This window comes from Bubalus bubalis, chromosome 24 (assembly GCF_019923935.1).
Source record: "Bubalus bubalis isolate 160015118507 breed Murrah chromosome 24, NDDB_SH_1, whole genome shotgun sequence".
Lineage (NCBI taxonomy): Eukaryota > Metazoa > Chordata > Mammalia > Artiodactyla > Bovidae > Bubalus > Bubalus bubalis.
In genome coordinates, this window is record NC_059180.1 from 20980814 (window position 1) to 21097673 (window position 116860).

The 116860-nt window shown below is 47.6% G+C and overlaps 4 protein-coding genes across 9 annotated transcripts; 3 read left to right on the top strand and 1 right to left on the bottom strand.

Moving 5' to 3' along the window:
• Nucleotides 1-5533: 5533 nt before the first annotated feature.
• NDUFAB1 (NADH:ubiquinone oxidoreductase subunit AB1) lies at nt 5534-17126 on the top strand. 3 transcript variants are annotated; one of them, XM_006071171.4, is made up of 5 exons: nt 5745-5962; nt 14244-14366; nt 15091-15178; nt 16101-16200; nt 16964-17126. In XM_006071171.4, exons 1-4 carry the CDS (start codon nt 5795-5797, stop codon nt 16190-16192), a joined length of 471 nt encoding a protein of 156 aa, XP_006071233.1. In that variant the 5' UTR covers nt 5745-5794; the 3' UTR covers nt 16193-16200; nt 16964-17126. The 3 variants fall into 3 exon arrangements, with proteins under 3 accessions (XP_044791526.2, XP_044791525.1, XP_006071233.1); XM_044935590.2 differs by lacking the exon at nt 16964-17126 and having other exon boundaries at nt 5742-5962; nt 16101-16205; XM_044935591.2 differs by lacking the exons at nt 15091-15178; nt 16101-16200; nt 16964-17126 and having other exon boundaries at nt 5534-5901; nt 5934-5962; nt 14244-14360.
• A 6348-nt stretch (nt 17127-23474) lies between these two features.
• On the bottom strand, nt 23475-38882 carry UBFD1 (ubiquitin family domain containing 1). Of its 2 annotated transcripts, XM_006071172.4 has the most exons (7): nt 38655-38852; nt 38149-38469; nt 36628-36836; nt 34012-34077; nt 33753-33858; nt 29494-29576; nt 23475-27102 (listed from the first exon to the last, which is right to left on the bottom strand). In XM_006071172.4, exons 1-7 carry the CDS (start codon nt 38677-38679, stop codon nt 26992-26994), a joined length of 921 nt encoding a protein of 306 aa, XP_006071234.1. In that variant the 5' UTR covers nt 38680-38852; the 3' UTR covers nt 23475-26991. The 2 variants fall into 2 exon arrangements, with proteins under 2 accessions (XP_006071234.1, XP_025130473.1); XM_025274688.2 differs by lacking the exon at nt 23475-27102 and having other exon boundaries at nt 29546-29872; nt 38655-38882.
• A 149-nt stretch (nt 38883-39031) lies between these two features.
• Nucleotides 39032-73421, top strand: EARS2 (glutamyl-tRNA synthetase 2, mitochondrial). 2 transcript variants are annotated; one of them, XM_006071173.4, is made up of 9 exons: nt 39032-39221; nt 41829-41984; nt 51576-51765; nt 54321-54793; nt 56130-56238; nt 62485-62638; nt 62751-62881; nt 72700-72835; nt 73286-73421. In XM_006071173.4, exons 1-9 carry the CDS (start codon nt 39071-39073, stop codon nt 73367-73369), a joined length of 1584 nt encoding a protein of 527 aa, XP_006071235.4. In that variant the 5' UTR covers nt 39032-39070; the 3' UTR covers nt 73370-73421. The 2 variants fall into 2 exon arrangements, with proteins under 2 accessions (XP_006071235.4, XP_044791522.2); XM_044935587.2 differs by lacking the exon at nt 73286-73421 and having other exon boundaries at nt 72700-73265.
• On the top strand, nt 73382-114657 carry GGA2 (golgi associated, gamma adaptin ear containing, ARF binding protein 2). Of its 2 annotated transcripts, none has more exons than XM_044935586.2 (17): nt 73382-73511; nt 93400-93484; nt 95012-95087; nt 95947-96045; nt 98513-98636; nt 100143-100246; nt 101604-101684; nt 102344-102481; nt 103349-103430; nt 105389-105514; nt 106240-106359; nt 106656-106684; nt 107091-107224; nt 108667-108824; nt 111376-111545; nt 112973-113083; nt 113569-114657. In XM_044935586.2, the coding sequence occupies exons 2-17, from the start codon at nt 93420-93422 to the stop codon at nt 113677-113679; spliced, it is 1728 nt and encodes a 575-aa protein (XP_044791521.1). In that variant the 5' UTR covers nt 73382-73511; nt 93400-93419; the 3' UTR covers nt 113680-114657. The 2 variants fall into 2 exon arrangements, with proteins under 2 accessions (XP_044791521.1, XP_006071236.3); XM_006071174.4 differs by lacking the exon at nt 73382-73511 and adding an exon at nt 85090-85267.
• Nucleotides 114658-116860: the final 2203 nt, after the last annotated feature.

Here is a 116860-nt window from a genome sequence, read left to right on the forward strand (position 1 = left end):
ATTCTGAAAGAGATGGGAATACCAGACCACCTGATCTGCCTCTTGAGAAACCTGTATGCAGGTCAGGAAGCAACAGTTAGACAACAGACTGGTTCCAAATAGGAAAAGGAGTATGTCAAGGCTGTATATTGCCACCTTGCTTATTTAACTTATATGCAGAGTACATCATGAGAAACACTGGGCTGGATGAAGCACAAGCTGGAATCAATATTGCGAGGAGAAATCAATAACCTCAGATATGCAGATGACACCACCCTTATGGCAGAAAGTGAAGAACTAAAGAGCCTCTTGAAAGTGAAAGAGGAGAGTGAAAAAGTTGGCTTAAAACTCAACATTCAGAAAACTAAGATCATGGCATCCAGTCCCATCACTTCATGGGAAATAGATAGGGAAACAGTGGAAACAGTGGCTGATTTTATTTTTCTGGGCTCAAAAATCACTGCAGTTGGTGATTACAGCCATGAAATTAAAAGACACTTACTCCTTGGAAGGAAAGTTCTGACCAACCTAGACAGCATATTAAAAAGCAGAGAAATTACTTTGTCAACAAAGGTCGGTCTAGTCAAGGCTATGGTTTTTCCAGTGGTCATGTATGGATGTGAGAGTTGGACTGTGAAGAAGGCTGAGCGCCGAAGAATTGATGCTTTTGAACTGTGGTGCTAGAGAAGACTCTTGACAGTCCCTTGGACTGCAAGGAGATCCAACCAGTCCATTCTAAAGGAGATCAGTCCTGGGTGTTCATTGGAAGGACTGATGCTAAAGCTGAAACTCCAATACTTTGGCCACCTGATGTGAAGAGCTGACTCATTTGAAAAGACCCTGATGCTGGGAAAGATTGAGGACAGGACGAGAAGGGGACGACAGAGGATGAGATGGATCACTGACTCAATGGACATGGGTTTGGGTGGACTCTGGGAGTTGGTGGTGGACAGGGAGGCCTGGCATGCTGCGGTTTATGGGGTCACAAAGAGTTGGACACGACTGAGCAACTGAACTGAACTGAGCTGAATCTGGTAGTATCACTGGAAACTTCATCCCAGTCTACGAGTATTTATTTTCCTAACGAGTATATTGAGAATATATATGCATGATCTCTTTTTTTTTTGGCTACACCACACTCAGCATGCAGGATGTTAGTTCCCTTAACATGTATGGAACCTGCATCCCCTGCAGTGGAAGCATGGAGTCTTAACCACTGAACTACCAGGGAAGTCCCATGCACCATTACTTCTCTTTTAAAGATGCCTTTTTAGGATATATCTATGGTGGGTTTTGCTAATTTCATTACTACCCTTTAGTCAGTTCAGTTCAGTTGCTCAGTCGTGTCCGACTCTGCGACCCCCATGAACTCTTTAATACCTTTGCATAAAAGAGTTCACTTTCTCTGCTATACTAACTCTGTCCTCACGGTCTGTAACCTCAAATGAGTTAATAACTTTGCAGGCACATCATGGATAATAGAGGGGTTTTCATAAAGATTTAATTTACTCAGGAACCCTGAGAAACATGACACCCTAAGTTTAAGAGAAGGGAAAGAGTGCTTTTAGATCATCTGGCAACAGGCATTTCGATCTAGGACCACGAAGCCCAAAGAAGAGGCCAGGCTGGATGGAGGTGGCAGTTAAAGCCTCTAGAGTGAATCAATTCTGAAAACGTATATGTTTAAAGGCAAGAATGGGTCAAGGACAAACCCTCCACAGGGATCAATATTTAAATGATGAGCAGAGAAATTAGGGCCTTGAAGATGGCAGAAAAGGAATGGTCAGAGAGGTTGTCTCTACTGGACTTCAATTAAGATGCAGTGGTGAGGTTTGTGAAGTTTCACTGGTGGGAGTAGGGGGTCAAGTATAATCTAGATTAGAGTGGATTAAAGGGTGAATAGGACAAATGAACTTACTTACAAAACAGAAATAGAGTCACAGATGTAGAAAAACTTGTGGCTACCAAGGGAAAGGAGGCGGGGAGGGACAAATTGGGAAATTGGGATTGACATATAAACACTACTTACTATATATAAAATGGATAACTAATGGGGACCTACTGTATAACACAGGGAACTTAATACTCTGTAAAGTATCGAAAAGAATCTAAAAGAGTGGATATGTGTGTATGTATAACTGATTCACTTTGCTGGACAACAGAAACTAACGCAACACTTTAAATCAACTTACTCCCATGAAAATTAATTTTAAAAATGAATAGGAAGTGAGGAATTGAAGATTTAAAACAGTAGATTATTCGTTCAAGAAGGTTGACTATGGAGACTTCCCTTGTGGTCCAGTGGCTTAAGACTCCAGGCTGCCAGTGCAGGGGGCTCCTGTTCAGTCCCTGGTCAGGAAACTAGATCCCATATGCCGCAACTAAGAGTTTGCATACACACCTAAAGATTCCTCATAATGCAATGAAGATCCTGCTTATGGCAACTAAGACCCAGATCAGCCAAATAATTTTTTTTTGAAGAGGTTGACTATGAATGGAAAGGGAAATAGTGATATTAGAGGTATAGTAAAGGTCACCAGCGGAGAAGGCAATGGTACCCCACTCCAGTACTCTTGCCTGGAAAATCCATGGACGGAGGAGCCTGGTAGGCTGCAGTCCGTGGGGTCGCGACGAGTCTGACACGACTGAGCGACTTCACTTTCACTTTTCCCTTTCACGCGTTGGAGAAGGAAATGGCAACCCACTCTAGTGTTCTTGCCTGGAGAATCCCAGGGACGGGGGAGCCTGGTGAGCTGCCGTCTATGGGGTTGCACAGAGTTGGACACGACTGAAGTGACTTAGCAGCAGCAAAGGTCACTGGAGGAGGCCTCTGGCCTTGTTTTCAGGCAGGGAGGAACTTTGGCTTTGTTTAGGGGCTCGAGAGAAAGAGCTAGAAGGGAAGGAAAGGTTGAAGATAGAGGGGAGAAGAGAGAATTGGTGGTGTAAGGTGCCAGGGGATCCAGGAGGGGATATGACAGTACAAATGTGCTGGGCAGAGGGAGGGAGGGCTGACTGGTGGGCCGGGGGGTGATATGTGCAGGAAGCTGACATGGTTTATGTTCATACCCCTTTGATGGAAGTGCTCCTGAAGAGCACTGGCACTCGCTTAAGTCTTCCCCAGCTGCTAAAGATTCGATCTCAATAATGAACCTCTTACCTTATGGACTGTCTTGGCTGACATTTTTCTCTTTGCTGAAGGAAAAGTAGCTCTCCCAAAATACGTCATTTAAATAAGAGGTGATTCTGCTATATTTAAAATGGATAACCAACAAGGACCTACTGAATAGCACGTGAACTCCGCTCAATGTTATGGGGCAGGCTGGATGGGAGGGGAGTTTGGGGGAGCATGGATACATCTATGTATATGGCTGAGTCCCTTTGCTGTTCACCTTCAACTATCACAACACTGTTAATTGGCTATACCCCAGTAGAAAATAAACAGTTAAAAAAATAAATGAGGTAATTTGTTGTGTTTGACCAAAAGAATCAAATGTAACACAGAAATACAGAGAGGTTATGGGAAGAGAGAGTCCTTTATGTGGATTTGGTAGGTATAGAGCTCTTCCCGACTGCTCCCTCTTCTGAGACCATCATAGGTCTGTCCCATGGGTCTGCCACAGAGCATGGCCAGGAAGGCACAATCAGAGGCCGGGGTGTCACTGGTGACTTAATGCAGATCTTACTGGCCCTAGTCCTAGGACTCCAATCAGGTTCTAGGTGCCCGTCAGTTTTCTGCAGAAATGAAAGACTGCTACTTGATGTGGAGCTTGGCCATTTATTCACTGACCATTCCAAAGAGTTGATACAATTGCTTAATAAGCAGTGAAGTGGTGGTGTTGAAAACAGGATGCAGGAGAAGCCTGGGGTGGACTGCTAGCACAGCCATAGGGACTGATTGGCATCAGCAACAGCAGGCTGATTCCCAAGGGTTTCTTTTCCATCCTCCTGACTGATGCAAGTCTTGGCTCAAGTGTCACCTCCAAAGAGAGGCCTTCAAGGACCACCCTATCTAAAACAGCACACCTCTCATAGCCCTCACCACCCCCTTCTCTGCTTTATTGTTCTTCATTGTACTTATCACTACTTTCTGGAGGGGTTTTTATGGGGGGAGGGTGTTATATTTTTTGTTGTTTATTGTATATCTGCCCAATCTCTCTGAAAATAGATTGCCAGTCTGGTTTGCTCACTGATGTAGCCTCAACAACTAGCACATTAACAGATTATTGATATTTTCATGAATACATAAATAGAAATTACAAGGCAGTGCATTTTATTTTACTTGGATTTAATGAAAGTAATTGGAGCCATTGTTCAAAGGTTTCGATTTCCCTGCTGAAAAATATGAATGAATTAGCACTCTTCAGCTTACTCCCATGTTCCCATTTCTGTGAGCTATATAATTTACACACTGTCAAGTTTTTAAATATGTATATGATTTTTATTGTCCCACATTTATTAGTCTTAGTTATACATTTACCAGAGAAGGCAATGGCACCCCACTCTAGCACTCTTGCCTGGAAAATCCCATGGATGAAGGAGCCTGGTGGGCTACAGTCCATGGGGTCGCCACGAGTTGGTCGCGACTGAGCGACTTCACTTTCACTTTTCACTTTCATGCACTGGAGAAGGAAATGGCAACCCACTCCAGTGTTCTTCCCTGGAGAATCCCAGGAATGGGGGAGCCTGGTGGGCTGCCATCTATGGGGTCGCACAGAGTCGGACAGGACTGAAGCGACTTAGCAGCAGCAGCAGTAGCAGTATACATTTACATGACTCACATTCTTCTTTTATGCTGAGTTTTGACCTATTCAATAAACTTAATATGTAAGAATTGGAACCATTTGGTGTCGTTTCAGGTGGCTCCATAAAGGTATAACAGTCCTTTATGTCTCCGCTCAGAAAGACTCCAGTGAGAGGCGAAGTGATAGATAAGTGATTTATTAGACTAGGACTCTAGTGAGGCTTACAGTCCAGCAGGTGAGAGATGCTGCACCCTGAGAACTTAGTGGGCTACAATTTTATAATCAAAGGAAAAAGCGGGGCTGGGTAAGAGACCACTCTCTTCCTCATTCTTGGGTAGACATAATGCTTCCATCATCAGCTCCTCCAGGTTGGGCAAGGGTTTTCTTGTCCCTACAGGGTCAAGCCAGGACTGTTAAGGCATTTTGGGAATATTTCAGATCTCAGTACAATGAGGGTCTTTGAAATGTTAGCTTTCTGTAAATTATTGTTTTTCACCTGTGTAGAGAGCATGACCTAGGGGTCATTAACTTACTGAACTCAGTGGGCAGGATGTAGGTCTCAAGCACCCATCATTTTATTGTTTGGGGGTATGTCTCCTGCTTCTTCTGCATGGTTTTATTACTAAGCAAGCCTGTTTGGTTTTGCGGTTAAGAAAGCCTGCTTTCTTGAGTGATCATTAACTTACAGGGATTTACCATATTTTTCTACTTAGAATCCTCTAGTGGGATTAACTATTTAATCACCTACTTTGTCCCTTTGCCCCTATCAGAATCACCGACATCAAAACTTTAACTTTCAGGGAATAAGTAAAAATAAGTTCCTTTCTAGTGTCAGTGATTAGTGTTTGGGGAAAGACAATATTTACACCATTTTATGTCTTGCTCGATCATCTATTCGCCTCGACCTGGACTGCAGGGCCTCCCGCCCCGATGGCGCAGTGCAGCCAGGAGCCGCCAGGGGCCGCCACTGCCAGCCGCTCCCGACAGCCGCCGCTCTGTGCGTCGCCTGTGCAGAGCGCAAGGGGATACTGAACCCGAAGGCGCGGCGCAGTGCATCCTGGGTCGGCGTAGCCATGGCGGCTCGTGTCCTTTGCGCCTGTGTTCGCCGACTTCCCACGGCCTTCGCGCCGCTGCCCAGGCTCCCCACGCTAGCCGCGGCCCGGCCGCTCAGCACTACCCTCTTCGCCGCGGAGCCCCGGACGAGGCCTGGGGCTCCGCTGCCGGCCTTGGTGCTCGCGCAGGTGACTGGCGGTGACTTTGTGGGGGGGCTTGGCTGGGGTCAGGCGTCGGGCCCACTCGGGGTGAGAGGGAGGGGCCAGGCAGCGGGGCCGCGGCTACTGTGGCTCCTGTTGGTGGGGATGACCAGGGGACACCTGCTCGCTCCCTCTCCCACTGCCTAACGGTGCTTGGTTGACCCCTGCCGGCACTCGGGTGACCTAGAGATTGTGAACAAGAGCACAGAGCTGGAGTCAGATACCCCTGGCTTTGAATGCAGGTTGCCTCTGACCAAAACTTGGGACAAACCAGGTACCGTCGCCCAGCCTCAGTCTGAATTGTAAAATTCTACCTTGTGGAGTTCCAACGAGGTTTAGAGGAGATCATACTGGTAGAATGCCGAGCGCGGTGCTTGGTAAGCTCTCAAAATACTGGTCGCCGTTAGTCGTAGTGATAATGATAAATACCGTGATAGCTTTCTAGGGAAAAACAAATGACTGGCTGCAAAGAGGAAGACACGCCGCCCTACAGCCTTCTCCACAGGAGTTCTCTCCCCAGGTTTCTCCCTGTGGCACCTTTTGCCTGTTTTGGGGTCTTCTGCAAATAAGGACAGGAAGCAAGTTTTTAAGTTTTTTTTTTTAATCTGATGAAACATTTTAGAGGCTGAATTTCTCCTTATGTTCATTAACATAAGATTCTCAACCTTAGTTGCACATTCAAATCACCTGGGTTACTTAAAAATAAGTATGTTCCTCGTGGGCCCCCCACCCATCTGATTTACCTCCTCTGTGATGAGGCACTAACGTGTGCTCTGTAAGTTCCCCAGGTGACTCTGAAGTGCATCAAGGTTAAAAACTATTGTCTTAAGGGTGGATAGATTCCCAAAGTAGAGAATGCCCTTTTCAAACTCTAGGACTTCATGTAATTGTGGTTTCAACCTCCACTAAGGTATAAGAATAAAACCTAAGAATGCCCAGGCCAAATCAATTAGAATCTCTAGCAGTCCAACGTGGCCATCTATTTTTAAAAGTTGTCAGTGATTCTTATGTGCAGCCAGTGTCAAGATTTACTGACAGTGTAGTAGATTCATCCAAGGGGCATTGTCCTGTCAGTGAATCAAAGTTAAAAGTGTCACCTTGAAGTTAAAAGAGCAGTGTATATAGTTACTATTTTGTTCCTGAGACCAACTTCAGTGTCAGGCTAAGAAGCAAAGTGATAATTGCTTATTCTTGGAGCATTGCTCTTCAAACTTGATTGTGCGTTCTGATCACTTGTGTTAAAATATAGATTCTGGAAAGGGGCCCGAGAGTCTTCATTTCCAGTGGCCTTCCAGAAGATCCTGATCCTTCTTGGACCATGCCTTGAATTGCAAGGTGCTCAGAGAGGTTCCCGGAGAAGGCAGTGGCACCCCACTCCAGTACTCTTGCCTGGAAAATCCATGGACGGAGGAGCCTGGTAGGCTGCAGTCCATGGGGTTGCGAAGAGTCGGACACGACTGAGTGACTTCACTTTCACTTTTCACTTTCATGCATTGGAGAAGGAAATGGCAACCCACTCCAGTGTTCTTGCTTGGAGAATCCCAGGGACGGGGGAGCCTGGTGGGCTGCCATCTATGGGGTCGCACAGAGTCGGACACGACTGAAGTGACTTAGCAGCAGCAGAGAGGTTCCACTGTCTCTGCTGGGTTTATATACACAGCAGAGCAGCCATTTTCTTTATGCTTACAGAGTGGTTTTGACTAAGTGCTCCCATTTAGCTACCTTATATCCTTTTTGGATTAAACTGGAGAGTAAATACTTGTTCCTTCAAAGATACTGAGGGACAGTGTGCCAGGCCTTATGCTAGCAGTTGAGAGATACAGCTGCTGCTGCTGCTGCTAAGTCGCTTCAGTCGTGTCTGACTCTGTGCGACCCCATAGACGGCAGCCCACCAGGCTCCCCCGTCCCTGGGATTCTCCAGGCAAGAACACTGGAGTGGGTTGCTGTTTCCTTCTCCAATGCATGACAGCGAAAAGTGAAAGGGAAGTCACTCAGTCTAGTCCGACTCTTCGCGACCCCATGGACTGCAGCCTACCAGGCTCCTCCGTCCATGGGATTTTCCAGGCAAGAGTACTGGAGTGGGGTGCCATTGCCTGAGAGATAGAGAGATGCATACAAAAGAAAGACATAATCCGTGTCTTCATTGGACACGTGGCAGCTGTGTTAACCTTGCCAGCTTAGTCCCTGTGGTGCTGTTTTCCCTAGATGGTTTCTGACATTATTTTCCCTTGGTTCATCTCTTGTTCCACCTTGTTGGGAACTTTCTCTACCAAATCATTAAATGTTGGTAAGGTCAAGAGATCACTTACCACACACTCTCCCTCGCCCATCTCTTCGCTCTCTTGGTTTCTGTTACGCTTGTATGCCAGTCACCCCAAGCATGCCCCTCCAGCCTTTGTTCATTTATCTGAACCTTTGCTCCTTCTGCCTATTCTGTTTTGTTGGGTTTTCCCTCCTCAAATCCATCCACTATGCAGACCCTGGAACAACTAGTTATTCATTTATATTCTATTTTTTTTCCCCTGAAGAAAGGAGCCAAAGCAGCTTTCCTGGGTATAAAAATACAACAATATAAAATAGAAGCTACCAAAAAAAAAAAAAAAAAAAAAGATGTAGTGGCCTAAAATGGGACCTTAAAGTCTTGTACTTGACCCAGAGCCCTGAATCTAGACAGGCAGCCAGAGTACAGAGAATTTCCAAAGAGTTCTTGTACAGGGAAAGCTCAGCTGTTCCTGGTACTGGAACCAGACTGACACGTGTTGTGGTGATGGACTTGGGGCTGCAATCTGACTACGTCATTCATTCCCAAGTCTCATATCTCTACCCTTATTGGCTCTCAAGGATTGAATGACAACTTCTGTTACTGAAGCAACCTACAAATACCTGTCATGGCCCTTGCCACATTTTTATTATAATTGAAATGATCTGTTTGGATTAGTCTTTTCCATCAGACCGTAGGCTTCTCCAAGGGTAGATGTCTTATTTATCTTTGTGGATCCAGCCTACTGCGCCGTGCTTAGCACATAAGGTAATGCTCAAAGGCTGCTGAGCCAGGCAGGTGGTAGGTAAAGGCAAGGCATTGCCATTTGAGGACAGGTGTGTGTACAGTGCAGATGAGTGGATTGATGGAAACCCCAGTGAGCATGGTCCTGACGGCAGCAGTTTCTCATGCAGTGGGGCACATGTAATGGCACATGCAGAGGCCGGGGTGAGCCCAGCACTTCCTTAGTGTTGACCTTCAAGTGCCTGTGAAAGGGAGAGACCTAAGTTGAGGTGGGAAGACAGGTATATTGAAGGGTGCTGTATGGGTGCTCATTCACCCACTGAGGAATGTGGATGTTCTCTGTCTGGGTCACAGGGAGTAAAGATTAATGCGATTTGTTGAAGGAACATTTGAGACCTTTCCTCCCACTTAGCTGGGTGACCCAGTAAACGTGATGGTGAGAGCATGGGAAGAGTGGAGGCTGGCTCTGAGGTTTCTGGCTAGAGCCCCAGGGGCGGAGAAGGAACAGAGGTCTGCAAGCAGGTGTTTTGGAGGCAGGTAAGGAATTTATAACCAAACTGAGGGTGGGATGTCTGCTACCTGGGTAGAGCCGTCCAGGGGGTAATTTGCAGAGATGGTCTTTAAAGCCACCTAGGTTCCTCTGAGTTCCCCTCAGAGATGGACCCAGTTCAGGGTGAGACGGATATTAATAGAAACTACTCAGGTTTATTCCTGCTGGTTCACAGGGTGGGGTCCTCATTCTTTTCCTGCAGACAGTGGCTTCTCTGATGTCTGAGGGAGGTGATTTTGCTGCATATAATTGTTAAGTGTAGACCTTGGGGAAGAGTAATTAACACCAGAAACAATGTTGGCCATTGGGGACACTTTTCAGAAGTGCTTGTCCACTCTGTTTTTAATGGCTGAGATCAGCAGAAAGGAGGCAGTAAGACCCTTCAGGAGGCCATTCTGGGAGACCTGGGACAAGATACCTAACCTTTTTGTCTCAATTTCCTCACCTGTAAAACAGGGTTATTATTAGCTCTAAAGGAGATGACATATGTAAAGTGCTATTGGCAGTACTGTAACCTGATAGGAAATCAGTCAAGAGACTGGAAAGCGGGGCAAGAAAGGGAAGGAGTCAGTCAAGTACTTTGGGCTGCACTATTGCCTCCCTCTCAAACTGGCAGGTCATGCCATCCTGAGCCTACTAGACAGCCCTAAATAACACTTACTCTGTATGTGCCAGGCAGTGTTCTAAGCCCTCTACGTTTCGTTATCTCCTTGATGCCTCAACAATCCTGTGAACTTGGGTACTATTGTTTCAGTTCAGTTCAGTTGCTCAGTTGTGTCAGACACTTTGCGACCCCATAAACCGCAACACGCCAGGCCTCCCTGTCCATCACCAACTCCTGGAGTCTACCCAAACTCATATCCATTGAGTCGGTGATGCCATCCAACCATCTCATCCTCTGTCGTCCCCTTCTCCTCCCGCCCTCAATCTTTCCCAGCATCAGGGTCTTTTCAAATGAGTCAGCTCTTCGCATCAGGTGGCCAAAGTATTGGAGTTTCAGCTTCAGCATCAGTCCTTCCAATGAACACCCAGGACTGATCTCCTTTAGGATTGACTGGTTGGATCTCCTTGCAGTCCAAAGGACTCAAGAGTCTTCTCCAACACCACAGTTCAAAAGCATCAATTCTTCGGCGCTCAGCTTTCTTTTTAGTCCAACTCTCACATCCATATGTGACTACTGGAAAAACCATAGCCTTGACAAGACAGACCTTTGTTGTTTATGGTCACTTAACAAATAAGGAAAACTAGGGCATCGCAAGATTAAATAACTTGCCCACGGCCAAACAGCTAGTAACAAAGAGCTAGTGCTAGGATACTTGCTCCTTCCAGAGCCTGAGTTCCCACGTGACACAGCTTCCTGTTTCCTGCACAGCCCACTGCAGCCACCTTTTGAGACTGGCCTGTGGTTTCCAGGTGGGGCCCTGTTTAATCTCATTTATGCAGGTCAGGAAGCAACAGTTAGAACTGGACATGGAACAGCAGACTGGTTCCAAATAGGAAAAGGAGTACGTCAAGGCTGTATATTGTCACCCTGCTTATTTAACTTATATGCAGAGTACATCATGAGAAACGCTGGGCTGGAAGAAGCACAAGCTGGAATCAAGATTGCCAGGAGAAATATCAATAACCTCAGATATGCAGATGACACCACCCTTATGGCAGAAGGTGAAGAGAAACTAAAAAGCCTCTTGATGAAAGTGAAAGAGGAGAGTGAAAAAGTTGGCTTAAAGCTCAACATCCAGAAAACGAAGATCATGGCATCTGGCCTATCACTTCATGGGAAGTAGGTGGGGAAACAGTGGAAGCAGTGTCAGACTTTATTTTTTGGGGCTCCAAAATCACTACAGATGGTGACTGCAGCCATGAAATTAAAAGATGCTTACTCCTCGGAAGGAAAGGTATGACCAACCTAGATAGCATATTGAAAAGCAGAGACATTACTTTGCCAACAAAGGTCCGTCTAGTCAAGGCTGTGGTTTTTCCAGTGGTCATGTATGGATGTGAGAGTTGGACTGTGCAGAAAGCTGAGCGCCGAAGAATTGATGCTTCTGAACTGTAGTGTTGGAGAAGACTCTTGAGAGTCCCTTGGACTGCAAGGAGATCCAACCAGTCCATCCTAAAGGAGATCAGCCCTGGGATTTCTTTGGAAGGATTGATGCTAAAGCTGAAACTCCAATACTTTGGCCACCTCATGCCAAGAGTTGACTTACTGGAAAAGACTGATGCCGGGAGGGATTGGGGGCAGGAGGAGAAGGGGATGACAGAGGATGAGATGGCTGGATGGCATCACCGACTTGATGGACATGAGTTTGAGTGAACTCCGGGAGTTGGTGATGGACAGGGAGGCCTGGCATGCTGAGATTCATGGGGTCGCAAAGAGTCAGACATGACTGAGCGACTGAAGTGAACTGAACTGAATCACGGGGAACCCACCTGGCCCCTGCAGGCAGTTGCCAGTGCTGCTGGGGTTGATGCTGACCCCTAGTGGACCACTTGGGTAGCTGCATGTGAACGTGCCCTCACCAGCCTCTTCCCTTGGGCGCCGTGCCTGTCAGCCTCCTGTCTCTCACCCTTTCCCAGCGGTAATTCCCCTCATACCACTTCTTGCTGTGCTGCACACAGACGAGGCCTCTGTTAGATCCTCCCACCTCAGATTTCTTTTCTGTCATTACCAGTATTAACTCATGTCTTCTCCCTCTTTCTCTTTAGTCCTTTTTGCTTCTTCCCTTTTGTTTGTGGTTTGGAAACCTTTTCTAGTCATTGTTGTTAAGTTGGCCTGTGGCATCCCCAGATCAGAGGTCTTGTTAATCTAACATGCTGTAATTGGAAAGGAAAAGGGACCATAAATGGAAACAAAAAGAACAAGTGCTCTGATCTCTTTAGCTTGCTGATTAAACCTGATTTCAATACTTGATTTTCCTTTTTTTGCAAGATAAATGTTTCTTAAACAGATGTGTACTGATTTGGTTAATTGGCAGTTTTTTCTTTGTTTTTTAATCATTTATTTTTATGGTTGTGCTGGGTCTTCGTTGCTGCGAGGGCTTTTCTTTAGATGCAAAGAGCAGGAACTGCTCTTTAGTTGCAGTGCGTGGGCTTGTCATTGCAGTGATTTCTCTTGCTGCTCTAGGACACTCGGGCGTCAGTAATTCTGGCACATGGGCTCAGTAAGTGTGGCTCCCCGGCTCTAGAGCATAGGCTCAATAGTTAAGGCACACAGGCTTAGTTGCTCGGCACATGTGGGATCCTCCCACATTATGAATCAAACTGATGTCTCCTGCATTGGCAGGCGGATTCTTTACCACTGAGCCACCAGGGAAGCTCCAGCAGTTTTTTAAAATACATGAATTTTATTTTGGTTGCACTGGGTCTTTACTGCTGTGCACAGGCTTCTAGTTGTGGCAGGCAGGGGCTATTCTCTAATTGAAATGCATTCTCACTGAGGTGGCTTCTTGTTGCAGAGCACAAGCTCTCGGGCAAGGGCTCAGTAATTGTGGCACACAGGCTTAGTTGCCCTCAGGCATGTGGGATCTTCCTGGACCAGGAATCGAATCTGTGTCCCCTGCACTGGCAGGTGGATTCTTAACCACTGGACCACCAGGGAAGTCCTGGCAGTGTTGTTTGGTTTTGGGTTTTTTTGTTTTTTTTTTTAACAATTTTTCATAGACCTTTGTGACTGGAGGATCTTAATCCCAAAAAGGAAACCCACTTCCCATGGGTTTCTATCCCCTAAGAACTCCAAACTGCAGACCTAAAATCAACTTCAGAAGGTGAACACACCAGTTGAGGTTAAAGACTTCTGTAGTACAAACTGCCAGACGGCTGTCTCCATTTCCCCTCTTGTGCCCCATGCCTTCCGTGGCCTTAAGTCTGCTGATCTGTGACTTGGACTCCCTTTGACATTCTGTGAAGGGATCCAGTCAAGACCCTCATACCTAGTTGAATTCCAAGTGGGCTAAGATCAGAAATTTGAGATATTACACAATGATGGCAAAGATCAGAATGTCTCATTATTTAGTGGGTGGCAACAAGGCAAGCCCACTTGGAAGGGAAACAGATTGGAAACTAATGCCTGTGAACTCATCCTCTTCTTTGGGTTCATAGCTGGCTTCATTTGTCTTGGCCAAAGTCTATAATTACAACACCAGGGCCAAATTAGACCCTTCTGGTGTGTGATTCTCAGTGTCAATTCACCCTGACAGCTCTTTGGAGGAGTTATTTTGCCTTGGGTATTAAAAGGGTAGTGGTCTGCTTGAGATGTGAGAAGCCTTAGGGTCCTCTGCAGACTCCAGATGATTTTAGTGGCAGTTTCGCTGAGTGGGACAAATGTCCCAAAGCCTGGAGGCCAACCAGAGGAGAGAAGAGTGCCTATCCTGACTCAGAGGAAAGGAGATCTTTTTTTCGGCCACACCGTGTGGCACGTGGTATCCTAGTTCCCTGACCCGGGATGGAACTCGAGCACCTTCAATTGGAAATGTGGAGTTCCAACCACTGAACTTCCAGGGAAGCCCCAAGAAATCCATTTTTATTCTGTTGAACTGCTATGGCTTCTGACTCTGCCCTGCATTAGGCCTCTGTGTGTCCCGGTGGCCACAGTGAGCCTCCCTGGAGGTGGATTTGCAGCCCTGTGAAAGCTCTGTGAAAGACATTTGTAGCCGGTGCCTTCTCTAGAGGCATTTTGGGCTCCACAGCAGCGCTTCCCTTATCCCTTGCTCTAGGTTCCAGGCAGAGTTACACAGCTGTGCCGCCAGTATAGCGACGCACCGCCTTTGACATTGGAGGGAATCAAGGACCGTGTTCTTTACGTCTTGAAACTCTATGACAAGATTGACCCAGAAAAGGTAATTGATGTGGTTTAAATGGTTTTTCTTTAAATGTGTATTTAATCACATGGTACAATATCCCAAGTGTTTAAAGCAAAAATCTCTCCCAGGAACCCTATTCTCCTTCTGGGAGGTGCCAGCTGACCTGGCTTCTTGAGTGTGTTTCTGGAGACTTCTCAGTGCACATGGAAGGGCATATATACACAAGTACCTGTATTTATATTACACGTACTATGTGATCTGTTACTGCCCACCGTCTAAAAAAACACAACTGATCATATACTGTGAAAACTGTCTGAAGGATTCTTCTAGTGGTAGTGAGGTCTGAATTAAAGACATGGTGATAACAGACACTGTGTGCCGTTCCTGAGGGAGCAGGACGTCACTTCTAAGGTGTGGTGTCTTGGCAGTGAGGCAGCGAGGAAAAACAGACTCTCAGATGTCATTCAGAAAAGTGATCAAAGATCATTGTAAAATGTACAAAGTCAGTTCATCATTAGCTTTATATATATTGCTATTTCAAAATTAAGGTTGAATAAGTTAACATATAAAGCACACCAAGTGTGTGTTGCCACCGGTTAAAAGTATAATATTATTGTTATGGCTCTTGATATTTAAAGTATGACCTCTTTATATTAAAAAAAAAACTTCTTTGTAATGATTGACATTTCACCATTCACTTAGTTTGAGAAGCAAGTGTTCTCACAGACTGAATTTTGCATTTGGTGTTCTTTTCTTGCAGCTTTCAGTAAATTCCCATTTTATGAAAGACCTGGGCTTAGACAGTTTGGACCAAGTGGAGATTATCATGGCCATGGAGGACGAATTTGGTAATGCACAGGCTGGGTCTTGGTTCTTGATTTAGGTGGATTAAATGCAGAGAAATGCTGGGAGTCTGATGGGGATTTGCAATTGTAGTGCGCTACCCCCCACCTCTACCTACTTACTATCGGATGAAGTAAACGTCAGGGACGGTGTACTTAATGATATTTGGGAAGCAGGTCCGCAGAGCGCCCAGTGCAGTACCAAGGGCTCAGTGACGAGAAGAGGCCTGGGGGAGCATGGCCCTGAGATTCTTGGAGTGGGGCTCCTAGATGAAGGGCATAGCCTTCACCTGATGGCTGATGACACCTTGGAGCACCCTCCCCACCAGTGAGCTAGACCTAAATGTCCATGTCTAGAAAAGTGCTAGGTGTGCCTAGGTTAGGATGTTTGCCTGTACACACACCCATACCACGTCTTGGTTTCCTGCAGCGCTTTCCATGCACATTCCCAAGTTATCCTTGTCTGGGATGGTTAGTTATACAAATGAGACTGTTCCACGGTTCCACGGCTTCATTTAGGGGGTGAACTGCCTGAATGGAAGCCAAGGGACTTGTATGCCATCCCACAGAGCAGAACTTAATTACAGTTCCTCAGAGATCATCCTAACTAGAAGGGTGGTACCGGGAAGGGCTGCGGGGTTTCTTTTTGGGGTAATGAAAATATTCTAGAATTAGACATTGGTGATGGTGCACAACCTTGTGACTATACTAAAAACCACTGAATGTTGCACTTGAAAATGGGAGAATTTTTCTAGTATGCTAATTATGTCTAAAAAATATATCATCTGGTACATAACAGGCTCACAAATGGGATTCAGGATTGCTGGAAATTTTTGATGTGCTTATGCATGTTGAAGGGTTAGATGCTTTCAGTTCTAAAGGATTTGCTTTTTCTACACTCATGCATTGTCGTAAATTTCACTTTCAGGGTTTGAAATTCCTGATATAGATGCGGAGAAGTTAATGTGCCCACAAGAAATTGTAGATTACATTGCGGATAAGAAGGATGTATATGAATAAAATATCAGGTAAATAATTTGGCTTATTGTTCTCCCATAGAATTAATCTCTCCATGGTTCTTCGATAAAAGCTTAGGAAGAAATGGAAAAATGGAAGTGCTTGACAAGATTTTCAGTAATTATAAAATGCAGGTACCTTCTGGTTATCTGCCACTCCAAGGAGGGACCAACCCTAGTGATCATCTTTCTCCTCCAGAGGGATTGACAGCAGTTCATTCCTAGACAGGACTCTGACTGTCAGCCCTCCTCATAAAAGCAGACTTGTATGAAAAAACTGAGCAAGGTCACCCCGAAGCGGAGACCTTGCCTCCCTCAGTTACCCTGCCCCCACCAAGGCCTGTCCAGCCTGCTGTCCAGGAAGCTGAGATGGCCTGGCTCCTCAGTAGGCAGGAGAGGCCTTCCGGGTAGGAGCGTGAACTCCGGCGACAGACGCCTGGGCTGACCCAGCACTGCCGTGCCCTGTGAGCCTGGGATCTTGGGCAGATTGTGTATGCTCCATAGCCTCAGTTTCCTCATATGTAAAATGGGGGTATGACCTGGGGCTTTCGTGAAGGTAAAACGGTGTAGTGTGTGTGAGTCATCTAATACAGTGCCGGAAGTAAAGAAGCCTCTTAATATTAGCTGCTGTTCTTTAGGCTGTAGGAGAAGTGATCAGACTTTAAAAATAAAACATTGTATTTGTGTCTAGAACTTTACCCTGGATTTAGCACCTCAGAGATTATCACTTAGTAACACCAGAGAGAAGCACTGAGTTTGCTTTGTCTTTTGCCAGACCCCTTTTCCTCACTGAGAGGCGGCTCAGAAGATGCTGGCGAGTGTCTGGTGGTGAGAACACATTTCTGCATCATTGCTGACTTTGAGAGTAATTCTGTTTAGACTTGTATTTAAATTGTCTTAAGTGTTTTTGCCCTTTGAAAATAAATCTGTAAAACCAAGATTTTTCTCAGTCTTCAGTTTTTTATGTCTAAAGTTTTTATGTCTAGAGTGCTTTTTTTTAATAGATTGACATTGCTTAGCATTTTTAAAGATTAGTCTGTCATTGGTATTCATGGATACCAGAAATATAACTTTTTCAGCAGAGTGCTTGAAATAAGTTTCTCTCTGACCACCTTCAGTATGAGGAATGAATTAGTGATAAAAGGATGTTTTGCCTCAAAATACTTTGTGCCCCCGTTAGTTTACTGATTATTCCTCGTATCAGCTGACACCAGTGTATGGGACTAATTTTTCATCCCTGTCCTAAGGATCCATTTCTGAATTAATGGCATTTATAAATTTTGGTAATTTAGGAATTTGGGGAAGATAAAAGGTTCTCTTTCCCCCTGGGTTACTTTGACTTTGTGGCTGGTTTTCATACATCAGTAACAACCCTGTTCCTTTTATTCCTAGCACTGTGTTAGGTCTTTGGAGTTGATGTAGGCAACTGCCCAGCTCTTGGAGATTTAACTTGAGAGACCTATCCTAAAATACTTGCTTTACTTTTAGCGGAACTTCTAGTGTGCAGGAGGAAGGGGATCAAAGTCTTGTAGGAAGTAGCATCATTGCAGAGGTGCAGAGACTGGCTGTGTGATCCTCAGCCGGCAGAGAATCTCGTGGCTGAGGGGTGAGATGACAGGACTCTGCAGTCTGGCGTGGGGTTTGGGCCACACACCTGCTTCTCCTGGAGGTACCCAGTGTTGCCCGTTACTTCTGTGTCACTTTAGAACTACTGTAGACAAGAACGCAGTCACATTCCCTCCTTTTTAAGTAAACAGGAAGCATTCATTGCTATGCTGCATTTTTTTTTTAACACTTAAGATATTCTTGGAAAACTGCAAAATTGGAACATAAGCGACTGCTTCATTCTTTTTCCCAACTGCATTTATTCAACAAATAGTTTGAGTGCTTATTAGGCACTAGAGATCCAACAGGCAAAAAAACAGGCTGCACAGGACTCCTGAGTGGAACGTACCTTAATATCTGGGGTAAATGTCTCGGCTGTTTTATCTCCCACAGCAGCTACACGTTTTGCCAAAAATTGCAAATGTGTTTGTTGCTGCCTAAAATCCTGAAGTCACCAGTACTGCCACGAAAGAGACAGCTAAAATCTTAACCACATACCTGCCGTGACATGGCCCACTCACAGCCATTCTGTGGTGGCTCTAAGTCTTAAAGGAGCCAGAATGGGGGGGAACAACCACACATTATTTGGTGATAGTGGTTTTTAGAATCTGGGTGCATGTTCAAACAGCAAAGTCCTTTCTGGTCTAAAAACTTGCTGTAAAGTTCTTTGAGAAGCCAGGGTGCCCCTATACATAGGCAGCAAACTGGCCAAATACAGCATTCCAAGGTGTGTCTGCTGCAGGCAGGTCCCTTTGGGAAAGGGTGGCTGGGAGGCCTGTCACGACCTGCGTCTGGGCCCAGTGCTGTTCTGTCTCCCCCAAACAGCCAGGGCACTCATGCACCTGACATAACTCCGGTGTGCCAGCCATTGCGGAGCACTCCTCCAGGCGGGGCCTTGGGTCACAAGTGTAAAGTCTGCTCGCTGGAAGCTCACCATCTGGTAGAGCAGACTGTGAAGATCCATGTGATGTTTCATATTCGGCATCACCAATGATACCAAGCATTGACTGAGCTGCTCCTGAAGTCATGAGAGGACACGTCACCTTTGTGGTATTCTTCATCGAACTGATCATGAAACAAATCCAGAAGGTGGGACTTTACAGGACATTTCGAGGACAACTGGACTCTACATAGGTGATAAAACAATGTTAAATTTCTTACATATAATCAGTATTGTGTAGTAAACTAACCTTATGCTCGGGAGAATTTAGAAGTGAAGCAGCAAGATGTCTGCAGGTGACTTTAGGCTGCTCCGGGTGTTAGTTGTGGCATGTGGGATGTAGTTCCCTGATCAGGTATTGAACCTGGGCCCCCGGCATTGGGAGCTTGAAGTCTTAGCCACTGGACCACCAGGTAAAAGTCCCTGCAGGTAGCTTTTGAATGGTTCAGGAAAAAGAAAAAAGAAACGGTAGCACAGTGTCAACAGATGGTGACTAGGTGACAGCCCATCAACTATCCTGTTTGAAATCTGTTAAGAAGACAACATGATAGGGTGTAACCAAGTATATGGACGGCATTCAGCTGGATGTCCCACAGTGGGATCGGTTCAATGGGAACAACTTTGTGAAAAATTGGTATTTTATTTTTCAGTGAAAGTGAGTCATAAAAAAAAAAAAAAAAGTCCTTCAGTCCTGTCCGACTCTGCAACCCCATGGACTATATAGTCCATGGAATTCTCCAGGTCAGAATACTGGAGTGGGTAGCCTTTCCCTTACTCCAGGGGATCTTCCCAACCCAGGGATCGAACCCAGGCCTCCCACATTGCTGGTGGATTCTTTCCACAGAACAGACTATAAACAGCGGGATTCTATTTCCATACGACACATACCAAAAGACTCGATTACCACCATGTGGTAGAAATACCTTGGCTTATTTTTGTTAGTATTTTCTAAATATAAACACATTTTGTGGAAAAAGTAAGACATCTGTGAAAACTGGGAGTAGTTCATTAGGAGCCGAGGCTTGGGAAAGGAATTCTCAAGCAGTGAAGCCTGGGCTGTATTCCTAAGGCTCCGCCGGTGTCAGCCCCATGGCATGGGCAGGAGCCACGGCAGCACCACGTGAGCACAGGAGGTGAAATGCCATTGGTTCAGGCAGGTGTTATGACTGGAGGGTGAAATCCTGGGTTGGCCTGTGGTTAAAGCTGTGGCTGGGATCAGGTCACGAAGCAGGGCCTCCCTTGTCTGGTAAGGAACTTGTAGGCAGTAGGCAGGATTTCCCAGAGCAGAAGCAGTCAGCCATACTTGAGCTCAGTGGTTGGCAGCTGGCTGTGCAGAGGGTAAACTGAAGGGGACGAAAGTGCTGGGTACCAGAAGAACCCGAGAGAGATGCAGATTTGCAGGTTGGGATAAAGAGAAGAGGGATTGCAAAAATACTCCGGGGATAAAAATAGCAGGTGGTCAGATGACAGAGGAAGTCAGAGTCTAGGCTATCTCTCAAGTTCATGGCTTGGGGTTACTGGTCCTGGGTGAACTGCTGTCTGTAAGAGGGAAGAGAGGAGGATCAGACTGAAGAGGGATACAGGGGCTTCCCTGGTGGCCCAGCCAGTTAAGACTCCATGTTTCCATTGCACCGGGAAGCGGTTCAGTCCCTGATCAGGGAACTAAGATCTGGCATGCCACGTGGAGTGGCCAAAAAGGAAAAGAAAGAGGGATATCGTTTCAGTTTGGGATGTTGGATTTGCTTGTGGGATACCCAAACAGATGACAGATAATGATCTAGAACTCTAGGCTGGTGCTTCCTCTGGACCCATTTCCTCCTGCTTTGAAGTTCCTCTGTGGATACCCCAACTCTGTTAAGGGATTTACATGGGAATGACCGACCCTCTGCTCATGAGATGGCCTCTTGGTGCTTAAGCCTAAAGTGAACTCTGCTTCCTTCAGGGATGGAACACAGCTGGGGTGGAGAGCTAGGAGAACTATGTGAGACTTCTCTACCATTTGAGATTTCTCTATCAAGCCCATGTACTATTTACTGTCTCGATTTTTTAAATGGTGGCCAAGCAATAAATATCAAAGTTCAAAGTTTAAAAAACAACTCACAAACATGTTAGTACCCTTAAGATTAAACTGGGGAGAAAAAAGAAAAAAAATATGAAAGCAAAACCAAGTAGCCAAGCTCTTTCCTAAGTTCTCAACAATAAGACCAGCATCTCTGAGCAGACTCTGGGGTCAGGCACATCTGGATTCTGAATCACAGCCTCGGTCTGTGACAAGCATGTGACCTTGGCTAGGTCTCTTCTCAAAGTTTCCTCCGATGGGTAAGGGGCTGACAAGAGGTGATGGAGTGATGACAATGGAATGCACATACTTTTATCTGTCCTGGTGCCTGGCAGTGGACAGACTCAATGCAAGAGCTGATGTTAAACAATGTGCCCCACTGGAGAGGGTTCAGGAGCACCCATTCTTTCTCAAGGCTGGAGCCCTGCAGAAGGTCCTTTCCCAGTAACTGGCCTGGCACAGAGCATGAGGTCCAAAGCCTGCCGGGTGGCTGCCAATGCTGCGGTCTTCTACAGTCTGGAGTGTTCATCTCAAAGCCCCAGACTCACAGCTGAAGTCACCGGGAACAACATGTCTCGGATGCTAAGGTTATTGTGTCTTGTGGAGGGCAGGGTAACACGCCAGTAAGAGCCCTGTCTGGTATTTCTACTCTGGAATTCCTGGGCAAGAAAACACTTCTCTTTCCCTCGGGGTTGCATCTGCTAGAAGCTGAGTCAACAGAGAACAAAGTAGAGCTGAGAGCTGGAGGGTCAGGCACCTGATGTGAATTGGGTGCCCACACAGGCCTAGGTCTGACACTGGACTTTCTGGTTACAATCCCCTTGCGTAATTCACATGAACTGGGTTTGTCACCAATAACTGAGTCCTCAGTCGTGGATCCCTGCAGTCAGCAAGTCTCACATGTGGGAGGGAAGGCACAGAACAAGGTGACTCTGCCAGGTGGGTGCCTGTCCCCCGACCACCTCCGGAACCACAGCTCCAGAAGCCTTGGTAACAGGGTTAACACTCAAGACAGGAAGAGAAGAGAGCAGGGAGTCAGGATACAAATGATGATTAGAGACACATGGAGGGGAGGTTTCTTTAAAGGGAGAGCAAGGCTAGCAATGACAAAGTTAAAAGGATATTTTTAAAAAAATACAGGACTCAGAAACATAAGAATTATTGATTGGGAAGAACCATTCTAGAAGATGTATTAACTAGTATTACTAATTTCACATCATCTATATATTAGGTGATATTACTGAATTGATATTCGTTTTCTTAGGTCAGGTACCCGTGTCGTGCTAAGGTGTAATAATGGCCTTACTCTTTGGAGATGCTGCTTACGTATCCACACGAAACATGTCATGGCATCTGTAAGGCAGTCAAGTGATTCAGCAAAATTAAGTATGCATGTGAAGAGAAGGCAAATGGAGTTAACGTTTTAACAACTGGTGAACCCAGGTAAAAGCACGATGTGGTCACTAGCATTTTTCAACTTTCTGTAGGTTTGAAAATGTACAAAAAAGGGAAGACATCAAGTGATTACAATGAGATAGAGAGGAAAGTGAAGAAATAGAAGAAACTTGAAAGTTAGGAGTTATAAAATGAGGTGAAGAGTAGGGAGGGGTCTATCAGTAGAATAAGACAGACTAATAAGGCTTCCGAACAAAAATAGCCTCAAGAGACTGGAAAAGGCAGAGGTTAATCCCAGCTGAAAACAGCCCAGTGGTGTCGGCAGAGGCCTCCTGGGTGGGAGGCACAGCAACTTCCTACAACCAGGATGAGTTAGACCGCTTCGGGCAAAAGCAGGAGGAAGTCCTCGCCTCTTGCCCTTACGACAGTGTTTTGTGGGGTCCCTGCTGTCGAGTGTTCTGAGTTACTCACAGCTGAGAAAATGCCAAGGTGTCTCCCCCCAAAATATGGTACGATCTTCAGAGCGGAGTTCATCTCACTCTTCGTCTGAGGAGGCTCAATCACCCTACCCGGTTTAAGGTGCCTCCAGTAAGAGTTCAGAAGTGCCCTTTACACAGAAGATTCCCAAGGGGCGTCAGGCCACATACAGCACGGAGCACAGCCCCCACCCCCGTATCAGTCAGAACCTTAAGAATCTAACGGTGTGGTTCAAGGATTATGAGGCAATGGGAAACTACAAAGAGCCAGGAAGGGGCAGTGAGACCAGAACCTTGAGGAACATTTACCAAGTAGGGCGAAGAGGAGAGAGGGTCCAATGGGAGCAGTGCTGAGTCAAAACCAGTTCTGCCAACTACAGTCACTGCTCATGCCCAGGTCTCTGCTTTCATCCCGCTGTTGGTAACGGACCTCCCTCCTTCCTCCTGGGTCTTTGTGGCTGCGGCTGAAACTGCATCTCCATCTCAGTGTTTGATCAAATGTGTCCTAGAAGAATGAGGACTGCATGGCGGCCTGCCCTCCAGCCCCTGGGGGCCGGGCAGAGGAGGAAGGCCCTGACAGGGACATGGCTGACCGCCAAGCTGGGAGCTGGACTCACACGGAGCGCATCAAGTCAGATCCCTTTATCAGCTATTTTCAGCAGGAACAAATGTGGATATACCTAAAAGCCGAACAAGGAAGATGGTGACATGGTACCCCACAACTGGACAAAAAGTGACTCTGGGCCCAGTTTCAATGTTTGTCAACCCCCACTACAGATCAGGCGCATGAAGAACTGGAAGGAAAAGGAGCCACAATTAATTATCAAACTTTAATTGATAGACTAATCTTACAGGATAAACAATAATAAGACAGCTAGTCAAGGTTACACTTTAAAAAAAAAATTTTCCAGCAGCGCAAATCTAATAGACTAAATACGTTCATCTCCTCCCAAACAGGCATTTGATTAAAAACAAAAACCAGAACAGAGCGTACACCACAAGGAGAACATGGTACTTACGTACATTGTCAAATAAATCTGCAGAACTCGTTAGCAAAGAAAAAGAGATTCTTAGAAATTCAGAAAGCAGTAGAACCACCCAGCCTGGCAGGTCAACTGACCAGATGTCACACACTGGAGGGCTCCTGACCACCTGCGACTTCAGAAAGGCCACCAGGCCCCGCGAAGGGAACAGGTGCCAGTCCCAACTGGAGATGACTTGATCACAAAGCCTGAAGACAAAAGGACTATCCTTTCCAAGACAACAGGCCAGGAGAGAAAGAGGTGCCCTCAGAGGACAGGGTGGAAAGCAAGCCACCCTTGGCACACAGGGTCCTGCCTCTGGCAAAGAGGGCGGGCCAAGTGTGAGCGCCTGGGACCGTTCCTCCAGGCACCTGGTGAAAGGGAGAGGAAGAAGCAAGGCAGCCCCTTCCAGCTGAGATCTGGCAACTGAGTGGCGAAGGGAGTCTCCCTGGCCCTCGTCACGGAAAGCAGGAGCCTACAGAGGCCTCACCTGTCCCACCATGTCCGCGATACAGCAAAGTGCACCCTTAGCTCAGCTTGACTTTCTTTTTAAAAAGAGCTGATGCTACTTGCAAAAGGCCCATCATCAATTAAAACAATACCAAATAGTTGAATACTGAATACCAAAAGAGTCGGAGCAAGTCTCGAGACCCTCTCTCTCAGTTTTCTGAAAAGGCTGACTGAAACAGAGCTGAGGGCAGGGATACCTCGTCACTACTCTGCCAAGTGGCGGAGGGGAGGGAAGGAAAGGCTTGTTGTCCTGCGAAAGGGCTGCCAGCTCCACGAGAGAAGGCAGCCTCACCCCCCTGCCCGCCCTCAGAGCCCCGCGAGGGGTCCTGCCCCCTCCCCAGCGAGGACTCCGCGTGGGGAGAAGCCTGAGGGAGAATGAACACCGTGATGCTACTGAAGGGGAAGGAGTGTCTGAATTTGCTAACACAGATTTACTCAGTACATCCTGGACCGTAAGAAGATGACGACGAGCCCGCTCACGGGCCAAGTGACAGACTAGTGAGCGCTGCTGGGACCCAGGCGCGGCTCCTCTGCTCGCTGGGGCTTCCCGCAAAGGGCTCCACATGGATGGGGCAGCCAGAGCCCAAGATCGGGCCAGCACTGTTCATGGGCTCTGGAAAGCAACGCTCGAACAGGTCCATACGAAAAGATGTCATTTACAGTATTTATATAGAAGATCTCCAAGTAAGGAAAAAAGCACCATTTTTACTTCAAATAAAAAGGCTCACACAGGCTTTGGTCCTGTTTTGAGACGACACTGGCCTGAGCGAGAAGCGGTTTGGCCCTTGGGGAGCAGGGAGTTGGGATGCACGCTGTCACTGGGAGGAAGGGGCATCAGGTGGCAGAGGTGGGCGGGGGGCAGCCGCCCGAGCAGGGCGAAGGGGGAACCTGGTGGGAAGGGCCTTGGGGAGCAGCCCCGCAAAATGGGGACAGGACGCCTGCTTCAAGAGCGGGCATGTGGCACTGTCTGGACAAGCCTCTGGGACAGGCAGGCTGGCCAACAGAAAGAGCAGCATTCAAACCGCGCCGCAACTCCGTGAGCACGCGAGGCCTGTCAACTGCAGAGCGAGGCTTCCACAAGCAGCAAAGACATGCTCTTTCCTCCAAGGACTGCGGGCTGACAAGGACAGAAGAGCTACAGGTACTGCGCCTTTTGCAAGGGGTGGAAAACAGGCTGTCTCCTGGATGCTACACTTCCCAGACGAACTTGTGCCCCCCAGAAAAGCAAGAGGAGAGTTTCCTGCCTAGATCCGTAACCTGGCATGGACAACACCACGAAAAGCAAGAGTCGGTCTGGATGGGCTGGATTCTTGAACTACGGCTTAGAAGGGGAAGGGCGCAGATCACCATGAACTGGCTCACAAGGAATAGTCATCTTAGGCGAACACATGCTAATACGTTTCACAGAAAGAAGGCTAACAGTCTAGAATCCAGAATGTGAAGTTTGGGACATCTCCTGCCAAACCTTACTATAAGGGCCTGCACCAGTGAGAGGAGAATCGCAAAGACAGCAGCAGAGCAACAGCGAACAGCACAAAGGGTATCATTCACCAAGAGACCGTCCCTCGTTCCAGAGTCAACCAAACCACTGGGAGACAGAACTTCACGTGGACAGAGGATGGTAAGGGCTAAACCCGGAAGAGGGAGCGCTAATCACGAAAGCCGTTTATCCCATTTTCGATGTTGAAATACATCGGCCAACCCACTAGGTCAGATGACTTCTTCTTGAGAAAGGCAGCATCTCTAAACCTGGGATGAAGGACACTTGAACGTAATGCATGAGCAGAAGGACCAGATGCAGACGCGTCACTGAAAGAATCATTGGACTGCTGAAGGGTTTCTCAAAACTTCTAAAGAAAGGAGGAAGGATCTGAGTCTGTGGCTGTATGGCTGTATAACTGGCTTCCACCTGGCTCCTCTCAGAGGGGCCTCTGTCGGCACACCCATGCCAGGCTGGGCCTCAAAGCCGAATCAGCGAGGGGCATAGGCAACTGTCAAAGCGGCAGTGCCGTCTCCCCAGAGATCGGGGCCCAAAGGGCAAGACAGTCAGACCGGAGTCGCTGGGACACACTCCGCTGCTCAGCACACACCAGACCCCTGGCTCTTCCTCTCCTGCCATGCATTCACGAGCAGCAGCGTGGCGGGAGGGAGGCCAGGCAAGGAAGTGGTGATGAGGTACAAAAGGAGGAACTGACATCTTTGGGTTTTCAGAAACAAAAATTCCCATCTAGGAAGTGAGAAAATAAGAAGGGAAAGAATTCATTCTGAACCAGTGGACAGAGAAATATGGCTTACTAACCCCCACATTTTGCATACAATTTTGTATGAAAAAGGAAAAAAAAAACCCACCCCTAACTCATCACAACGCAGTCCAAATGTTTGCAACCAGAGTTATGAAAATATTTCAGGTGAAATCACTTAAAAACAAACAACAACCAAAAAATCAGAAAGCTTTTGATCATTCCTTTCTAAACACAATTGGTAGATCTACTCTCAAACACACTTAAGAGTATTCCACACAACATGTTCAGAATTCAGATTTATTGATTTCCACCGTATTGACTTTTAAAAATGGTATGAAGCTGACTGCAAGAAAGGGAACCGGTGATTTTAAGTTAAAATTAAGCTAATGGTGAAAGTACATCACCTCTGGCTTCAGTCACCACATCACCTCAGATTGGATATAGATATTTTTGAACAAAGTTCCAGAACTCTGAAATCCAGGGATGCTGCAGGCCTCTCCCAGCAATGTCCTTCACTTTGGGTCAGTCTCCTGGGCCAGAGGTGAAAGTGCTTTCAAAAATACTGCCATTTCCCCAGCACAGTGTCTTTGATTGCATCCACATATTGAGTTGGAACCCAGTACACCCAGTAGTAAGAGGCTTCCGTGGGGCCCAACTGAAACGCCTGGAAGGGAAAAAGGAAAACCAAGCGGTACTTCAGACGTCAGGAGACTGAGCAGGCAGCACAACAAACACGGGGAGGGCTGAGAAGTGAATTCATTAAAATGGAAAGGGGAAAAAAAACAAAAACAACTGTGCACATGGGGAGCATTCTCCTGTCAAAAATAAATGAATAAATAAAACATAAAAAGGTGTGGGAGCGTTAGGCATAGCCGATCCTAAAGCGGTGGTTCCCGAACTCACATGTGCAGCAGGGCCAGCTGGGGGCTTGTTAGATCAGACTCGGGGCTCCAGCCCTGAGACTTCCTGATTCCAGAGAGTTGGGGTGGGGCCTGCGGATATGCACGTCTAACAAGTTCCCAGGTGAGCTAATACTGCCGACCCAGACACCAGTTTGAGAACCACTGCCCTAGGCAAACGGCCACACATGCACGAGGACAGGAGTGTTGAAAGCAGCACTGTCAGAAATGATAAAAACCTGGAAACCACCTACATATCCATCGGTAAGGGAACGCAAAATTAAAAATAACCTACTCATATGAACACTGGATTTACTTTTACAAGGTATGAACTGGATCTAGAGTGAATACAGACAGATCATAATGTCGAGCCAAAAAAAAAGCAAGTTGCAGAACGATACATACCATGATACCATTTATGAAAACTGAAAAAACACAAAACAATACTGTATCTTGGTCATGGATACACGTGAAAATAAACGCATAGAGATGGGAAGGATCCATGTGATAAATCATGACAAGGGCAAAGGGAAGCCAATGGGGACATATTCACTGTTGGTGGATTTTCCTTTATTTAGAGCAAGACTGAAAACAAGTTGCAAGATATTTACAACAGTCCTTTCTTGGTTGATGGATATATGGGTTTGTTATAGTACTCTTGGTTCTTTTCAGCACTCTTTTAACATTTCTGTAAAAATCAAAAAGCACAGCCACCCCTTTCTAAGGTGAACTGTGAATCTAGTGAAATGGCATCTACAAAGAGGGAATAGACATCTTCATTAAGACAAAGGCCAAGGCACTCGATGGTGCTTAGAAAAGAAAGGGGGCAATTAGAACCCACCTCTGCCAGCAACAGCTCCAGAGAGAAATCCGCATTTAAACTAAATGCAAAAGCATTAGCCATCCACACCACCTCCTTACAATATGTCCAAAATGGTCCATGCTACTTGTTGGAAATTCCTCTCCCCAGACTGAAAACTGTGGCTGTGAACCTTATGGGGTCAAACTGGTGGGACAAACCTTTCAAAACGGAGTGAAGGGAGGGGCCCAGATGACAATATTAAAGTCCAACTTTTAAAACAGAAAAAATAACTGAGCAAAAAAATAACAAATCACCTGCAAGCCCTACACAGAGACTAGAGGGCCTGGGAGGAGCCTGAGCCATCACCACCTCTACCAGGAAGAGGACCGGTGAGCTGGGCACCCAGAGCTGCACTGCCAACTGCGGCCTGGGGCAACCCTGCACTGCCAGACCCCCACAGGGCTGCACAGGGGACACGACTGGCTGACTTCCCAGAGCCAGGGGCCCTGCCATCTGCCAAGAGAAGGGCCACAGCTGGATATGCCCTCTTCCCGGACTTTCCAATGCCTCCCTCTACCGCAAACTCTGTACGCCAGCCACGAGCGGCAGCTCCTCCCTGGGATGGGGTGACATGGCTACCGCAAGGTCACCTCCTCAGACTGAGCAGGGCAGGTGGCCCCACTCACACCCTATTGCTGCTCAGGTCCTGTCCCTGCCACAGCGACTTTGGAAAGAGGCGGCTCAACTTCATTTTTAAAGCGGCCCCTTCAACAGTGCTGGGAGAGCGCAAGGGCTCTGCCTCACTGCTCAGGGTTGCTCATCCCTGCTCTGCTCTGCAGACCCGGAGAACGTCTCCAGAGGCTCTGTCTGCGGAAGAGCAGCCGCTCCCCTGAGCGCAACTCCAGGCAGAACCAGGTCAAGGCCCCACCCTCCCCACAGGATCCTTGGCCACTTGAGGGCAGCCCCCCGGGGTAAGCACCTCGCGGCAGAAGGGGGCAGCCTGGTGCCCTCACAGGAGCCAAGGCTAGTGGGAAGCTCTGTTTCATACACGAGACAAAACTTAAAATGAAGACCCACAAGCCATTAACCTCCTCTTTGCATTTATTTTCCTGGTCTAAAAACAAAATATTACAGATATGAGAGACTGGCAAGAGATAAAAATGTATCCCCTTTAAACTGCGTGAAGGTGGTGGGTGGGGGGGGTTGGCTGCAAAATCAACAGAACTAGGAGCAGGTCATGGATTAAGTTCTAAGAATGGAAAGACAACAGAAGGGTCTTAAGACTGTTTCTTCTCCACACTGAGCTCTCCCCTCCCTGCTGGAGGCGGTGCGGGCGAGGCCGCCGGCCACTTACCATCATGTGATAGTCCTCGTGCCCTTCGATGGGCTCGCTGACCACGTTTTTAATGGAACCCATGGGCAGTTTCTCAGTCCGCTCTAAGTTGAGAGGGATCACAGAGATCATTAAAGGCCCCCCCCACCCCTCCTCAGGGCTGGCGGCCGGGGGATCCACCCCCTCCCTCTGGCCAGTGAACCTCAAGCCCTGTTTGGGAGGTGGGGACTTCCTAGGAGCAAGTGGGGCACAGCACTTGGCAGGTGTGCATTAAAGGTTTCCGAGAGCATAGATAGAGCTATCCTGGTGTTTCTCTCTGGAGCCTGACGACTGACAAATACCCAGGAAACTCCTCTGCACCCTTGTCGCCAAGTCCAGCTCCAGCTGAGGTCTTTGGTGCCTGGGATAGTCAAGGGACCAGGAGGAGGCAGCTGTACCCCCCTGCTACTTGTACAGGAAAGGGGCTGGCTGCTTGAGGTATAAGACCAGTTTCTATCCCTTGATCCTGCCCGCTCCCCCCCCCCAGCCCCCTCCCTCCCAGTCTCCCACCCAGATCCACCTCACTCCCCATCCCAGCTCCTTCCCTCCCCAGTCTCCAACCCTGATCCTGCCCACTCCCCCTCCCAGCCCCCTCCCTCCCAGTCTCCCACCCAGATCCACCTCACCCCCCCCTCCCAGCCCCTCTCCCTCCCCCTCCCCAGTCTCCCACCCTGATCCTGCCCACTCCTCCTCCCAGGCCCTTCCCTCCCCAGTCTCCCACCCCTCCAAACACACACACTTGAACAAGCTGAGAACATCCATAACCTCTTCTGGTTAACCCTCGGGATGTACTTATCACATTGGGTCAAAAGCCCTTCTGCAGCAAGTCTAAGGATGGCAGTTAAGAAAGAGGCGGCAGCGAGGCATGCCTGGAGTGAGATGAGACTGGAGACAAGCAGCACGAAAGAGGGCGGTGGCGCCTGTGCGGCAAAACCACCGCCCGGAAGCAGCAGACACCTCGGGACAGGGAGCTCTCAGCAAAAGGTGAAACCGTGCTGGAAAAAGCTCACTACGGGCTTTGCACAAAGCAAAAATCTAAAAAGGAGATAAGCCGACAAAACCCCAGGAACTTAGAGCCCTGGACTGTCATCTAGCTAGTGGCTTGAGACACATAACTTCTACCCTATGGGTCTCTGAAAAAGGTGGGTAGGGAGATGGGGCCTGAAGATGCTCATTCAGATTTTGATTTTCTGAGTGGCTCTAACACAGTCACCCACAGGCAGGATCTGACCAGCACTGGTCTTTTAAGATGGAAACTGTTTTAAACATCAGCCATTTTGAACCGTCCAGAGATTTCACACAAAAACATGGACTCGGGCTTCTCTTGAAAACACGGAAAGATTCAACAATCCTGGGCCCACATTCCTAAGTGACAGCAATCAGCTAGATTAGAGACCCGAGTGCCCTACACACAGGGCACATGCTCCCCGTGGCAGCTTCACGAGGTCACAGGTCCCATCTCCTGCCTGGAGCTCATTCTCCTTGCTCCGCCGGGCCTGAGGCTGTCGGTCCTGCCTCCCACACACTCTAGCAAGGACAGCTGAAGCCACAAGCAGGAGCCACTGCATGCCACTCCATACAGCACCCCGTTGAGAAAGACGTCAATGAGCCGCTGGGACGGTCACTTCAGCAGAAAGATGAAGCCAGTGGCTGGAAGCCAACTCCCAGAACAAGCTGTCCTCCTAGGACAGTGCTTAGGACACTCAGCGGGCAGGACTCCTGGGCCCGCGGTGAGAAGAAAGCCTGAGGGACACGGACACCACCGCCTGGGTGGGAAGGGAAATCCTGGTCCTGGTCACCCTTTGAAGACGTGCATGTTCACAGCCAGGCTCTTTAATGAGGCTGGTGAGCCACGAGGCTTTCAACAGTTCTGAACCGTGATCCACCAAGATTCTTCCAGAGCTCTGCCTTCAGGCCACGGCAGAAAGGTGGTAGCTTCTATGAGCTGAAACAAAACCTCTAACATACGGAAGGGAGGCTGTCATTAGCCCCAGCAGTTATGCCATTGTATCCTATAAAACTTCACCACCTGGAAACATTCCCTAAGAACCAACGAAGGCTTACACACTCAGTCCTCATCCAGTTCCCCTACCTGTACCCACCCTCCCGGCCAGCAGCCTTGATCCCGGCCTCCCAGTAGGCTGCAGGAGTGAAAGTGCAGGCCAAGGAAGAGGCAGGGTTCTGGCAAGCCTGCCGACGATGGAGAACTAAGCCAACTCCCCTGCAAGGTCATGAGGAAGTGAGGATCTGACAGAGTTGGGGCAGCTCATGACTGAAGAAAACTCATGATGTGCCAGGCTCTGTGGAAGAGAATGACCTATTACAGAGTTCAAAAGCACCCTGGGAAGACTGGGAAAGCCCTTAAGTTTTATGCACAACTTGCCTTGCCTATGCAGTAAGAGTCAAAAGTGAAAAAGAAGACTGGGGCAGGGAATCACAAAACTGTTAGAAAACTCAAGTGTCTTGGCAGTTTAGGTCTTTGTTCATTTTAAGAAACAAGACTGGGTTAAAAATGAGAAACCTACTTTCACATTTTAAGATGATTATAATCTCATTCCCCATCACTCCTGCTCCAATTATTTTCCCTAAAACTTTGGTCCCATTTTGGGATTCCCTGGTGACTCAGACGGTAAAGAATCTGCCTACAATGTGGGAGACCGGGGTTCAATCCCTGGGTCTGGAAGATCCCCTGGAGAAGGGAATGGTAACCCACTCCAGTATTCTTATCTGGGGAATTCTGTGGATAGAGAAGCCTGTTGGGCCACAGTCTGTGGGGTGGAAAGAGTCGGACACAACTGAGCCATTAACACCCCCTTGGTCCCATTTTAAGCAGAATCATACTAAATGGCCTATCCCTGAAACCAGCTAGCCTTACACAATGCACACCACTATACTTCTCTTTACATCTACCTCGAGCTCTGAATACCTGCAGTGCTGGCCAGAAACAGGGGAACTGGGCACGTTCGGTTCCTTCCAGGAGTCTGATAGGGGACAGATAAGTCTGAGAGTAATGAGTGCTCCAGGGATAAAGCAGGGTGCTCTGTGGACAGAAGCGGCAGCTGCTCATTTGCAGGGTGGGGAGATATCAGGGAAGGCTTCCTTAGAAGAGCATATTAGGACCTTGGAAGATTTTTGTTAATAATAGGAACAGGAAGTAGGCATCCTGGGCAAAGGCATAGCATGACCGAAACATGACCTGTGCAAAGCGTGGTGGGAAGCTCATGGAGTGATGCAGCTCAAGTATGCAGGGCACAAAAGGGCAAGTGGGGCAGGAACCTGGATCAAAAATCTAAAAGTGAACCCCATGGTTGAGAATACTGGACACTAGGTTGAGGCATCTGAACTTGGCCTTAAAGAGCTGGTTTTTGAGCACAGGAACCACTGAGGAAAAAGCAGTGTGGAAAATGGGCAGGACAGAAGAGATCGCAGACGGGGTTGGCATAGAGGTTAACGTGCTTTAACAAAGTTCACAGATGCTAGGAATCAACAGACACAACAGAGGGGAAAAGAAAGAGATGCAGATAATTCCAGAATGTAACTGACAAGACTTTGAACCATCTGGGGGAAATGAGAGGGACATCAGTCAGAGACACTTCCCAGCAAACAGCATGCCTGACTCCCAGACACAGGCAGGGAAGGCAGGGGGCAGCAGGGGGCAACCAGGCAAGGAGGGAAGGCAGGTCCTGAGCCAGGCAGCCTCGGACCTACAGGGGCCAGGCAGGTGACACACGTGAACAAAGCTGGCCACAGTAAAAGACGAACGGGACAGTGAGGACCACAGTGTGGTCCACCTGCAATGGCTACTTGGCTCCAGCTGATCTCTGTCTGCCGCTGAAAACGTAGGTCCAGAATGGCTAGATCTTTTGCTTCTTTTCAAGAGAAGCCAAAACAAAAAACGAACAAACAAAAAACTCTGATCCAGTGAAATCTCTTGATTTTCATAGACTGTGTGTAAACTCAGACAACCCTTGTCCACAGACAGGACCTGGCCCTCACGCCACATGTTTGGAACCTCTGGTTCTGGCTGCAACTGAAGAGCCAATGTTTGATGGATTGGCCCTGAGATCAGACTGAAAAGAATGAGGGAAGAGGGCCCAAATAGAGGCGAGCATCAAAAAGCAAAATCCAAAGCACGCAAAGCACAGTGGAGAGAGAGATTCCAGACTGAGGAGCAGAGGTGAACCCGAGCCCTGCTGGGTGCCAGAGGCAGCGAGCCAGGAAGAGGCGAGGGCAGCCCGTACCTTTAGTGCCAATCCACAGCTGGTCTTGTTCTAGCTTAAAGGTAAGCCTCACTTTTCCTCCAGACTTGTTGTACATGCCAGATAACGGTACAGCTGGCAGGCGCTCCTGGGGGCACAAGAGCATGGTAAAAGAGAGAGGAACCAGTAACAAGGCAAGGCAGGAGAAGACAGGAGTTGAGGACACGACTGCAGGAACCTCAAGAAGGCAGAGGTGGAGGCTGGTTCCTTTTGAGAATGCTCACAAAGGAGTTTGGCTTACCTGAGCACCCTTAACAGACGGCATCACGTCTTCAGGTTTTCCTTTATCCAACACTTTCCTGTGTTGCTACAAGTCAGAAAAAGATAATTATATGAAACAGCTGACTGCATTTCTATCTTTTACTACCTCTTTAAAAAACAGGATGAAGCAAGCCTTAATATTTTGGTTCAAAAGCTTGTCCTGACTACAGATTATGGGTCCCTGACACGACAGGGCAGTGCTGTCCAGCAAAAATTTCTGTGATGGGAATATTCTGTATCTGTGCTGCCCAAAACAGTAGCCGAGGGCCACTTTGGTTGTTGAGCACTTGAAATGTGGCTAGCATGAGTAAGAACTGAATTCTTAATATTACTGAATTTTAATCAGCCACATGTGGCTACCATAGTAGACATCAAAGCTTTAGAGCAATCAGGATTTCCAGATTGCTAATTCACATAAACTCGACTTCCTTCTCTCCCTCCCCTGAAATCACCACTGAAAAGACTACACAGCTAGCTTAAAGAGAGCCACAAAGGGTGCTTGCTCTCCTGGCAGGTACAAAATGGGGACAGCCATTTCCGTTAACTCAAACTCCCACAGAAACCTGTAAGGATGTGACAATCAGCTTAGCTCCCTTAGAAGGGACATTTCTTCAACAAATGGAGATTCAGCCCACTGCAGAAATCTTCCCCACTACCCCATCCTCAACCGAGCTAACCAGAAAGCTCAAGAGCCACTTTTCCAAAGAGAAATGTTAACTACTCTATAGTCTGACAAGTAAGCCGAATTCCACTCCCTCCTCAGGAGTTTGAAGCGGCTCTTAAAGGGTTCTAATTAGGCACACAGCCCCTGAAAACTGCTCTGGTCTGGTCCAAATGCCGGAGTCTTGTTTCCTCTCCATCTGTGGCTTTAGCGGTACAGTCGCTATCTGGTCAAGCTAGAATTGTGGGTAATGGGTGGGTAGAGAGTAAACATTTCATTGAATTTAAGTACCAGGTGGCCACAAGCCAGTTCAAACCCTCACTGGCATGGCGGAAACCCTCTGGTTAGGAATGACTTCAGAAGTGCCAGACTACGAGCAAAAGGTCACTCTACGTATCAGCCCCAGATTCTTGAACAAGCTGATGGAAAGCTAGGAGAATGGGTCCCTCTCATTAGGCCACCTTAGGCCTCATAACTGGCATCAATGGAACAAAGCTGTGTGGATTAGAAGTTTAATTTGACTCATACATCCCAAGTAACTTTTGAAGAATTTTCCCTTCACTGTGGAGAACAGTTCTAAGCTTGTTAAGCTACCATTAGTAACTCAAAACCTATATTTAAGAAGCATGTTATGCTCCAAAGGCGTGACCAGGGGAAAGACTCATGTTTGACATGTTCCTATTTGACAATTTCATATGTCGTGGCAAAGGAATATAGGAAAATGGAAATGAACTCAACTGGTTCATATCACCCCATATCTGGAGAGGAAAATGTCCAAATAAACACCTTTTAGATGTGAACAGAGATTTACAATCCCTTATCTGAAACCCTATGGACAAATGTTTTGTATAAACATAATACAGTTTTAAAATACATTACTTGATATTCTTTGTGGGGGTCTTGGGAAACACCTGTCACCAAACATGTTAACATTTCTAGGGTAAAACATGACTATCAATGCTAATTCTGGTTGGGTGTTGCTGCCTAATCTGTAAGAACACTTTTGGTTTTCAGACTTGGGGTTCTGGTAGCACATATAAGGGATTATAAACCTGTAACACAAAATACTGTGTCACGCTGTTGGCAGTGTGCCTTGATGCCTAAGGTCACTGAAATTAATGTTGGTCAAGGTCGGTCTACTCTCTGCAGGGTACAGGTTGAGTTGAAAATATCTATTATCCTGGAACACACTAAGAGTGGCCAGGAGGCTCGGTAACTACGAGCGGGGTTTGCGGTGATAAGATCGCAAGTGACCATTCTTTCAACCAGTTCCCTCCACAGTGAAACACTCTTACTTTTCCTAGTTGCAAAAAAGAATCTGAATGGCTACAGTGAGCACAAAACAAGGCTGGATCTCTTCCATCTGAAACAAGCAACAGAGCATGTGAAAAATCAGACCCCCATTTCATGACCAGGAAGGAGGGAAGGAAAAAAAAAATCAGTGTAGTTATCTTCCATGTCAGCTTCATTTGGCTTCCTGGAACAGCCAGTTTCAGAGGGACTGCTGAAAGCTACTGATTTCCCTACCTATGGAGAAAAAGGCTTGTGGACTTGGAGGAAGCCATAAGCCAAAAAAACAAATGTAATCATTGGTGTGAATGCAGGATCAATTCTAATAGTGGCACTTTTCTCTGGTGCTAAATAGGAGAGAAACCTGCATCGGTTTCAATACCTGGTCTGAAGCCTGCCTTTACCAAGGCCTCATCCTAAAGTAGATAGACTTGAGACACACTGACCCGCCAGACGAGACAGAGACGCAAATCTCAGGTAGTTGTCACCTCCACTCAACAGCCAGCCGCACCCAACTGCTGCCATAAATTTCCATCATGGGCCCTGTCCGAAAAGGAGCTTATTCTAGAAAGGAGACAACCAGCCTAGGCTCGAGAAGACAAAGCCTCACTCTTCCTAGGACCAACAATCACACAACAGACTCACTTTCTGCCTGCAGAGGGGCTCCTTCTTGTTCTCTTCGGCTTTTGCGTCCTGCTGGGCAGCATCTTTGGGTGTGTTTACTGCTAAAACATCATTTATCGTGGAGCCAACCACCATGATCTTGGCCCCGCTGGTCACTTTTATTTCTCTCAATGTCTTATCCTCAGGGACAAGTCCCTTATACATGACTTTCTGCATGGCAGGCGGGAGACCTTGGGAAAAGGCAGAGGACAGTGAAAAAAAGAAATGAAAAAAATATTCTTTGTATAACAGACCCATAAGTGAATACTGCTTTACTGCTAATCACTGTCGTGCACTTAGGCAATTTACAACCTCTGAGCCTCCGGAACCTCATAACAGAGATGACAATAGTTCCTTCTGTATGAATTTGCTTTAAGGACTAAGAGATGGGACAAATATAGAGCATTTAGTGCAGCACAAGGTATTAAGTAACCAATCAATGTGGTGCTCAGTCGTGTCCAACTCTTTGCAACCCCATGGACTGTAGTCCACCAGGCTCCTCTGTCCTTGGAATTTGTCAGGCAAGAACCCACTGGAGTGGGTTGCCATTTCCTCCTCCAGGGGATCTTCCCAACCCAGGGATTGAACCTACATCTCTTATGTCTCCTGCACTGGCAGGTGGATTCTTTACCACTATCGTCATATCAGGGCTTCCCTGGTGGCTCTGTCAGTAAAGAGTCTGCCTGCAATGCAGGAGACCTGGGTTCGATCCCTGGGTTGGAAAGATCCCCTGGAGGAGGGCATGGCAACCTACTCCAGTCTTCTTGCCTGGGAAATCCCATGGACAGAGGAGCCTGGCAGGATACAGCCCACAGAGTCCCAGAGAGTTGGATACAAGTGAGCGACTAAACCTACCCACCTATTGCCATAGCAGGTATTATTCCTTCCAAGTAGTTCCTCAACCACCCTGTGACTCAAATAGTAAGTGAATGTCCACAAATATCACGGATATAGAAATCAACAAGGTTTCTGTTTTTATGGAGCTTACAGGCTACCCAGAGAAAGTTTAAAAAGGAAATCATTTCAGATGGCAAAGTGCTGTAAATAAGATAAATCTACGTAATAGGAGCTTCTGTGAAGGGGCCAGCATGATAGCCCCCAGCAGTGATTCCCAAACTTCCCTTATTAGAATTACCTGAAACTCGCTAAAAATAATTCCTGGCCACATTCCAGCCCCACTGAATCAAACTCTCCAGGGGGAAGGGCCTAGAAGCTGTAAACTTAACAAATGCCTTAGGTGATTTTATTGGAGATGTTAGAAACAGGAGTTAGAAACTTGGGCCCTAAGAGTCAGCGCTGGGCCTGAAACCCAGCTCAGCCGATTGGCTCTGACTTTGGTTCTCATTTTCCCCATCTGAATAACGGGTACATTACTACTTACTTCGGCAGGCTGTTGGTAGCATTGAGAAAACTGATATAAGAACACAGGCAACGCGATACCTAGCACAGCGTATACAGTAGGCAGGTGCGGTGGGGGAAGGCTGTCAGCGCCACGGGGATTACCTGTAATAGAATGAATCTTCTGTTTCAGCTCGGAGCCCGTACTGTCCAGGGGAAACTTGACGTCGTGCTTAGTCTTGTTCCAGATGATCTTCAGGTCCACCAGCTCCCTGCCCGCGCCGCCGCCCGCGTCCTCGCCGTTGCTGACCGAGGCCTGGGCCGCGGGGTCCCCAGGGGGCTGGGCCGGGGCCGGCTGCAGGCTGCCTCGCGCTGCGCAGGAGTCCTCGGCCGCCGCCCCCGCCGCGGCTTCGGCCTCCACGCAGTTGAGGGACCGCGCGGGCGCCTCGGTCTCGGCCTCCGTGTCCATGCCAGGCTCCTCCATGCCTGCAAGGGGGTTAGGGGGTGGACGCTCGCCGCGGGCTGGGCCTGGAACCAGACTCTGCGCGGGGACCGCCGGACCAATGCGCCCGAGCCAGGTTACTGCTCCCCCCAACGCCGGGCCACGTCCCCTAGGAGCGCACGCTTCATCCCTGCCCGACCCGGGCGCCCGCCACCCCCTCCACACTCACCATCCGGGGCTCCGGCCGCCGCCATGATGATTGTGTACAACACCCACCGCTCCCGCAGAGGCCGCCGGGAAAAGGCGAGCTGGCTGAGATTGGCCCCCGCAGCAGCCCCTAATCTTGCACAGCCTGGCCGGAAACAGGTGGAGGTTTCTATGGAGACCCGCCTCCTCCGCTTCCCCGGCCCGGCCCCTGCCACGCTTTAGCTTTCGAGAACCGAAGGGGGCGGGCCCGGGAAATCGCCCGCTTGCTAGGCTCTGCCCCCTTGAGGCCGAGTGGGGCCGCAGTCTTGGGAGGGGGGCGTGGGCTTGCAGGCTAGGAGGCTGGCGCCTTTAAGGGGCGGGGTTGCGCCTTCTGTGGCGGAAGCGGATTGGCTGGGAGCAGTCCCCGGAAGTGATGCACGGAGAAGCCCACGTGTGGCTATGCCACCCCACATGGCGGTGCTCCTGAAGAAGTTGCTGCATCCCGGGAGGTCCCCGGCTGCCTTGGGCCGCCTGATGGGGCGGCGCGAAGCCAGCCTGGTCACTGATCCCGGGGCTGCGGTGCGAGTGCGGTTCGCCCCCAGCCCCACAGGTAACCTTGGCGGACGTGACGCTGCAGGCCGAGGCCCACCGTCTCTTGCCCGCCCCCCGAACATTCCGAACGAATCCCTTCCGGTGGAGTCAGACTGGCGGGGCAGTGAGACCTCATTATACGGAGATAGAAATATGTTTACGAGCGAAAATAATTCGCGTTGCCAGGAATTTCATGCTTATCGTACTGTACCATTTCTTTGGGTTCCTTTTTTCTTGTGTATTCAACAAATGTTTATTGAGTACAGCCTGTTCTAGGCACTGAGATGCAACGGCCTTGGAGAAAGTAGGGCCCCCGCTCCCAGGAAGCCTATACTGGTAGTGACTGCTGCTGCTGCTGCTGCTAAGTCGCTTCAGTCGTGTTCGACTCTGTGCGACCCCAGAGACGGCAGCCCAGCAGGCTGCCCCGTCCCCGGGATTCTCCAGGCAAGAACACTGGAGTGGGTTGCCATTTCCTTCTCCAGTGCATGAAAGTGAAAAGTGAAAGTGAAGTCGCTCAGTCGTGTCCGACTCCTAGCGACCCCATGGACTGCAGCCTACCAGGCTCCTCTGTCCATGGGATTTTCCAGGCAAGAGTACTGGAGTGACTGCTACAAACATGTAAAAAAAATAGCTGTAGTTTTAAACAGTCACATGTGTCATGCACGAGGTGAAGCAATGTAGGGGACAAAGGGTCAGGTAGGATGCTCAGGAATGCGTTGCTGAGGAGGTGCCATGAGAGTTGAGAACCAAGTAACAAGGAGCTAGATACCTGAAACGAATAGAAGGAACCTTCTGGGCAGAGGAAATTGGAGGTACAACGGTCCTGTGGTTAGTGTTGGAGCTTAGCAAGCCAGAGTGGGGCAGGGACCCATTGTGTACCCTAGTGGCCTTCCCACTAGTTCCTCAGGTTCTTTTCCATCTGAGGCAACCTCCTACCCTCTTCACAAAAAGCACACCTCTCGTTCTAAACTCTTGGGTCCCAAAGCTACCATTGTAAAAGATCCCAGCTGCACAGGATGACAAGGATATTTCTTGCCTGGCACTATAGTGTAGAGCCTGCTCCTCAAACCACCCCTGGGTTTGACAGACTTATGATTTCCAGTGAATTACAGATTAATACTTTTATAAAATCCATATGAAGAAATTACTAGAAAATTGAAACTCTGGAAAGCATACAAAATATGAGACTTTCTGTTGAATTCAACAGATGTAAAATTATTCTGTCAAAATGCTCTCAGTTTCTAAGCGTTTACTTGCTATTTCTGTACCTACTTGGTTGTGAACTGCCAACAGTTTTCAGACAAGCTCTGGTTTGGGTGCAAAGGCCTGGGATGGTCTGGCTGCAGATTTCTGGCTTTGCCACTTGAGCAAAGCATTGAACCTCTGAATTTTAACACCTGCCAAATACAGCTGATAATAGTACCTGCCTCATCATTTGAGGTAATCCAGCTGAGGCACTGGAAAGGTGTGTTACCTCATGGAAAGCACTTAACAAGCAGAAGCCTCCTTTATGATGATCTTAAGTCTTGTTTCCTTGATGATTTGCTGGAAAAGCCCATATTGGCAAGGCAATTGACTACAGAAAGAAGAATATAGATCATTGTAATAGCTAAAATTAATGGTGTACTCTGATCAGCATTTATGCCTCACAGCAATCTTGCAAGGAAGGTTTCTATTTTTTGTTGTCCATCTCTCTCAACAAATTAGGAAATTGAAGCTCACAAAAATCAAGTAGAATATCCAAGGGGAGCAGAATTTGAATCAAGATCTGTAAGATGTCTTGGTTTCAACTACTCGACCCCTGTCTTCTATCTTGGGGAACTCTGGTTTTGTGGTGTCCTTGCAATAACTAGCTGAAGGTCACCTATATAATCAGTGTTGAGCTAGAGTCTGCCTGATCCCAGAGGAGCGTTCCTGTTTCATGCAAATGAGCTCATTGTGAAGACAGGGCCACGACCTGGTCCAAAGAAGGCAGGGTAAGGGAGGAAATGACAGCCCTGGGAAAACTGTTCATTCTAACTATTCAGTCAAAAATCATGAGAAAAGTAAAGTCTTTTAAGAGTTTAAACTTGGGTGGAGAAATACAGTGGAATCGAATATTAGTTTTCATTAGTATCTAAAGGCAGCATTTAGAGCATTAAGTAGTCAAAATTCAAAATGTGTGATGTGGTTAGTCTGTACAGTGCATAGAGGGTATGTGCAAAATGTAATTAATTATACAGTATTTTCAATTAGCAAAGTGTTTTTTTATCCAGGGACCTCATTGAATTTGCATAAATGAAATGCATGTGTGAAGTAGCTTCAGTGACTAACCATCTGTTTCCCCTTTGGGTGAAACTTGGTCTCAAGGCAAATCTCAGAGTAGAACGATGGGTGCAGGTGGGGAGAGCTGGAGCCGTTTTACAAAATGATAAGCTCCAAAACCTGGGTGTTCTTCCACTTCTGGGATGAGGGTAAATGAGTCAGCCACCCCAGTCCTCTTCTGTAACAGCCTGACTGCTGGAGAGATGGGACAGGGAGAGCCATTTCCTGGGCTTTGCTGTTCTTTGGGCCCTTTTATCACAAGCAGAATTGACTTGCCCTTCATCTTCCCCGTCTCATCTGGGTTGTCCCCTTCTTCCATCAGGCTTCTTGCACCTGGGTGGCCTCCGCACTGCCTTGTACAACTACATCTTTGCCAAGAAGCACCAAGGGAGCTTCATCCTGAGGCTCGAGGACACAGATCAGACCCGTCTTGTGCCTGGGGCAGCGGAGAATATTGAGGACATGCTCGAGTGGGCAGGTGAGGCTGGCAGGGAAAGGACCCTTCTCCAGGGAAGGAGCAAGGTTCTCCCAAGTGGCGCTAGGGGTGAAGAACCCATCTGCCAATGCTGGAATCACAAGAGACCCAGGTTCTATCCCTCTGTGGGGAGGATCCCCTGGAGGAGAGCCTGGCAACCCACTCCAATATTCTTGCCTGGAGAATCTCATGGACAGAGGAGCCTGGCCAGTTACAGTCCACTGGGTCGCAAAGGGTCGGACATGACTGAGCAATTTAGCAAGCCAGAGAAGGAACAGGAGAAAGAGCCTGAAGGTCTTCTCACAGGGCCCAGGGTGGAGAACTTGGGAGTCCCCGGAAGAATGAGTACATTTGTGTTGTCTGGGGGGCACGTACCACCCAGAAAGATACTGAAGTTCCCGGGGCGGGGGAGGGGGGGTGCGGCGGGGGGGAAGCTCCAAGGCACTTCTGAGATTCTTGTTTTTATCTCGGAATCTCATCTCCTCCTGGGATTAGTCAGGAAACAGGCCAAGTGGAAGATGGACTGGGAGGCTCCATGGCTGTGAAGAGCCTGAGGAAGCGCCAGCTCTCTTTGGCCATGTGGGAATCCTGGCCCAGCTCCTCAAATCTTCCGATTTCCAGGAGGAGCCAGATGGCCAAGGTTTTTGGTTTTGGTTTTGGTTTTGATGAGTGCTTCCCATTGTCAAATCTGAACTCAGATGACACATTGTATGAGTCAGACAAAATGTGTGCGGCCTCTTAAGTCAGCCTCCCTGTGGGAAGTTTAACTCTGAAGCCAGCTAAGCTCGGGGAGGACAAAGAGGAGTGTATGTTCCCCAGGTCAGTTGCTGCCTACCTGTCAGAACAGGTATGACTACTTAAGCTCCCAAAAATGCCCAAAACTCCAAGACTGTCTCGACAACGTGTGCTCTAATCTCAGGTAAATCATTAACTAAACTCTGAGTTACTGAAGAGCAAAAACTGATTTCATTTCTGTCCTCAACTGTAAAGATTGTAGCAGAAACTTCAGTCGAGATTAGTTGAGTGAAAGAATTCATGCACCAAGGTTACTTTCTGTGGTCCGGGTAGTATTCAAGCATAAAACCAAGACCCTGCCCTCAGTAAGTAGGGGAAGACAGACTTAAAAAAACAAATAAACTGAATTCTAGGGACTTCCCTGGTGGTCCAGTGGTTAAGACTCCAAGCTTCCAGTGCCAGGGGCACGGGTTCCATCCCTGGTCAGGGAACTAAGGTGCCATATGCCAGGTGGTAAGTGAGTTCACAGGTGACTTCATCCTTACTATGATATGAGGCAGTGATAAGTGCTGTAGAGAAAGGGGTAGCAGGTGCACAAACCAGCAGGGAGGGGTGGGTGCTCTTTGAGATAGGACAGACTTCCCCGAGGGGTGGACAGTAGCACAGAGACTTGCACAAAGTGAGAAGTTGGCGCCGTGGTTGCCTAGGGGGCAAGCTCAAAGCCCAGTGAGTAGCAGATGTAAATGTCCTACAGAAGCTTAGTGCTGGGCATATTTGAGGAGCAGCAAGGAAGCCAGCGTGGCCCAAGCACAGTGAGGAGACCAGCGAAAGTGAAAGTCGTTCAGTCATGTCTGACTCTTGGCAACCCCATGGATTGTATAGTCCATGGAATTCTCCAGGCCAGAGTACTGGAGTGAGTAGCCTTTCCCTTCTCCAGGGGATCTTCCCAACCCAGGTCTCCTGCATTCCAGGCGGCTTCTTTACCAGCTGAGCCTCAAGGGAAGCCCAAGAATACTGGAGTGGGTAGCCTATCCCTTCTCTAGTGTATCTTCCTGACCCAGGAATCGAACCAGGGTCTCCTGCATTGCAGACGGATTCTTTACCAACTGAGCTATCAGGGGAGACCAGGGGGCTTGGAAATGTGACGTGAGGACACAGTGATGGGCAAGAGATCATGATTGGCCATGTGTGGAGCACGTGCTCCACGTCCCACAGACTGTGCCAGCACAAGGGCGCTGGGATGAGCAAGACTGATGCGTCCAGCCTCTTAGAGCCCTCGGCTCGGCCCAAGGGTATGACCGAAGCAGGCAGAGATCCACACCCCAGATGGGTAATTTCTGGATGTTCTTGCTTCAGGAGTCGACCTGTAATTTATATAATGTGAAATTCACCATTTCAAAGTGGTCTTCAGTATGTTCACTGTATTGTGCATCCATCACCCCTCTAATTCTAGAACATTTCCATCAACTCAAAACTGCAAACCAGTTAGCAGGCACTCCCCATTCCTCCTTCTCTCCTGCCATTGGCAACCACTAACCTCAGTCTGTATGGTTTGCCTGTTTGAGACATTTCATTTTATGACTGGCTTATACTTAGCATAAGACCCATGTATGTTGTTGTTCGGTCACTAAGTCATCGTGCCTACGTGAACTGCAGCACTCCAGATTCCCCTACCTTCCATTATCTCCCAGAGTTGCTCAGATTCATGTGCATTGAGTCAGTGACACTAGCTAACCATCTCAGCCTCTGCCACCCTCTTCTTCTTTGGTCTTCAATCTTCCCAGCATCTGGGTCTTTTCAGGTGAGTCACCTCTTCACCTAAGGTGGCCAAAGTATTGGAGCTTCAGCTTCAGCATCAGTCCTTCCAGTGAGTATTCTGGGGTGATGTCCTTTAGAATTGACTGGTTTGATCTCCTTGCAGTCCAAGAGTGTAAGTGCTAGAGTCTTCTCGAGCACCACAGTTCAAAAGCATCAGTTCTTTGTCAGTCAGCCTTCTGGGCTTCCCTAGTGGCTTAGTCAGTAAAGAATCTGCCTGTAGTGCAGGAGACCCAGGTTTGACCCCTGAGTCAGGAAGATCCGTTGGAGAAGTAAATGCCAACCCACTCCAGGCAAGAATACTGGACAGAGGAGCCTGGCAGGCAAGAGTTGGACTCAAGTGAGTGACTAAACCACCATCACCAGCCTTCTTTAGGGTCCAGTTCTCACATCCATACATGACTACTGGAAAAACCATAGCTTTGACTAGATGGACCTTTGTTGGCAAAGTGATGTTTCTGCTTTTTGATACACTATCGAGGTTTGTCATAACTTTCCTTCCAAGGAGCAAGCGTCTTTTAATTTCATGGCTGCAGTCACCATCCACTGTGATTTTGGGGCCCAAGAAAATAAAAATCTTCACTGCTTTCACTTTTTCCCCTTCTATTTGCCGTGACGTGATGGCTCTCTGGTCCTGATGGCATGATCTTAGTTTTTTGAATGCTGAGTTTCAAGACAGCTTTTTCACTCTTCTCTTTCATCCTCATTAAGAGACTCTTTAGTTCCTCTTCACTTTCTGCTGTTAGAGTGGTATCTGTGTATCTGAGGTTGTTGATATTTCTCCTGGCAATCTTGATTCCAACTTGTGATTCATCCAGCCTGGCATTTCGCATGATGTACTCTGCATATAAGTTAAACAAGCAGGGTGACAATATACAGCCTTGACGTACTCCTTTCCCAATTTGAAACCAGTCTGTTTTTCCATGTCCGGTTCTAACTGTTGGTTCTTGACCCCCATACAGGTTTTTCAGGAGACAGGTAAGGTGGTCTGGTACTCCCATCACTTTAAGAATTTACTATAGTTTGTTGTGATCCACACAGTTAAAGGCTTTAGCATAGTCAGTGAAGCTGAAGAAGATGTTTTTCTTGAATTCCCTTGCTTATCTCTGTGATCTAATGAGTGCTGGCAATTTGATCTGGGTTCCTCTGCTTTTTCTAAACCCAGCTTACATTAATACATCTGGAAGTTCTCATTTCACATACTGCTGAAGCCTGCTGTTGCTTATTCGCTCAGTTGTGTCCAACTCTTTGTGACCCCATGGACTGTAGCCTGCCAGGCTTCTCTGTCCATGGAATTCTCCAGACAAGAATACTGAAGTGGGTTGCCAGTTCCTTCTCTAGGGAATCTTCGCAACCCAGGGATTGAACCTAGGTCTCCTGCGTTGTAGGCAGATTCTTTACCGTCTTAGCTACCAGATGGTAAAGCTAGGCTGAAGCCTAGCTTGAAGGATTTTCAGCATAACCTTGCTAGCACATGAAATGACCACACTTGTGTGGTAGTGTGAATATTCTTTGGGATTGCCTTGCTTTGGCATTGGAATGAAAACTGACCTTTTCCTGTCCTGTGGCCACTGCTGCGTTTTCCAAATTTGCTGTCATATGAGTACAGCACTTTAACGGCATCATCTTTTAGGATTCTAAATAGCTCAGCTGAAATTCTGTCATCTCCACAAGCTTTATTTGTAGTAATGCTTCCTAAGGCCCACTTGACTTCACACTCGAGGATGTCTGGCTCTAGGTGAGTGACCACACCATCGTGGTTATCCAGAGCATTGAGACCTTTTTTGTATAATTCTCCTGTGTATTCTTACCACCTCTTCTTAATCTCTACTCCTTCTGTTAGGTCCTTACTGTATCTGTCCTTTATTGTCCCCATCCCCATCCTTCATGAAACATTCTCTTGATATCTCCAGTTTTCTTGAAGAGATCTCTAGTCTTTCCCATTCTCTTGTTTTCCTCTATTTCTTTGCGTCATTCATTTAAGAAGGCCTCCTTATCTCTCCTTGCTCTTCTCTGGAATTCTGCATTCAGTTGGATTTATCTTCCCTTTCTTCCTTGCCTTTTGCTTGTCTTCTTTCCTCAGGTATTTGTAAAACCTCCTCAGAAAACCACTTTGCCTTCTTATGTTTGTTTTTCTTTGGGATGGTTTTGGTCACTGCCTCCTGTACAGTGTTAGGAACATCCATCCATAGTTCTTCAAGCACTCTGTCTACTAGATCTAATGCCTTGAATCTATTCATCACCTCCACTGTATAATCATAAGGGATTTGATTTAGGTCATACCTAAATCATCCCAAGATAGGCATAATTAAGGACAGAAACGGTAAAGACGTAATAGAAGCAGAGGCAATCAAGAAAAGATGGAAAGAGAACTCTACAAAAAAGATCGTAATGACCCAGATAACCAGAATGGTGTGTTCCCTCACTCACCTAGAGCCAGACATCCTGGAGGTGAAGTCAAGTGGGTCTTTGGAAGCACTGCTGCCAATAAAGCTAGTGGAGGTGATGGAATTCCTGCAAAGCTATTTAACTTCCTAAAAGATGGTGCTATTAAAGTGCTGCAATGAATATGTCAGCAAATTTGGAAAACCCAACAGTGGCCACAGGACTGGAAAAGGTTAGTACTCATCCCAGTTCCTAGGAAGGGGAGTACTAAAGAATGTTCAGACCACCAGACAGTTGCACTCATCTCCCGTGCTAGTAAGGTTATCCTCAAAATCCTCAAGCTAGACTTCAGCATTATGTGAACCGAGAACTTCTAGATGTTCAAGCTGGGTTCAGAAAAGGCAGAGGAACCACAGATCAAATTGCCAACATTCGCTGGATCATAGAGAAAGCAAGGGAATTCCAGAAAAACATCTACCTCTGTTTCATTGACTATGCTAAAGCCTTTGACTGTGTGCATTATCACAAAGTGTGGAAAACTTTTAAGGAGATGGGAATACCAGACTTTCTTACGTGTCTTCTGAGAAACCTCTGTGTGGGTCAGGAAGCAAGTTAGAACCCTGTAAGCAACAGCTGACTGGTTCAGGATTGAGAAAGAAGTACAACAAAGCTGTTTATTGTCACCCTGTTTAATAAACCTATACACAGAGCATATGATGCAAAATGTTGAAGCGGTTGAGTTAACACACTAGAATCAAGATTGCTGGGAGAAGTATTAACAACCTCAGTATGAGGATAACGTCACTCTAATGGCAGAAAGTGAAGAGGAACTAAAGAGCCTCTTGATGAGGGTGAAGGAGAAGAGTGAAAAAGCCAGCTTAAAACTAAATATTATATTGAAAAAACTAAGGTCATGGCATCCGGTCTCATCACTTCATGGCAGATAGATGGGGGAAACGTGGAAGTAGTGGCAGATTTCCTCTTCTTGGGCTCCAAAATCCCTGCAGATGATGACAGCAGCCATGAAATTAGAAGACGGTTGCTTCTTGGCAGAAAAGCTATGACAAACTTAGACAGTCTGTTAAAAAGGAGAGACGTCACTTTGCTAACAAAGACCGTATAGTCAAGGCTATGGTCTTTCCAGTTGTCATGTATGGATGTGACAGCTGTACCTTAAAGAAGGCAGAGCGCCAAAGAATCGAGGCATTTGGACTGTGGTGTGGAGAAGAGTCTTGAGAGTCCCTTGGAAAGCAAGGAGATCAAACCAGTCGACCTTAAAGGAAATCAACCCTGAATACTCTTGGGAAGGACTGATGCTGAAGCTGAAGCTGAAGCTTCAATACTCTGGCCACCTGATACGAACAGCTGACTTTTGGGAAAGACCCTGATGGTGGGAAAGATTGAAGGCAGAAGCAGGAGAGGGCAACAGAGGATGAGATGGTTGAATGGGATCACCGATTCAGTGGACATGGTGAGATGGTGAGGGACAGGGAAGCCTTGCATGCTGCAGTCGCAAAGAGTCAGACAGCTTGGCGACTGAACAACAACAAAAAGCCTAGAGGTTTTCCCTGTGTTTCTTCAATTTAAGCCTCAATTTTGCAATAAGGAGCTCATGATCTGAGCCACAGTCAGCTCCAGGTCTTGTTTTTTTCTGATGTATAGAGCTTTTCCATCTTCGGCTGCAAAGAACATAATCAGTCTGATTTCGGTATAGACCATCTGGTGATGTCCATATGTAAAGTCGTCTCGGGTTGTTGGAAGAGAGTGTTTGCTGTAATCAGCATGTTCTCTTGACAAAACTCTGTTAATGTTAGCCCTGATTCATTTTTGTACTCTGAAAGCAAACTTGCCTGTTATTCTGGATATCTCCTTAATTCCTACTTTCGCCTTCCAATCTCCTAGGATGAAAAGGACATCTTTTTTTGGTGTTTGTCCTAGAAGATGTTGTAGGTCTTCATAGAACTGATCAGCTTCTTCTGCCTCAGTGGTTGGGGCATACACTTGAATTAACTGTATGTTGCATGGTTTGCCTTGGAAACAAACAGATCATTCTGGCGTTTCTGAGATTGAAGTCAAGTACTACATTTCATACTTTTTTGTTGACTATGAGGGCTACACCATTTCTTTTAAGGGATTCTTGCCCACAGTAGTAGATAAAATGGTTATATAAATTAAATTCACCCATTCCCATCCATTTTATTCACTGATTCCTAAAGATGCTGATGTTCACTCTTGACATCTCTTGCTTGACCACATCCAATTTACCTTGATTCATGGACCTAACATTCCAGGTTCCTCTGCAATATTGTTCTTTACAACATCAGACTTTGTTTTCACCACCAGACACATCCACAACTGAGCGTCATTTCCGCTTTGGCCCAGCTGCCTCATTCTTCTGGACCTGTTAGTAATTGCCCTCTACCCTTCTCCAATAGCATATCGGACACTTACCAACTTGGGGGTGGGGTGGGTCTTATAGCCTGGTATCATTTTTTTGACTTTTCATACCACTCATGGGGTTCTCACGGCAAGAACACTGGAGTGGATTGCCATTTCCTCTTCCTGTAGCCCACGTTTTGTGAGAATTCTCCACTGTGACCTGTCTGTCTTGGGTGGTCCTGCACGGCCTGGCTCAGAGCTTCACCGAGGTACACATGCCCCTTCTCCAGGACAAGGCTATGATCCCTAAAGGGGATGTTGTGGCATGTATGTTGTAGTGTGAATGAATTCTTTCCTTTTTATGACCAAACAATATTCATTATGTGGAGATACCACTTTTTGCTTATTCATTCATCAGTGGTTGGGCATTTAGATTGTTTCTGCATTTGGGATATGATGAGTCAAATTTCTATGAATGTTTACATACTATTTTTTTTGTGCATCTAGTGGAGTCTCTCTTAAACCCTGGAGCGTATACCAAATGTTGGACATGCTAACATTAGATCAAGAAGGAACCCCAGATGCATGTAACCCAGCCCCCCTTTTCTGACAAATGAAGCAATACCATTATCAACAGAACCAATGATACTGGCAGCCAGGACCTGTTGAGAGCTGAGATATGCCAGGCAGGGTGCTGAGCCTTCCCATAGTCTGTCCCATTCCAGCTTCATGATGACCCTCAGGAGAAAGTAAATATATGTTATGTGTTAGTCGTGTCTGACTCTTTGTGACCCCATGGACTGTAGCCGGCTCCTCCATCTGTGGGATTCTCCAGGCAAGAATACTGGAGTGGGTTGCCATTTCCTTTTCCAGGGGATCTTCCCAACTCAGGGATTGAACCCACGTCTCCTACATTGTAGGCAGACTCTTTATGGTTTGAGCCACCAGGGAAACCTAAGTAAATGTTTGTTTTCTTCTTTAAAAAGAGGAAACCGAGGCTCTACAAGGTGTCTTGCCTGGCCTTAGAGCTGGCTGGTGCCTTTGAGCCCAGGCCCCTCTACCTCCAGAGACTATGGGACATCGGGTGTGCAGGATTAACTCTGTCCTTAGGTTCCTAATTCATTTGAAAGCCCTCTGAGGACAGAAACACCATCATCCAGCTCTTCTGTGTCCCCTCTGCCTCTCCTGGAAGCATTTATAAGTGAAATCTATCCTTTGTGATCTGTGGAAACCAGACCTTGGATTGGGGTTTGGGCTTATAATGGATCACGTTTGATCTAACAGCTATGTTGCAGCTTCCATGTTCTATACGGAAGCCATTGGGCTAAGCACTTTGTGAGCACTGGTGCATTTAAGTCTTAGTCACTCTGCACAGTAGACTCTTAGCTCCACTTTTCAGAGGAGGAAACCAAGGCATAGGAAAGCTAAGGAGTGCAAGAGGCAGTCCACGGAGTGGTTAAGAGCATGGACTTGGGACAAGCTAGCCTGGCTTTGAATGTTGTTGTACCCACTTGTCCTTGGCCAGGTGACATGACACAGCCTCTCGGTGCTCCTGTGTCCTCCTTTCTGAATGGGGTTCACAACAGCACCTACCAGGTTGGGTGGTTTGGAGCCTTAACAGTGATCACAGAATATGAAAGCAGCCTCGCAGGTTCATGGCACCACCCTTTGTCAGGGCCAAGCCAGAGTCCAGCTGGGCTGCACGGGCTGTCCCTGAGCCACACTGCTTCTCCTGAGTCCGCTGTGCCAGGGCAGGGCTGGTTTGTCCCTCTTCGGGGCAAGGATGGAGGGAGAGGATATGCCAAAGAGGGTGTGGATCGTGGAGCCCGTGCACCTCCATCCAGCTGCTTACCCACCAACCTTGTGATCTTAAGCGTTATTCCCTCTGTGCTTTATCTCTTCATCTGGAAAAGGGAAATTATAAGAGTGACGGCCTCATGGATTGTTGGGAGGGTTAAAAGCTCTGCAATGTGTGTGAATTGCTTCTCTGGTGGCTCAGATGGTAAAGAATCCGCCTGCAATGCGGGAGACCCAGGTTTGATCCCTGGGTTGGGAAGATCCCCCTGGAGAAGGGACCAACTCCAGTATTCTTGCCTGGAGAATCCCATGGACAGAAGATCCTGGCAGGTTACAGCCCGTGGGATCGCAGAGTCGGACACGACTGAGCAGCTACCACCACCACCACCGGGGTGTGTGGAACGCTTGTAGCAGTGCCTGGGAACCTGTGCTGTGTCTTCGGGGTCATTATTGCTTGGTGATTGCCCTCTGCCTGTGTTCCAGGCGTTCCCCCGGACGAGAGCCCCCGGCGCGGAGGGCCTGCTGGGCCCTACCTTCAGTCTCAGCGGCTTGCGCTCTATGCCCAGGCCGCTGAAGCCCTGCTGAAGAGCGGTGCTGCGTACCCGTGTTTCTGCTCACCCCAGCGGCTGGAGCTCCTGAAGAAGGAGGCCCTGAGGAACCGCCAGACACCCCGGTGAGAGCCCCAGCCTGTCACCATGCCTCCCTAGGGGTGGCTGTGTTCGTTCGCTCCTGCTGCATAACAAATGACACCCAACCTACCTACTTCAGGGTTCTTCCAGGTCAGGAGTCTGGGCACAGCTTAGCTAGCTCCTTCAGCTCAGGGTTTCTCAAAGCCACCATCAGGGTCTAGGCCAGCCTTGCTGTTACCTTGATTGCTGGGCTCGCCGAGGATCTACCTCCATCCCTCTCAGAGGCTGTTTCCTGGAGACAACAGTCCCAGCTGAGTGGGCCTCTCTCTACGGGGCAGCTCACTGCTTGGCAGCTGGCGTTCCTTCAGGCGAGCTGGGGAGAAGGCGGTGGGCAGGGAGGGGAGCGAACAGGGTGAAAGCTGCAGCCTCTGTGTCACCCGATCGAGGAAGTGACGTCTCGTGGCTGTGTTGTGCTCTAGTCACCAGAAGGAAGTCAGGAGGGCCAGCCTGCATTCCAGGGCGGGGAGGACACAAGGCAAAAACACCAGGAGGGGTATCTCTGGGGCCGGGTCAGCTCTGCCTGCCACACTGGGCCTCAGGCGTGTGAGGTAATTTACATTCTCTCTTATTTGGGGCCTTCCTGGTGGTCCGGTGGCTAAGACGCCGCACTCCCAATGCCGGGGGCCTGGGTTCAATCCCTGGTCAGGGAGCTGGATCCCACATGACGCAGCTTCAGAGTTCACGTTGTTTAGTCGCTCAGTCGCATCCAACTTTTGCGACCCCATGATCTGTAGCCTGACCCCATGGACTGTAGCCTGCCAGGTTCCTCTGTCCATGCAGTTTCTCAGGAAAAAATACTGGAGTGGATTGCCATTTCCTTCTCCAGGGGATCTTCCCGACCCAGGGATCAAACCTGCGCTTCCGTGTCTCCTGCATTGCAGGTGGATTTTTTTACTGCTGAGCCACCTAGGAAGAGCAAGAGTTCACATGCCACAACCGAAAAAAAAGATCCCGCGGGCTGGCACAGCCAAGTAAATGTTTTAAAATAATTCTCTCTTTTTAGATTAGTAAAATCTGTCTCATGTTCAGGAAGGTGTATATGCAAAGATCTGTCCCAGCCCTGACTCTGGCTCTCCAATTCCTTCTCCAGAGACAGTCCAAAGGTGTCTCCTGCAGAGACATGCAGTGCAGACCCTGATGAATGCATGCCGTTTCCCCTCCTTCTCTGCTCAATTGGTATCACACATATCGTATCATGCAGCTTATAGATGCCACTGACTGTGATGAGGATCAGTCTGTGTGAGTCTATAAATTTCCTTACGCTTGCAGACTATTCTGTCACAGGGCTGAGTCCTCACTCCATCAGTTCCTTACTAATGAACATTCATGTTACCTCTAATCTTTTGTATTAAAAATTGAGGGTGCTGAGGAGCAATGTTGATGTCCATCATTTTGCACATCTGTAGAGTGTGTGTGTTGGGTTACCTCCCTAGATTTGGAGTTTCAGGGTCAGTTTGCGGCTTTGATAGATACTGTCTAGTGGCCCTTTATTAGCTTGTATTCAAGCTAATAGCATTGCATTCAAGTTCCAATGTCAGTGAACTCTTTGGACATGGGCTTGGATATTCATACAAGGTCACGACATTCACTGCAGCATTGCTTTTTAAATCATAAACAGTCTTTTTGCCCTTTGACAGGTTATTTTTTTTAATTACCATCATGCTCTGTCTTGGAATCCACGAAGCCATTTATGATTGAACATTTAGGTCAGTGTCAAGGACAGTGCTTTCAAGTGTTACATTTGAGTGTCAGGACACTTCTGGGAGCAGGTAACTAATACTCTGTTTAAAATGGACAAACTGGAGCTTCTCATACTTTAATGTGCAGAAGAATCACCTGAAGATCTAGTTAACGGGCAGCTTCTGATGTAGCAGGTCTGGGGAGGGGCTGAGATGCTGCATATCTGACAGGCTCCCGAGTGAGGCTGAAGCTGGCGGTCCACAGACCACATTTGAGTAGTCAGAGCATAGACCACGTAGACATTTGTCTTCTCATTCTGCAGCAGCCAGGGGTGTGGGACTCCAGGACGAAACCAGCAGCTCTGAGAAGGCGGGACTCTCTTGTTCTCTTGCTGCCTCCCTCCCTCAGTCAGTTCCAAGTGGCTGCCGCAGCTTGTGGCTCACTCTCAGGCTCACTTGGAGAGAAAAATCTTTCCCAGAATCTTCATCATCCCCTACCTGCCAGGCGTACATCTCTTTGAATCTAAGTGACTAGAATGATCCAGTGTGGACGGGTCAGTTGTATAGAGGAATAGGATTGCACACTTAGCAACACCCATCGTGATTCACCTTCTTGGGTGACATTTGACAAGGAAGAATGTCAAGCAAGGAAGAAAGGAAACAGACTTGAGTCTGCTGTGCTATGTTATTACACTTAGTTCTCCCACATAACAACCTTATTATCTCCATTCAAGACTGAAGAAACTGCTGAGAGAGGTAAATGACCTGCCCAGGGTCACAGTTATCAGAGACATGGCTAAGGCTCACGCCCATCACCAATGCTCTTAGTAACTCTTAGCTCCCGCTCTGCTTCCCAACAGGTATGACAATCGGTGCCGGAGCCTGAGCCAGGCGCAGGTGGCCCAGAAGCTGGCCACGGACCCCAAGCCTGCCATTCGCTTCCGCCTGGAGGGGGAGGCACCAGCCTTCAACGACTTGGTATACGGCTGGAATCGGCATGAGGTGGCAAGCGTGGAGGGGGACCCGGTCATCCTGAAGAGCGATGGCTTCCCCACATACCACCTGGCCTCCGTGGTGGACGACCACCACATGGGCATCAGCCATGTGCTGCGGGGCTCTGAGTGGCTGGTCTCCACCTCCAAGCACCTGCTCCTCTACCAGGCCCTGGGCTGGCAACCCCCACACTTTGCCCACCTGCCCCTGCTCCTCAACAGGGATGGCAGCAAGCTGTCCAAGAGGCAAGGGGACATCTTCCTGGAGCATTTTGCTGCCACTGGCTTCCTGCCAGACGCCTTGCTCGACATCATCACCAACTGCGGTTCAGGGTTTGCAGGTACCCACTCCCCTGAGAGGTCCTGGCAGGACCATAGTGGTAAGGAGCTGGGGCCTTGGGTCAGGCTACCTGGCCTTCAGTCCCAGCTGAGCTGTCCAAAGGCTGTGTGATTTTTTTTCCCTAGTTTATTTATTTTATTGTGGTCTGCGGGCTTCTCACTGTGATGGCTTCTGTTGTTGAGGAGCACAGGCTCCTGGCACACGGGCTCAGTGGTTGTGGTGCACGGGCCCAGCTGCTCCGAGGCATGTGGGATCATCGTCCTAGATCAGGGGTCAAACTGGTGTCCCCTACATTGCAAGGTGAATTCTTAGACACTGGACCACCAGGGAAGCCATGGCTGTGTGATCTTATATGAGTTCTTTCTCTTTATTTGTCCACCATTTATTGAGCCAGTAATCTCTGGTCTCAAAGGAGCTTATGATCTGTGAGCCCTGGTTGCCTCATCTGTAAAATGGAGCTAATTAAGTGTCTTCCTCTCTGAGTTAAGTTCGGGTTCACTGAGCTCCTTTGAGGCACCAGCACAGTATCTGCTACACGATAAGCACAAAAACCACAGATCCTGTGATTATTGCGGTTATTAGAGTAGAGTAAGTGTGTACTCTGGGAGTATTACCAGTATTACTGTGACCCTAGTTTATTGCAAGCTTGACCCAAGACGTCAGGCCCACATCTTGATGACGCACAAAGTAGAATGACCTTTGGTCAGGGGTGGTTTCTGAAAACATGGCCATAAATAGTCTGCCTACTGCTTTTTCTGCACTTGTCTTATTTAAGCCTTAAAATACCCATGAGGGGGATGTATTATCACCACTGTTTGTTAGAAGCTTATGAGGCCCAGAGAGGTTGAGTAACTCACCAAAGTGACACAGCTAGTGAAGGATGTGGCAGAGGCGCAAAGCTGACCAGGATGCCGCTGACGGCGTGGCATGGAGCTGCGGCTCGAGGGAAGCAGCTCCTGGCTCAGCTTTCTCACTCTGGCTGCAGTTTGAAATCCCCCAGGAAGCTTGTAAAGTACACTTCTGCTCAGACCCCATCTAAAACCAGTCAATCGGGATCCCTGGCGCATAGCCAGACAGTTGAGCAGGCTGTTCTTGCAGCTCATGTCTTTGAGGGCAGTGAGGGTTGATTTGGGGCAGATTTTATTTTCAAGCTTTCCCCCTTAGTGACAGAACCCTTTCTGCAAATGAAAGCTCATCCAGACCCTTGATACATAAAATGACTAGAAATCAAATCTGTTTGGTCACCCTTCCTTGTGATTGAAAATGCAGTGGTGATGGGTGGTTTACAGGGGAGTGGGGTGTTGGAACGCTGAGCAGCTGGGCCTCTTCACTTGCAGAGAACCAGATGGGCCGGACCTTGCCAGAGCTGATCACACAGTTTGACCTGAGCCGGGTCACCTGCCACTCAGCCCTGCTGGACCTGGAGAAGCTTCCGGAATTCAACAGGTGAGCGGGGAATCTGGAGCATTTGCCCCTGGGAGGAAAGGGCTCACCTGCTGATGTTGGGTCCCCATGGCAGATGTTTTAGTGGGGTCTGGAGTCACACTTGATTTTGACTGTGGTCGTAGGCGTCTAGTGCTGTGTGACCACAGGTAAGTCACCTAATCTCTTCGAGCCTGTGTTTCCTCTTCTCTAAAATGGGACTATTACCTTGTGACAACTCCTCCTGCATGGTCTCTCCCTCCATCGGGCCAGATCCATGGTGCCAGACCCTAGCAGGCTCCTCCAGTACTGGAGGTGTAGGGGCGGCCTCAGAACTGAGGGCTCAGGGATCATGAGGCTGCCTGCCTTGGCTTTGGAGCACTGTTGGGGTGATGGGGCAGAGGCCAAAGGAGTGGCCCCGCTATCAGCCGCTCTGGGGAGCAGGGATCCAGCAAAGAGAGGTGTCAGGTATCTGGGTTTGTTTGTTGTCCTGTTCCATGACCAGCCCCAGGTTCTGGGCTCATGTGAAGGCTGGAATGGTGATACATTTTTTTAACTTGCTGAGAATTTTTTTAAAAAATGGGGTCAATAATAGTACTGGCCTTGTGCCACTGTTCAGATAAATTAAGCCTCAAGCTATTTTGCACCGAGAAAGTGCTCAGTAAGATGGCAGGTTTGTTCTTTGTCATCAGTGTTACGCTTGATCAGCCTCTCCCCAACCCAGCCAGTACAGTGAGTGAGTGCTGTCTCGTGCCATGTTTTTCACATCTCAAGTAGTTCTTCCCTCTGAAGGTTTCCCTGGTGAGTCAGTGATAAAGAACCCGCCTGCCAATTCAGGAGACATGAGTTCAATCCCTGGGTTGGGAAGATCCCCTGGAGAGGGAAATGGCAACCCATTCCAGTATTCTTGCCTGGGAAATCCCATGGACAGAAGAGCCTGGTGGGCTATAGTCCATGGGGTTGCAAAAGAATCAGACATGACTTAGAGACTGAACACCACCACCACCACTTCTCTCTGAAACCTCCAGCCACAGTTACAGTTTGTATCCCTCTTGCCGTATCTTGGGCTAAGGGCATTAGTGGGAAAGCCAGCAGACAGGTCTGTAGTTGGGGGGCGGGGACTCCTAGATGCCCCCTCTTGAGCTGGTTTGAGGACAGGCTCTCAGTATTTTACTTGCGTGAGCGCAGGGGGTTCACATCAACTGCATTTGCCTCAAGGATGCTACTTCCCCCATAAGATGGGGTCACTTGTATGATTTTGCCCTGTTGTGCATTTAATGAAAGCAAGATGTCAAGAAGTTAAATGATGAGGCAGGATCAAGTTCATACTGTCAGATCAGATCAGATCAGATCAGTCGCTCAGTCGTGTCCGACTCTTTGTGACCCCATGAATTGCAGCACGCCAGGCCTCCCTGTCCATCACCAACTCCCGGAGTTCACTCAGACTCATGTCCATCGAGTCAGTGATGCCATCCAGCCATCTCATCCTCTGTCGTCCCCTTCTCCTCCTGCCCCCAATCCCTCCCAGCATCAGAGCCTTTTCCAATGAGTCAACTCTTTGCATGAGGTGGCCAAAGTACTGGAGTTTCAGCTTTAGCATCATTCTTTCCAAAGAAATCCCAGGGCTGATCTCCTTCAGAATGGACTGGTTGGATCTCCTTGCAGTCCAAGGGACTCTCAAGAGTCTTCTCCCAACACCACAGTTCAAAAGCATCAATTCTTCGGCGCTCAGCCTTCTTCACAGTCCAACTCTCACATCCATACATGACCACAGGAAAAACCATAGCCTTGACTAGACAGACCTTTGTTGGCAGAGTAACATCTCTGCTTTTGAATATGCTATCTAGGTTGGTCATAACTTTCCTTCCAAGGAGTAAGCGTCTTTTAATTTTATAGCTGCAGTCACCATCTGCAGTGATTTTGGAGCCCCGAAAAATAAAGTCTGACACTGTTTCCACTGTTTCCCCATCTATTTCCCATGAAGTGATGGGACCACATGCCATGATCTTCGTTTTCTGAATGTTGAGCTTTAAGCCCACTTTTTCACTATCCACTTTCACCTTCATCAAGAGGCTTTTTAGTCCCTCTTCACTTTCTGCCATAAGGGTGGTGTCATCTGCATATCTGAGGTTATTGATATTTCTCCCGGCAATCTTGATTTCAGTTTGTATTTCTTCCAGTCCAGCGTTTCTCATAATGTACTCTGCATATAAGTTAAATAAGCAGGGTGACAATATACAGCCTTGACGTACTCCTTTTCCTATTTGGAACCAGTCTGCTGTTCCATGTCCAGTTCTAACTGTTGCTTCCTGACCTGCATACAGATTTCTCAAGAGGCAGATCAGCTGGTCTGGTATTCCCATCTCTTTCAGAATTTTCCACAGTTTATTGTGATCCACACAGTCAAAGGCTTTGGCATAGTCAATAAAGCAGAAATAGATGTTTTTCTGGAACTCTCTTGCTTTTTCCATGATCCAGTGGATGTTGGCAATTTGATCTCTGGTTCCTCTGCCTTTTCTAAAACCAGCTTGAACATCAGGAAGTTCACGGTTCACATATTGCTGAAGCCTGGCTTGGAGAATTTTAAGCATTACTTTACTAGCGTGTGAGATGAGTACAATTGTGTGGTAGTTTGAGCATTCTTTGGCATTGCCTTTCTTTGGGATTGGAATGAAAACTAACCTTTTCTAGTCCTGTGGCCACTGCTGAGTTTTCCAAATTCACTGGCATATTGAGTGCAGCACTTTCACAGCATCATCTTTCAGGATTTGGAATAGCTCAACTGGAATTCCATCACCTCCACTAGCTTTGTTCATAGTGATGCTTTCTAAGGCCCACTTGACTTCACATTCCAGGATGTCTGGCTCTAGGTGAGTGATCACACCATCGTGATTATCTGGGTCGTGAAGCTCTTTTTTGTACAGTTCTTCTGTGTATTCTTGCCATCTCTTCTTAATATCTTCTGCTTCTGTTAGGTCCATACCATTTCTGTCCTTTATCGAGCCCATTTTTCCATGAAATGTTCCTTTGGTATCTCTGATTTTCTTGAAGAGATCTCTAGTTTTTCCCATTCTGTTGTTTTCCTCTATTTCTTTGCATTAATCACTGAAGAAGGCTTTCTTATCTCTTCTTGCTATTCTTTGGAACTCTGCATTCAGATGTTTATATCTTTCCTTTTTTCCTTTGCTTTTTGCTTCTCTTCTTTTCACAGCTGTTTGTAAGGCCTTCCCAGACAGCCATGTTGCTTTTTTGCATTTCTTTTCTATGGGAATGGTCTTGATCCCTGTCTCCTGTACAGTGTCACGAACCTCATTCCATAGATCATCAGGCACTCAGTATATATCAGATCTAGGCCCTTAAATCTATTTCTCACTTCCACTGTATAATCATAAGGGATTTGATTTAGGTCATACCTGAATGGTCTAGTGGTTTTCCCTACTTTCTTCAATTTAAGTCTGAATTTGGCAATATGGAGTTCATGGTCTGAGCCACAGTCAGCTCCCGGTCTTGTTTTTACTGACTGTATAGAGCTTCTCCATCTTTGGCTGCAGAGAATATAATGAATCTGATTTCGGTGTTGACCATCTGGTGATGTCCATGTATAGCATCTTCTCTTGTGTTGTTGGAAGAGGGTGTTTGCTATGACCAGTGCATTTTCTTGGCCAGACTCTATTAGTCTTTGCCCTGCTTCATTCCGTATTCCAAGGCCAAATTTGCCTGTTACTTCAGGTGTTTTGACTTCCTACTTTTGCATTCCAGTCCCCTGTAATGAAAAGGACATCTTTTTTGGGTGTTAGTTCTAAAAGGTCTTGTAGGTCTTCATAGAACCGTTCAACTTCAGCTTCTTCAGCGTTACTGGTTGGGGCATAGACTTGGATACTGTGATATTGAATGGTTTGCCTTGGAAACGAACAGAGATCATTCTGTCGTTTTTGAGATTGCATCCAAGTACTGCATTTCGGACTCTTTTGTTGGCCATGATGGCCACTCCATTTCTTCTGAGGGATTCCTGCCCGCAGTAGTAGATATAATGGTCATCTGAGTTAAATTCACCCATTCCAGTCCATTTCAGTTCGCTGATTCCTAGAACGTCGACATTCACTCTTGCCAGCTCTTGTTTGACCACTTCCAATTTGCCTTGATTCATGGACCTGGCATTCCAGGTTCCTACGCAATATTGCTCTTTACAGCATCGGATCTTGCTTCTATCACCAGTCACATCCACAGCTGGGTATTGTTTTTGCTTTGGCTCCATCCCTTCATTCTTTCTGGAGTTATTTCTCCACTGATCTCCAGTAGCATATTGGGCACCTGCTGACCTGGGGAGTTCCCCTTTCAGTATCCTATAATTTTGCCTTTTCATACTGTTCATGGGGTTCTCAAGGCAAGAATACTGAAGTGGTTTGCCATTCCCTTCTCCAGTGGACCACATTCTGTCAGATCTCTCCACCATGACCTGCCCATCTTGGGTTGCCCCACGGGCATGGCTTAGTTTCATTGAGTTAGACAAGGCTGTGGTCCTAGTGTGATTAGATTGACTAGTTTTCTGTGAGTATGGTTTCAGTGTGTCTGCCCTCTGATGCCTTCTTGCAACACCTACTGTAGTGGTGGGTATTTCTGCTTTTGTTTATTTGGGGGGTGGGGGAGTGGGGAGGGATGCTGCAAGGCTTGTGGGATCACAGTTCCCCGACCAGGGATTGAAGCCAAGCCATGGCAGTGAAAGCACTGAGTCCTGTAACCACTGGACCACCTGGACCACCACAGAACTCCCACTGGGCATCTCTTGCATGGGACACTCAGGAACAAGTGCAGCGTGCACGTTGAATGCAGCTTGTATACCACCTTTCTTATCATGGAGAAAGTGACATCCTGGGGAGAAATGGGGTCAGAAGACGATACTTGGTGACCCATCCAGTCCTCCCCAAAGCACGAGGGGAGTCAGAGGAAAATGGCCGTGGCTTTTGCTTGCAGTTGAAGCCTGCAGGTTTCATACAGCTGAAGCTGTTTGCTTTAGGTAGCTCTGTAATCAAGCCGCTGCTACGACTCTTTCAGTAGCAGTACTAGAGATAGTAGTTGTCATGGCAGTGCTGGGGGCTTGGTGAAGGTAGTGATAATAACTGACGTTTCTCTAGCATGTGCTGTGTCCCAGGCGTGCATCCCTGGACCTTACGTGGATTATCTCAAGCATGGCCACTAGGGTCTCTTGATTTCTTTCTTCCCGCTGCCTTATCTAACTACAGAGGTCCTAGAAACAGCTTTAGTACAATTTCATGGGATTTCTCTTCATTTGTTTTTTTTATTTGTTTTGCTGTGCCTGGCAGGCAGTATGTGGGATCTTAGTTCCTTGACCAGGGATGGAACCCATGCCCCTTGCAGTGGAAGCGTGGAGTCCTAACCACTGGACCACCACCAGGGAATACCCTTCATTCATTTTATAAAGTGATGTTTTGGGGCCATGGCATTCTCCGGATTGCTTCCCAGAGGGTCTTGTCCGTCCACCCTCTGCCTCGCCTAAGCCTCTGCTCAGATTCCCGGCCCGTCTCCGGCTCCCAGACGTGGCAGCCACACTGGCCTTTTGCTCAGTGTACACAGACAGCCCCTCCTTTACTCCGCCCAGCGCGCTGTGAGTGAGGCTCCGTTGTCCCCATGGTAACAGAGGAGCATCCTGAGCCCTGAGTGCTTGTGTCACTTGCTGCAGATGTCTGGCAAGGCTGGCTTCACTCCCACGCCTGCCCGACCTCAGAGCTCATGAGATGGCCACCCGTCCCTTGCTGCCTGCCTTTCTTCTACACCAAGGACAGGAGGGCACGCACCTCCAGAATGGCCTTCGGCCCTGTGCTGTTCATGCCCTGGGGTCCCTCCAGTCCCGCCAGGGACAGGGTGAGGGCAGCCCGGGGACTGAGGACCGACAGGGCCTGGTTTGAGGCTTGGAGTCTTAGAGGCTCTGCTGCTTCTGAAGGAGGGAACAAGGCGGTTAGAAGAATTCTGAAAAGGAGAAAATTTGACCTGACAGCAAAACTTGAGCTTTTTAACTGAGTCCTGAATTCAAATGATAGCTCAGGGGAGGGCAGCGGGCCAGGTGAGAGGTGCTGGGGAGCTGAGTCACAGGCAGACCGTCGGGAGTCTCCCTGCTGCTCCATCCCGGCTGGAGGGAGAGTATCCCCTGGAAGGAGTCATTCTGCAAAGCCCACCCACTCCCCTGGGGAGGAGGGTTTTGGCAGGGCTGGGGGTGGCCGCAGCAGCACGGTCCCTTGCCTTCTTCTCCTGCAGGCTGCACCTCCGCCGGCTGGTGGGCGACGAGACCCAGAGATGCCAGCTGGTGGGCCAGTTGCAGGCGCTCGTGGAGGAGGCATTTGGGAGCCAGCTGCAGGACAGAGAAGTCCTAGACCCAGCCTATGTGGAGAGGATCATCCTGCTGAGACAGGTGGGTCAGGAGCCTGGAGACCGGGGGAGCAGGCGGCGCCCCACTCCTCCCCTTTCCCATGTCAGGATCCCCCCCAACTCCCAGTGCATTCAGTGACCACCTCTCTCCCCAGGGTCACATTAGCCGCCTGCAAGATCTGGTCTCCCCAGCGTATTCCTACCTGTGGACCCGCCCTGCGGTGGGTCGAGCGCAGCTGGGTGCCATCTCGGAGAAGGTGGACATCATTGCCAAGCGTGTGCTGGGGTGAGTTCCCACAGGTGGAGCTCGGGGTCTGCAGCTGCCTCCCCTGTCTCCCTCCCAGGGCCCTCTCCACTCCAGGGCTTGGCGGTCAGGCCTGCAGTCTGGCCCCAGAGCTAGTGAGAGGTTCTCAGTGAGAGGGTCACTCATGGCACTGAGAAGCCCACGCTCCCCCAGAAGATGCAGTGGTTCTGGCTCCAGGATTAGACCCACCTGGGTGCCATTGCAGCCCTGCCACTCACTGACCCAGTTATTAAGTTGGTGCAAAAGAAATTACGGTTTCAAACTCTGAAATCATTATCAAATCATATCAGATCAGTCGCTCAGTCGTGTCCGACTCTTTGCGACCCCATGAATTGCAGCACGCCAGGCCTCCTTGTCCATCACCAACCCCTGGAGTTCACTCAGACTCACGGCCATCGAGTCATTGATGCCATCCAGCCATCTCATCCTCTGTCGTCCCCTTCTCCTCCTGCCCCCAGTCCCTCCCAGCATCAGAGCCTTTTCCAATAAGTCAACTCTTCGCATGAGGTGGCCAAAGTACTGGAGTTTCAGCTTTAGCATCATTCCTTCCAAAGAAATCCCAGGGCTGATCTTCAGAATGGACTGGTTGGATCTCCTTGCAGTCCAAGGGACTCTCAAGAGTCTTCTCCAACACCACAGTTCAAAAGCATCAATTCTTCGGCGATCAGCCTTCTTCACAGTCCAACTCTCACATCCACACATGACCACAGGAAAAACCATAGCCTTGACTAGACAGACCTTTGTTGGCAAAGTAATGTCTCTGCTTTTGAATATGCTGTCTAGGTTGGTCAGAACTTTCCTTCCAAGGAGCAAGTGTCTTTTAATTTTATAGCTGCAGTCACCATCTGCAGTGATTTTGGAGCCCCGAAAAATAAAGTCTGACACTGTTTCCACTGTTTCCCCATCTATTTCCCATGAAGTGATGGGACCACATGCCATGATCTTCGTTTTCTGAATGTTGAACTTTAAGCCAACTTTTTCACTCTCCACTTTCACCTTCATCAACAGGCTTCTTAGTTCCTCTTCACTTTCTGCCATAAGGGTGGTGTCATCTGCGTATCTGAGGTTATTGATATTTCTCCCGGCAATCTTGATTCCAGCTTGTGTTTCTTCCAGTCCAACGTTTCTCATGAGGTACTCTGCATATAAGTTAAATAAGCAGGGTGACAATATACAGCCTTGACGTACTCCTTTTCCTATTTGGAACCAGTCTGCTGTTCCCTGTCCAGTTCTAACTGTTGCTTCCTGACCTGCATACAGATTTCTCAAGAGGCAGATCAAGTGGTCTGGTATTCCCATCTCTTGCAGAATTTATCACAGTTTATTGTGATCCACACAGTCAAAGGCTTTGGCATAGCCAATAAAGCAGAAATAGATGTTTTTCTGGAACTCTCTTGCTTTTTCCATGATCCAGCGGATGTTGGCAATTTGATCTCTGGTTCCTCTGCCTTTTCTAAAACCAGCTTGAACATCAGGAAGTTCACGGTTCACATATTGCTGAAGCCTGGCTTGGAGAATTTTGAGCATTACTTTACTAGTGTGTGGGATGAGTGCAATTGTGCGGTAGTATGAGCATTCTTTGGCATTGCCTTTCTTTGGGATTGGAATGAAAACTGACCTTTTCCAGTCCTGTGGCCACTGCTGAGTTTTCCAAATTCACTGGCATATTGAGTGCAGCACTTTCACAGCATCATCTTTCAGGATTTGGAATAGCTCAACTGGAATTCCATCACCTCCACTAGCTTTGTTCATAGTGATGCTTTCTAAGGCCCACTTGACTTCACATTCCAGGATGTCTGGCTCTAGGTGAGTGATCACACCATCGTGATTATCTGGGTTGTGAAGCTCTTTTTTGTACAGTTCTTCTGTGTATTCTTGCCATCTCTTCTTAATATCTTCTGCTTCTGTTAGGTCCATACTATTTCTGTCCTTTATCGAGCCCATCTTTGCAAGAAATATCACAGTAATCCAAGTCTATACCCCAACCAGTAACGCTGAAGAAGCTGAAGTTGAACGGTTCTATGAAGACCTACAAGACCTTTTAGAACTAACACCCAAAAAAGATGTCCTTTTCATTATAGGGGACTGGAATGCAAAAGTAGGAAGTCAAGAAACACCTGGAGTAACAGGCAAATTTGGCCTTGGAATACGGAATGAAGCAGGGCAAAGACTAATAGAGTTTCGCCAAGAAAATGCACTGGTCATAACAAACACCCTTTTCCAACAACACAAGAGAAGATGCTATACATGGACATCACCAGATGGTCAACACCGAAATCAGATTGATTATATTCTTTGCAGCCAAAGATGCAGAAGCTCTATACAGTCAGTAAAAACAAGACCAGGAGCTGACTGTGGCTCAGACCATGAACTCCTTATTGCCAAATTCAGACTTAAATTGAAGAAAGTAGGGAAAACCACTAGACCATTCAGGTATGACCTAAATCAAATCCCTTATGATTATACAGTGGAAGTGAGAAATAGATATAAGTGCCTAGATCTGATAGATAGAGTGCCTGATGAACTATGGAATGAGGTTCATGACATTGTACAGGAGACAGGGATCAAGACCATCCCCATGGAAAAGAAATGCAAAAAAGCAAAATGGCTGTCTGGGGAGGCCTTACAAATAGTCATCTGCATATCTGAGGTTATTGATATTTCTCCCGGCAATCTTGATTCCAGTTTGTGTTTCTTCCAGTCCAGCGTTTCTCATGATGTACTCTGCATATAGGTTAAATAAACAGGGTGACAATATGCAGCCTTGACGTACTCCTTTTCCTATTTGGAACCAGTCTGCTGTTCCATGTCCAGTTCTAACTGTTGCTTCCTGACCTGCATACAGATTTCTCAAGAGGCAGATCAGGTGGTCTGGTATTCCCATCTCTTGCAGAATTTTCCACAGTTTATTGTGATCCACACGGTCAAAGGCTTTGGCGTAGTCAATAAAGCAGAAATAGATGTTTTTCTGGAACTCACTTGCTTTTTCCATGATCCAGCAGATGTTGGCAATTTGATCTCTGGTTCCTCTGCCTTTTCTAAAACCAGCTTGAACATCAGGAAGTTCACGGTTCACATATTGCTGAAACCTCACTTGGAGAATTTTGAGCATTACCTTACTAGCGTGTGAGATGAGTGCAATTTTGTGGTAGTTTGAGCATTCTTTGGCATTGCCTTTCTTTGGGATTGGAATGAAAACTGACCTTTTCTAGTCCTGTGGCCACTGCTGAGTTTTCCAAATTTGCTGGCATATTGAGTGCAGCACTTTCACAGCATCATCTTTCAGGATTTGGAATAGCTCAACTGGAATTCCATCACTTCCACTAGCTTTGTTTGTAGTGATGCTTTCTAAGGCCCACTTGACTTCACATTCCAGGATGTCTGGCTCTAGGTCAGTGATCACACCATCGTGATATACCCAGGCTCAAACACATCTTCATTCTCAAAATTGGAACCATATAATCAACGCAGTTTTGCCGACGAGAAATAAGTTTGCTTATTCCTGGAGCATAAAAATCTATGCTTCGGGATAGAAAGTGATGTATAACAAAAGCACATTTATTTAAGAATCTATTCCACTATCACCTGGCAAAGTTCAACAAAGCAAAACTGTTAATTACTTTCGCACCAACCTAATAGTTCACCTGCCAGGGGACTTCAGTTTGTCCAGGTTCCTGCACGTCCTTGAGCTTCCCTTCCCTCCCCTGCAGGGTGGAGGTGATACTGGGTCTCATTGTTCACAGTCACAGAGCTCTTTAGATCGTGAGGGCACAAAGTGCAACCAAAACTGGGTTAAGCAAGAGGGGAGTGATTCGTGTACATCACTGCAGAGGCCAGAAGGGCCGATGTGAGGCCCATGTTAATGCAGGGGCCAAAAATCATGGCACCGACTCCTCGTGTCTCCCTCTGCCCCTTTGACTTTGTGCCGCACACTCCCGCAGGCCGCCCACTCCTTCTGCAGAGGTTCTGTATTAGATGGATACGTGCTTGTCTCCCTTACCTGCATTCGGATCAGGTAGTTCAAGGCTGAACAGCTTCTGTCCACGTCTCTAGGGTCCTGCTGTCTTTAGGTTTTGCCTGTGCTCTCCCTCTCTCTGTCTGTCTCTCTCTCTTTTTTTTTTTTTTGGCTACACTGGGTCTTTGTTGCAGCAGGAGGACCTATTGCAGAGCACAGGCTCAGTAGTAGTGGCATGTGGCCCAGGTTTTGCTCTTGTTCGCATGGTCCGTGGTGGCTCACGATTCAGCCAGAGGAGGAAGGAGGAAAGGGAGAGGGGACGGGGCGCTCCTTCCCCTTGAGGCCCTGGCTTAAAAGTTATACATGTTTCCACTCACATCCTGCTGGCCTTAACGCCTGCCTCGTGGCCAAGCTGCAAGGGAGTCCAGAAAATGTAGTTTTTACCTTGGTGGCCACATGCCCAGCTGAAGATTGTGTTAGTACATGTGAGAGGGAGAAAGGATCCTGAGAATCAAAAGCTGCCTATCTCACAGTCCCCACTGTGGGGGTAAGAGGGCAGAACCGCAGCCCCTGACTCCAGCCGTGTCCTGAAATTCACTCTGATGGGGTCTGATTGGCCAGGTTTTTCTGCCTCCGAACCAGTTACAGAGGCCTGGAAAATGTGATACATTGACCAGCTTAGGTTAGGTCATATGCGGGGCTTTGAGTGGACCCCCAGCCAGAGCTTGTGGGCTGAGGGCGGAGCCAAGTCATTCTACAGGGAGTGCTGGGGCCCTGGTATCAGGAGGAAGGGGAATGTGGGCTGGGCAGCAGACCCCACAAATGTCCATTTTACTCAACTTCCCAGTTTTGTTGTGAAGATTATGTTTGATAGGAATAGCAAACACTCATTTGTATACTTGCTTACACACGTGTGTGCAATATGTTACATATCACATACGTTAGATAGGTAGATAGCCAGCGGGAAACTGAGCACAGGGAGCTCAGTTCAGTGCTCTGATGACCTAGAGGGGTGGGATGGGGAGTGGGAGGGAGGTTCAAGAGGGAGAGGAGATATGTATACAGATGGTTGATTCATTTTGTTGTACAGCAGAAAGTAACACAACATTGTAAAGCAATTACGCTCCAATAAAAAAATAATACACACAAGATATGTGCACATGTATGTATGCTAGTGGCAAAGAACCCGCCTGCCAAGGCAGCAGACGAGACACAGGCTCCATCCCTGGGTCAGGAAGATCCCCTGGAGAAGGAAATGGCAACCCACTCCAGTATTCTTGCCTGGGAAATCCCACGCACAGAGGAGCCTGGCAGGCTACAGTCCACGGGGTTGCAGAGTCGGACAAGACTGAGCACCCATACACATGACATGATGTGCGCTGTGCATGCGTGTATACCCTTAAGTTCTCAGCAACCTAATAAAGGAACTGCTCTTGTTATCCCCACTCTGCAGATGAGAAAGTTGAAGCCCAAAGAGGCTCAGTAACTTGTTTAAAATCATGCAGCTGGTAAGGTGGAGGAGCAGGGATTGAAAGTCCAGCTGGCTGGGGTGAGAGAGTGAATGTAGTGTCATGTTCTCTGTTGCTTCTTCTTGGTGTGAAATGCTCGAACAGCACCTGATAACAAGAAACCATCACTATACCGTTAAAACATACATTTTGAAAAGATAAGAATATAATTAACGTGGCAAAAATACAAACAGTCCAAGAGGGTTTATAGCAAAAATTGTCTTCCCTCTTACTCAGTCCCCAATAGAAAGACAGTCCCAAATAGCAGTTTCCTTTGTGAAAGGTCTGCATAGTCAAGGAAATGAAAATAGAAAGACAGTCCCAAATAGCAGTTTCCTTTGTGAAAGATCTGCATAGTCAAGGAAATGTGTATACAACTCCATTCTTACAGACTTTTTATTTAAAATTTGTTATTAGTTCATTCAGACCTCTTGAATGTGGGTTTAAAACCTAGAAATTATTTTTAAATGTATATATCAGAATCCTATTGTTTAAAAATAATGTTATTTATTTATTGATGTAGTTTTGGCTGTGCTGGGTCTTCACTGCTATGCAGGCTTTTCTCTAGGCGAGGCATGCAGGGGCTACTCTCGAGCTGCTGTGCATGGACTTATTACTGCGGTGACTTCTCTTGTGGAGCTCAGGCTCTCGGGCATGTGCGCTCAGTAGTTGTGGCTCCCGGGCTCTCTGGCGTAGGCTCAGTAGTTGTGGCTCCCGGGCTCTCGAGCGCAGGCTCAGTGCTTGTGGCTCCCGGGCTCTAGAGCGCAGGCTCAGCGGTTGTGGCTCCCGGGCTCTCTAGCGCAGGCTCAGTGCTTGTGGCTCCCGGGCTCTAGAGCGCAGGCTCAGCGGTTGTGGCTCCCGGGCTCTAGAGCGCAGGCGGGCTCTAGAGCGCAGGCTCAGTGCTTGTGGCTCCTGGGCTCTCTGGCGCAGGCTCAGTGCTTGTGGCTCCCGGGCTCTAGAGCGCAGGCTCAGCGGTTGTGGCTCCCGGGCTCTCTAGCGCAGGCTCAGTAGTTGTGGCTCCCGGGCTCTCTAGCGCAGGCTCAGTGCTTGTGGCTCCCGGGCTCTCTAGCGCAGGCTCAGTAGTTGTGGCTCCCGGGCTCTAGAGCGCAGGCTCAGTGCTTGTGGCTCCTGGGCTCTCTGGCGCAGGCTCAGTGCTTGTGGCTCCCGGGCTCTCTAGCGCAGGCTCAGCGGTTGTGGCTCCCGGGCTCTCTAGCGCAGGCTCAGTAGTTGTGGCTCCCGGGCTCTCTAGCGCAGGCTCAGTGCTTGTGGCTCCCGGGCTCTCTAGCGCAGGCTCAGCGGTTGTGGCTCCAGGGCTCTCTGGCGCAGGCTCGGTAGTTGTGGCTCCCGGGCTCTAAAGCGCAGGCTCAGTAGTTGTGATACATGGGCTTTGTTGCTCCTTGGCATGTGGCATCTTCCTGAATCAGGGGTTGAACCTGTGTCTCCTATATTGGAAGGTGGATTCTTTACCACTGAGCCACAGGGAAAACCCATGAATCCCATTTTTAATCCTTATCCCTCATCTGCCCCATTCCAGAACCCTCTCTGGATTTACTACTCTTTTTAATTATATCTAGATAATCCTTATTTTCCACCTCTTTACACAAAAGATACAATATAGTACAATCACACTGGTATGTTTGGGGGTTTTTGGTTTAATTTTATTATTTTTTTTATTGAAATACAGTTGATTTACAGTATTGTTAGTTTCAGATGTACAACATAGTGATTCAATATTTTTATGGATTGTACTCCATCTAAAGTTTACGAAATAATGGCTATATTTCCCTGTCTTTTGTGTTTTTTTGCTTGTTTGTTTTTCACTTAACAGCATATCTTTAGATCTGTCCAGGCTTAGAGAGCATCCTCCTCCTCTCAGCGACACCTAGTCCCTTATCATACCACTTCACCATGATTTATTTAACTTGCCTCCTGTTGATGGACATTTGCTTCCAAATTTGCTGTTACAAACAATGCCGCAGTGAATAACCTTGAATAGACACCATTAAGCACCCTTGCAAGCATATCTCCAGGCTAAATTTCCCTGAGGTATTATTAATAATACTCTGTTAATTTAGGACATTCCATATGAGGCTGCCCTAGTTTACCAAACTAATGTCTTCCCTCCCCACACCTGCCATGGGATTAGGTTTTAGGGACACTCTGGGGCTCCCACTCAAGGCAGGAAAGCTGACACCCACATGTTGAGCAGCAACCAGTTCTGTCGAAGGCCCTCTGCCCATGCCAAGTCCTGGGCCAGCTCTTATTAACGTGTCCTGGCTGCCATCACAGGCCTCCTGGGGCCTGTCACTTTTACCAGCTCCTTGGCAGCCTGCTTCCCCATAATGACATTGAGGAGCTTGTTGGTTTTTACCCCATACTACATTTTTTTTTTTTTTTTTTTTTGAAGTATGGTTGATTTACGATGTTGTGTTAATTTCTGTGGTACAGCAAAATGATTCAATTATACATATAGATACTCTTTTCTATATATCTATACATATAGATATTCTTTTCCATTATGGTTTATCATGAGATATTGAATAGAGTTCCCTGGGCTATACAGAAGGACCTTGTTGTTTATTTATTCTATATGTAACAGTTTGTATCTGCTCACCCCAAACTCTCAATTTTTCCCTCCCCCACCACACCCTCCTTGGCAACCACAGGTCTTTTCCTTATGTTTCCTAGATATGTTCATTGTATCGTATTTTAGATTCCACATAGAAGTGATATCACATGGTATTTGTTTTTCTCTTTCTGACTTGCTTCACTTAGTATGATAATCTCTAGGTCCATCCATGTTGCTGCAAACTGTATTTATTACATTTTATATTTTCAACATTTCCTCTTCTCCATTTCATAAATAACAGCAGTCACGTGGTTTAGTTTTAAGATGCAATAAGAATGGTTACGTTTCTCAAACTGAAACTGAATTGCTCACGTACTGGAGTGAGTAAGGAAATGTGCCCGGGAAGGCCATTGGTTCCAATTTCCTCATGAAGCCTGTTCCTGAGCTGGAAGCCTGCCAGCTTCCCAGTAGGTCATCGTGGGGGATGGAGTGGCGAGCCATTTCAGGAGCGGTCAGTGTCAGAGCTGGCGTCCAAGATTGTCTGCACTAGTGAAGCTCTCCAGCCTTGGCCTGTCTTTAGCTCTGCTCCCATCTCTTGCTCCAATTCCAAATCAGGGCTGGGACGAAGTGTTTGCAAGTCTGGCCCTTACTAATTAGGAACTTTCTCTTGAGCTCAAACATGCTTTTGGAAGAGGGTCTCAGCTGGACTGCCAGGAAAGTGGGGGATGGTTGTTGGCCCATTGTACCTCCCGAACTGTTGCAGTTTGTGGGCAAAGAATGGTTATAGCAAGTGGTGGCAGGGCCATCGCTGATGCTGGGTTCTCCTGATGTCTTTCTTTCTGCTCTTCTCTGAACATCCCCTGGAAGTCTTTGTTTATTTATTTGGTTGCACTGGGTCTTCGTTGCTGCACACAGGCTTTCTTTAGTTGCGGCAAGCGGGGGCCACTTTTTCATTGGCGTGTGCGGGCTTCTCATTGTGGTGGCGCTCTTGTTGTGGAGCACGGGCTCTAGGCTCACGGGTTTCAGTAGATGAAGCACTCAGGCTCAGTAGTTGTGGTGCATGGGCTATGATGCCCTGAGGCATGTGGAATCTTCCTGGACCAGGGATCAACCCCAAGTGCCCTCCTTTGGCAGGTGGATTCTTATCCACGGTACCACCAGGAAAATCCCAAAGGTCTTGAAGCCATGATTCAGAGCATTTCTCAGAGGGCTTCATTCTTCCGTCCTATATCTAACTCATTTGTAAGTTTCTTTTTATATCCTCTTGCAATGTCTCTGAGCATTCGGATATAATAAATATTAGCTAGTATTTAACTTTTTATTGAAATATAAGATCTCATACTTCCGAGTTCTTACTGTCTGTTCGGCCAGGGTACTCCTTGCTTTACAAGTTTTAACTCAGCCCCACCATAGCTCTGTGAGGTGCAGAGACTATTATTATCCCCATTTTACAGGTGAGAAAACTGAGGCATGAAGATTGCATGACACAGGTGGTAATTAGTAAATCCTCTTACGGTATCCTCCAAGTTTCCCTTTTTTATGCACACTTGGCTTGGAGTCTCTGTGTTTGTAGTCCCTTGGTTGCTATTTCTTCACCAACTAGGATGGGAGTAGTAGATATCTCCCTCCACTTCCAAGCAGGCTTGAACATTGATTGTGCTATTAATTTATTAATATGTTATAGCTGATGGATAAGCTTCTGAAGTCCTCCCTTCCACCCACTTGCCATTGGCCTGTGCTGGCCCCTCATAGACTGGCTCTCTTCTAGACTTTTAGAAGGACCTGGTACGAACTTAACTCAGGACGTGCTGAATGGAGAACTGAAGAAGCTGTCAGATGGTCTGGAAGGCATCAAACACAGTAACGTGATGAAGCTCCTCCGAATGGCCCTCAGTGGACAGCAGGTGAGGCAGGCGGCTGGACTGGACTGGAGCCCTCTTTTATCCATTCAACTGACATTCACCAACAGCACTAAGTGTAGTTTGCGGGCTACGGAGATGAATGAAACATGACCACCTCCCCTCATTCAGTCATTCAACAGATAGTACCTACTGAGTACCTACCATGTACAAGCACCATGCTAGGTGCAGTGGATCCAGTAATGAGTGAAACACACATGCTCCCCCTCTTGAGAGAGCTGGCAGTTGATTAGGGGAAGGGACATACCAACCCAGGGAAAGCAGGCCCCAGGACCTATCCTCAGCCTCAGAAATTGAAGCCCATAAAGTGCACACCCGGCTCCGTGGGGTACAGACCCCGGTGCCAGCATTGGCTTGGGCATAACTCCTGCAGCTGAGGCCGGGCGTGTGTTCCTCAGGCATTTTAAGGCAACGTTTTCTCTTGTTTGTCCTCAGCAAGGACCTCCGGTAGCTGAGATGATGGTGTCTTTGGGACCAAAGGAAGTGCGGGAACGAATACAGAAGGTGCTCTGCAGCTAGAGAGAAGGTGGCAGGCCGGTAGAGGTGGCCGCAGGAACCGTACTCGGAGGAGCTGCCCTCGGAGGAGAGGAGCAGGATGCCTGGGCCTGGCAGGAGCTTGCGGAAAGAACCAGGAGTGGACACAGAGCCTCTGGGTGCACAGGTGCATTTATGGCTCCACGCCAGGCCCATCCTTATTAGCTGGCCAGAGATGCCCAGACCTGTCTCACCTCCCTGAGTCTGGAAAGGAAGGCCTCACATCTGATTGTGACACCCCACTACACAGCAGACGTTAGGAGCTGCCTCAAAGAACAGTGGCAGCTCGAGCTTCAGTCTGCCTGGGGCTGCCATGACGGAAGACCACAGACTGGTGGCCTAAACAACAGGAAGTGATTTTCTGGTTTCGTTTCTCCTGAGGCCCCTCTCCTTGGCTTGCACACAGTTGACTTTTTGCTCTCTCCTTCCACAGTCTTGCCTCTGTCTATGCCCTCGGTGTCTCTGTCTGTCCAAATGCCTTCTTCTCACTAGGACACCAGTCAGATCAGGTTAAGGCCCAGTCTCACAGCCCAGTTTGGACTTCATCACCTCTTTATTATCCCTGTCTACAAATTCAGTCACATTCCGAGGTACTGGGAGGTTGGGTTTCAACATGAGTTTTGTAGGGAACATTTTGTCAGCCCATATGTAACAGCTTGGCAGCAGCCTGGACTCTTGGACTCCAGTTCTCAAACCCAGTTTGACTTTGGAGCAGTGATTGACAAGTAGGCCTGAACTGTCTGTCAGACCTTTGGGGCTGCCCAGGAGGAACACTTAGGTTTTATACTACTCTTTGTCCTTGGACTTAGGGCAGCCTGTGTCTCCCTTCCCTAAAGGCGGTATCTTCCTCTTTTCCAGTTCTCCAGAACAAGTCTTTAGACTGGAGACCTTCACTCTGCCTATTTTGCATCTTCATATTCACCGCCTCCTTCCACCCACTGTTTTTAAGTCACTGTCTGAGGGTTTCTGAAATGAGATGTTCTTCTTGGGGTGAATAGGAATAACTCAGTGAAAGGAGGATGGTAGCTGGCTACAGAGGCCCCCTCCAGGGTTTCTGGGCTTCCCCTGTGTGGCCCCCAGTCATCTTCATCACTACCTCCTGGCATTCACATTGAAGGGGGCTGCCTTGTGTGATGTGCCGTGGCTTCTGTCTCATTCCACATGGTGAAGACACTCAAACAGATACGGATCAGAGGCCTCCTGACAGCAGATGTATGAATGGGCCATCTTGGAAGTCAGTCTTCCAGCCCCAATCAAGCAGTCGGAGCTGACAGATGACAGCGATGCTGGCTGACATTTGACTGCAGCCTTCATGAAAGATCCTAAACCAGAACCACTAAGCAGAGTTGCTTCCAAATTTCAGGCACACAGTTATGAGTTGATAAATATTTATTGTTTAAAGCCACTGGGCTTTAGGATTATTTGTCACTCAGCAGTAGATTGCTAATACACTCTCCTTGTCCAGAGGAAGAGGGAAAGGGGATTAAATAATTTGCTGAGTTTCACAGAGACCTAATCATTCTTTGAAAAGTACATCAAGTACTTTGATGACAAGCAGTGGAAACCAGTTCTGCCTAGCTTAGGTGTTTTGGAGGCTTTATAGGAGTTTAAATTTCTGAGAAAGTCAAAGAATCTATGGGAAAATCAGAGAACCAGATCCTGGAAAAGACAGGAGCCAGGGAAGCTCTGATCATGTGGGCCACCACAGGAGCTCATGGTGAGTCTTGTCTGTGTTCTTGAATGGGAACACATTAACTCTTAAATATTTTCTGTTGTGGTTCCTCTGTATTTTTCCCACTCAGTTTTGGATGTGACTCAGCTAAAGATTCAGATACTAAGAAGAGGGTTCTGGTTGGGCAAACTGAGTCCATGTTACTATTCCTCAGCCAGGAATAGGTGGTCCCTCGGGGATGATATCCAACAGAGGAAAAGTTCCCAAGGAAGAAGTAGGGTACCCTTTCCAGAAGAAGGGGTAATGTCAGAAACAACAAGTATGGCACTGAAAGGACATAGAATAATAATGCTGCAATTTATTGTGCATTTACATGAGCCTCAAATACTTGTGGGTTTTAAACTATACTGGTAAACACTTTAGTCCATCATCTGTTTGAATCTTCACATTAGGCATTATTATTTTTGTGTTGTTTCTATGTTTCAGATAGGGAAACTGGGGCTCAGCAAAGTTGATCAACTCTGAGGGTTTAGCACGAGGCATTTGACAACCCAGAGTCCAACCTCAACTCTTGACTTGAGTGACATCAGAGCCTCCAGTTCTAAGACATCAAGTATGCTTATGAGAAACTCTAGCTCTCAGTGAGGGGATGTGGCTGTTTTAACAAAGTGGGTGATCAGACTGCTGAGTTGATAAAGATGTGGCCACTTCCTCATTTGGAGTGAGTTATCTGAGAAGCAGCATGTATCATCTGCTCTGGAGTTTTGCTGAGGATCAGAAGAAATGTGTCAGAGGACTTCACAGATTTTAAATAACCTCAGGCCCATCCCCCAGTGCTTTTTTGAAGTGCTTTTATAGTGAAGCAGTGAAGGTCGTGGAGGCCAGAAGCTGGTTCTGCTACTTACTCACTTTGGCTTCTGAAGCTCAGTTTCCTCTTGCAACATGGGGATAACAATTGTGTCTATCTCAACAATTTGTAAGAATCAAAATAGATGACCTATGTAAAGATCTTAAAACAATGCCTGGCACTCAGCAAATGTTATCTCTTACCATCACCCTCATCACCAGTATTTTCATTCTTGGAAATGCTGGTTGCAAAACATAGAAACAGACCCAGCCTAACTTAAACCATGAGAGGAATTTATTGAAAGAATTAGGACAAATCCAAAAGCAGGACTCCCAGCTGGACCTTACAAGAGACTTGATCTCTAACCAGTAACTCCTCAGAACCCAAGACACTCACCATTGTCCCTCTGAATCTGCAGTTTGTAACCATTTCTGTCTGGGTGTCTGCTTCCCTCATCTTCCTTCTGCAGGCTGGCTTTTTTTTTTTTTTAAATCTCTGTACTTGTCCAACAACTGCCCCAGCCCTAAAGCTGAATCATCTCCCCTCTGATACCCTGGCAATTCAATAACTAGTATTCTAAGTCCAAAATCCTAGGAAAGAATCTGATTGGCCTAGCTTGGGTCAGCTGTCTACCTCTGGTCCAGTCAACTGTGGCCAGTGGGACAGACTCATGTAATGCAGTCATGGCTGCAGGAGACCCACTCTAGTAATCAAGACAGCCGTTCTGCCCCTGGGCATACTTTCTTAACATAGTTTACAGAGTACCCATGTCAGAAAATTACTATTATTCTGTAGCCAACTTTAGAATCTCATTCATCATTGTCTTTATCTAGCTTACTTTTTTCTCATAATGCTTATTAATATATGAAATTACTGAGTTGTACATGTTTATTGTCAGTCTTACTCTAAAGAGGATAAGATTGAGGCAGGCAGTTAGTTTTTCTTATTCTTGATTGTAACCATAGTACCTGGCACATTGCCTGATAAATAGGGAGTCAGGTAAGGTCTCAGGGTGAAAAAAAAATGTTTGAGTCCTTTATCAGTTAGATCATTTTCTTCAGAAGTGGCAATCATCAGCTGGTCTAACCCTCCCAGATTCCAACAGTTTCCCAGGATGACTTTGATTGACACTGGGAAATCAAATTTCTTTTGCTAGATTTGCAGTTGTAGTTTACCTGGTACATTGCCAGTAAGTTGCATTGAATCCAGCTATCTGTGAGAGATTGACCTTTGACAAAGACTGATGTGAAGATTAAGATGGAATAGTTTGATATAGAGGGATGTTTAGTGGGAGGTAAATTAGAAATTGTCTTAATTGATTAATGTTTTTCTCATGATAAAATTCCCTAATTTCCCAGGGGTCAGGATAATAAATACTTAGAAAATGAGGGAACTTCCTTGGTGGTCCAGTGGCTAAGACTCCATGCTCCTAATGCAGGGGGCTTGGGTTCGATCCCTGGTCAGGGAACTAGATCCCATATGCCCAGTTTATAGAGTTCGCATGCCACAACTGACACTCAGCATAGCCAAATAAATAATTTTTTTACAATTTATTTTAATTCAATTATTTGTAATTGAAGGACAGTTGCTTTACAGCATTGTGTTGGTTTCTACCAAACAATTTTTTTTTTTTAATGAGAACTTTCTGGATTAGAGCAGATCCCAGAGAAGGAAGTTCATGGTTCATGTTCATGGGTGTCAGAGGACTTTATAGATGAACTTTGAACTGGGTTCTGAGGGACAAGTAGGAGTTTCCAGGTCAGTGGGAATTGGAAGGGTATTGACTGGAGTCATGGGTAGGAGCTGAAGGAGTGAGGTAAGTGACTAAAAACCCAACCAGAGGGGAAATCCGAACAGCCTTGATGCCTGGTCAAAGGCATCAAGGTACCATTCACTACAAATAACAAAACATCCAGATTCAAACAAGCTTAAACAAGAAGATTCAGTGTCCCACAAAGCAGGAAGTGCAGGGGTACGGCAGGCTCTGGGGTTGGTTAATTAAGCGTTCAGTGACCTCGTGGAGGTCTGAGGGACTTCCGATCTCTTTGCTTGATTGGCCCCAGCATTGGCAATAGCCTCCGGTTGGTTCTCTCTGCTCACGATTGGCCTCTTGAAGGGCTCAGGCCCCTCTGTACTTCCTCCTTCATGATGTTAGAGCGTGGCTTTCTGTGGCTCTCTCCCTAAAAGCATGGAAACTTCTCTCCAGCACCTTCCCCTACATGACTTCTCCATTCTTGAATGCATCCCTTCTGCAGAGGTGGGTGAGGAGCCCTCATAGGTCAGCTAGACCCAGAGGTGGGGCTGGGGCCAGCTCTTCTCTGGGTTCCTGGACAAAAGGGGGGGTCCATTAGAGAAGACATGAATTGGGTCTTCATGAAGTGGAAGGTGCAGAGCCACTGACATGCTTCAAGTAGGGAAGTGACAAGATCAGATTTGTGTGTGTGTGTTTTCCAGATTTGTGTTTTTTTGATTGATCATTCCAGAAGCTTCGCTGAACTGAGATTTGAGTGGGGCTGGCCCAGCAGCTGGGAGCCCTGATAGGAAAATGAGGCACAAGGGACTTCCCTGGTGGTCCAGTGGTTAAGAATCTGCCTTCTAATTCAGGGGACACCGGTTCAGTCCCTGGGCGGGAAACTAAGATTCCACATGCTGCAGAGCAACTAGAGAGCCCTCCGTTACTACAGAGCCCCCATGCTTTAGAGCCCGTGCTCTGCAGCAAGAGAAGCCCAAGAGCCACAACTGGAGAAAGTCCGAGCACTGCAATGAAGAGACCCTTCACAAAATTTTAAAAGAGAGTAAAAACAAAATGAAGCATGGAAGGGGGAAACATGATAAAGCCATTTTTTGTCATCACAGCCCGGCACTTCCTCCTCTAACTTTGCTGCTTCACTTCACTCATCCTTGCCTCATGAGCCCCTTTTGCTGTTCCCCAGCCATGTAAGCCTGCTTCTAGCTACATTCTGGCTAGAATACTCTTGTTCATCTGCTCTTTGTCCTTTTGCCTGGTGTCTCAGTGTTCAAATCTCCGCTTCACTATTCCCTCTTCAGGAAAGCCTCTTACTCCCCCTAGAAGCTCTCCTTCCTCTGCCGTTAATCATCAACATCCTATTCTTTTCCAGGGAACACAATCAAATTGATTGTGTAAATATCGGGTAAGTAGTTCAGCAGTTATTTGTTAGTGTAGATTATAATGTCCATAAGAGCAGAGACGTGATCTGTCTTGCTCACCACTAGACACCCCAGTGCTGAGAATGGTGCCTGTTCACATAGTCGGTGCTCAGTAAATATTGTTGAGTGACAGGCCAGACGCACACCTGATTGGATGGATAGTCAGGGTGAGCGCTCAAGTTCACGGTGCTCAGTTGCTGTCATGTCCGACTCTTTGCGACCCCATGGACTGACTGTAGCCCGCCAGGTTCCTCTGCCCACGGGCATTCTCCAGGTAAGAATACTGGAGTGAGTTGCCATGCCCTCCTCCAGGGGATCTTCCCAACCCACGGATCAAACCCAGTTCTCCTGCATCGCAGGCAGGTTCTTTACTGTCTGAGCCACAGGAGAAGCCAAGGAATGCTGGAGTGAGTAGCCTACCCCTTCTCCAGGGGATCTCCCCGACCCAGGGTTGAGCCGGGGTCTCCTGCATGGCAGGTGGATTCTTTGAACAGCTGAGCTGCCAAGTGCACAGTCATATGTTTAGCCTGGGTACTGTTTTGCAATATTCAGAAACTGCACATCATTTGTGGTTACTATTTTCACTAGTGAATTACAGGATGTGCATTTTTTTAAATATAGAAGGCAGTAGAAGCTTAACTTGGCACTCAATAAACTCATTATCACACCCTGGGGATCTCTAGCTTAGTCCTCGTATATGGGCAAAATGTGGCGGTCCCCGGCCTACATGCTGTCTCCACTGCCCCCTACCACCCCTCCGGCAACCCTGATTGCAGTAGGACAGCCCAGGCAAGGAGGGGCAGCCTCTTGTCTGAGTCCATTCTGTCCTGTCTTCCTTCCTTCATTTCACAGTTATCTACTGCGTGCCAGGCCCTGTTAAGCCTAGGGGTGTGAGAGGAATTAGACAAAGCCTTGTAGATTGTGGGGGCTTACTCCACAGATTTGTGTTCGTTCCTTTCCTTAAGCTTTTAAAATAAAACACAAAAGATAAGGCTCCTGCTTCAAAGAGATCACCATCTCATAGGTGACTGACAGTTACAAAATTGCAAGTGTGGATGTGGTGGAGGAGGGGCAAGCAAAGTGATATACAGGGATGTGGGTATCTTGGGTGTCTGGAGCCAGACAGGAAATGCTTTCTTTCTTAATTGATTTTTTAATTACACTTTTTTTATAATTAAAAAAATTATTTTAATTTATTTATTTTAATTAGAGGCTAATTAGTTTACAATATTGTAGTGGTTTTTGCCATACATTGACATTAATCAGCCATGGGTGTACATGTGTTCCCCATCCTGATCTCCCCTCCCACCTCCTTCCTCATCCCATCCCTCAGGCCTGAGCACCCTGTTTTTTAAATTAAAATTTTAGTTTATTATATTTTATTTTATTTATTTTTTTAAAGCCACACCGTGGGGCTTGTGGGATCTCAGATCCCAGACCAGGAATCAAACATGGGCCCTCTGCAGGGAAAGTGTGGAGTCCTAACAGTGGATTGCCAGGGAAGTCCCAGGAAATGCTTTCTTGACAAGGAGTTGGATTGCTGTTTTTTACTTTTAATTTCAGGTAAACAGTGAATAATTTTTTAAGTATGTCCCAAGCAATATTTGTGACATGCTAAAAATTATTTGTAATTGTATGCTATGCTTAGTCTCCCAGTCATGTCCGGATTCTGTACGACCCTATGGACTATAGCCCGCCAGGCTCCACTGACCATGGAGATTCTCCAGGCAAGAATACTGGAGTGGGTTGCCATGTCCTCCTCCAGGGGATCTTACCAATCCAGGTCTCCCACATTGCAGGTAGATTGTTTACCGTCTGAGCAACCAGGGAAGTCCAAGAATACTGGAGTGGGTGGCCTGTCCCTTCTCCAGGGGACCTTCCCGACCCAAGGACTGAACCGGGGTCACCTGCATTGCAGGCAGATTCTTTACCAGCTGAGCCACCCAGGAAGCCCCTTGTAATTGTATAGGGGTGGGCAAAATGGGTGAAGGTGATCAGAAGATACAAACAGCAAGTTATAAAGTAGCTAAGTCTTGGGGATGCAGTGTAGAGCGTGGTGACACTAGTTAATACTGCACTGTGTATTTGAAAGTTTCTAAGAATAGATTTTACAAGACCTTATAAGCCTTTATAAGTTCTTATCACAAAAGAAAAACATTTGAAACGATGTGTGGTATTGAATACTAACGAGACATATGGTGATTGTTTTGCAAGGTATACGAATATCAAATCATGTTGTATACCTGAAACTACTACAATATTATATATGTATGTCATTATACATCAAAATGTAATAATAGAAATACAGTGCACAATAAATGTAATGCACTTGAAAGTGAAAATGTGTCATGTCCAACTGTTTGTGACCCTTTGGACTATAGCCTGCCAGGCTCTTCCATCCATGGGATTCTCCAGGCAAGAATACCGGAGTGGGTTGCCATTCCCTCCTCCAGGGGATCTTCCTGACCCAGGGATCGAACCCAAGTCTCCCACATTGCAGGCTCCTTCTTTACAGTCTGAGTCAACAGGGAAGCCTCACGCCCAAAACCATCCTCACCCCTGCCCTGCCCAGGTCCATGGAAAATTGTTTTTCATAAAACTGGTCCCTGGTGCCAAAAAGGTTGGGGAATTAGATAGACAGGGCCCCTGCTTATGAAAGTTCATTGTCCAGAAAGAAGAGACAGACCATGGGCCAGGTACATGACATAGGAAAGGAAATGGAAACCAGAAGGGAGCTTGGGCAGGAAGGGGGCTGCACAGACACGCAAGACGGGTCCTAGGAAGGCTGGCGAGGGTGACAGCATTGTTTGGCCTGAAACCAAAGCTTCTGCACCCAACCACTACACAGAACTCCCAAACCACTTCCTGACCGCCCACTTACCCTTTAACCTTTCAGTTGTGGTCTCTCAAGCATTGACTGCAGGAAGAATGATTAGATTCTTGTACTTCACCCCACTTCCTAGGTTCAGAGAATCTGCCTTCCAATGCAGGAGACACAGGAGATGTGGGTTCAATCCCTGGGCTGGGAAGATCCCCTGGAGGAGGAAACAGTAACTCATTCCAGTATTCTTGCCTGGAGAATCCCATGGACAGAGGGGCCTGGCAGCTACAGTCCATAGGATCACAAAGACTCGGCTGGAATCTGTGAATGGCTGAAGTGAAAGTCTTAGTCCCTCAATCATGTCCGACTCTTTTCAACCCCAAGGACTGTAGTTCACCAGGCTCCTCTGTCCATGGGATTCTCCAGGCAAGAATACTGGAGTGGGTTGCCATTTTCTTCTCCAGGGGATCTTCCCAACTAAGGGATTGAACCCAGGTCTTGCACATTGCAGACAGATTCTTTACTACTAAGCCACCAAGGAAGCCCTGAAACGACTTCAGTTCAGTTGCTCAGTTGTGTCCAACACTATGCAACCCCATGAATTGCAGCACACCAGGCTTCCCTGTCCATCACCAACTCTTGGAGTTTACTCAGACTCATGTCCATTGAGTCCGTGATGCCATCCAACCATCTCATCCTCTGTCGTCCCCTTCTTCTTCTGCCTTCAATCTTTCCCAACATCAGGGTCTTTTCAAATGAGTCAGTTCTTCTCATCAGGTGGCCAAAGTATTGGAGTTTCAGCTTCAGCATCAGTCCTTCCAATGAATATTCAGGACTGATTTCGTTTAGGATGTACTGGTTGGATCTCCTTGCAGTCTGAGGGACTCAAGAGTCTTCTCCAACACCACAGTTCAAAAGCATCAATTCTTCGGTGCTCAGCTTTCTTTATAGTCCAATTCTCACATCCGTACATGACTACTGGAAAAACCATAGCTTTGACTAGACAGACCTTTGTTGGCAAAGTAATGTCTCTGCTTTTTAATATACTGTCTTTCTGAGAAGCAACTTAGCACACATGCAAAATAATTCCCAGGCCCAACATCAGGTACACAGAGGGTGTGATGTGGACAACGTATAGTTGTTCAATTGCTCAGTTGTGTCTGACCCTTTGTAACCCCATGGACTGCATTCACCAGGCTCCCTGTTCTTCACCATCTCCCAGAGCTTGCTCACGTCCATTGAGTCAGTGATGCCATCCAACCATCTTGTCCTTTGTTGTCCCCTTCTCCTTCTGCCTTCAATCTTTCCCAGCATCAGGGTCTTTTCCAATGAGTTGGCCCTTTGCATCAGGTGGCCAAAGTATTGTAGCTCAGCATCAGTCCTTCTATTGAATATTCAGGGTTGGTTTCCTTTAAGATTGACTGGTTTAATCTTGCAGCCCAAAGGACAACATGTAGTTTTCATTAATTTCATACAGAATTTCCCTGATATGAATAATGGTATAGATTGAATTCAAATTGGCATGCTGAAGTGCTAATGTCCATGTGATGGTATTTGAAGTGGGTGCTGTGGGAGGTAATTAGGCTTAGCTGTGGTCCTGGGGTGCATCCCTCATGATGGGATTAGTGCCCTAAGAGGAAGTGATCAGAACGTGCTGTCTCTCCACCCTGTGAGGACAAGAAAGCAGCACTCTGCAAACCTGGAAGCAGGTTGTCAACAGCATCTTGATCTTGGACTTGCCAGCCTCCTGTGGGAAATAAGGGTCTGTTGTTTAGGCCACTCAACCTTTAGTATTTTGTATCAGTCCAAGTTTACTAAGACAGGTAACAACTATATAATTTTCATATAGAAAGGTGCTACAGGCAACAATCTGTGAGATGGAGATGGGTGCGGCTGGATCTATTTTGAAGCTAACGTAGCACAGCAAATGTACTTTGAAGCTTATATTGTGTGTTTATTTGGGGTAGGATGGGACCTAAATTCCTATGGACGCATGCATGCTAAGTCACTTCCGTCATGTCTGACTCTTTGTGACACTATGGACTGTAGCATGCCAGCCTCCTTTATCCATGGGGTTCTCCAGACAAGAATACTGGAGTGGGTTGCCATGCCTTCATTCAGGGGATCCTCCCAATCCAGTGATTGAATCTGCATCTCAAGTCTCCTGCATTCGCAGGTGGATTCTTTTAGTGCCACCTGCTGCTGCTGCTAAGTCGCTTCAGTCGTGTCCGACTCTGTGCGACCCCATAGACGGCAGTCTACCAGGATCCCCCATCCTTGGGATTCTCCAGGCAAGAACACTGGAGTGGGTTGCCATTTCCTTCTCCAATGCAGAAAAGTGAAAGTGAAGTCGCTCAGTCGTGTCCGACCCTCAGTGACCCCATGGACTGCAGCCTTCCAGGCTCCTCTGTCCATGGGATTTTCCAGGCAAGAGCAAATTGGGGAATTTCCTGGTGGCTCCAGCGGTAAGGACTTCGGGCTTCCACTGCAGCGGGCTGGCATTAGATCTCTGGTCAGGGAACTACGATCCTTGTAAATCTCACCGAGAGGCCTTAAATGAAAAGGTAAAAAGCAAATGAATAATTATATAAAATGCAAATTAACTCGGAGCTTCTTTTGTGTTTATTTGCACATCTGTTGCAACACTCCTTTATTCTGTATAAATTTGCCCTTTTCCTGACTTCTCTTTTGAACGGATTATAACATCTGCTTGGTTCCCTCATTTAATTAGTATTAAATACTTAACATGTGTTCATTTTATAATGTATGAGAATCATGACTTTATTTTGTGGGGGGGTGGCGATTATCCTTTGACACAATGAAAGTGCCTAGCACGCTCATGGTGTAATATATTATGGAGAAAATAAAGCAGAGTATAGAGGTAGGTGGTGGTCCGGAAAGACCGTCCGGAATAAAAGATAATAATAAAAAATAGAGAATTCATTATCTGAGACTCAAATTAACGGGGCGTCGTCTATTTTATCTGGTAAGCCTTGCGAGGTTGACTTGACGAATTCTGATCTGGTTGCGGGTCTGGATAACCAGCCCGCGAGGCCGCCTAGCGCTGAGCAGAAGGCTCTCGGCGAGGCTGAGGCCACCTGCCCGGGCCTGCGCGGAGGCGGGACCTGATCGGTGGGCGTGGCCCCGCCGGCCCCGCCCCGTCACGTGCCGGCGCTCGCCTGCCGCGTCGGCAGCCCCGGAACGCTGCAGACGCCGGCGGCTGAAGAGCAGGGGCGGCCGCGGCTTCGGCGGCGGGGGCTGGGCCCATGGCGACGGCGACGGCGACGGCGGTGGCGGCGGGGGCCGGCGCCGCGGCGGGAGCTGAGTCGGCCGAGGGTCCTCGGGTGCCGACAGTGGCGCTGGAGCTGTGGCTCAGTGAGTAGCCGGGGCTGCCTCTCGGCTCGGGCGCAGTGCTCCACGTGAGGCCTCGCTTCCCGCCCCCCCGGGCCTTTCTTCTGAGGCTGGCGGGTGGGCAGGTGGCCGCGGGAAGGCTGGCGCCCGAGGAGGCAGGCAGGGCCCGGCACGGGTGGGAGGATCTCCTCGGCGGGCCTGGAGAGGAACCCCAGGAATCTGCCGCGGCTGCGGACCCGAGGCTGGGCGCTCTGCGCCTCCCTGCCCCCATCGCCGTGCATAAACACTGTTAACAACATAATGGCTACGGTTTATTGAGCTTCGCTTTTATGCCAAACACTGCTAAAGGGCATTTCAGCCACTATTAATCCTTATTACGACCCCTAGAGACAGCTTCGGTTACTAACCTCGTTTTAGAGAAGGGCACTTTTAGAGTTAGCTGTGCAACACACCCATCCTCTGGGAAAGAACTCTTTCTGGCTCCCGACTTTAATGTCAAAAGAAGTCCTTTAAACCTTTTGTGCGAGTTCCTTCTGGCCAGACTTTTGTTATTGTCTCATGTAAGACTCATGGCAGTCCTAGGGGTAGTTACTGTCCCTGCGTTACCGATCGGCTTCTTGAAATTCCAAGAGAACAAAGCATATACTCCTTGTATTGGGCTCTGCTGGGTGCTGGGAGTACTAAGATGCGTAAGGCAGAGCCCTTGCTCTCAAAGATATATTTAAGTAGGTGATAGAAGCCGATGGGAGCAGCACTTTGCTACGTTAAGGCAAATGGGAGGGATACTGGGCTTGTTTAAGGGGCAGTGGTGGGAGTTGGTTTGTTTAGGAGGGGATTGTCTCAGGGGACATAGCATTTGAGTGAACAATGGAGGCGACAACATTTCAGATGCAGGAAACTGCATGAGCAAAAGCTGGGGGAAAGGAGAGTGTGGAGCATTCTGGGAAGAAGGAAGTCTGCTGCAGGAGTGCAAAGCCTAAAGAGACTGCATGGCTAACTGGGGCGAGTTCTTAAAGGGTCTTGTGGGCTGCAGAAAGGAGTTCAGAGTTTATCCTTGATGTAGTCGGGGAGATGTCAGAGCCAGGAACTCTGATCAAGTGTGCATGCGTGCTCAGTCTTGTCTCACTCTTTAGCGGCCCTGTGGACTGTAGCCCGCCAGGCTCCTCTGTCCATGGGATTTCCCAGGCAAGAATTCTGGAGTGGGTTGCCATTTCCTACTCCAGGGGATCTTCCTGACTGCCTCCTGCACAAGCAGGCGGATTGTTTACCGCTGTGCCCCACTGGAAGCCCCTCTGATCAAGTACCTCTGTTAAAAGCATCACCTGCCGCTGTGTGAAGAGCTGAATTGGTTAGGGATGGTAGAGTCCAGGCAGAGAGTAGATGAAAAGCTCTTCTGGTAGTGTGTTGGGACTGAAGTACAAAGGTATTGGGATGGAGAGTAGAAATAATTAGCTAGTTCGATCAGCAGCCTTACTGCATTAGAATAGAGCCAGGGGACCAGAGGGATCTAGGTTGGATTGCAGGTTTCAGGCTCAGGTAACTGGTTACAGATGCTTCACTTGTGGAGTTTGAGGTGCTTGTGGCACAAAGAGAAGCTCTCTGGGCAGTTGGTTTGACTCCAGAGAGGCTAACAACTGGATGTCAACTTGAGACCTTCAGTTCATTAGCAGTGAGCTTGTCTGTGCACATTAGGAAGAACAGAGTTTGCGCATGGAGCATGGAGAATCTCAACATGGAAGAAGCAGGGTTGTCAGGGGTGGGTGCTGGGGTGGGGTGCTGAGAGAGAAGGTGGAGCCTACAGGCTGCTGGGAGGGGGTGAGCTGCAGGTCTGTAAGGAAGGTGTAGTTGGTAGGTGGTTTTGCTGCTGAGAAGGAGGATGGGGGAACTTTGAATTTGCAACTGAAAGATTACTGAATTATCTCAGGGTTAAACGGTGGGGACAGAAAGAAGGTGGTTAACTAGGAGGCAGTGGAGTTGCAAAAGTCAAGTGGGCTGGGTTAGAGACCAGCTGACCACTGACCCAGGTGGGGGAGAAAAAGGGAACGAAGACTGTTTAGGAGGGGATCCTTAAGCTCCAGCTGTTTTAGGCCATTGTGGTCCCAAAGTTCTGAGATCTTCCAGTCGTTCGGGTAGGGCTAGAACCTATCCCAACAGCACAGACCCCCTTCCCAGTCCAGCAACCAAAAATGCCTCCAGATGTGCCCTGGGACAGAGGGCCCACCTTTTCCCCTCTGCACCTGAGATCCTCTGAGTTTGGGCTTTGGAGTGCTGAATGGACTTCAGAAATGTGTCTTGTAGTCTTTGTGGTTGTGTGGTTTCCAGCTCCCTGCCCCTGCCTGCCATAGGAGCAGAGAAAGTAAACTGTTGAATCAGACTTGTGGGGGCTGGGGCCCAGTGGAGGTGGTACATGGATGGACGTGTGCTAGAGAGGCTGGTGGTGGGGCAAGGACTGGAGTGTAGTTGAAGGAAAGTCCTTGAGTCTATGCTGGATGGAGAAGGAATCACTCCAGGGGCACGTGAAGATCCCAGAGCTCATCTCACTGACGGATCTTACCTCAGCAAGCAAGGCAGCTGTGTCCCTAAGGCTGGAATGTAATAGCATGCCCCACTGGGGCTCAGATGGTAAAGAATCTGCCTGCAATGCATAAGACCCAGGTTCGACCCCTGGGTCAGAAAGATCCCCTGGAAAAGGAAATGGCAACCCACTCCGGTATTCTTGCCTAGAGAATCCCATGGAGAGAGGACACTGATGGGTGACAGTTCATGGGGTCTTAAAGAGTCGGACTCGACTGAGCGACTGGCACCTTGGGGTTGTGAGGATCAGGGGAGTTCGTGCGTCTCAAGCACACAGAACAGTGCCTGGGCACAATGCTAGCTATTATCATCACTAGTCTTCTTAGTAGAGAGTGGCAGAAATGAACTCATACTGTTTGCCAGAAAAGGAAAAACATTGGACCTAGAATTGGGAAGTAGTTCCCCAAAGGAACGCCAGGAACCTGTTTCACCAGAAGCTCAAGCTTTAAAAATACAAGTAGCAGCTTCTGGACGTTTTGCAGGCCCCCCCCCACCCCGCCCCCCACCACTTAGTTTATTTTGGGCGTTGTTCCACATGACTGCATTTAGAGCTGCCTCCTCTTTGTTAATGAAAAGCCTCCTGTGCCCAGTGGCATGGGGTGCTATACTCGATTTAACCAGCAGAGTCTCGAGCTATTAACGGCAGCGCTGGGGCCTCTTGGTCTCAGCTCTGCTAATGCTGCCAGGGAGGCACTAGCTTAGTTGGATGCTCTGTGATCTTTCTTCTTCCATCTGCTTGGACCGACTCTCAGGTGATAAGTCCTGTCCTCCAGCCTCACTTTTCTGCCTCCCTCTGGATTTCGATCTATTTATATTCTCTCAGCTTCTCTGGAACTGAGCTGATTCTTTATCTTGGACCCATTATTCCTGTGCTGGATCTTGGCCTTTCAGCACTGCTTGATGTCTGGGTTGGTGTGTATCTGCCCCACGCAGTGCATACTCACTGCTGCAGGGCTGAGTTCTAAGTGTTCTCAAGGTGACTGCTTCCCCACAGCCCCAGGGCTCCCCTGACTAGCCCTGGCTGCTCTTAACACCAGGGTCATGACCCTGGGGGTGGGGTGGTGGCTGATGTGAGATGATTAGTCACTGTTAGATGAACCATTCAGGGAATTCCCTGGCGGTCCAGTGGTTGGGATTTAGTGCTTTCCCCCCTGTGACCTGGGTTTAGTTCCTGGTCAGGGAACTAAGATTCTGCAGACTCGCACCAGGCCCCCTAACCACGCCCCACTACCCCAGGGGAAGGGGGAAAAAAAGCCATTTCACTCACAGCTGGAGGGCTCGGCTGTCTTCTTCTTTTTTTTTTTTTTTTAATTTAAAATTTTTAAAAATCCTCTGGGAATTATTGTCTCTGGACCTGCTCAAGGCCACTGAAACAGCTTGGCAGGATGGGATTAGGTGTTTGGAGACCCAGTTATTTCAGAACTGGAGTAGCCATCTCCTGGTGTCAGCAGTACGTCCAGCCAACTGGTCAGACTTCGAATAGTGAAAGATGAATCATTCATTCATTAGCAGATATCCTTGCTGATGACTGTCTAGGTGCTGGAGGGTGGGAAGGTGAATGAAACAGGCCTCCTTCCTGCCTTAGGGAGCTGATAACTTAGTGGCAAAAAGGTCAAAGAACCTAGTTCCCGAAAAAGGCCCTGTCTTTGTCAGAGAACTGAAGACTTACATTTGGGCCCTGGAATTGGTCAGACCTGAGATTTTTTTGTCATTTTCCAGTTTTGTGACTGGGCAGATTTCTTCATCTATAAAATGCTGAGCTAACATTAGTATCAGCTTCAGTTTTCTGAGGATTACAGGAAAGGGATGCTAGGAAAGCACTCAGCGTCGTGTCTGACACAAAGCAAGTTCTTAAAAAACAAAGGGGGCGGGGCAGCAGCTATGACTATTATTGCTGTTATTTGGGAGCTGTGAAAAACCTGGAGGGAATCCTTATGATATAGATATAGCAAATAAAAAAACTTACTTTTTGGATCTTTTTGCTGCTTTGCCCTGGTTATGGGTTTAGAACATTATGCTTATAGAGTTTTTTTTTTTCCCTTCCTTTCTTTGGAAAACCTGGTGACTTGGTGGTAGGGGAGGAGGGAGAGAGCTGCACTCTGCTTGATGAACAGGGTCCTACCTGCTCTTCTCTGCTGCTGGGTCATAGAGCACGGGTCCCCAAACCCCAGGCCACAAACTGGTACCTATCAGGTTGCAGCAAGTAAGGAATTAGGCTGCATAGCAGGAGGTGAGCAGCGGGTGAATGAGCAAAGCTTCATCTGTTAATATATTTACAGCCGCTCCCCATCATTATTACTGCTTGAGCTCCACCTCCTGTTGGATTAGTGGTGGCATTAGATTCTCATATGAGAGCAGACGGTAAAGGTAATGTGAATTATCCTGAAACCACCTCCCCCACCCCACCCCCTCCTTATCTGTGGAAAAATTATTTTCCATGAAACTGGCCCCTGGTGTCCAAAAGGCTAGGGAACTGCTGTCGCAGAGTCATGTGTTGAGGTCTGAAAGTCTTTTAGGTATCAAGCTTGACCTTGTCGTGAACTGAAGCTTTATGAAGTTTTAGTGATACAGAAAGAAGTAGCTCAGATGAGTTGGATCTCCTTTTTTCATTAATTTTTATTGGAGTATCGTTGCTTTACAGTGTTATGTTAGTTTCTGCTGTACAGCAAAGTGGGTCGGTTATGCATATACATATATCCACTTTTTTTTAGATTTCCTTCCCCTTTAGGTCACCACAGAGCATTGAGTGGAGGTCCGGGTAGAGTCAGATCTCCTTAATCAGACTCTTGAGTATCACTGCTTTCAGTTTACTTCCTGAGTAATTCTTTTGTGCCTGTGCCTAAGGCACTGTACCAAGCATTATAGGGAACATAGTGCTTCTGCCTTAGTTTTGAACAGACTTTTGAAGTTTAAGTGTACTAAGTTGTGTACATATTTTTAAAGGAAAACACAAAGACTGTTACAAGATTGTCTGTCTTTTATTGATTACTTAATGTTTGCTGCTATACTGAGTATTTCAGACACTGTGTTTTTTTAAGATTCATTTATTTGTTTGCACTGGGTCTTTGGTGCTTGCAGGCTTTCTCTAGTTGTGGCAAGTGGGAGCTAGTCTGGTCGCGGTGCATGGACCTCTCATCGCAGTGGCTTCTCTTGTCGAGGGGCATGGGCTCGAGGTGCACAGGCTTCGGTAGTAGCAGGATGTGGACTCAGCGGTTGTAGTTCACAGACAGATGGAGTCCTAACCAGCAGACCACCAGGGAAGCCTTAGACAGTATTTTTTGAGAATCTCATGACTATCCCATGAGGAAGGTACTGTTTTTTTTATTTTATAGTTGAGGAAACTGGGGCTCTGAGAGTCCAATGACATGTAACTAATAAAGGATGGAGCTGGAGATCCCTATCCTAAAAGAGCAGGTGGGATGTGGGTCTTCTGAGATGGAAGAGATGGCTTCTGTTTTGTGGGGGTGGGTGATAGATTAAGAAAGTCCCTATGAAGTGGCATTTGAATTGGGATTCAAAGGGTGAATAACATTTTGAGAGGTGGAACATAGAGAAAGAGCTTTGAGGAGGAAAAAGGTGAGGAGCATGGGGAAACTGATAACCTGATTCCTTTGCTCTTCTTTGTTGTCTCTGTTCACTTAGGGTAGGGCTGATGGGTGGGAAGGTGGGGGATTGAGGACCTGTCCTTTGAATCTCATTGTTGAGCTAGGGGCATGCGAGTTCCACATGACATAAAAGTGACTGCCCTCTGGAAAGTTAAATTCCGGTTGACTGTGGAGTCTTTTTTGTTTTTAATTATTTATTAATTTTTGGCTGTGCTGGGTCTTCATTGCTACATGAGCACTTTCACCAGTTGCGGTGAGTGGGAGCTACTCTTCAGTTGCAGCGCCCAGACTTCTCATTGCGGTGACTTCTCTCGTTGCGGAGAACAGGCTTTAAGTACGTGGGCTTCAGTAGTTGTGGTTCCTGGGCTCTAGAGCACAGGCTCAGTAGTTGCTAAGGCTTAGTTGCACAGGCTTAGTTGCTTGGCAGCACGTGGGATCTTCCTGGACCAGGGATCGAACCTGTTTCCCCTGCACTGGGAGGTGGATTCTTAACCACTGGACCACCAGGAAAGCCCCTGTAGACTCTTAAGTAATCAGAAGGGAGGAGAATTAGTCGGAGCTGGAGCAGTGGAGGAGGCTTTTGGGAGCAGAAGGAAATTCAGAATGACCTTGAGAATGGATAGAGAAGAGAGAAGTGGACATTCAAGCCAAAGGAGTAGAAGTATGGTAGTATAGGAGTAGAAGGTCAGAAGTATGACCATAAGAATTACTTGCAGAGTTTGAAAGAGCTTCTCTGTCAGGACCACTAAAAAGTTTCATTGGAGAGGTGGATAGTCCAGGATAAGCTGGACAGAGGGCGGTAGAGGAAATGTTATGAAAGAGCAGGACAAAGACAGTCTCGGCAACTACTTTATGAGAATGTGGCTTGTTTCAGTTGAAAGGCAGGCCTGTGGAATGGTCATCCTTGCTGGGACAGGGATTCTAGGCGGCAGCAGTGGGAGGCGAAGAAGCTGCTACCATCTAGCACCAGGAAAGAGTCACACAAAGATTGCAGGAAGTCAGGGATTGCCCCACCCCTCAGTGGAGTGTAGGCTCACATTAGGCCTTTTGATAAGCCCCCTTTCTCCAGGTGTTTCCTGCTCTGGGCTGTGCCCTGGTACCCTTCATGCTGCATGTCCTCAGATTACATACAAATACGAATGTTCCGGCGGGGAGGCCCTAGTGTGACTGGATCTGGGTTCCTTGGGCATATGTGTATGGTAGCAGAGAGAAACGGCATTCTGAGGAGTGACGGCAAGGAGGTCCTCTTGTTAGACAGCATAAGCCACTGACGTGGAGAAGCTGCTTAGGTGGGACAGAGGATTTCAGTAAGTGGAGGCTCAGGTTTCGGCCTCGTACTTCAGGGACATAATGGGATCTGTTCAGGACTTCACTGTAAGTTCTGGTCTTCCTGTCACATGGCTGAGAAGCTTCCAGGTTCTTGGTGGTCCCTGGTGGTCCAGTGGTTAAGAATCCGCCTGCCAGTACAGGGAACTTGAGTTCAATCCTTGCTCCAGAAAGATTCCACATGCCTTGGAGCAACCAAGCCCACAAGCTGCAACTTGAGAAAGCCCAGTGCAGCCAAAAAAATGAAAATAAAAAATAAAAAAGAAGCTTGCAGGTTGTGGCCCATGCGTAGATGCTGGCCTGTATCCATCCTTGTTGCAGCGCCACGGTGGGGGGTCGGCACGGGCATGAAGAAGGTGCACATAAGCCAAGCCCTGCGCTGGGGACAGAGCCCCTTTCAGGATAGGACCTGGTTACCCAGGTTGCTCGTTCATGCAGTCAGCAGTCCCTGAGTCATGGGCCATACCCATGCCCGAGTGATGAGCACGGTCGACCCCCAACCCTGCCGGCTGTCTGCGTGCTGGGTCCCATCCTCGGGAGGTGTGATATACTCAGTCCTTGGCTGTTGTCCTGTTGTGAGGGGTGGAGATGTGGAGTGGTGTGTATGTTTCCCTTTATTATACTTCAGTTCTAATTTTATTTCCTTGACAGATAAAGCCACAGACCCAAGCATGTCAGAACAGGATTGGTCAGCTATCCAGAATTTCTGTGACCAAGTGAACACTGATCCCAACGGGTAAGGTGATGTCACACACATGTCCAACTTCTACAGGCACCTCAGACTATGCGTGCCTGCCTGCGTTTCTCAGGATTGTTTTACGTAGCTTAGGCTTTGTTTCCTTTTTTTCCTCCCTCCGTGATCTACTGAGTATGTTATTTTTCTAGAAATAGCAAATTCATATAGTTTTCTTAAAAAAAAAAAAGAAAAGTTTGTAACTGGCAATTGTTTTAAAATTTTAAATAATTTTTATGAAACACTACTGCTGAGGAGCTCTCTGAATGTTAGGGATAGAATGTAACTAGGGTACATAGTAATGTGAAAGATCAGTGTGCTCTTATTAAAAAATTTTTTTTATTTGCAGATTATACTATATTTAGCAGCATGTTGCTGAATGTCCATTTCAGAGCCGCAGCAGATGCTTTTGTTGTTGTTGTTTAGGCACTAAGTTGTGTCTGACTCTTTTTCGACCCCATGTAGCCCACCAAGCTCCTCTGTCTATAGGATTTCCCAGGCAAGAATACTGGAGTGGATTGCCATTTTTTTCTCCAGGGGATCTTCCCGACCCACGGATTAAACCTATGTCTCCTGCATTGGCACCCCACTCCAGTACTCTTGCCTGGAGAATCCCATGGACGGAGGAGCCTGGTGGGCTGCAGTCCATGGGGTCGCGAAGAGTCGGACATGACAGAGCAACTTCACTTTTCCTTTCATGCATTGAAGAAGGAAATGGCAACCCACTCCAGTGTTCTTGCCTGGAGAATCCCAGGGACGGGGGAGCCTGGTGGGCTGCCGTCTGTGGGGTCACACAGAGTCGGACACGACTGAAGTGACTTAGCAGCAGCAGCAGTTCCTGCATTGCAGGCGAATTCTTTACTACTGAGCCACCAGGGAAGCTTGTTAATTTAAATACAGCCTTTTTTTTTTTTTTTTTTTAAGAAAAAGCACAGGAAGAGAGGTTAAGATTTTATTGAATTTGATTTCTAAAGTGTCTGAATGGGAACTTTTTTCCCCGCCTATTCTTTGGCCATGAAGCACGGCCTGCAGGATCTCAGTTCCCCAATCAGGTATCAAACTGCCTCCTGCAGTGGAGGTGTGGTGTCTTCCACACTGGACCGCCAGGGAAGTCCCCTGGATGGGAACTTGAGGAATGAGTCAGTTATCCAGATATTTTATCTCCATGTTGCTGAATATTCATTTTGAAAGGAACAAGAAGTTTGATCACATTTTCTGCTCCAGGGTTGACTGAGTAGTTCTCAAATAACAAATAAGGTCTGTGCTGCTCTAGACCAAGTTACATACAGGTCTGGGAGCTGTAAGGGTGGGTGGACTGGGGAGAGGATGGTGTGTTCTGGAAGCGTAGCTGTGAGATGTGGGGGCGGCTGGGAGCCGACCTCCTTCGGGGGCTCGAGCATGGTCGTGTGCAGTCACATCCTACCTCTGCTCTGGGACCCAAGCTCCTGGGGGAGAGGGGACTTGATCGAGCATGCTCAACCAGACCGGTTGGTGTGTTCCTCTCCGCCCAGAGTCTTTGTTTTCCCTTAGCTCAACCTATGCGCCCTGGCTGCTGGCCCACAAGATCCAGTCTCCACAAGAGAAAGAAGCTCTTTATGCCTTAACAGTGAGTTTGGCTTGCCTCTTGCCCCTTAGCCTGTCCCAAGGCTAGCATTTCAGTGTGGGAAAGAGCCTCTGAGCGGTTCGCCTTCCCTGGCCTTCAGAAGGCAGGCTAGAGGGAGTTCTGGGCTCAGATTGCCCCATTGTAGATCTGTTCCTGGAGAGTAGCATTGAGCCTGCCTTGCAGGAAGGAAAGGAAGGCTTTATTTCCTCTTGCCCTTGTTAGACCAGGGCTGGCAAGGTCAAGTGCCCACAGAGCCAGACTGGTAGCATAAGTGAGTGAGCCATCTACGGGAGGAACCAAAGAACCAGAGAGACCACGTCCAGTCTAAAGAGGGCAGCTACACAGCAGGACCTGCTGGCTATTGCCAGGGATGAGTTTGGGCCGAGTGTTGCTAGAACTTCCTGTTTAAGAGAAACTGGAAATCCAGATGAAGTCTCAGGATTTTTCAGTATCAGTGACTGATTTGAAATGTTAATGCTGTAGACCAAAGAAAACGTTTACAGGCTCAATTTGTCACTTGAATGCCAGCAGGTTTGATAGTTTTTGGGTATTCCATGTATGATTTCTGCCTCTGAGGAGAAAGAAGGAAGTGATTCTCTGACCAGTTTCACCTGCCCAGAGGGTCTCCATAAAAGGTGGGGTGACCTCAGAGTACCCCACCGAGCAGTTTCCTGGACACAAACCTGTCAGTTAGAACAAGAGCAAACAAGTGCTTTTTTACTTAATCTGAAAGTCTCATCCTTTCTCCCAAACTTTAGTAACCTCAGTCTTGAGCCATGGTTCCAACCAATACTTAACAGGTTTGGGACGAGCTGTGGGGCCAATGGCTTCACCTTCTCATGGGGGTCCTTTGTCTGTGCAGGTGCTGGAGACGTGTGTGAACCACTGTGGGGAGAAGTTCCACAACGAGGTGGCCAAGTTCCGCTTCCTGAACGAGCTCATCAAAGTGCTGTCCCCAAAGGTGAGCGCCCAGGGCCTGGCCCTCTCTGTGCCACTCACGGTGGGTGTCACTAAGACCTTACAGGTTAAGAGCTCAGTCCTACCTAGACTACGTCCACTTCAGACACCCATCATGAGTCTCGGGGATCCCCAGGCTACTTGCACTTCTGCCCGACCAGCTACTAGTTCAGAGGTTCCTCTGACCCCCTCTGCCAGGTTGCCTAATTCACTGGATAGAAAGATTCACAGAACACAGAAAAGCACTATACTTAATAATATCCTTTTATTTTAAAGGGTATAAATGAGATACATAGTTCCAATCCTCTGATGACATGGACAGCCCCTCCCTTGAAGCCAGGTGTCCACCAGGAATGTTCAGCATAAACTTGGGTATGGTCCCTGGGGAGGACTTGTAAATAACAAAGACCTTCCTATCACTTGGGACTTCCGTGGTGGCTCAGACGGTTAAGCGTCTGTGTACAGTGTGGGAGACCCGGGTTGGATCCCTGGGTCGGGAAGATCCCCTGGAGAAGGAAATGGCAATCCACTCCAGTACTGTTGCCTGGAAAATCCTGTGGACAGAGGAGCCTGGTAGGCTACAGTCCATGGGGTCGCAAAGAGTCGAACACGACCGAGCGACTTCACTTCACTTCACTTCCTATCACTTAGGAAATTCCAAAGGTCTTTGAAGTTCTGTGCCAGGAGGAACTGAGGAGAAAGGTCAAATATTTTGGAAATTATATCTATAACATATATGTTATAGATATAATTTCCAAAATTCTTTTATTTATGAGGATTAATAAATCCTTTTATTTATTTTAAGAGGATCTTTTAGTAGTAGTATTGATTATTGACCATGCTGTGTCTTGGTTGCGGCAAGCAGGGGCGCCTCTCTACTTGCAGTGTGTGCACGTCTCCCTGTGGGGCTTCTCTCGTTGCGGACCACGGGCCCTCGGGTGCACAGACTTCAGACGTAGCATCGAGTGAGCTCAGTCATTGGCGGCTCACAGGCTTAGTTGCCCCACGGTATGTGGGATCTTCCCTGAGCAGGGATCAAACCTGTGTCCCTGCATTGGCAGGCGGATTCTTAACCACTGGACCACCAGGGATTTCCTAAGAGGATCTTTTAAGAAATAATGATTCAAAACATTTGAGTTTCAGCAATTCCTTTCACTTTACCTTATTTTCATTCCCAATATATTTTTATTCTACACTCAAAAAAAATGAGTGCCCCCAGTGGCTCTAACCTAGGCCAGTACATGGTGGGATTGAATTTTCGTGGCTTTGGAGGTTGACTCCTTGAAACTCAGAAAGAGTGCTGGGCTCAGGTGCCAGATGATTTGTCCTCTCGCTGTGCCTGCCCTCTCAACCAGCCTTGAGCAGCTTGCTTCTCAGCTGCCATCTCTTCAGTGATACTGTGGGCTGGGCAGTCTACTAATGAAACTGCCCAACTCGGATGGGATTTGAACCCAGTCAAAACTTAGATTGAGACTTGAACCTGTGGGCTGGGATTAAAACCCACTATCTCTCTCTCTCTTTTTTTTTTTTTTTTTGAATTTGACTGCACCAGGTCTTAGTTGCAGCATGTGGAATCTAGTTCCCTGCCTAGGGATCAAACTCAGGCCCCTTGCACTGGGAGCATGGAGTCTTAGCTGCTGGACCACCAAAGAAGTCCCCACTGTGTTTTAATTAAAATCAGGACTTACTGAAGCTCAGGTTCTTTTTGTTTTGTTTTAATTTTTTAATTAACACCTAAAACATTTTGTATTGAGGTATACCCAATTAACAATGTTGTGATAGTGTCAGGTGAATAGCAAAGGGACTCAGCTATACATAAACATGCATCCATTCTCCCCCAAAACCCCACTCTCATCCAAGCTGCCACATGACATTGTGAAGCCCAGGTTCTTTATATCTCAGCACAGAAGGGATTCAGCAAGAGGCAGAATATAGATAAGTAGATTTATTAATACAGAATGCTTGTGAGGGTTCAAGTGGGCAGGCAAGGGGGCTCTGTCCTGAGAACTAAGTGGGAAAACAGATTTGTTTGTAGAGAGATACATTCCATAGATAGAATGTAGGCTGTCTCAGAAGATGAGAGTGGCCCTGAAATATGGGGTAGTTAGTTTTTGTGGGCTCAGTAATTTCATAGGGTAACAAGTGGGAGGATTAGTCCAACTATTTTATGAAAGGCGGGGTGGAGATTTCCAGGAATTGGGCCACTATTCTCTTTTTGGCCTTTCATGGTCAGGCTTGGGACTGTCATGGCTGTGTGTGTCTTTAGCTGATGTATTGCAGTGAGTGTGTAATGAGGTTCAAGGTCTACTAGAAATCGAATCGCACCACCATCTTGCACCTATTTGGTTCCGACTAGTTTATGTTGTATCCTCAACATCTGTGTCATTCTTTGAAGATTATGACCTCTAGCCCTTTCTCCTGTCTCACTAAGGCCCTTCAGCTCAGTAATTCCCTTTCCTTTTTATCTTTAGTACCTAGGCTCCTGGACTACAGAAAAAGTTAAGGGAAGAATCATTGAAATACTCTTCAGTTGGACAGTCTGGTTTCCAGAGGACATCAAGATCCGAGATGCTTATCAGATGCTAAAGAAACAAGGTCTGACTATACTGCATTCCCTTCCCACAGTGATTGTTCCTTCTTGCTTTTCTGTACAGTTTGTCATTTTTGGGTGAAAGCTGGAGATCTTGTGTCCAGTAGACACAGTAATCGAGGCTGATGCAAGTAATCATCCCTGAAAGTGGGCAGACCTTTCCTTCTGGTTAGCAGGAATTGGGGCTTCCCTGATAGCTCAGTTGGTAAAGAATCCGCCTTCAGTGCAGGAGATCCCAGTTTGATTCCTGGGTCAGGAAAATCTGCTGGAGAAGGATAGTCGACCCACTCCAGTGTCCTTGGGCTTCGCTTGTTGCTCAGCTGGTAAAGAATTCAGCAGGAGTTGAGCTGGGTTTGAGATGGTTGTTGCTATAGTTACCCTTACTATACCAGGTTTCAGATTCCTCTGGTGTTGGTCGTGTTTGAGGTGGGGGCTGATCGCCTAGAGAGTTTCTCGCAGTATCTACTCTGCTCTCAGCTTTGGGTCTTCCTCTTGCTCTACATCTCAGAAGAGTTCTTATTCCATTGCCTGTCCTGACAGTAGACCCTTATTACTTGTTCCTTGATGCCCTTCGCCTGGCGCCAGTGGTGGTTCTGTTCTGATTAAGCCTCGGTCTTAGGAAGGCATGTGTCCCTGGTCTTGGAGGGACCTGTTTGTGATCCTGTTCCACCCCGTCTCGGGCTGGGGCCAGGACACGTTGCACATTGCACCCAGGGGTGCAGGCTTTCCGTTCTTTTCTTCCAGCTGCCTTAGGTTTTCACCACTCTTCTAAGGACCGCAGGTGTGTTGTCCTTCCCCCGGCAGTGTGAGGCTTCTCCCTGGGGAGAGATGGATTTCGGTGGGCCATCGGGCCTTTCCCATTCTCTTTTTGTGAGGCCTTTGGAGAATGAGCCTGTTTCTCTTGTGAAGCGAGCTCCAGAGTGTGTCCTGTGTCAAAGCTGGGAGTCCACGTTCCTTTTCTCTCAGGCTCTGTGGGAGGAACCAGATTTAGGAGGGCTATTTTTTCCCCCTATCACATGCACTCAGTATTTTTATGAGTATCAAAGATCCTACACTCATTTCTGGGCCCTGAGAGGTTGTGTTTGAGAAGGCAATGGCAACCTACTCCAGTACTCTTGCCTGGAAAACCCCATGGATGGAGGAGCCTGGTAGGCTGCAGTCCATGGGGTTGCACAGAGTCAGACACGACTGAAGCAACTTAGCAGCAGCAGCAGCAGAGAGGTTGTGTACCTGCATAAAATCGTCAGTATTTATATAGTGTAGGGACCGTAGATTGCTAGTCTTAGGGTCTGCCTGTGCTCTGATTTAGTTGGCTCTGACCATCCCCAGCTTGCGATTCTCCCAAGGGAGGATGCAGAGCCTTGATCACACCCTGGGTGTTTCCCTTTAAGGTTGCTGACAGTGTCTTCCTGGTGGGAGATCAGGAACCAGGAGTTTCTGGACTTTATACTGGATCCTGCTGAAGTCAGCAGGTATTTATATCAGCATATCCATGAATTGCATTTTTTTAGGAATCATAAAGCAAGACCCTAAACTTCCAGTGGATAAAATCTTGCCCCCACCTTCTCCCTGGCCCAAGAGCTCCATCTTTGATGCTGATGAAGAAAAGTCAAAGGTAAGGAGCTTCTCCCTGACCGTGGAGGCCAACCTGGAGTCTGAGCCGACCTCTTCTTTGAGGGACTCCCCTCCAGTACCCTCTGATCTGAACTGGCATGTGGGGAGGTGGGGTGAGTTCTCTCTGGAGCAGAGAGAGGTGTCGTAGGGTCTGTATGTCGTTTTCGTGGAGAGGTCAAATAAGTGACCTATTCTTTGGGTCTTCCACCTTATCTGTTCGGTGTTCCGAGGGAAAGAAGGTATGAAAGGCCAACCCTAGTGGGTAGTTTGGGGGGTCAGTCGTATCCAGAGTGTGTGCGGTGTTTGGGGAAGGGGAGTGGGGAAGAAAGCATGGGTTGCACGTTGGCTCAGATCAAAAGAGAAAGCATCAGTAAGCCCGATCTCGCCCGTTTTCCTTTCGTTCCTGCCTCTAGTATTGCTGCTCCTCAGACATCATTAAGGAGAGGGGAGGGGAAAGCGAGGTGGTCCAGACCTAGGCCACGACGCGGGGATAACTCCAGGGTGCCTCCAAAAGGTGGCAGTGCTTTCGGTCAGTACTGTTCTCGGTCACTCACGAGGTCTGGTGAGGGTAGGACCAGGAAGACTCCAGTCCGAGGATGGGTCTCTTCTGGTGCCCTCTGCCTTCCAGCTGCGCCTGTCAGCTGTCCTCCTCCCTTGGATCTGGGTGCTCGCTGTGGGCAGGATGAGCAGAGCTGTGCTGGGCTCTGGGCAGCTTTCCCTCTGGCTCCTCCTGTGGGGTCCTCAGGAGGAGCAGGGGAGGAGGTGTGGCGTGGACTCTTGAGAAAGTCAGTCTGGTGTCAGCTTGGGCCAGCTGCTTAGACACTGTGGTGCTCAGAAAGAAGGCTCTCCATTTTTCCTGCCATCTATCCAATGAAGAGTAACTCACTCCACGTGTCAGGCATTCCGCTAGGCATTGGGAACAAAGTGGACGAGATTCCCGAGGTCTCTCACGTCAGAGTATGTGGTCTAAGACTGCCTCAGCACTGTTGACATTTTGGGCCAGTTAACTTCCTTGTTGGGGGCTGTCATGCGCTGTGAGCTGGGGTGTACAGGTGTCCCTGACCTCTACCCGCTGGATGTCAGTACCGCCCCCCGTTGTGACCACCGACGATGTCTCCAGACTTGGCCAGATGTCTCCTGGGACATCCATCTCCATTCCCCGTTGAAACACCAGTGTTCTGTGGGGAATGTCACGATGGTCACGATCATTAAATTATTGCGTCATTGTGAGGATTTGGTAAGGTAATGCATTTAAATGTGCGAGCTGTTGTGACGGGTAATTCTGCTGTTGCTGGTGCTATTGCTCTGGGCCACTTGACACAGGGAATTAGTTTCACTGAGTCGTGTTCCCTTTCCAGCTTCTGACAAGGCTTCTGAAAAGCAACCATCCTGAGGATCTTCAGGCTGCAAACCGGCTGATCAAGAATTTGGTCAAGGAGGTGGGCATTTTCCAGGGGGTTCTGCAGAACCAGCATTTGACAGGGGCTGGACAGTGTAGGGAGATCCCCTGGAGGAGGGCATGGGAACCCACTCCAGTATTCTTGCCTGGCGAGTCCCATGGACAGGAGCCTGGTGGGCTACAGTCTATGGGGTTGCAAAGAGTCGGACATGACTGAAGCAACTTGGCAGCAGGGACAGTATATGAGTGTGTGTGATTGAGGGTGGGGGGCACAGTTAGCTGGAAGAAGAGACAGCTGCCTAACCCTGAACCAGGGAACAGCTGTGAGCTCCCTGAAGGGCAGGGTGGTGCCTGAAAGCAGAAACTTCTATGTGCTTCCAAGTATTTCTGTCCAGGAGCTCAAAGCATTTCACAGACCCTAGTTTCTGTCTCAATGACCAGTGTTGGTGTGGGAATCCAGGTGTGGGATTTTCCTTTCCAGAGGGATAGAGGCTGGTGATACAGTGGACACATGCTCCCCCTTGTCTGTCCCAGGGATTCCAGACCTTGAGCATCTTCTTGCCCGCTGAGTGAACACTCCACCCACTCAGTGTTTTGGTGGCTTCCCTGAGCTCTGCACAGCACAGCACGCCTCTCCCGGTGCACATTCAAGCTTTATCCAGAGCATCTGTCCTCACTTCATCGTCTTTCTTCCGAAAGGAACAAGAAAAATCGGAGAAGGTGTCCAAGAGGGTCAGTGCTGTGGAGGAAGTTCGGAGCCACGTGAAGGTGCTGCAGGAAATGCTGAGCACGTACCGCAAGCCAGGACAGGCCCCGCCAGACCAGGCGGCCTTGCAGGTAGGTGCTCTTTTCAAAAACAAAGGCAGGAAGGACTCAGTATGACTGACATCCTAAGAATATGCACAGATTTCAAGAAGCCCTCACACAGTCAAAATAACAAGCATGTTTCCACCCCCTCAAACTTTCTCATTCTTGTCCTCTTGTTCCGCCTCTCTCCCAAGCAACCACTGATCCGTGTTTTCCCTGCTAGTTAGTTTGGGCTTCCCAGGTGGCACTAGTGGTGAAGAAGCCAGCTACCAATGCAAGAGATGCAAGGGACACATGTTCCATCCCTGGGTCGGGGAGATTCCCTCGAGGAGGAAGTGGCAACCCACTCCAGTATTCTTGCCTGGAAAATTCCATGGACAGTAGAACCGGGCAGGCCACAGTCTGTGGGGCTGCAAAGAGTTGGACACGACCGAGAAAGACTGCTGATCAAGTTACATTTCTTAGACTCTTAAATAAATGGAATGATGCAGTATTCCACCCCTGCCTTTTTTGGGGGTAGGTTAGGCTTCTCTGCTTTGGAGAAACTGTGGTGTGCATGTACCACAACATGCTTATCCATTTGTCTGTTGATGGATATTTGGGTTGCTTGCAGCTTCGGGTGATTATGAAATAAGCTGCTCTGAACACTTGTGTTCAGGACCGTTTTGTGTGAACATGTATTTTCCTTTCTCTTGGGTAAACGCCTCAATGTGGGATTGCTAGGTCACAGACTGGGTGTATAGTCAACTTTTTAAAAAGTGCCAGAGTGGCTGTATCATTTTACGTTTGTGACGGCAGTGTTTCAGAGTTCCCATTTCCCCACATTTACACATCCTCAGATCTTTCTTTTTTTGTAGCACACTTACTGAGAATTTTATGTAACAAACTATTTTCTAGGTCGTGTATGAGAGGTGTGAAAAGCTGCGGCCCACCCTGTTCCGGCTGGCGAGTGACACCACTGACGACGATGAGGCGCTCGGTACGGTCTCGTTCTCCAGGGTAGGCAGCACGCACCCCAGGGTGTGGGCCCCGCGTGGGGCGCTCTGCCTGCCGTGGGGCTGCCTCTGCTGCCGACACACACACTCGAGGGCGGCTCCTAGTGCTCCAGTGGTTGCGCTTGCGGATGGCATTGACTGAGTTGATTCTGCTTGCGGATGGCATTGACTGAGTTGATTCTGCTTGCGGATGGCATTGACTGAGTTGATTCTTGCAATTTTCAGAGGCATCTGGGCTTGAACAAGAAATGAGCAGCAGGCCTGCAAACATAGAAAAGGGTGGAGGTTTACCATCTGAGTTGGGTGTGAAGGGGATAGAAGGAAGAGCAGCTCCCACTGAAGACTTGCAGAAAGACTAGACTTCTGAGAGGTCTGAGAGGCAGCTGCGAGGGGCACGTCTGGGAGGTTTCACACCCAGAGTGCCTTCAGGGGCTGGGTTGGGGAGCTCAGCGAGGTGGCCAATGTGGAGTGAAAGGCACATGGGAGAACTTAAATCCTGTACACAAGTATAGAAATGGCTAAAGCTTTTTATTTTATGGAAGATCTCAAAACATGTAAAAGGGATTCTATGTCCATGTCCTCTTCACCTTCTGTTCACAGTTGCCAGCTCACAGTCAGTCTTGATGTTGTTTTACCTCTACTGCACTGTCCCTTTGTCCTCCCCCTCCCCACACCCCCAGTTCTGTTTTTAAGCAAATTCCAAACATTTTGGAGTAATCTATCAGCGTTCAGATTTCCTGGGCATTTCTCTGTCTATTCATCTCTTGCTGACCCTTTTTTTTCTTTTTTAAAGTCTGTTATAAATCAGAACCAGAAAGGAAAACCATGCTTGGTATTTAAGTCTCTTTTGGTGGTAGCCTCCTGTTTGTGTGTTTTTTTTTTAATTTCATGCATGAAAAACATGTCCTTTGACTTGTTTTTCTTGGTCTCACTTTTCTGATGGCATCTCCCTTGGTGTTTAATGTTTCTCCATTCTTGATATTTCTGAAATTCTTGATTTCTTGTAAATTGAATCAGGAATCTTGTTCAGATTCAGGTTCAAATGAGGGTGTGGGGGAGGAACAAGAATACATCATAGGTGATGTTACGAGGCCCATGGTGTCTGGTTTTCTGGGGGTTTTTTGTGATGTAGTTATTCTAAGCCTGTTATTTTCTCTGGTGGCAGTGAAGTCAAAATGAATGAAATTTAAAACACCTTGCACATGCCAAATACAACATTCAACCTCTTGTTTGTTCACTTCCATTCAGTTTAAAAACTGACAGGAAATTAATAGTTGGTTGCTCTTGAAGGCTTCTCCTAGCACGGTGGCCTGCAGTGTTACATACAGCCCCTGCCCCTGTTGCTATTCTCTCTCCCAGGAGAGACTTTCTTACAGGTAAACCAGACCATGAGATACCCTTGAGATTTTTGAAATCCACTGCATTGTTTATCTGGATATTTCAATTTGAATGTCCAATTTCCATCAGGAATGCTTGATCTGTATTTAGATTTTATGAAATTTACAGGTGAAAATGTAGATTCATGTACCAAATTGTTCCTTACACACTTTCCAATGACTGAATAAAGTCCCAGAAATGTCTTTTAATATTTGCATCCACATTGATGAAAAGGCTTTAAGTTTAAATTTTAAATTAAAACTAAGTTAAAGATTTAGTTCCTCACTTGAAAGGACCATACTTCAAGTGTTGGCTGTCATACTGGGCAGTACAGACCAAGAAAGTGAAAAGATTTGGTTCCTCCTCCAACCTGAGAAGGAAGTGTTGAGGTTCAGCACTTGAGTGACTGGGTCTGCCAGGGGCCTGATCTCGTGACCTGGGGGCAGGAGGCATGGTCATACTGAACCTGGTAGAGCTGTGTGGTTGCTGCTTTGTGGATGGCTTAAAAAAGACTGAGAATGTTGGTTGCTAAACAGGGGATTCTGATTTTTCTCACGTTCTTCAGCGGAGATTCTCCAGGCAAATGACCTCCTCACACAGGGAGTTCTGCTGTACAAACAGGTGATGGAGGGCCGTGTCACCTTTGGGAACACAGTGGCCAGCTCTGTGGGAGACATACCTGTGTCCAGAGGTATGTGCAGAGAGCATCTTCCACCCTCTGCTTGGGGCAGCCTGCAAATCCCGGGAAAGAACTGACTCCTCAGAACATTCTGGGTTATGGTGTAGAAATGAGAGCACACACCCTCTTTTCCCTTTCCCTTGAGAAATGGTTTTATGCAGCCAGACTCTGCCCCACGTGCCATCACGGATCGACTGCTGGGCAGCAGCTAGCTTGTAAACAGAAGTGTGTGGTGGCTCTTCTGGGGCCAGATTCAGATTGTGCCTCTTGAGAGTGCTTACTTAGGGGAGCTACGCACCAAAGAAGATTGACCATCAGTGGTTCCTAGTGCTGGGCTAGCTAAATCAGAATTGGTCTAAAATAGTGCTTGAAATGCAGATTCTTAGACCTTTTTGGACCTAGATTACCTGGAGCTGGACCCCAAATTTTTATCAAGCACGTGAGATGATTCTGATAAGCGTGGTCAGAACCTCAAAGGCCTCTGAGATGGAGCAATCCGCTCTGCTACTGTCCTGGTTGGATGGACTGTAAGAGGATTCTGTGATAGCAGGGATGGGAAGGCAGTTCCTCTGGCTGCCTCGTATTTCAGATGCCACTCAAGGCTGTGAGTCAAGCCAATCAACGGCAGTGGAAGGTTCTTCAGGGGTGTGCTAAGGGGGTGTGATGTCTTTTGATTGGGAGGAGGCCTGAGGGAAGTGGAGCTTTCACTCATATTTATTTTCCTGTCTGTTTTCTAGTCTTCCAGAATCCAACAGGCTGCGTGAAGAACTGCCCCCTGATTGACTTGGAGGACAGCGGGTCTGAGCAGGCTGTGGCTGTGACGCCGTCTTTACTGCATCAGGACCTGGCAGCCTTAGGTAAGGGTGGTGTCTTGGGGGGAGCTGGCACAGCGTGGTCCTGACTCCCAGGGGAAGAGTAAGCCCATTCCCCTTGGGGAGTGTGTGCCTGTTTTTAGAAAGAATTGGGTTATACTGGGAAGTTCAGAGAGATCTTCCTTGTACCCAGTCTCAGATTTGCCATGAATGAGTAGAATGAGTTCCGGTAATTTGCTCTGTCTCGGCTTTCTGAGTGCTCTAGAAAGGATGGCATTAGTCTCCAGCTTGTATCAGGTAGAGTTACTGATGTGCACCTCCACTGTGTTCCTTCCTTGCAGGAATCAGTGATGCCCCAGCTACAAGCAAGGTAAGGAGGCTCTTCCTGGGGGCTGGAGAGGAGAGGGCAGGTCCCTCAAACCTGCCTTCATGAAGGCGGCACTGCACCGGGGAGGGGGGTGACAGCATAGCCTGGTGGCTCTTGTGGGCTCGGAGGTCCAGAGCCTCTCCCTCACTTCCACTGTCTGGCTTAAACCCCTGGAGGGAGACGTGTTTTTGCTCTTCTTCTGTCCCTGCCCTCTTCCTTTGTATCCAGACTCTTGCTTACCAAAGGTCTGCTCAGGAGTCAGGCCCTCTCGCCCTTTCTCCACCTGCCCTAGGAGACGTGGTTACCTGCTCTGCGGTGGCTTTGGGGTCAGGAGAGCTGTGCCCTGGTGTCACCATGGCTCACAGTCATTCATACCCTGGCCTTACTTCAGCCATTCCTGGTTTGACAGGTTGCAGGTCAGAATTGCTGTCAGGAAAAGAAGAACCCCACCACCAGCACGCTGCCAGCTGGCGGTGCTCAGAGCCCTTCTGCAGAAAGGAACTTGCTGGACCTCCTCTGCCCACAGCCACCTCCGGGATCTCTGTGAGTCTTGTGGGCAGGCAGCCGAGAAGTGTTGCTCCTGTGTGCAGTTGGCCGGGCTGCCGCTCTCCCTGAGGGCTGCCCTGTGTGCCACCCCTTTAAGTCCCCGTCCACCCCGAGTCAGGAGGACACACGCCAAAGGCCAGGACCTCTGGAAAGGGGTTTCAGTAGTAACATCAGCGGTAGCTGATGATGATGTTTTTGGTCTTTGTAGGTTGGTTTTCTGTTTTCCTGATTTCACTAGTTTGCAGCAATGTTTGATCGCTAGAGAAATAGATCATATAGAAAATCCTAAATACCATTCCCTAAACACGAGGTTGAATGCGCCTTCTTTGCTTTTATCCTGCACATATAGTAATATGTGGCTTGTTTTACACAAAGGAGGTTATAATTTACAGGTTGTACCATACTATGGGTTTTTTTTTTAACTTTTTAAAAATAATTTTATGTTTGGCTGTGCTGGGTCTTCGTTGCTGCTCTGGTTTTTCTCTAGTTGCAGCCAGCGGGGGCTCCTCTCTAGCTGCGGTGCACAGGCTTCTTGTGGTGGCTTCTCTTATTGCAGAGCAGGGGCCCTAGGGTGTGAAGGCAGGTAGATTCTTTACCACTGAGCCAGGAGGGAAACCCCACTGTGGTTTTTTATATCACACATCTTTGATACATTTTCATCATTTATGTAAATTGGCTTCATTCTGATAGTTGAATATTAATTCATATACATATAATGTATACTTCGTCATTTCCCTCGCGGATATTTACGTAACTTCCAGTGTGGAGGCACCTGAAGAGTTTCTGTAGTACAGATTTATATAAATAGAGTTGCTCTAAGGTATGAATGTAAACACATTTTCATAGATCCTGTCCCTTTGTCTCTGGCAAGGCTGGAGCACTTTGCCTTCCCCAGACAGCTCCCTGAGAGCCTGTGTCCCTGGTGGAGACCTCCGAACTGGGTTGAGATGGAGCTGTGCTGGGAGGTCATTCTTATTTGTATCTAACGGATTTCTTCCTTGTTTGCTCTTTATAACCGCTTGACATTCTAATTTTGGTGGGTCACTTCTGTCTGGACTTAAGTTTTCCAAATTGTTTTTGATTTGTGTTGCAAAGGGACAAAATCATGAAGTATGAATGATGTGGCCAGTGTAACATGACTGCCTGACAACATTATTTAGTTTATTGGGTTCTTATTGTGCACACAGATACCCTTCATACACTTTCTCATTTAATTCTTATTATAACCCTATGAGATAAACATTAAAATGTCTCCATTTTGCAGATAAGAAAATTGAGGCATGGGTTAGATTACTTTTCTAAACTCATATACCCTGAAAATATGTACATACACACATATGCATACACATTTATATTTATTTTTTCCCTTGTTCTTCAGAAAGTCTAATCAGATTCCCAGATTTCCTTACAGTTTTTCCAATCTTATTATTTCTTTGCAGGAATTATATTCCACAGAAAAGTATCCCCAAGGAAGTACCACCAGGTACCAAGTCCTCTCCAGGTTGGTCCTGGGAGGCCGGCCCGTTGGCTCCTTCCCCATCTTCCCAGAACACTCCTCTGGCGCAAGTGTTTGTCCCTTTGGAGTCTGTTAAGCCCAGTAAGTACAGTTTCACTCTTTTTTCCCTCTCTATTAGACACCCAGCTTTATCCACTCTGGATTGATAGGAGTGGCTCTTAAACTGGGGAAGGTACATGGGGGTTTATACTGTTTTATATCCTGCTTTATTTACTATTAAAAGCCATAGCATCGTTTCATGCCCTTAATCTTCAAAATCTTGCCTCCAGGCAAAGGATAAGGCAGGTGGCTTCATGGTCTCTTTGCTGATATTTTTCTTAGTTTTCTATCATGGGGTTGACTCTGAGGCATATTGGAAAGCAGAATTTAATTAGGGTTCTTGAGTCCACATAGGGACGTGATCTTCATTTGGAATTCAGGAAGGGAATGTTCAGTGTGACCTGAGATAAATAAGAAGAGCTGGAATTAGAAGGAAAGGAAGGATTTGACTGGTGAGCCTCTTCCTCTAAGGAGCCTCATTAAAGCAGGAGATGTAGATATTAACCTCCCTTATTACAAAGGGAAGGAGACTGGAGGCCCAGCTAAATAACGTGACGGCCTGTGGTCAGCACCCTGATATGTGAGCAGGAAACAGCTGAGATCTTCAGGTCTAGGGCCTGGGCCCCTTCCTGGGGCACAGAGTGCCCTTGTGGCTCAGTGTGGTGAGCTCAGATTGCAGAAGACCTTGGAGCCAGGCAGAGCAAGTAAAGTCAGCAGTGGGGGCCCTTTGCGTTCTTAATTTTTATTTTAAACATAATAAATTAATAAAGTATTAATTTCCTAGTTTTGATCATTGTACAGTGGTTATATATAATGTTAATATTTGGAGAAGCTAGGTGAAAGGTATATGGGAATTCTTTTATGTTTTTGTAAGTTTTTTAAAAAGTAATTTTTATTGGAGTATAGTGGGGTATAGTTGATTTACAGTGTTGTGTTAGTTTCTGCTATACAGCAAAATGGATCAGATATATATATATATATGTATACACATACACATACATACACACATATAGCTCCATTCTTTCTTAGGTTCTTTCCCCATATACCCTAACTTTTTATAAATCTAAAATTATTAAAATAAAAAAATGTTCAATATAGTTTTAGAAAAGATAGAAGAGAACAGAAAATTAAAATCATCTGTATCATTACCATCCAGAGATGGAAGTTTTGTTAATATCTTGGTGTATTTTCTTGTCTTATCCATTTACATATATTTAAAAAATTGGTACTATAGTATATATACTGTTTTATATCCATAAATTCATACTTGTGTCACTAACATGTACTGTAACTCATTTATTCAATTTCTTTCTGAAGGATAATTTGTTTCCAGTCATTTACTGTTTAAACAGCGTTATAGTCAACAACTCATTGCAATAAATGGAGACCCATTTTTAAAACTTTCTTGGTTATTTCATTAGTAAATAAAAGAGGAAATGCTGGGTTTAAAATTTTGACCTTCGCTACCAAGTTTCCTTATAGAAAGTTTGCCGTTTGCCCATAACCTCACCACCATACCTCATGATTATTTTCAGTCTTTTAAATCTTTGGCAGTTTCATTGTTAAAGTATGTATTCGTAATGTGCATTTTGTGATATTTGGCATGAGATAAGGATCTTCGTCAAACTTTTTACCAGATGGTTAGCCATTTATCTACCACTTACTGAATTAGCCAATGATTTTCAAAAAACTCTCTTGACGTGTTAAATTCTCAGGTTTGGGTCTCTTTTACTTGCCATTTTGGATTGCAGTTTTGTCCATATCTGAGGATTTGTTCATGCAGATAGCCCTACTCCCCCTCCTTTTCTTATAGTTGGTCTCATGTATCTTTTTTCCCTCCAAATTAACTTTGAAATTATTTCTTAGCTAAATTAGGACAATCCTTTAGTATTTCCAAGACCTGATTAATTTGAAAAGATCTGCTGTCTTTACTGTTTTGTCAAATTAAATATAAGAGATGTTGTATGTGTATATTGTTATACAAAAAAGACCAGAAGGATATAGACCCAGATGTTAGCGGTGCTTATTTCTGGGGAGTAGTAAAGGTGTTTTATGTTTCATCCTTTATGATATCCTGTATTTTTTGTGGTGTTCACACATTATCTTTTAATATTTATTTACTTGACTCTTCTAGATCTTAGTTTTGGCATGTGGCATGCAGGATCTTTTTTCTTTTGATTAAGTTGCCACATATGAGATCTAGATCTCTGACTAGGGATCGAACCCACGCCTCCCACATTGGGAGCATGGACTCTTAGCCACTGGACCACCAGGGAAGTCCCCATATGTTATTTTAATCATAATCATTTCTTGCTCAAAAAAATTTATTTTTTAATTTTTTTTTTTTTTAACTGGTAATGCATGGTCGGATGGCAGGGAGAGATCAGTTTGGAATGTCACAGGACTCCGCCAGAGCTAATGAGGACTTGGGTTATGGTGGTGCAGAGGGTTGAGCCCAGGAGCTGTGCTGAGTGGAGGAGAGGAGGACTTGGTGACAGATGCACGTCTCTTTCGGTGCATCTGTCAAGCGTGGCTGCTCTTCAGGGGAGTTTGCAGTAGCACTAATCCTCTTGGTTGGGTCCTTCTCTGCCAGGCAGCCTGCCGCCTCTTATCGTGTATGACCGGAATGGATTCAGAATTCTGCTCCACTTTTCTCAGACTGGAGCCCCCGGCCACCCCGAGGTGCAGGTGCTCCTGTTGACCATGATGAGCACGGCCACCCAGCCTGTCTGGGACATCATGTTTCAAGTGGCTGTGCCAAAGGTGAGTCAGCGGCTGGCCCGCTCCATGGAATTCTTCAGAAAAGGCTGTCGTTTTTGAGCATCAGGTCCTTTTTGGGGACATTATCTATGAGATGGAAAGGTCAGAATCTTCACTTAAAGTAGATGAAGATAAAACGGGAATGTTGTTGGCTCAGTTAACTGGGGATTCCTGAATGTGTATCTTCACAGGTGGCTAGATTCGGGTAGGTTCGTAAACAGTTCCTTAAGAGCCTGTCACTTTCCCTCTCTTGACTTTGTTCTTCCCTTCTGGAGCCTGTTCTCTCACAGACAGTCTCCACAAAGCAGGAAAACGGCCACCAGCAGCTCCAGTTACATGGGCCTTAACTCTGTTTATCTCAAAATAAACTGCCCATTGGCATGAGGCATTGCATATGGATTACCCAACAAAGGGCTGGGACCGGCCTTGTTGATGTTACTGGTATACCTTGGGCCAGTAACTCGTGTTCAGGGATGTGAGGTACTCTGGCCAAGTAGGATATTACATCCCTTTCTCAAGGGAAGTCAGTTAACACAGGTTAACAGCCAGACTAGACTCACAAGAAATGGGCAAGGGGCCTGTCCTGAAAGGAAGGATTCAAGGCAGACAAAAATAAAACTCTGCATTTGCTTTTCTTTAAGGTTTACTTATTTTTATTTTGTTACTATTTTTAAATTTATTTATGGCTGCAGTGGGTCTTTGTTGCTCCACACGGACCTTCTCCAGTTGCGACAAGTGGGGACTATTCTTTCTTTTAATTGTTTATTTTGTATTGGGGTATAGCAGCATAACGGTGTTGTGTTAGTTTCACGTGAACAGCGACGGGACTCAGCCGTACATACGCATGTGTCCATTCTCCTCTAAACGGCCCTTCCATCCAGGCTGGCAGGGTCTGCTCTCCGGCTGCAGTGTTCGGGCTTCTCATTACTGTGGCTTCTCCTGTTGTGGAGCTGGGGCTCTAGAGCACGGGCTCAGTAGTTGTGGCAAATGGGCTTAGTTGTTCCCTGCATTGGCACTGCAATGGCAGGTGGATTCTTCACCACTCAGCCACCAGGGACGCTCCAACTATGCACTTTCTAACATTCATGGTACTTTTGTAGGGCATCGACTCTCATTACCTGTATCTTACAAATTATCAGTCCAGGGTTCAGAAAGGTTAAGTATTTTGCCCAGGGTCACAGAGCTAGTGAGAGGCAGAATTAGAATTCAGTGCAGGATGTGCTGTCTTTCTCCATGTGCTGCCTCTCAGAAGCTGACCTTTGACCACACAACTACAGATACACTTTCTGTATGGGTGGGGTGGGAGGGTCTTCCAGATTCTTTCAGCCATTGGTGGGGTGGAGGCCAAGCTCTCCTGTTCACCAGATCTCCCTCATTAAAGCTGTAGTTTGTTAGGAATGAGTTATATGTTGGATTTCTCCCCCCGATAGTCAATGAGAGTGAAACTGCAGCCGGCGTCCAGCTCTAAGCTTCCTGCTTTCAGTCCTTTGACACCTCCAGCTGTGATCTCTCAGATGCTGCTGCTGGACAATCCACACAAAGTATGTTCTGGTATCTGTGCTAGCAGGGAAATGGGGGCCCTTGAACTCCAGGTAGGCAGCCTGGCAGGTGGAGAGAACTGTATTGAGGTCTTAGTTTGGTTGGGATGCTGGTGGAATGTCCCTTGCTGGAGTCTGTTTTCCTTTGGGGCTGATTGGAAGAGCTGTGGACCAAGGGAGTGGTCCACACACTCTCTAGCTCCATGGAATCCTCTGGAAAGGTGAGGCCAGCCTGTCGTCTTAGCTGGTCTCCACCTCAGGGCTGCTAAAGTGTGGGAAGACACCCAGGGTGTCTTCCTGGCTCCCCCCGTGTTTGTAGTCCCAGAAGGTCGAGGCCAGGGTATGCCTGTCACACAGGCATACCTAACTTGGGTGGAGTTAACATACACATACTGTTACTTGCTGACTGCTTAGTGGGTAAAGGCTTTGACTCTGGGCCCATCTCCCTGTCACTCCCCACTAATTTAAGGTTTTTTATCTTTGCCCAGGAGCCCATCCGGTTACGGTATAAGCTGACATTCAACCAGGGTGGACAGCCTTTCAGCGAAGTAGGAGAAGTGAAAGACTTTCCGGACCTGGCAGTCTTGGGTGCAGCCTGACTCCTCCCAGGACAGAGCCTGCCATTCACGCTTAGGCTAATGTTCCTTTTGCTGTCTAGATAGGACTGATCATGGTGATTTAGTGCAGAGTGCCAAGAGTTCTGTCCTGACATCAGGCTCTGGATGCCAGCCTCTGACTTATTCTGCAGATGTGTGTGTGTGTGTGTGTGTTGCCAGGGGGCTGAGGGGGAGGGATGAAGGCAGTGTGGGAAATGCTAAAACATTTCTGATAACCATCTGCTGCGGTCATGTCTGGTTTTGCACGTTGGTAGACACTGATGTCCCTGCCTCAGGTTGGAGGTTTTATAAGCCAAAGTTGTCACTGTTGTTTTCCATGTATTATTACCTTTTCATTCATCCACTCTGTGCCTTGTCAGCCTCTGAAAGTCTTGGTTGCTCCCAGGCTGCTGTTCTCAGGGACCCATAAGGGACCTGGTGGTTCTTGGGGCAGAGTGTCTTCTGGGATGCTCTCTTCCAAGAAGGACCTCGTCTCCATTTCCATTAGCAAATGCTGCTTGCATATGTCCCAGAAGATCTTCTGAATGGAACACTTGTTGCACTGTGTCCTAGGCGAGGGGTTGCCACTGGACCAGAGGACCGCGCTTGGTGGGCCAGTCATGTCCTTTACCACTGTGCCTTAGAATCGCCCGTAGACGGACCCTTCAGGGCAGAGGGGGAAGCAGATCCCAGGCCTTATTCAGGCCTCAGGTTCCATGGGCTGGGCAGCCTGTCTGGACCCTTCCTCAGGACCCTCATCTCCATCCTCCTCCTCTTTCTCTGCAACCATTTACCCGGAACTCTTTGATGGTGACACCATGCCAGTCGTTGTAAGTCATAACTGACAGGTTCACGCTGGCCTGTTGACTTCACAATCCACGGTGAAGAACTGTGATGCAAATGAGATACGAAAAGAGTTTAGCAATGATTCAAGTGGTGACTAAATCTAGAAAGTCATTGAATAAATACCTGTGTAACAAATATACTTTGTGGAGTTTTGAGTAAGTAGGAGATGCAATGCCCGTTGCATTTGGAGATGATAGGCTTGAAGGGATTGCTCGTCTGTTGAAGTGAGGAAGACTTCCTGAAGAATGTGGAACCTTAAGAACTCTTTCAGGGAAGAGAAGCCCTGAAGATCTGAATGAAGTTGAAAGAGATGGATTTTTGTTACATTTTGTCATGGTGTGAACAGAAAATTCCAGGCTTGTTACAGTTATTCCTTAGCACCTACTAGGTGCTAGGCATTTGTGCGTGTTTTCCAAGTCGTGCTTGGCCTGATGAGTGGAGAGAGCTAAGCCTGGCTGAGATGGCCCAATGTAGGATATGAGATCTGAGCAGCTCACCTGTCTGGGCAGGATTCCACTTCAGAAACTGCATGGCTTTTGGGGGGGCTCTTTGTCACAAAATTGGGTACTTTGTAGTCTGATCTTTTACTTCCTGCATATAACTGAAAATCTGCCAAGACTGTTGCGGATGGGAGCTGTAAAAAAAAAATCAAGGTATGCTTGATGTGAAAACTCAAAACAGGTAAGTGATGGGGTGATTTCTTCATTTGTCATAATTCATAAGATTCATTTGACTCTAAAGTCTTATGTTCAGATAGTCTTTAGAGCCTTTATAGGCTCAAGTTTATTTCATAAAGTCTTCTAGAATGCCTATTGTAAAGACGATGCCTGGCTATGAAGAGCTTCTATCCAAAATGGGTAAATGAGACTGACAACATGAAAAGACCTTTATCCCATAGTTAAAAGGTAGAGTCTCTGTGTGTGAACATGCATCTGTTGTCTAGGAGACAGCTTGCCAGTGGTTCTCGGCTTGGGTGGAGTTGGACAGGGCAAGGGGGTGGGGGGTGGGTGTCCTGAAAGTGGCCAGCGGTGCCTTCTAATTCTGAAGTTCAGCGGCCACTTAAGACATGGCCCTTATCCTTTATTCACTCAACTGGTAGTTGACTAGCTGCTGTGAGCCAGGCACGTTGTAGGCGCTGCACACAAAGCAGTGATAGAAGGTCCCTGCCCTTGTGGGTCTTCTGTTCTGATGGGAGACCCATCGTGTGTCTGGCGGAGGTTTGGCACAGATGACCCCGCGTTTCCCCTCTCCTCAACTCCTCCTCTCAGGATCCTGCTCATCCCTGTCTCTCGGCCTACCTCTGACTGTTCCTTTTCGTCTTTCCTTTAAATGTGTTGGCAGAGGATTTAGTCCTGAGGGCTCTTCTGAGCGTTCTGGGCGGTTCACCACTAGGCGGGTGGCAGCCTTCTTGCTGACCTCAGGTCCTATTTCAAGCCGCCTAGTGGATGCCTTTATCTGGAGGTTCCCACTGTTGCCTCCCAAGTGCTTAAAGTGGAACACAGCCGCCTCCCTCTCTTTCTCTCTGTTCATTTATTTGAAAGCACCTTTCTAAGCCTTCATGGATCCTTGATTCCTGCTTCATCTCCATTCCTTCAGTACTGTTTCCTCATCTAGTCTATTTCTTTTTTAAAAACTTTGGCCACACCATACAGCATGCAGGATCTTAGATCCCTGACCAGGGATCGAACCTGTGCCCAGTGCACTGGAGGGTAGAGTCTTAACCACTGGGCCGTCAGGGTGGTCCCCTCGTCTAGTCTGTTTCTAAACAGTACCGCATTTTGGCCTCCCCGCTGCATTGTCACCGCCTTGGTTTAGCTTTTTTTTGACGCTACAGTAGCCTGCCTCTCGGTTCTCCTCTGAGCCATTATGCATTATAGTTGGCCACCATCAGATTTCTGATCTGGGTACCTGATCCCTGCTGAAAAATTCCAAATGGGTGGTCAATGCTCTAAAAGTGTGCAGCTGAATTCAAGTTGCTTGCTTGGGGCATTCAGTGCCCTCTGTAACTGTGTGCTCCCTACCCTTCTGGCATCATCTGTCAAGAATAGAGCACACTTTGCCAGAGCCACAGGAAAGTCCCTTCACAATGCCATGTTTTCTCATAATCTCTGACTACCACCTGCAGTTAACTCCTTTTATCTCCAATGAATTTAAGTTCGGGCTAAAATGCTGCTCCATCTGCAAGCCACTCTGGGAGGGTAGATGGGCTGTGGAGATAGTAAAGGTTGAAAGAAGGATAAAAAACTTAAGACCAAACACATGAATACTACTCATTAAAAATGAGATAATGTAGATTGAGAGATCAAACATGAAAGGTTGAAAGCAAAGGTGATATTCT

Bases quoted from the DNA above. Each gene is read 5' to 3' on its own strand.
- NDUFAB1 (XM_044935590.2), top strand. From the start codon at position 5,795: ATGGCGGCTCGTGTCCTTTGCGCCTGTGTTCGCCGACTTCCCACGGCC. The intron at 5,963-14,243 runs GTGACTGGCGGT...CCCTTGCTCTAG, and splicing joins CGGCCTTGGTGCTCGCGCAG to GTTCCAGGCAGAGTTACACA. The intron at 14,367-15,090 runs GTAATTGATGTG...CTTTTCTTGCAG, and splicing joins ACAAGATTGACCCAGAAAAG to CTTTCAGTAAATTCCCATTT.
- UBFD1 (XM_025274688.2), bottom strand. From the start codon at position 38,679: ATGGCGGCGGCCGGAGCCCCGGATG. The intron at 38,470-38,654 runs GTGAGTGTGGAG...ACCCCCTTGCAG, and splicing joins GGCGGCCGGAGCCCCGGATG to GCATGGAGGAGCCTGGCATG. The intron at 33,859-34,011 runs GTAAGCCAAACT...TTGTGCCCCCAG, and splicing joins CGTCTGTTAAGGGTGCTCAG to GAGCGCCTGCCAGCTGTACC.
- EARS2 (XM_044935587.2), top strand. From the start codon at position 39,071: ATGCCACCCCACATGGCGGTGCTCCTGAAGAAGTTGCTGCATCCCGGG. The intron at 62,639-62,750 runs GTGGGTCAGGAG...CTCTCTCCCCAG, and splicing joins GGATCATCCTGCTGAGACAG to GGTCACATTAGCCGCCTGCA. The intron at 62,882-72,699 runs GTGAGTTCCCAC...GCTCTCTTCTAG, and splicing joins ATTGCCAAGCGTGTGCTGGG to ACTTTTAGAAGGACCTGGTA.
- GGA2 (XM_006071174.4), top strand. From the start codon at position 85,159: ATGGCGACGGCGACGGCGACGGCGGTGGCGGCGGGGGCCGGCGCCGCG. The intron at 85,268-93,399 runs GTGAGTAGCCGG...TTTCCTTGACAG, and splicing joins GGCGCTGGAGCTGTGGCTCA to ATAAAGCCACAGACCCAAGC. The intron at 95,088-95,946 runs GTGAGTTTGGCT...TTGTCTGTGCAG, and splicing joins AAGCTCTTTATGCCTTAACA to GTGCTGGAGACGTGTGTGAA.